Consider the following 143,400-nt stretch of genomic DNA (forward strand, 5'->3'; position numbering starts at 1 on the left):
TGAGAGTACATTAACGTAATTGTACTGCCGTTGACAATACATTTATGTAATTGTTCTGCCATTTACAGTAAATTAACATATTATTATTATTATTATTATTATTTTTTTTTGTTATATTTTTTTAATTTCGTTTGATTTGTTGACAACTCAACGTAATTATATTACTGTCGTTGACAGTAAAATAACTGTAAACACAATAATATTATTGTCAACCACATCAATATTATTATTTTTTTTTTGGGTTTTTTGTTTTGTTTGAGTTATTCACTGAGTAACGTACTAATATTACTGTCTATTATTGTAATATTAGTGTAAACACAATAATATTACTGTAGTTGACGATATTATTACTGTTGTTATAGTAATATTGCTGTCAACCACATCGATATTAAAAATTTGTTTGGGGTTTTTTGTTTGTTTGAGTTATTCACGAAGTAAAATGATAATATTACTGTGGTTGACGGTAATATTACTGTCATTCACAGTAATATTAATTCTTTTGGCTTTTTATTATGTTTACATTTGTTGAACGCTCAACATAGTAATATTACTCTATTACACAATAATAATGAGTTTTGTTGTGTTAATATTACTGTGCTAGAGATTAATATTGCAATATTACTGTGTTAAACTGTAGTATAGTTAATTTTACTGTGTTTAACAGTAATACAGTTAATATTACTGTCAACCACAACAATATTGTCGTTTAAACGAAAAAAAAGATGTTACATAAAGAAAGAAAGAAGAAGAAGAAAAGAAATCGAAAAAGTCAACGCCGGAAACCGGTGGCGGAAAAATCAAGAGAAATAAAAAAGTCAACGCTGGAGACCGGCGTTGAACGCCGGTCAACACCGGAAACCGGCGAAAAAATCCGGAAGAAAATAAAAAGTCAACGACAGTAAAGGACGAATTTGTCCATAAAAATGTATTTTGGGTCAAAATCGAATAATTTGTGAGATGGGTCAAATTGAGGTTAAATTAAAATAAATAATGAAATTAGAGCATATTAAAGTATCAGGGGTTATTTTAGTTTTTTACAAAAATGTGGACCATGTGAGGACTTTTTTGTAAAGAAATTTATTATCTGGATCTGTTTATAAATAAATATCCGTTAATGGGCTTATATGTAAAAACCCCTTTATATAATTCCTCTCTTAAAAAAGTGAAAATTTCAATTTACATATTAATAAATTTTATAGAAATTTAGTATATATATATATATATATATATATATATATATATATATATATATATATATATATATATATATATATATACTGCATAAATTGTAATTAAATTATTCTCGGTCCATACTGAGATATTGTAGCTCCATTGACCATGCGAGCTGCGGCCCAGAAAGCTCAAGATTGCAGCCTCAAAATTGGCAAACGGTGTGGTCCACCTAAAATTATAAAAAATATCTCTCTCTCTCTCTCTCTCTCTCTCTCTCTCTCTCTCTCTCTCTCTCTCTCTCTCTCTCTCTCTCTCTCTCTGTATATATAGTAAATAAATATTTAATTATTTAATAATAGAAACAATAATATATTTTGCATAACTAATTTAATATATATATATAATGGGCAAATGGCAAAAAGGCCCTTCACATGGGACTTAAATGCATTTTGTTCCACAAAAAAAACAGTCTCTCAATTAAACCCATCCCCATGTCTTTAGTCTAAAATACCCTCAATAATATAATTCTTATCAATTCCACCCATTATGCTCTAACTTCCTTAATATTACACATTGACCCCGGATTTAAACAAATATATCACCTTAAAACCCAAAACTTTTTTTTTTTCGGAAAATAATTTTTTTTCTGAAATATTTTTATTCCGGCCAGATTCGGGCGTTGACTTTTTTTTTTATTTGAATTTTTTTTTTGAATTTTTTTTTTCCTGAATTTTTTTCCTGCCGGTCAACTACCGTTGACCGCCGGTCTCCGGCGTTGACTTTTTTTTTTTTTTTTTTAAATTTTTTTTTCAGAAAAAAAATATTTTAATTAATATTACTATCTTGGCTACTAAATTACTTTCTCAGACAGTAATATTACTGTTTGGGATAGTAATATAATGAATATTATTTTTTCGAACAGTAATATTATTAATATTATTGTCTAAGACAGTTAAATTACTGTTGGAGACAGTAATTTAGCATCCAAGGCAGTAATATTAATTAAAATAATTTTTTTTAAGGAAAAAAAAAAGTCAATTAACAGTTGAATTACTGTTTCCGACAGTTAAATAACTGCTGGAGACAGTAATTTAGCAACGAATACAATAATATTAATTAAAAATATTTTTGAAGAAAAAAAAAAGAGTCAATTAACAGTTAAATTACTGTCTCCGACAATTAAATAACTGCTGGAGACAGTAATTTAGCAACGAATACAGTAATATTAATTAAAATATTTTTGAAGAGAAAAAAAAGAGTCAATTAACAGTTAAATTACTGTCTCCGACAGTTAAATAACTGCCGGAGACAGTAATTTAGCAGCCAAAACAGTAATATTAATTAAAATATTTTTTTTAAGAGAAAACAAAATTATATAAAAAAAAAAGTCAACGCCGGAAAAAAATTTTAGGAAAAAAAAATTTCAAAAAAAAAAAAAAAAAAAAAAGAAAGTCAACGCCGGAGACCGGCGGCGACCGACGGTCTCCGGTGGTGGCGGGTCAAAATTGAGGTCAAAATTGAAATTATGGTTCAAATTGGTTAATTGATGAAATTGTGCTAAATTGGGGTGTAAATCATGAAATTGGAATTAAATTGGGTTTCTGTTGTAAATAATCTGGTTGTGGGGTTTCCTAACATAACCACCCAACTCCCCACTAGATCACTAAGCTACCCATGTCTTCCCATCATGTGTTAGTGGTAGAGTAACTTATTTTGTAACTTCTCTTGTACCTCCCGGTGGTTTTTCACCTATATAATGGAATTCCCCCTCCCCCATATTTACACCCCTTATTAATCTCTCTACGGATTTTTGTCTTTGCATTCTCTCTCTATCTTTTATATTGTTGTCATACTTTATTTTCTACCATGCATCAAACCGAAGAGCAATACCATTAGGGCGATTTACAACACGTTATCAGCACGAATTGCTCGCGGTGATCGTGGAAGAACAATTGTTCGTGGGACTAGAATACTTGGAGAAATTGTGAGCGTGGTTCGTTTGTAAAACGGTGATCTACTTTCGTAGAACGTATAATCTTCTCTATAGTATCTGAATTTTATCAATTTTCAAGTAAGCCTTAACCCCTTAAAATTCTTTATTATATGAATGCATGTTAGATAAATTTGAATTAGCATGAAAAGTTGTGTAGCATATTTATTTGATGTCATTTGATATTTGTTTGAAAATCTCGGTTGATGTTTCGAATAGTGTATGATTCATGAATAGATTGTTATATGCAGGGGCGTACCCACGCCTAAGGCTGGGGTGGCCCCCGCCCCCCCAAGAATTTTTTTTTAAGCTGTTTTTTTTTTTTTTTTTTTTTTTTTTGGGTATTTATGTATTAGTTTATACACTTTCGCCCCCCCAAACTTTTAATTTTGTACATTTTAGTCCCTAAAAACAAAAAAAAAATTCTCTCTTAATTTACCCCTATATTTCCGCCCCCCCAAGAAAACACCCCTGGGTCCGCCCCTGGTTATATGAGTTGTACTTTGTTGGTGAATGAAGATAAGAAGTTTATGAATTAATCTGTTTGTCAAGATGAGTAATATGTAATATTCTTGTAGAATGATTTCACTATGAATATTTTGCGTACATGTTTGGACATTTAATGTTATATGACCAGTGAATAAAATCATCCCTGTGAATATTCTGTGTGCATGAAACAATCGGTTTGTCTAATAATCATGAACTGGTTGAAATATATGTGAATTCTTTGCGAGTCATATATGCTATATGTGGTTGTATCACGTCATATGCAAATTTCATGACATTAAAGTAATACACAATAATACATTAAAGTATTCTTTGTCTATGTACGATAGGATGGAACATTTGAGCAGACTTGATTTCACCCCTTTGAATGTATCTGGTGAGAACTACGTGAGTTGGACAATGGATGTTAAGATCCATCTCACTAGTAAGAAACTGAGGATGGCTATCGTTAAAGAAAATCTGCTTAACGAAGCCCAGAAGGCTGAAGCCATGATTCTGATTAGGAGGCACCTAGATGAGGTCCTCCGTTTGGACTACTCATCGATTGAGGATCCCCAAATACTATGGGATGCCCTGGCTAGTCGATTTGATCACCAAAAGACAATCCTCTTGCCTGAAGCAAGAAATAAATGGATTCACTTACGGTTTATGGACTTCAAAACCGTTAACGAGTATAACTCTGAAGTATGTCGCATCAAATCCACCCTGGAGTTTTGTGGAGAGAAACTAACTGATGCTGAGATTTTGGAGAAGACGTACTCTACGTTCCCTGCCTCACATATGATACTGTCTCAACAGTACAGAGCCAAGAACTATACTCAGTTTTCAGAGTTGGTCACAGTTCTGCTCCTTGCCGAGAAGAACCTTGATCTTCTTTTGAAGAACAACCAGGCTCGACCAGTTGGTACTCGACCTTTGCCAGAAGCAAATTTGGTCAATCGAAATCCTCAACCTTTGCCAGAAGCAAATTTGGTCAACAGAAACAACTGAGGAGGAGGCAGAGGCCGGGGGTTCAATCGTCGAGTGAGAGGACGGGGTAATAGGGGCGGACATGTTCCTTATAATAGGCCACCTAATGGTCCCCCACAGTATGGGCAAAGGGGGAATATGCCAAGAGGAGGTAACAATGCTCGACCTAGAGGTGCGCAGCAGAATATAGCCCCGAATCAGAATCAAAATCAGAATAGAGATACATGTCATAGGTGTGGTGGAACTGGGCATTGGTCACGCACCTGTCGTGCGAGGAGCATTATGGTTGGTGGTGTAATTAACAATGCACCACCGGAGACCAACCTGGTTGAGATAGACGTTCTCAATGAGGAGCCCATTGCTCGACTCCCAAATCTGGGCACATCTGACCCAATGACCCAGTTTGGAATATGATTAGAATGTTATTTTATGAGTTTATACATTATGTTCTTTTATGTTTCTAGTTTATAAGTTTTAAGTTATGTTGTTTATTTGGTCATGCTTATGAACCAATTTCGTATTTGGATTATGTTTGTGCTTTATTTTCTGGACTATATTTTATATGGCTATGTTTTAATTTAGTTTATATGGTACTCGATAGAGTTATCTTGTTTGGATTTTATTAAAGTATTTTCAATTGCGGAATATATGATTAGATTATTTATCTTTCTAGACATGGCATGTGGGATGAATGTCTGGCAGATAGTGCGACAACGCACACTATCCTTATGGATAAGTCATATTTTGTTAGTTTCATGTCTAGTAAGACTTCTTTGACTACTATATCAGGCACATCTAGTATAATAGATGGTTATGGTAATGCCCATATTATGTTACCTCATGGCACAATTCTGACCATTAGAGAAGCTCTTTATTCTTCACGTTCCAGTAGAACGCTGCTGAGTTTTAAAGATATTCGAGCCAATGGTTATCATGTTGAAACAACTGATGAAAAAGGGATCGAGTATATGTGCATCACCTCTAACGTGTACGGCCAGAAGCGTACCTTGGAAAAATTAGAGGGACTTTCGATAGGGTTATATAAGACCAAAATTCGAGTGCCAGAAGCACACCTTGTCGATTGCTCAAAGTCTAGTGATCCGAGCAAATATTTTCTATGGCATGACCGACTGGGACATCCGGGTCAAAGTGTGATGCGCCGAATTATTAACACATCTATTGGGCATCCACTAACGAATAAGGATCTTGTACACAATGATAAGATATGTGTACCTTGTTCTATTGGAAAACTTGATCCTATGCCAGCTTATGCACAAACTAGTAAAGATTCTCTTGGTTTCTTGGAACGAATCCAATGAGATATATGTGGCCCCATCTCACCACCATGTGGACCTTTTAAATATTTTTTGGTGATGGTTGATTCTTCAACTAAGTGGTCACAGGTCGATTTGTTGTCTACGAGGAATGCTGCTTATGCTAAACTCCTCTCTCAAATAATAAGATTGACAGCACACTATCCAGATTATCCCATTAAGTCTATTCGACTGGATAATGCTGCAAAGTTTACGTCGCGGTCTTTCGACGAATATTGCATGTCTTTAGGTATTGACATAGAACATCCTGTAGCGCATGTTCATACCCAAAATGGCCTTGCAGAGGCATTTATTAAGAATTTACAGAGGATTGCACGAACTTTGGTAATGCGCACCAAACTTCCAATCTCTGCTTGGGGCTATGCAATATTGCACGCAGCTATGTTATTACGATTGAGGCCCACTGCAACCCAACCATATTCTGCGTTACAGTTGGTGTCCGGAAGTACACCAAACGTTTCTCATTTACGCACATTTGGGTGTGCAGTTTATGTGCCGATTGCTCCGCCACAACGGAGCAAGATGGGACCTCAACGTAGAATGGGCATTTATGTTGGTTACATATCACCATCTATAATACGATATTTAGAACCCTTGACAGGCGATCTCTTTACCGCTCGATTCGCGGACTGTCACTTTGATGAGACCGTCTTCCCGCCGTTAGGGGGAGGAAAGAACGTTCACACTAACGTTCCTGAAGAACGGCGTGAAGTTGTATGGAATGACCCCACTGTGTCTCATCACGATCCCCCTACTTCAGTCAGAGAGTTTGAAGTACATAGACTCATAGATCTACAGAAAGTAGCCAATAATATGCCAGACTCATTCTCTGACTTAGAAAAAGTGACGAGATCTCATATACCAGCTGCAAACGTGCCTGCAAGGATAGATGTCCCAGAAGGACAAAACGTGGGAATGCCATCAATCCTTGGTAACCAATCATATCTCCCTGCCCAGAAGAGGGGGAGACCAATTGGATCAAAGGATTCTCATCCCCGGAAGCGGATGAATGCCCAACAGTTGAATGAGGTTAGCAATAGTAATAATGGGATCCCACCCGATCCATCTCATGAAATAGTTCCGGACTATGGATCTGTCTTGGAGACGAAATCGGGGGACGCCTCGACATTAGTATCCATTCCCGAGAATAGAGAAATCTCGGTTAGTTATTCATGCATGAATGAGGTTTGGCATCGGGATGAAATAATCATCAATGATGTGTTTGCTTACACAGTAGCTACTGAAATTGTATCGAGTGATGATATTGAGCCTCGAACAATTGATGAATGTAAACAGAGGGATGATTGGCCGAATTGGGAAAAATCAATCCAGGCTGAGTTCGACTCATTGGTAAAAAGGGGAGTGTTTGGGCCGGTAGCTCCTACACCTCCTGGAGTGATACCCGTGGGATATAAATGGGTATTCATAAGGAAAAGAAATAAGAAAAACGAGATTATGAGATATAAGGCTCGTCTCGTAGCACAAGGATTTTCTCAGCGACCTGGGATTGACTTTGAGGAGACATATTCTCCTGTTATGGATGTTATTACATTCAGATATCTAGTCAGTTTGGTTGTATTCGAGGAACTGACTATGCAGCTCATGGATGTGGTCACATCTTATCTATATGGGGATCTAGATACAAGTATATATATGAAAGTTCCTGAAGGACTTCGATTACCCGAAGCAATTAGTTCCAGACCACGGAACACGATCTCAGTTAGGTTGAGACGATCACTTTATGGCTTGAAACAATCTGGAAGAATGTGGTATAATCGCCTAAGTGAATACTTGCTCGGAAGGGGATACGTGAACAATGATATTTGTCCTTGCGTGTTTATTAAGAAAACATGTTCTGGGTTTGCTGTTGTAGCAGTTTATGTTGATGATATGAATTTGATTGGGACTCCTGAAGAAGTCTATGAAACAGCCCAACTCCTAAAACATGAGTTTGAGATGAAAGATCTCGGTAGGACTAATTTCTGTCTCGGACTTGAGATAGTACACCGTGCTGATGGAATTTTGGTCCATCAATCGAACTACATCCAGAAGATGTTAAGACGCTTTAATATGGATAAAGCGAAACCATCGAGCACGTCTATGGTAGTTCGATCATTGGATAGGTCGAAGGATCCGTTTCGTCCTGTGGAGGAGGACGAAGAAGTGCTAGCACCTGAAGTGCCATACCTAAGTGCAATAGGCGCATTATTGTACTTAGCTCATAGTACTCGACCTGATATCGCATTTGCGATAAATTTGCTAGCAAGGTTTAGCTCAGCACCAACACGCCGCCATTGGAATGGTGTAAATGACGTATTTCGTTACCTTAAGGGTTCAATAGACATGGGTTTGTTCTATCCCTATGCATCATTAAAGGATGCAAAGCTTGTGGGTTATGCTGACGCTGGGTATCTGTCAGACCCACACAAAGCTCGTTCCCAAACTGGATATGTGTTTACCATTGGGAACACAGCTGTGTCTTGGAGGTCTACAAAACAGACCTTAGTTGCCACCTCATCGAATCATGCAGAGATTTTAGCACTTCACGAGGCAGTGCGTGAATGTACATGGCTTAGAGCCATGCATGGGCATATTCGAGATTCCTGTGCATTGGCTACCACAGAAGATCCTACGATCGTATTCGAGGATAATGCAGCGTGCATTGAGCAAATGAAGACGGGCTTCATTAAAGGTGACAACACCAAGCATATAGCTCCAAAGTTTTTCTTCAATCAGCAACAACAAGAGCTCAAACAAATAATGATCCAGCAGATCAGAAGTCAGGATAATTGCGCTGATTTATTTACTAAGTCATTACCTAAAGTCACTTTTGAAAAGCATGTTAAGGCTATTGGCCTACGTAGATTATCTGAGCTCGCTCCCTTATAGACATCAGTGGGAGTTAACTTGAGGGGGAGTACCCTGTAGGTACTCAGTATCCAGAAGATACCTAGATGCCCTATTGTACTCTATTTCCTTTTTTGCGGGATTTATTTTCCCACAGGGTTTTTGGTTACCCGCTAAAGGTTTTAACGAGGCAATATAGCTGATTGGAAAGATTGTGCGTTGTACTCTTTTTCCTAACCGAGGTTGTTTTGTCCCACTGGGTTTTATTACTCGAAAGGTTTTAATGAGGCAACATGAAATGCACAATAGTGGTTTTGATAGGAACCCCCAAGGGGGAGTGTTGTAAATAATCTGGTTGTGGGGTTTCCTAACATAACCACCCAACTCCCCACTAGATCACTAACCTACCCATGTCTTCCCATCATGTGTTAGTGGTAGAGTAACTTATTTTGTAACTCCCGGTGGTTTTTCACCTATATAATGGAATTCTCCCTCCCCCATATTTACACCCCTTATTAATCTCTCTACGGATTTTTGTCTTTGCATTCTCTCTCTATCTTTTATATTGTTGTCATACTTTATTTTCCACCATCATCAAACCGAAGAGCAATACCATTAGGGTGATTTACAACAGTTTCCATGAATTTGGGGTAATTTTGGTATATATAAAAGGATTTTCCTTATTTGCAAATAAGTTTGAATGGGGTGGATTTATTCGAAAGACAAAAAAGTTGGATGTCCCTCTTTTAATTAAGTGCCCTTGTCATGGACCTATTTGCCATTACCCCTATAATGGATACTATATAGTTATTCTGAACCAAATCAAGGAGTAATCGTTTCAGAGTTCATTATTGAAGTTACTGTCTGAACGAGGCCGTTTTCAACTTATAGTTGTTTCTATCATTTGAAATTCTTTTTACATTTTTTGTATCTACTTTTGAGGGCTCGAGTTGTGGTTGAATGCATAACTTTCTTAATGACTTTCTTCATCCTGGTTTCTTATTAGGTTTAGCAAATGCAGAATGAAGATGGGTTTGATTCTCACTGGCGTCGGAGATAAGGTAGGATACGTTCACATTTGGAGAAAAAAAATCAAATCTTGATACAAATTGGGGAAATTAAATCTGACGTGCAATTTCCTTCCCGTTTTTTGCATGGCATGTAGATTGCTTCGTTCTTTCAAGCTAAAGTTGCATTTTGCTGGTCCCTTTTAATAACGCGAAAAAGGTTGTACGGTACCATTGTTCACTCTTATAGAACTTTGAATTAGTAGACTCATATAATTTAACCTAAACATATAAATATATAAATTAAAGATATAAAGCCAGCATGTTAAGTTATAAAAGTGGTTTGGAAGTACATCGTTTACTATTTTTCTGTGAGATCCACTTAAGGTCGTAAGCTGGTTAGTTAAGAATAAGATTATTTGACTCCAAAGAGTGGATCTCTCTTTCACTATCCAAAATATCCGTCACATTTAATAAAATTCGCAATAACGAGCATACAATCTTATGATTTACGATTCAAATCTTACGATTCAATTCATTCATATCTATGTCGATTCAAATGTTCAAATAAATTTTAACTATCAACAAATTGATCAAATTTTACGATTTTGGGTCCCTATATTATTATACCTTTTTTTTTTTTTTTTTTTTTTTTTATTTTTTTATTTTGATCCTTAAACCAAAAATGAACCCCAAGTGGGGGTCAATTTGTAATTTTTGGAAGACCACCTCCCTGAAACAATTTTGAAAATTGCGGAATCACTTATATACTTACTCCATCTTCCCAGCCGCACTACCCAAATTGCAAATTTGACCCCAAATTGGATCTCTCTTGCAATATCCGCCACCAACGCAGTCGCTTCGACTCCTCCTCAGTTATAATCGTGTGTGACTAATTTACAAAAATTCGCAATACCGAGTTTAAAATCTTATGATTTACGATTCAAATCTTACGATTCAATCTGTTCATACTTAAGTCGATTCAAAAGTTAAAATAAATTTTAAATATAAACAAAACGATCAGATTTTACGAATTACAATTTAAGAAAATTTTAATTTATTATACTATTTATAATAAACTTGCGATAATTACATATTTGATCCCTATATTATATACCATTATAATTTTGGTCCTTAAACCGGAAATGCCCCCCAAGTGGAGGTTAATTTGTAATTTCCAAATAGTTGTGAAGATTGCAGAATCAACCCTATACTTACTCCATCTTCCTAATCGCTACACCCAAATTGCATATTTGACTCCAAAGAGTGGATCTCTCTTTCACTATCCAAAATATCCGTCACATCTACTAAAATTTGCAATAATGAGCATATAATCTTATGATTTACGATTCAAATCTTAAGATTTAATTCATTCATATCTATGTCGATTCAAATGTTCAAATAAATCTTAACTATCAACAAATTGATCAAATTTTACGATTTTTGGTCCCTATATTACATACATTTTTTTTTAAATTTTTGTCCTTAAACAAGAAATGCACCCCAAGTGGGGGTCAATTTGTAATTTCTGGAAATCCACTTCCTTGACTGAAACAGTTTTGGAAATTGCAGAATCTCCGCTATACATATTCCATTTTCCCAGTCGTTTCACCCAAATAGCAAATTTAACACCAAAGTGGATCTTCTCTTGCAATATCCGAAATATCTGCGACCAACGCAGTATGATTCGACTCCTCAACTATAATCGCGGGTGACTCATTTACGAAAATTCGCAATATCGAGTTTAAAATCTTATGATTTACGATTCAAATCTTAAGATTCAATTATTCATACTTAAGTCGATTCAAATGTTAAAATAAATCTTAAATATCGACAAAACGATCAAATTTTACGATTTCCGATTTAAGAAAACAATAATTTATTATATTATTAATAATTAACGTGTTATAATTACTATTTTGGTCCCTATATTATATCCCATTTTTAGTTTTGGTCCTAAAACCGAAAATGCCCCCAAGTGGAGGTTAATTGGTAATTTCCGAAAATCCACCTCCCTAGCTGAAGCAGTTCTGAAAATTGCATAATCACCCATATACTTACCCAATCTTTTTAACCGCTCCACCCAAATTGCAAATTTGACCCCAAAGTGGATCTCTCTTTCAATATCCAAAATATCCGCCACATTTATGAAAATTCGCAATATCGAGCATAAAATCGTATGATTTACGATTCAAATCTTACGATTCAATTCATTCATATCTATGATGATTCAAATGTTAAAATAAATGTTTAATATCAACAAATTGATCAAATTTTACAATTTTTGGTCCCTATATTGTTATACCTCTTTTTAATTTTGGTCCTTAAACCAAAAATGCACCCCAAGTGGGGGTCAATTTGTACTTTTTGGAAATCCACCTCCCTGGCCGAAATATTTTTTAAAATTACAGAATCACCCCTATACTTACTCCATCTTCCCAGCCTCTCCACCCAAATTGCATATTTAACCCCAAAGTGGATCTCTCTTGCAATATCTTAAATATCCGCCACCAACGCAGTATGTTTCAAGTCCTCCTCAGCTATAATCGTGTGTGTCTCGTTTACGAAAATTCGCATTACCGAGTTTAGAATCTTATGATTTACAATTCAAATCTTACGATTCATTATTCATACCTAAGTCGATTCAAATATTAAAATAAATCTTAAATATCGACAAAACGATCAAATTGTACAATTTACAATTGAAGAAAACTTTAATTTATTATATTATTTATAATAAACATGTTATAATTACAGATTTGGTCCATATATTATATACCATTTTTAATATCTGTCTTTCAACCGGAAATGCCCCCAAGTGGAGGTCAATTTGTAATTTTCGAAAATCCACCTCCCTCGCTAAAACAGTTGTGAAGATTGCACAATCAACCCTATACTTACTCCATCTCCCTAGCTGCTCCACCCAAATTGCAAATTTGACCCCAAAGAGTGGATCTCTATTTCAATATCCAAAATAGCTGCCACATTTACGAAAATTCGCAATAACGAGCATACAATCTTATGATTTACGATTCAATTCATTCTTACCTATGCCGATTCAAATGTTAAAATAAATCTTAAATATCAACTAATCGATCAAATTTTACGATTTTTGGTCCCTATATATTACATACATTTTTTTTAATTTGGTCCTTAAACAAGAAATCCACCCCAAGTTGGGGTCAATTTGTAATTTCTGGAAATCCACCTCCCTGGCCGAAACAGTTTTGAAAATTGCAGAATCCCCATATACTTACTCCATATTCCCAGCCGCTCCGCCCAAATTGCAGATTTAACCCCAAACTGGATCTCTCTTGCAATATCCGAAATATCCGCCACCAACGCAGTTTGCTTCTAATCCTCCTCAGCTATAATCATGTGTGACTCATTTACGAAAATTCGCAATACCGAGCATAAAATCTTATGGTTTACGATTCAAGTCGTACGATTCAATTCATTCATATCTATGTCGCTTCAAATGTTCAAATAAATCTTAAATATAAACTAATCGATCAAATTTTCTGATTTTTAGTCCCTATATTACATACATTTTTTTTGGTCTTTAAACGAGAAATGCACCCCAAGTGGGGGTCAATTTGTAATTTCTGGAAATCCACTTCCCTGACTGAAACAGTTTTAAAAATTGCAGAATCACCACTATACTTACTCCATCTTCCAAGCCGTTCCACCCAAATTGCAAATTTAACACCAAAGTGGATCTCTCTTGCAATATCCGAAATATCTGCCACCAACGTGATAAGTGTTCGTTTTGCACAACTTTTACTTATCGAATATTCGAGTTTTGGTCTTCGTTCGTCCGAGTTTTCGGCTTTATTTGTACATATTATGCTTTTCTTGTTTTATTTATATTTTAGGTAAAGAGAAGCTATTTTTGCCGATTCGAAACGATTTTGGAAGCGGAGCCGAAAATCAAACCAAACACGTGCAAAAGTGTATATTCGCGGGTTGTGGCACTGTTTCGTATTTCAAGTATAACTTTTTCATACGACTTCCGATTGAGCTGATTCAAGTTCCCTTAGAAAGCTAACTTCAAGATCTACAACTTTTGTGAAATACAAAATTGTCAAATTCGGGCTAAACAATGGTCAAAACAGTGTTTTAAGTTGGCGCAGAAGACCAGATCGCGATCCAGCCTTCCTGGATCGCGATCTGGGGGGTCTTACAGAAGGTTTTCTTGATCAGGACCCAGATCGCGATTCAGACTTCCTGGATCGCGATGTGGGGGGTTTCACTGTACATTTTTTGATCAAGAACCAGATCGCGATCCACCATTCCCGTATCGCGATCTGGAAAGGCGGTGCGCAGTTTCCAAGGCTGTCAGATCGCGATTCAAGAAGCCCAGATCGCGATCTGGGCACAGAATTCGAGACAAGATATTTTTCTTTGATTTCCTACTATAAATAGAAGGTCTCTTTTTCATTTTTAAAAGATCTCGACCAATATAAAGACTTATCTCTCGACCTTTTCTTCGGTTTTCTCTTCGATTTTCGCCAGTTCTTCGCGGGAAGCTTCGACGAGGGTTTCGACTCGGGTTTTTCATAAGCTTTTCTTTAAGTTTTGTTTATGATTTCTCGTGTTCTTCATTTTGATGCTATGTTTGTAATGAACTGAGCATTTTCTTTTAGGGAAATGAAACCTTGTATATATAGATTTTGATTTCCAGATCTGTGATCTATTTGTCGTTCTTTGATTCTGTTTATGTTTTCCTGTATTAAATGCTTTCGATCGTTTGGCCAACAGTTGAATTGATTCTAAATGGGAATGAACTCGAGAGAGGATTTCTCCTTTGATTTTAGGAAAACATAGCTCGGGTTGTGGAAACGGAGACGTGATGCACCTCGGGTAGCCCTTAAGGACTTGACCTAAATGCTCTCTTAATATCAGGTTCTGAACGGAGACGTCGGACCTGTGGGTAGACTCTAACTACACTGGAGATGGGGGTTAGGGTATTTTAGTGTCTGGGCTAGCGAACATAGAATTGACAATAGATTCGGATTTGTAGATCTTTATCGATAGTACACTGGTGGATTTTACCCTAGAAGCCATCACACGTCGGAATTCCTCGTTTTTCCTAGCGGACCGTTGTTTTTATTTTTGTTTCCTTTTGTCTTCATTTCATCCCCACCCTTTCGATTGTCTAGATAAAGTTTAGGATAGTATAATTACGGTACTTGGTAGATTTAGGATTTTAATTCCCTGTGGATCGATATCTGGAATTCACTATTCTACAAAACGCGATACTGTACACTTGCGGTTTTTCATACGTAGGTTTTACGCGTATCACAACGCAGTATGCTTCGACTCCTCGACTATAATCGCGTGCGACTCATTTACGAAAATTCGCAATACCGAGTTTAAAATCTTTTGATTTACGATTCAAATCTTACGATTCAATTATTCATACCTAAGTCAATTCAAATGTTAAAATAAATCTTAAATATCGACAAAACGATCAAATTTTATGATTTACGATTTAAGAAAACAATAATTTATTATATTATTCATAATAAACGTGTTATAATTACTATTTTGGTCCCTATATTATATACCATTTTAAAGTCTTTAAACCGGAAATGCCCCCCAAGTGGAAATCAAGTTGTAATTTCCGAAAATCCACATCCCTGGCTGAAACAGTTGGGAAGATTGAAGAATCACCCTTATACTTACTCCATATTCCTAGCCGCTCCACCCTAATTACAAATTTGACCCCATTGTGGATCTTTCTTTCAATATCCAAAATATTCGCCACATTTATTATCACAAGTTTATCATAAATAATATAATACCTTTAAAGTTTTCATAAATCGTAAATCGTAAAATTTGATCGATTTGTTGATATTTAAGACAACAAATCCACCTCCCGTCCGACACAGTTTTGAAAATTGCAGAATCACCCCTATACTTACTCCATCTTCCCAGCCGCTCCACCCAAATTTTACCTAATCGTAAAAAAAAGATAAAAAAAAGGGCAGCCAAAAAATCGATTTATGAAAGTATGTCGAAAATACAAAATACGATAAGTTCTTGTATTCACCCGAGGCAGTATATATATATATATATATATACACATATATATATATATACATATATATATATATATATATATATATATATATATATATATATATATATACATATATATATATATATATATACATATATATATATATATATATATACATATATATATATATATATATATATACATATATATATATATATATATATATATATATATATATATATATGTGTGTGTGTGTGTGTGTGTGTGTGTATGTGTGTGTGTGAGTGTGTCAAATATTTCATATATACCAAATTTACCCTCAACTCTTTGAAACCCTAATCCAACTCCAATTTTATAATTTACACTTCAATTTAGCCCAATCTCATCAATTAATCAATTTTGACCCTTATTCTAGTTTTGACCCCAATTTTGACCACCACTGTCGATGACCACCGGTCAGCAGCCGTTGACTTCTTTTTTCTGATATTTTTTCCGGCATGTTAGTCGCCGTTGACCGCGGGTCTCTAGTGTTGACTTAAAAAAATATTTTCATTAATATTACTGTTTGAGAAAGTAATATTGTAGCGCAAGCTGCATGTTGCTGTTGCATGCAACTTGCATTTTGGTGTTACAACTTGAAAGAAAATATATAATTTGGTAGACAAAATAATTGGATATTCAAAAATAATATTGAAAAATATGATCCATTACAAATAAGCTCATCATCCAATATACTTATTCGTAAAGGGGTCTAGACAAAAAACTCTTTCAGAAAAAAATCCACACATTGTCCAAAGATGTATAAATGACTAAAATCACCCCTCTCATTTTAATATGCTCCAATTTCATCTTTTAATTTAATTTAACCTCAATTTGACCCAAAATTGTACAAACTATTCAACAATTTAGACCCAAAAGTCAATTTGAGTACAATTTTTGTTCTTTTCTCGTGATTTTTCGGCCAGTTTTTGGCGCCGGTCTCCGGCGTTGAATTTTTTTTTTATCATCTTGATTTCCCGTCGGTCTCCGACGATGACTTTCAATATTTTTTTTACTTTAACATCTTTTTGCCCCGTTTAAACATCAATATTGCTGTGGTTGACAGTCATATTAACTAAATTACTGTTTAACACTATAATATTAACTATATAACAGTTTAACATAGTAATATTGCTATATTACTCCCTATCACAGTAATATTAACACAAGCAAAATTCTTGGAGACGAATAGAAAGGACCTTTTGGAATAAGAGAAAGAAAGAAGGGGCCTGGCGGTGGGAGGCCATAAGCGGTGAGGCAGCTACGGCAGAGTAAAGATAAAAAAAGTCAATCATTCTATGACTAGAAGAAGATAAGTTTGTTTTTCATCACAGCATGACTACATAAATGGTTTTGACTGATCAATTTATTTACCCCCTCCATTTTATCTATCCTCCTTTAGAAGTTTCAACATCGGTCTTTTTTTTACCAAGACCACTTTTTGAGAAAAATCAATTTATCAATTCGCCTGTTTTCACTCGTCGCAACCCTTAAAGAAATACGTCTGAGTACAAAAACTTAAACCCAATATCAAACATCAAGATTTTTTTTTAAAACCTGCTCAAAACTTAAAAACCGGAGAAAAGCCTCATGCAATGCAAGAACATAGCACAAGATTAGCAATAGATAAGACGAACTAATCTGCAAGTGTGAGCAACAATTTCTTCACTGCAGAAAATTACTCACACTTAGCATCAATACAATTATTTTCTCTAAAATGACGAAACAAAGGTTGGGGTTGTGCAACTGGAGAAACGTTGAAAATGACTAGCTGAGAAAGATTGGAAATGAAAATGAACAAGAAACAAGGGTGATGAGAAGAAAATGAAGGAAAACGGAGAAGAAAATCAAGGAAGAAGAAGATGATGATGTTGGTCTTTGTGTCGAGAGAGATGAAATAAAAATGAAACAAAATAGAAACTAGGCCTACAAGTTAATTTGAATTGAAAAGACGAAAAAACCTATGGACGTAACCATGTGCCTCGCGCGTGTGACAGAATATTTGAATATTCGACATAGGTGGTTAAGTGGCTCGAAATAACTAGTTTGTGCGTGATCGTGCAAATTATTTTTTGTCAAGGCGGCTATGTGTAAACACTAGCAAAGTACAGGTGGCAAAGTGTTATTCTAAAATAAATGCACTTTGTTATAGTGAAAATTCAACGAATCGGATTGAAACTTAAAACAAATTGAACCAAAATTTTGAAAATACGACCCAAGGAATTTTAGAAATTATAAAGAAAAACATGTGCCAAAATCATAAGTTTCCAGATCAAAATTTCCATTTTCTTGTCACCTATAATATAAAAAAAAAAACACATCATAATATTGATGTTCAAAGTGTATTTTTTTGAAGGCAAAATTTTCGAAAATGTTTTCGTAAATTAAAATTGAATCGTAATTCGGAGTATAATAAGTATTCATAAGGGTGGGTTTGGTAAGCCTACCGTACCAATCAATTACAACATTGAAATTTTTGTTGTGAAATTCATTACCCTCTTACCAATTTTTTTTGGGTACGATACAATATGGTACTGCTAATTATCAATTTACGTTATAGTAACATTGTTTATATCATTTTTGTAAAGCAATTCAAGGTAGAATCGTGTTTTTTAATGTAAAAAAAAGGCATATTCATGTTTAAAATACACAGAATCCAGTATTTATGGGCCCATGGCATAAATATTCTTTGTTGGAAATTTTATATTCAAACCAATTTTTAATAAAATATTTAAGTGAGTTCCTTATCGAAAATGGAAAATATAATTTAATTCACGATCTACATTTCGAGTGGATGAATCTGCTGTAGTTAAGCTTAAAACTAATTTTGGATGAATGAAAAATGAATGCACAAAGATAGACACTTAAATAAGATTAATTTATGAGAATTGGGAAGGTGAAAAGTCACCATCCATATTGGAAAAAGAGCCTTGATGAGAACACTTTAAATAGTGGACCTTAGATTGCTAATAGAATAATTAATAAAATGTGAGCTTAAGTGCAAAGTCCCACGCGGGCCTCCGCTACCCGCCCGGCCCAAGCCCGTACCTCAAGCTGGGCCCAGTTTAAATTCAAAATTAATTAATTTTTGAGGGTATAATTAGTTAATTCGAATTTAATATTTTTAGCTAATCGCAGAGTGACATGTGTCCTTAGGTGACATCATCGTCTAGTCCGCGGACATGACTGTCCATGAAAGCGCCAAGTGGTGCTTAGTCCCTGCAAAATGATGACACGCCTTTTCAGCCCCCATTCTTTCCTAAAGTTGTGTTTTTTGGACTTAAGTTTTGCAGTCCTATAAATAGAGCCCCTGCAGAATTCAAAATCATTCATTCTAATTCTAAGCATTCTCTGCATACATAAAGTATATTGTTCATCTCTTCCTTCGTGTCTATGGAGTTCAAAGCTCACGTTTTATTCGTTGTAATTCGACTTTCGTATGCTGCAAAATTCGAAACTCTTAAGTCGTTGTATCTTGGGGACAATTGACTATGAATGTAAGCAAATTTACGGGTCAATATTGTCTTGCGGAGAAATAATCTAATTCATGCCTCGACTTCTTTTTTCGTCCAAAATTTCTGTTCAAAATTCATTTCAAAATATACCTCAAAAATAACATTCTTAATATATGTTATTAGTAATTTAGCATCTACGATGCACGGACCGTTTGAATATAACAGAAGATATGATATATTTACAAATATAAATGAATCATGTTTATCTGTAAAACTTAAATTTCAAAATATAAATATTTATTAATTTTTAAATTAATTATTCCAAATATGTATAGAGTATAAACTAATAATTGTAAATAGTTTTTACATTAGTAAAATAATGATCTATATATCTTGTAATATTTATGTATATCCGCCTTATTTTCTACTGTTTTTTTTTTCTTTTTCGGTCTCTAGTCAGTAGTCACTATAAAATTTTGACAAAATAAATACTTTTAAATTTTCTATAAATATGAGAACCTTTGTATTATATGCCTATTTGTCCATTTTGAAATACGACAAGTAAAATATATATCAATTTTATAGTTGCACCTATATATATTGGTGCCCTATAATAAATAGATCAAGTAGAGGAAAAAAAGGGAGTGCTTCTTCGACAAATATAACATTTAGAAAATTTATAGTGAAAAACTAAACACAAAGATGTCATTTACAGAAAGTGGAATAGCAAAAAAAATGTAAAACCGTTCCATTGAGTCAAGAAATAAAATTTCATGAGGAAAAGAGATAAGAAAGAAAACATAAATTATTAGAAACACAGTAGAAAAAAATAAACAAAAATAATTATAAAGATGCACTTAGGTTGCCCTAGAGTTACCCAAGTGTTAGTTACTTTTAAATATAAAGGTTAACATACCTAACATAAAATATTCTTGACCTAAATTATAACATAAATTTTTTTAAGATAACGTATATCATCTTTGACGGAATCATTCAAATTATTTTTGACATACCTGAAAAGTGTTACAAATTTGAACTACTATATTTATTGTCCATACAAAATATATTAATAATTAAAATGTGTATATATACGGTAGAAAATTTGGCACAATAAACATTGGTAGAAATAATTTGATAAATAATTTGTATGGTGAACTGTAGGGCAATCGGTTCGATAAAAAATATTCAACCCTAGGAACTTCCGGAATTCGGAAAGAAAAATTTTTATCCTAAAATTGGAATATCGAAATCGACAGGACTCAAAAATTTGGTTCGAATTTCCCCAACCTAACTTTTACCATCTACGTACATATATATAATAAATAACAATAATAATCCACTCAAATTGCATTATCCACCATTTGTGTAGCATATATAATAATCCAGAAGAACTTAATCAAAATCCATGTCCAAGAAATTGTGCAATACAATTTCATATTCTATAAAATTTACAAAATCATCACTTTCACGTCTAAAATAAGCTATATTAGCTCATACTATACGCTCCACTTTTGGATGAAAATTCGACGGCCCTCCCGATTTTAGGGCCCCATCATTTGGTCCTTTATGAACTACCCAATCATCCAACGGTTCGATTTCATCGGGTCCCATATACCCCACCTTACCAGATTCAAAATTCTGCAGTTGCATATTATATTCAACAAAAACAGCATGAGCTAACCTCTTCTGTTCTCTTCGACTTATTCCCGTATCAAGAAGTTTCTCCACCGAAACCCTATTCAGCTGAAATTTCGATGCACCCTCACATGTTTGGCTCAGTATTCGAAGCGCCAGTTTTTGTAGCTCCGGACATTCGCCCCCATATTTCAACCACCATTTTGCTGCAATTTAAAAATTAGCAATGATAAATAAATAAAATCAAGAACTAACCATGCTAAATGTCGTTTATATTTTATGATTTCGTTTTCAATTTGAAATGTGATTTTGACCTTTTTTCAGCCTTTAAGTTGGCTTTCTAATCCAACTTAAACTAACTAGATTGAGATTGCATGTCGGGTGCATGTCAAGTGCGTGTCGAGTGAATGTCGGGTGCATGTTGGGTGAATGCCTGGTGCATGTCGGGTGCATGTTGAGTGAATGTCGAGTGCATATTGGGTGCATGTCGAGAAAATGTCCGGTGCGTGTCGGGTGCATGTCAAGTGAGAGAGATATGCATGCATGAATGAAAGTTCGAAGTCAAAAGGGTAATAAATAAAAGCGAAATGACATTTTTAGTTAAACAATTGTAATATATGTATTTATATATATTAAAACAAAACTAATCGAACCTGGAGAAGTATTTGATCTCTGGTCCTCTGCGCATCCCAAGCCAAACGCGCCCTTAGAATTCTGGTACGTCTCGATCTGTATAGTGACCCGATCCTGGACCCGCGGATCCCGGGTAGTCCGTACAACACAACACAACAAACCTGTTGCAACTTCAGGGTCGATAAACCTATCGCTTGTGTAGAAAAGATTCGGGTTCAAATAGTAACCCGCCGCATGAATCGGGGTGTAGAGTACACCGGTCCAAATCTCGTCTATCACTTTCCAAAACCTCGTGTATTGTGATTTATTCTTTTTGAGCCCTTGTTTAATAGTCTCCTTCGCTTGATCCATCGTTTCGTATATATATCCCATCTGCTCCTTATTACTACTCCCCGTCATCCATTGTATTACGCGCACGAGAGGTATAGCTGCTTTGAGCACATCCGATGCCCCCATCCAAAAAGATTCATCACTCACCAAATCATATACTTCGTCCCAACCCTTGTCTGCCAAAAAAATGGGAGAGCGAAACATTTTGGTCAACATTTTCTTCTCCAAGACGATATTCTCGAGGGTTAAGAAAGGCTGTGTTGACTTGATCTTCGAACTCTGCTGAAATAAATCACGACCGTCCGTTTTCTCCTTGAGATACTTGAGCGCGTTAGGGTTTCCGTAAATAAACCTCGTAAATATTTTCGCCTTCTCCAGGATTTCTTTGATGACGTCCATTTCCAACAATTTCTCCAGCATGAGTTGCATGCAGAAAGACCCGCTTACCGACCAAAATATTTGTCGGTATTTCTCTGACAATTCCGTCACCAGTTCCTTGGTAAAAATAGAATCTGAGGATGTAATAACTTGAACCACATTCTCGATCCCAACTTCACTCAACACTTTGTCGAATAACATTTTCATTTCGTCAGTTTTTCCAATATAATTAGAAATATCGTACGTGCTGAGATAAACGGTTGCTCTCGGTGAGTCAACTAAAACATTGACGAAATCCCTTCCCGTTTCACCCTTCCATTCATCGAGCAAGATAGTGCATCCTGTGTGCGCCCACGAATTTCTAGCCTCGTCGATATATTTAGTCACTTCTTTTAATGCATCTTTAAATAACGACCCTTTTAGCTCATCGAGGGTGGGGATGTGGCACTTTCTAGGACCCATCATGTTGTGGAAACTTAAGGAACTTACTAAATGAAAATCGAGCCCGTTTTCGAAGAAGAATCTTGCAATATTCTCTTTGGTTTTCTTTATCGATGGATCAACTTCTGTCGTGGAATTTTGTTGATGATTATTATTGTTATTATCAGGTCGGTTTGAGATGGAAGATGATTCGATCCCGATGTTGTTTTCGGATGATCTATTTGTCTGAGTGAGCTCTGTCTTTAGCTTATAAGTTGTTCTTGTGTCGGGGAATAAATCGTTCCTCTTCATTTTGGACAGTGAAATTGGAATATTTTGTGTATGTAGCTCAGATGTGCCTGATAACATAATACAAGAACACAAGCTAAGGTTAAAATCATTACATTAATATATTCGAATTTCAAGACAACATAATAAGATTAGTTAAGAGAAAGTTAAGTACACAAATAAAAACCCAATTGTATAATTTAAACATGAGGATAGGATAAGCTACGATAAAATAATATTTATGGGTTTAGCTACTGTGAAAATTATTTAGTTAATATTTAGTGAATCATGGATAATCTCTCCAATCAAACGAGACCTTAATTACATAACTAATTTCAATGGCAAAAGCTTATTATTGCAACATCCTTACCGAGTAGATAGATTTGTTATTTACTCTATCTGTAAAGAAAATTCCCCTAACTTGATTTTCCTAGTTCATATAATCATCTCTCTATACAAAAAACGAAAAATGCAAGCTATCATATAGGACGAAAAGAGAACGGCAATTTAAAAAAAATACTAAGTATTATATTTTTACAGTAAGTAACTAATTTTGAATTCATAGTAGAAAAATATACAAAATATTATGCCAGGAGTTTATTTATTTTTTTAAATGTCGTTTAATGTATATGCGATAATCATAATAAAAGATATTCATTTTAATAGAAAATCCCAAAACTACCATTTACACATATTAAGAAATGATCTTTTTTCTCCACATAAATCCTCATAAATGATAAAGGACAAAATAGGTAAAATGAAAATAACTCAACATTGAAAGTCTAAGGGGCGTAATATGGAAAAATGTTTTATGGCTAAAGAGACAATTAAAAAGAAAACAAAGTAAGTATTACAACTCCAGATAATCGTATTCCAACAATCTCTTTAAAAAGGGCAAAAAGGGTCCGAAAATACAGAAAATATAAATTTAGGGGCAAAAATACAAATTCCAAAAATATCTCTTTATTTTAAAAATAATTCCTAAACTTATGGGACTAATTTGCAAAATCGAAACCCTAGTAGGTTTTCATTCTCGAAAACTCGCCGCTTCGAAAACTAATTAAAAGTACCCGCCGCTTCGAAACATAAAAGTATCCGCCGCACAACTATTTGCCATTTCGGCCACCACAAAAAACAAACACACTCACACACATTTCCGATCTAAAACATTTTAGATCTGAAATTTTCATTCCGGCGAACCATGATCACAGATTAATAATGCATTCTATTTTCAAATTCCCCTAAATTGTAAAAATACTGATAATAATAATAAAAAATCTAGTTCAATTATATGTACCATGTATAGTGTATCTATATGTTTCAATCGAACATTTATCATCCCGAAAACCCTACGCCGGTAGGGCGGTACCATGTCGGTCGTCTCGGACCTCAATTAAAGATCAAGTTTACCTTAAACTCTCATGAAAAACACCTAAAAAAGAATGTAATAATTTCTTGAAAATTGAAAAGGAAAAATAAAAGTCTAAAAATCAAAGAGAAATCTGAAAAACCCTTGAAAAGGGGGGAAAGACTTGGGTGATTTTCTTACAAATGAGAAACAAAAATAAACACCTTCCTTAAAAAGAATCAAATGTACAACTTGAACACATGAATAATGACCCAAGACAAATCAAAGAAAAAACAGTCAACAACAAACGATAAATGAGATGTAAAAAACATTAAAAAAAAAAAAGCTTACCGTCTAATTTAGCCTTCGCATGCAAAAGTGAAATCGCTCTTTCTTATGCTTTTGGAATGTAATAATGAGAACAATGAGAGAAATTTTCTAGTTAAATAATAATGTGTAAGGCCAAGGATCAGACATTATTAATGACTAATGAGCTACGTACTATCAACGCAGGCGAATCCATCTGACGCGTGGGTGCTTAGTTGTTCATTTTTCGTGTATGAAATGATCGGGTCGGGTTATGAACCACCCGGTTTGATTTACGGGTCTGAATTATCCAGTCATAGTTCAAACAAATTTTCCAAACATGCACGTGACAATTTTTAGATTTTTCAATTTCAACTTTGGAATTTTTTTTTTATTTTTTGGTTACAAAAAATGGCCATTACAAATAAGCTCTTGTGACTTTTTTTTTTTTTTAATGTTATATATATATGTGTGTGTGTGTGGCAAATATTTCATATATACCAAATTTACCCTCAACTCTTTGAAACCCTAATCCAACTCCAATTTTATAATTTAGACTTCAATCTAGTCCAATCTCATCAATTAACCAATTTTGATCATTATTCTAGTTTTGACCCCAATTTTGACCACCACTGTCAATGACCACCGGTCAGCAGCCGTTGACTTTATTTTTCTGATTTTTTTTCCGGCATGTTAGTCGCTGTTGACCGCGGGTCTCTAATGTTGACTTAAAAAAATATTTTCATTAATATTACTGTTTGAGAAAGTAATATTATAGCGCAACCTGCATGTTGTTGTTGCATGCAACTTGCATTTTGGTGTTACAACTTGAAAGAAAATATATAATTTGGTAGACAAAATAATTGGATATTAAAAAATAATATCGAAAAATATGATTCATTACAAATAAGCTCATTATCCTAAAGTTATTCGTAAAGGGGTCTAGACAAAAAACTCTTTCAGAAAAAAAATCCACACATTGTCCAAATATGTATAAAGGACTAAAATACCCCCTCTCATTTTAATATGCTCCAATTTCATCTTTTTAATTTAATTTAACCTCAATTTGACCCAAAATTTTACAAACTATTCAACAATTTAGACCCAAAAGTCAATTTGAGTACAATTTTTTTTCTTTTCTCCTGATTTTTCTGCCGGTTTTCGTCGCCGGTCTCCAGCGTTGAATTTTTTTTATCATCTTGATTTCCCGTCGGTCTCCGGCGATGACTTTTTCAATATTTTTTTACTTTAACATCTTTTTGCCCCGTTTAAACATCAATATTGTTGTGGTTGACAGTCATATTAACTATATTACTGTTTAACACTATAATATTGACTATATTACAGTTTAACATAGTAATATTGCTATATTACTCCCTATCACAGTAATATTAACACAACAAAATTACTATTATTGTGTAATAGAGTAACATTAATATGTTGACCGTTAATAAAGGCACACATAATAAAAAAAACCAAAATAAGTAATATTGACGTGGTTGACGGTAATATTACTGTACCAGTAATATTATTGTAACAACAATAATATTACCGCAACCACATTAATATTATTATGTCACTACAAGAAAATGCAAAATAGACAACGATTTCTTTAGCAACGAAATATAGTATTTGTGGGTAAAGATTAACGTTTTTGTAACAAGATGTTATTGTTGCCTTTGAATCTCTTAGGCAACGAAATATATTGTTGCAAATAGTATCATATATATTTCGCAACAAATTTCATGAAAGACAACAATTTTGTTTGTTGCAAACAAGTATTTCTTTTTGCTACGGTATAAAATTGTAGTAAATACAGTTACAACAGCAACAAATTTATTTTGTCACCAATAAGTGACGAAAGACGACAATTTTTTTTGTTGGAAATGCTCCACGATATATATATATATATATATATATATATATATATATATATATATATATATATATATATATATATATATATATATATATATATATATATATATATATATATATATATATATATATATATATATATATATTTCGTTATGACTCAATATTATTTATTTATATAATTTAATTTGACATTATTTATATAACTTTTTTAATCATTTTACCTTGTCTATTTAATTTTTATAAATTTATTTGAAGTCTATTTACACAAATGTGCTGTTGCCCAAGCGGTTGGAGGATTCTCTAACATGAAATTAACCAGGGTTCAAATCCTTCTGTTGTCATGGTGCCATATATTTGATATTTATCAAGTTGGTCCCCCTTGGACCAGCCCCGAGTTCGACGTAGCAAATTGATTCCGAATAGGTTGGTGGTCTAAAGGTCAAAGGCCGGGTCGGACCCACGGATGTGGGTCGAGTCAGATGGATGTGGGTCGGGTTGGGCTCCAATACAAAAGCGAACCAGTAATTTACATATATCTCTTTTGGGTCGGGTCGGGCTCCAATACAAAAGCGAACCTTGCAACGAAACCTTGCAACGAATTAAATTCGTTGTGCATACATATATTTTTGCAATGAATAAATGCGTTACGTAAATGAAATAAATTTGTTGTGTATTCATAAATGTATTGGAAACGAATTATAGTTGGCAACGGAACAAATTCGTTCTAGATTATAAGCGTATTTGCAACGATATATTTTGGGTGACGAAACAGATTCGTTGGCTATAATAGTGTATGCACAACGAATTTTGATTTTCGTTGCCATAAACTTTTAGTAACAAGGCTTTGACAACGAACATGGCAACAACAAAAAAATGTTGCGAATTGCACCACTTTGAAGCTGCATAAACCAAGAAACATACACTGATCAGTCGAAACTTGTAGCTTCATATATATGGTTGGAAGGGGCTGCCGCCGTCGAAGAGAGAGGATCTTCGAAATCAAGGAAGGAAAAAAAAACAGGCCTGTGAGTGGAGAACGATGAAAGAAAAGCCAAAAGAAACTGCAGTCGATCGAGCGTTTTCCAGAAGAAAAGAGAAAAGGGGAAAAATATTATTACAGCTCCATCGCAAGAGCAGATATGTCAACAATTCTATGTAATTTATGGTAAGCAGCAGAAATAAAATCAAAGGAGATGCAAACATATAGTAAAGGTAAAAGTTAATCAAGACAGGGAAATTCAGGTAGGACCGCATATTAAAAAACGAATGCATAGGAGCAAGAAGAACTAAAAAAAGGCCTAAACTTAAGCAGCAACTTCTGACAAATGAAAAGGTAAACACAAACAAATTATAAACTTCTTCTATAAACCAAAAAAAACAATAAACATGCATCGATTCTTCGTTTTTATGAATTGGCACTAAAAAGTGAAAGTCGAACCCGTACGCCTCGCGCTTGTCACCGCCGGGTTGGTCGGCTCCGCAAATGCAATCCAAACAGACCCCGTATGCTATAGCTTCCAATCCCTGCCCCTGTCACACCTATAAAAAAATCCAGATAAATATTGGAGTCAAAAGAACCACCCATCTATAGGAATTTGTACCAACAAGAAACTTGATAAATAAATCAAATAGAAGAACACTTTAGCACAAAGATGCTTTGTATAGAAGGAGATCAATTCGAGCAAAATTTGTGCTTACTTTGTATGGAAGAAGTGACGGATGCAGGTTTACTAAAAAAATATTTGGGCGTCCTCAAATACACATATAACAGCAAAAAAAAAAAAAAAAAAAAAAGAATGAGGCCGTCTGAAGCAGAGAACAAAGGCTATGATTGGTTTGTAGAAAATGGTAGGTAAAATTGTGAAAAGTCAAAGTAATCTACTTTTCTTGTTTGGTTAAAATGTAAAATACTGGGTAAAGTAATTTGTAGAAAAAGGGGAAAACTTTTTTAACCTAAAATAGGGAAAATGCATTTTCCCCAAAAATAATGAGGAAAACTAGGAAAAGAGATCGGGTGTTCTCCACATCCACACAATTTCTTCAATTCGTCGCCGTCATTTCCGCCGACCGCCGTCGATTGCTCCTGCCTCCGCCGTCGACTCCACCTCCACCACCACCGGACCCTCAACGCCGTCAACCGCCGCTACCAACATCCTCTCTCTGTATTCTTAAGAGACTCTCAATTGGACCACGGCCACCACCAACCTCTTCGCCACCGCCGGAAACCTTTGCTCCGCCGCTATACCTCTCAATCTTTCATCTGATTCAGGAATTTTCCGGCCTTGATGGGAACCGTCGGTGGGGTATTGGATGATAACGCCGTATACCCAATTTTTTTTTCTTTTTCCGTATCAATTTTTTTTCTTTATTTGGATTACTAGGGTAGGGTGGTGGAGGTGGGGACATGAGTGGTGGTGGTGGTGGTGGTGGTGGGAGTTGGGGGCGTGAGTGGTGGCGGTGGGGGTGGGAGTTGGGGGCGGAGGAGTGGTTTGTGTGGCAGTCAGATTTATGTTATTATTCTTTTTTTTTTTTTTTTTTTTTTTGTAAGATTTTATTATTCTTTTTAAGTGGATTTATTTTAATTTTTATTTCTTTCTTTTTTGGAGAAATTGTTTTTTTATTCTTTCATGATATTAATAGATATTTGTATTGGTTTAATTTTAATTTTTACTATTTAATAAAAAATAATCTAAGAATACATTATATTTTTCACTGTTTTCTTGAAATTGCCAAACAAAACTAAAGAAAGTGATTCAACAAAATGATTTTCATCTTTTTTTTCCTTGTAACCAAACATAAATGGGATTTCAAAATTACTTGATTTCCTTTTTCTTTGCGTTTTCATTTTCCATATTTCAAAATCCATGAACCAATCAGAGCCAAAATGTAAATGCTAAACAAAATAGAAACTACCTAAATAAGTTAATTACACCACACAGAATCACAATGAAACAAAAAAAAATATTGGGTAAAATTGCAGGAAGAAAAAATGTGCGAATAAGGAGGAGCGAGTCGCACGCAAGAGAAGCATGAGAGCACAAGAGAAGCAGGAGAGCAGGCTGCTGAGCACAGGTGACCACGAAAACGTAACCGACCGTGGGGCCCAGGGAAAGTGGGAAAATTGGGAAAATCGCCGGTGGTGGTGTGGCGGTCGTCAATTGCGGCGGTGGAAGAAAGAGAAGTAAAAAAGAAAATCAAAAAGAAGATGCAGGCACGTCGATCGTGCATCTGTGGAAAGAAAATAGTAAAGAAAAGAAAGCAGAGAAGTGATTGGCTAAATCCATCGAGACGACGACGTTTCATCATTAAAAGGGCAAAAAGAAAAGCGCAGAAAATAGGGGGCGCGGGAATTTGGGAGCCATAGACATATATATATACTTATTCGTTCAAGGAGTTTAAAAGCTTTCGACATCTTATGAGATTGTACAGTGTCACGTGACTGGAATTTTTACTGCACTTGGTGTTAGAGGATCACCAAGACTGTAATGTAAACTTACATTTTACACAATATTAACATCCAAGAGCAAAAATGTGAGCTCCAAGAGGAAAATGCATAAGTAATAAATTGGCTAAATTGTAACTTTGGCTTCTCAAATTTGAGAAACCAAAACTACAATTTAGCAAATCTAGGAAATACTAAAATAACATTAATTGTACTTTATAATATATTTATCATAAAAAAATATTTTATATTGTCTTGTTTTTTTGCAAATAAATGTACTAAAGATGAAATTTACTATTTTACTTAGTATTAATAATAACTAAAATAAAAAACATATATCAATTTAATTAACATAAAAAAATATTTCATAAAGAATTATAAAATTTTAATGTTTATTAATAAATATCAATTAAGTTACTGAAATTTATTTTATCTAATTTAAAATTAATTCTGTATACTTATTAATTAGTATTATTAGTTATTAGTATATTAACTAAAATAAAAGTGAAATTAATTTGTAAAGCAAAAATTATTAAAGATTCAACATATAAATATATTGTTTAGAATATATAATACACATTTTTATTAATATTTTATAATAATTGAATATCATGTAGAAACTATTTAATAAAAAATAATTAAATATAATAATTGTGTAAAATATAGACAATGTTGTTGGAGTGCAGTGTTAAAAGTGCAGTGTTAAGTAATATTATAGATATAGACAACCGCTTTTAGACAAACTGTTGGAGATGACCTTATTGTAATACGAGTACTTATTCCTTTAAATGTCAATCAAAGTTTTAACGAGGCCCCTCAATATTTTATGCAATAAAAATTTCGTTATGGTAAAAAAAATATATAAAAAAAATACTTTTTTTGTAAGATTTATATATAATCAATAAAATTTAAATTAATTCTATTTATAAAATGGAAATAGAGATTTTAATATCATACTCCCTCTGTTCCCTATTAAGGGTCGTTTTTGGCTTTGCACAAGGATTAAGAAGCTCAATAAATGTGTCTTGATTTTAGGTAAAATATATTAGAAAGACTAAAATAACCTTGATTATTTAATGATGTAATAAGAGAGAGTTAATACTTATAGTTGAATTAATAAGGTTAAAACAGGAAAAAATGCATTTAATGCAGTATTGGAAATATAAAGTGACAGATAATATGAAACAAAAATATTTTTAAAAAGAGACAATTATTATGGAACAAATGGAGTATATGCTAAGAAAAACCTGTAGTCGTTGGAAGCTTCCGGTCACTCCAAGAACGAAGACGGTTAACTTCATGAATCATAATCATCGACGCGACTTCTTCCAACATATTCTTAGGTTATGTTAATAGCCACCTATTTTAAATTGATACATTCAAACATAATGGGGGGGGGGGGGGGGGGGGGAGTAACTCTACTAATAAATTAAACTAGAGGAACCAATATTTAAAATTTCCAAATACATAAACTAAACCCTACTAAATTATTCACGATGTCGACATTGAAAGCTATGTCGTCACTAATTCAATATGGCGACGATAGAAAGAAATTTATGCATTAAGACGATAACCAAAAATAGTTATTAGTGGCAAAACAAAAGGGTTCAAGTCTTCTACCTCTACAACTATATATATCATGGCTCTTTTAGTATCCACTAGCTATTTCGAACATTTTCCGACTTAGAATATACCGGAATATTCCGGTGAAGAATCTACGTTTTTATATGTTCTTCTAGGATGATTTTGTGCCTTTTCCGAGTAACCGAAAACCACTAAGAACTTGATCTTACGAGGATGTCTACACAGAAACGTAAAAAACCCTAAAAACATCAGACAAAATATATGTAGTCATAGATTCTTCTGTGAATATTTCTAATTTCTATCTTCTTCTTTTTTCCGACAATATTTCGATAACGGATAGCTGGAAAGTACGAATTGATCGACATTAATGAACTAAAAGAGCATCACAAAGTCGAAAAAAAGTTAACCAAATAATGTAAATTCAAAAATATAAACACTAGCTAGGGTTCTTTTGAGATAATATTTTTGCAGAGTTTGGGTTTCAAATCAAAAGAATTAAATCATATAATTATTTGCTGAGGTAGAAATAGAAAGGATCTTTCTAGCTGGATACATCATCTTGTTGACCTTTAATTTCCTCTCTCTCTCTCTCTCTCTCTCTCTCTCTCTCTCTCTCTCTCTCTCTCTCTCTCTATATATATATATATATATATATATATATATATATATATATATATATATATATATATATACACAAAAATATAATTATATATATATAATTACAATCGTCCCATGAAGTAAAGTCTATTTACAAAAAAAACCCTCATTTTTTCATAATTACATCCACCCCTATCATTTATAGATTTTTTACATTAACACCCTTTTTTGTAGGGGGTGGATGTAAGAAATTTACAAACTGCACAGGGCTGGATGTAATTTCTAAAAAAAATAGAGGGGTTTTCGTGAATAGACTATACTTCAGGGAGGTAGTTGTAATTTATCAGTAATTATATTGCATACAAAAAAATTATTGTGTAGGGTTAGCAATTTTCTTTTCTTGGAATCTAAGCTGGAGTATCTATCTAGGTGATTCTCTACTTATGTTAGTGATATCGTGGGCCATATTCAAATTGAATTAGAAATACGCTTGATTTCGTTGTGGCCATCTCTCTTGACTGCCGTAAACAACTTCGGCTATGCATCGGTAACCACAATTTCCATCGGCCCTCACAATAACATATGAGGCTATGGACTGTGCGAGAAACGGAGGAAGGAAGGAAAAGAAATTGACCCGGTCGCCGGCAGTAACAACTGATTCTTCCGTCGATTTAGTACATCCGCGAGGACGACCTTTAACCTTTGACTCTGGCGTATCAGCTTTAAATTTTGACTCTGGCGTCCTTTCGGTCGGGGTTTTGCGACCCTTAGAGCCGGAAGAAGATTTAACTTCGGATTTCCGATTCATCGTGTGCTCATATCCGGACAAGTACCTCTTCATCGAGTTATTCTTAGGTCGTCCCTTGGCCTTCACAAATGACGGCTCTTGTAAATGCGTTGAAGAAGGATTATTTAGGTCCCGTAAATAGTCGGCCGCATTTTTTTGGGACATGTAATCTTTGTTTGATAACTTCTCGAACTCATCGAGAAGAACTTTCTTAATTGCAACTGTGCGATCAAACGGTTCCTCCTCGTCCTCCCATGGATCCGACTTTGGCTCGACAACCAACGTTCTCCAGAATGGATGTAACTGTTGCGGATAAAAAGTATCTCCCTCAGCAATTTTAACTGCAATCATACACGCACACGGGAGTCCGTGGGTTCGGCTTAGGTAACAGTTGCAACTATCCGGATTATTTTCCAATTTTTCGTACTCTTTATCCAACAGGTCCAGTGCTTTGTGTGATACGTTACATACCAAAGCACCGAAGCACGACAGTGAAGTACTGTACATCCTGACTGTTCTACTGCTTTCATTTTCCACCTTCAATTCATTAATTTGAAGGTCAACTTGCGCATCTAGTGCATTTTGAACTGTATCCATAGCTCCAGTCGATGTTTGGATCCAAGCTTCGATGCACGATGTGCACTCTCTACTCTGTTTCGAGAAAACACTCAAATAATGAATAAATGTAACATGTGTATAAAAGATTGTACGTAACGAGTTTATAGTAAAATCAATTTATATACCTGTTAGTCGTCGTGTTACCGAAATGAACGATGTTGTTGGTCCAACACTTAACAAATCTCTCCTTATAAATCAACCACGTTTCATTGATGTAAGTTATCAGCTTCGGATATTGCCCGTACAAACTAACTATCTCTCTATAGTTGCATTCGTATTCTTTCTCAGTCTCAGATTCGACTAACTTTGCCCACACCGTCCTCCGGAACAGTACACCCAACTTGGTGTTACCCAAGAATTTTGACGCGTTTGCCTCAACGTTTCTGTTTATGTGATATAAACATAACATGTGATGCGAATGTGGAAACACGTTTGGCAATGCTTTCAGTAGGCCCAGCTCACGATCTGTCAGTATCACTTCTGGTTATATCCCGATTGGTAATATGTCTCACAAACATCGCAATGTCCATGCATAAGTGTCCCCATCTTCACGTGACATAAAAGCAACGGCAATAGTGAAGTTCCTTCCCACGGGAGTAACCCCAATGATCTCCAAAAGAGGCATTTCATATCTACATGAAGGTAATTATAATTTAGTCAACTCTTATATATATATATATATATATATATATATATATATATATATATATATATATATATATATATATATATATATATATATATATATATATATATATATATATATATATATATATATATATATAATAAATGTAATACACATTTAAATAATTATTACCTGTTAGTCTTGTACGTGCAATCCATCAGGATGACGTATGGAAATAACTGCAAAAGCTTTATTGAATCAGGGTGCGCAAACATAACGTCTTGCACTGTATCACCAGCTGGATTTGTTCGATGCCATTTGCTGTATCCACTCTCACTTAGTTCGTGCCACAGATGTTGTATAACTGTTTTTCCTTTCATTTCCTCTCGTCTAATTTTCTGTGATTCATTGTACACTTCTCTCAAGGACGCAGCCGTATCCGGATTCATCTGCCTCAAATGATGCAAAATTTCCTTCGGCTTCACATGGCTCTTTTTCAGTATCTTTGTCACTTCTCGTTGCTCTTCAGTCAGGCGACTTAGCGAACGTAGTCCTTGTGGATATTTATGAGGATTATGATTGTGCTTGCCATTTTTGATGGTAAGGCGCCATAATCCATCACGACCCTCTTTACCCCATAGCGCAAAAGGGCATTTACACTTTATTGAACCGGACTTCCGGCTTGTTTCGACCTCTGCATTTTTTCCTCGACTCTTATAGGCTCTTTTGCAAGTCAAATATTGTCGGCCCTCGTGGTAAGACTGTCGCCTAATCTCATGTCCATGACTGATGGCCATATTCATCGCCCACTCGACTAGTGCATCTTTACTATCAAATGCAGTCGAAATTGTGAAAAATTCACTGAAATCATGTAGCTCGAATGTTTCAATATATTCATCCACATCTATGTATACTTCCTGTTTTTATATTAATGTAATTAGCAAATTATAAAACTAAAGAATAAAACTATTAAAAAATAAATAAATAAATAAATTGTGGTGCTCGTGTGATTTCACACGAACAGAGACGTTCTGCTCGTGTGATTTCACACGAGCAAACCTCCTCTGCTCGTGTGAAATCACACGAGGTAATTAAAAAAAAAAAAAAAAAATTGTTCTTGAGCTCGTGTGAATTTACGCGAGCACTTGCCAAGTGCTCGCGTAAATTCACACGAGCACATGAATAAAAAATAAAATTCATCTACTCGTGTGAATTTACACGAGCACTTGGCAAGTGCTCACGTAAATTCGCACGAGTAGATGAATTTTCGGGAAAAAAACGAAAAACTTACATTCGGGTCTAAGTTGTTTGGATCCATCGCAAAAATTGTTGAATATCTAAAATTTTTCACTTTGAATGTTGAGTTTTATATTTTATAGGATTTGGTAGGAATAGTACAAAAGGTAAATAGTTATGGTAAAAAGGTAAAAAACCATGGTGAAAAGTGCCTGAATGTTTAATTTGGCCTGCGTATATCACCACCCTTTCTACTTTCTAGTCATTCAACACTAAATAGAATCTTCAATCTTCTCAATTTTTATTTTTATTTTATTCATTTATTATTATTTTACTTTTTTTTAAATGAAGAACCCATATAAGTGCATTTGATAAATCTACATTCTCGTCAAACAGTTTATCAATCATACAAGAAACTTAAATTATACTAGGCTTATCATGTGTGACAAACACTATTTAGTGTGTTAGCAAAGGAATTCGAACATTAATCAATTGACATAGCAGACTCAGGTCCCGTTTGGTTGGCAAGATAAAATTAGTCAAGATCAGATTAAATAATCTAATAAAACTCAAATATTTTATTAGAGCTTGCAACGTCCAACAAAAAAAAACTCATTAGAAGCCAAGATAAGACAAGATAAACTATGATTATATAATTTTGACGGGTCGACCCGACAATCTATTGGGGATACCAAACATCAAATTAAGTCCAACGATTTAGTTAATTATTGACTTATTTTGACAACCAAATGGGCCTTCAATTTCTCCAACTGCTAGACCATTTGTTACGGGACGTGATATATTATTTTAATTACTTGCATGAAGGAGTGCATAAGACCACTTGAATGTCACTGGGAGCTGCCAGAATTACTCACTCAAGATAGAAGAGTTTGTACAAGTGGATAAACTTAAAAAGAAATAATTGATTGAACACTTTTAATGATTATATTATGTTACTTATATAGAAAGTCTATATTAAAATTCATATAATACAAATGGAAGTGAAAACTTGTTGAATTGCTATTAAACTAATCATGTAATTAGAATATGATTAGTTATTTGCATTTGTTACTTAAAGAACTGCGCTTTATTGATTTATTAGATGTTACATCGAATGATATATACAATCGAGTGATATATACATCGGGTGTATAATACTATATCATTTGTCCATATAAAAACTCATATATACGTTGTTCTTGTACACTACTTAATTAACCTAGTGATTGCTTTCGATTATGTCAACCTCCCCTTCTTTGCACGGTTAAACCTTCTTCAACGCTGAATCCCTTCAGCCGGTGGATCGACGACCTCCTCCCGTGATCATTTAAACCCTTCTCTCGAAGAATCGATTTTCTTTTTAGGCAGAATGATAATACAATAATTTATAATATCTAAAGTAATTAAACATTGATTGCTATAAAACATCAGAACTAAAGTTTATTTCCCTGAATTTCACAACTCAGACTATATATGATTGTAAACTATGCCAAAAGCCATATATATAGATATATATTTATGCTGTTTCAAAGTTAAAAAAAAATCATTAAATATATATATCAAGCCTAATTTCTATTTCATCTATCTATTTTTTTTATTACAAATTATGATGTTTTTGGTCAATCTTTGGTTCTCCAAGGTTCTCATGTTTCAACACCTTCTTATGGTTTTCCTTTCTAAGAAACCTTACATAGTAATTATATATATATATATATATATATATATATATATATATATATATATATATATATATATATATATATATATATATATATATATATATATATATATATATATATATATATATATATATATATATATATATATTTCAGGAAAAAATAAAATGCACAATTAATAACAACCATATATATAGAGAGAAAACTTTATTTTTATAACGCTTAATATATAAACAATAACGATAAATTACACTTGCAATTATTATTACACTCATACAACAACAAGTACACTTCAAACTTAAGCTGAGAAAACATAACATACTTTAAGACAACATAAATATAATTAATTTTATTAGCAAATTAATTAATTAAGCTAAATAAGATACCTTTGATCAACTTCCATTTCTTGGATGTTTTTCTAGGTAGCTAGAAATTATGAGGGTTTCGATTTCAGGCTTGGCCATCTCTGCACCGTTTAGTCGAGGGACGAAAACGGGATTATTAATTATCTCCGAACAAACAACGGCACTTAGCTTCTCAACATCAATAATCTGCTCCGGAATTTTGTGGTGATCTTCCATTTGTATTTCTTGAAGCTTTTCTTCGACCACTTTTTTCGTGTTCTTGTACATTACGTATAGCATCATTTGGATCACTCCAAAGATAAAACCTAGAACATTCGGAATCTATATATATATTTATTAAGAATAAAATAAAAAATTAAACGTAAGTTATATGTTAATTTTCATTAAGTACGAAAAGTGTACATATATGTAATCATTTAAATTGTATGTACTTACAGCAATGTTATAGTCTTTGCGAATTAAGCCATAGAAGAACCACATAACCGCACTTAGGGTAAGGAAGAAAGAAAGAAGAAACGGCATGTATTCAACGCTCTTTGTTCGTACGACTTGTCTCTGAGGAATTTCAACATTGAATTTTTATTTCATTAGAATAATTAATCTCATGATTTATGTATATTAAAAATTATATAAAATAAAGCTAACGAAAAAAAACCCGTAAAAATCAATATATATTATACATACATAATTATGAAACTCACCACGACACATAAAGGCGCAATAAATACACACAAAGAGAAAACGAGGCAAATCCATCCAACAATAGCCGCTCGGTTATAGCCTTTTGCAACGAATTGAGTAAGCACAACTATTAGGCCCATGCCAACGACATTTAGTAGAAAAACGAGAGCCAGAGTTTGCAACTGCAAAAATAAATTAATTAATAAATAAATAGTTTGAACTAGCTAGTAAACAAAATTTTAATATATAAATATACAAAAATTAAATTATATAATAATTAGTACGTATATTAATTAGTATACCGTACGTACCCTAGCAGATTTTGGCGCGTAAAAGAGGTAGAAACAAATGTAGGTTGTCTGAATGAAACAGCCAACTGAGTTGATGGTAATAAGAAGGGTTGTGTCTGGTTTGAGCAAAGCATAATATATCCACAGCATAGCACTGAACAAACCAACCACGTACGGTACCGATTGGAACCCTTCGCTCGATTTTCTCTTGTAGATTTGGTGAAATGTCGGCCTGCATGCTCGAACCCCAGTAATATATATAAAACTTCATTTTAATTGCACAAACAAATATTTAATTTCTACTACGTAAAAATAAAAATCAATCGACGAGACTTACAGTGGTGCGAGGAAAACCATGAAGGAGACAATGTTTCCTGCACAAATCATTTAATTATCTTTGTTATATATAGTAAAGAATGATGATAAAATATTGATCAAGAATATATATATATATATATATATATATATATATATATATATATATATATATATGGAATTTGCATAGAATATTTTTTTTATAATTATAATTATATATATACCTAGAAGGCCAAAGGCAAAATCCAAGTAATTGGTCATTTCTGAATTTTAAGATAACTGAATATTAATTATGTAAATTATACTATAGGAGCAATGAATTGAACAAGAATGAACTTAATGAGTTCTTAATTACTCTTTTTTCAAGCACGAGTAAAAATGGTCACACACCGTCCCTTTATATAGGGAAGCTCGATCTGTACGTAGAAGTATTCGTATTTCTACGTGCTAATTTAAGAAATAAAAAATAAAAAATAAAAAAATAACAATAATAGTAATAATACTTTTATGTCTGAATTCAGTTCATGAATACAAATTGGGAAATGAAACACTAATAAGTTTTAAGTCATTTAATTTCGAAAAGATTTAAAATGGAGTGGTGGGGAAGGTTGAAATCCTCATGGATGGTTCATTCTTTACAGTTGTTCAATACTTTAAAAGGAGTAGTGTTCATTTTTTTTTGTCGTCGCAAGATATCGAGTGCTTTTTGTTAACCCTAATTGGGGTGGAAATTAGCACGAACCCAAACGAAATTAGTACTTTCAAACGAATGTTTAAAAACACTGAAAATCGGAATGAAAAAAAAAAACATGTTTCAACTTCGAATTTTTCGTATTTATTCACCTACACAGTATAAAATACATAATACTATTAACATTAGAAGTGTCATTTTCTAAAAACAAAATGGAGTTTCTGAATTATAATTTCTAGAAACTAAAATTGAATCGGAATTTGGAATATATATTCCAATTCTGATCTAAATAAACCAGAAACATCGAAGTTCATCGGAATGAAAAATATTGTTCCAAAATCGAAAATATTTGGATCAGAAGAATCAGGCAAATTCAAACATTCCTTTCCAATTTAACCCCTACCTCTAATAATGCCCCATTGAACCCTAATATGGCATTTTATTTATTTTAATTTATTTTAATTTGTTTCATTAGCTCATTTTAGTTTGTATTGGAAGGGGGAGCGAAATGTCAGTGGGTCCCATCATGGATTATTTCTGATGTGTCACCCACCCATTTCCAATTAGGTGTTTAATGTTTACAAATTAATTACAACTCGTAGTATGAGAGTTTATGGTTATTTTTGTTTTTTTTGCTTGCCGATTCATTTGAAGTGCACTGGTTAAACTATTCTCCCGTGTAAATAGCTATTAAATAACACGATATTTATAAATTACACTCGGCTAATTATGTGTGACAAACACGATTTATAAAATATTGATGATGAAATAATTAGTTTTAATACCAATTAGACCACTTTAATTAGAGACCAAGAGTTTTTGGTATTGTTTTGATGCTTCCATGGCATATATTCTTATTCATCAGAAACTAATTATAGTTCAAAAAGACAAGGACCAATCACCTTGTGCCAAGTCAGCATCAATAATACATATGGCAACTTGAACTTGTCGTGATAATGTTCTTTGAGTTTCCGTTTCTTGTCAAACACTTCATTCACGAGTGTCCCAAAATCACAACATCTCAACATCTCTCTCCATATATATATATTTTTTTATATTCACTTTATATATATATATATATAGGAGATGTGTAAATCTACTGCTATGTGCGACAAATTCGATCTATTGAGTCGTTAGACTGTTGCGTTCGCCGTATCTGAAGAACGATAAAAAGAATATATAAACTTTCCTTTATATATCATAATATAAACCATGAGTTTATATCATTTTCGGGATAAGTATACGAATTAAGGGACACTAATTATTCACGTTTAGGTAAAATTGGGCATTTAATCACCCCATGATTATATTGAGCTTAAGCGGCCATCACGCCCAACCCACTAATACGATATCCATCGTTTTCTCGGTACGCAACACATAACCTTGTTACGGAAAATTTGCACCTAATCTCTCTATTCATTCGATTTTATGTGTGAAATTTCCTTATGTTCTATTTACTTTCACAATTCCATTTCTTAATTTTATATATATATATATATATATATATATATATATATATATATATATATATATATATATATATATATATATATATAAGTGGCTACAATTATGAAGTACAAATAATATCAACTAGAAGAGGGAATTTGTTTTGTTTATTTTCCCTCGTTATGGAGAAAGGCCTAGAATACTAATGTAAGTTGACTAGGAGGCATAATATACCAAATTATAGTTATCCCACTTCAATTGTATACTTCAATTTGTACATGATGCATGTACTTCTCCATCAAACTCGTCGGGTCAGGGGATCGGGGTCCTCAAGCAATGAATTTCCCCTTTTAGTACAAATATATACGTCATCTACTAGGAAATTTAGTACAAAAATAAAAAGAAAAGTCGATAATCAACATTAAATTTTGTATTCTTAGATCATGATAAAAATCGCATCGGATCATATTGTCTTAATTTTGCGATTGAACCAACATTAAGATTGTGCATTGTTACTATCTGTTTTATTTTTGTCATAAATTTCATATACAAACTCCATTACAATTATTCAAGTTGCATTAGAAAGACGATGACAAGTTCTGCAATTTTCATATTTTTAATTTTGATTTCTTACTATCTTAATCTATTGTCGGACCGTGAGTTTATGTATTTTCACCACAACTTTTATTTTTCAACTCTGATTGTGTTCATTCTATATAGACGTACAAAATTCAAGTTTTGCAATTTGTGTGATTCAAATTAAATCATTATACAACAAATTTTGTGAAACTTTTATCATACTCTTTTTATGCGAGCTCCAATTGCAGCTATTCAAGTTGTGTTGGAGAGACAATATAAAAATCTAGAACTTGTTTCGCAATTTTCAATATTATTTTCTTCGTTTGAAGAGTTTCTTTCAAAACGAGACAATGATTGAATTATCGTCTTCAATTTCATTGTCTCTCGGTTTTCATGTTGCTCTCAATTATCTGCTCGTCAATCTACATTGTCGAAGAATCAATAATTTCTTCAAGATAGATCGAGAGATATTCAACATTCATCCTATTCCGATAATTTTGTTATGTGATTAAATTTTACATTTCTTGATTGGTTGTTTTATAAATCATTAATTATTAACTAATTAATTAATTAATATTTTGCTATAATAATACAATATTTTATAAATCTCAATTATATTAATTTGGATTGTATTAATTGTATCACCGTTTCTGGCTATGGGCAAAGCGTCTTCTCCTGTCTACCGCCGCCTCCGCCATCTGTTTCTGCAGAAATCCACGCCCACGGCCACCGCCACCGCCGTCGTAACACCCGCCGGAGACAATAATACCAAAAAACTTGTCAAAAAGTACAAATCAAATTCCAGCAGCTTCGGTGGCCAACTCTTTATACATAAGACCACCTTCCTCCGCCTCGCGAAATCCGGCCACTTCTCCTCCGTTCGAGATGTTCTCGATCACAACAACCTCTACCCAGAAGCGCAAAATGAAGCCTTTACCGCCCGCCTCATCTATCTCTACGGCGAAGCCAAAATGCTGGACCATGCACTTCAGCTGTTCGACGAAATGCCCCAATTAAATTGTCCACGCACCGTCCTTTCCTTTAACGCCCTTTTGTCAGCCTGCCTTACTTCCGCAAGCTTCGACAAAGCCGTCGAGCTTTTCCAAGAACTACCCGCAAAACTATCGATAAAGCCGAACTTAATCTCCTACACCACCGCTATCACAGCTTCCTGCAAAACGGGATCACTCGATACGTCCATTTCAATGTTGAAGGAGATGGATAAAAACAATGTGGAGCTGAATACTGTTACATTTAACATACTCTTGAATGCGTTTTATCGAAGCGGTAGATTTTCGGAGGCGGAAAATTTATGGAACTTAATGGAAGAGAAGAAAGTAATTCCTGATTTGGGGTGTTATAATTCAAGATTGCTTGGCATGGTGAACGAAAATAGATTTTCGGAAGCCATGGTAGTTTTCGAGGGATTTGAGAAAAAGGGGTTGAAGCCCAATATATACACTTACAATTATTTGATGAAAGGGTTTGTGGACAAAGGCGATATGGAGGAGGTGAAGAAATGGTACGGGAAGATACTAGAGAGCGGTAATTGTCGTCCGGATTTTATCACATTTAGGACACTTATTCCGTTTGCTTGCGACAATGGTGATATTGACTTCGCGCGTGAATTGTACGAGAAGTCCGTTGGTTTAAAGATCAATTTTCCGAGCTGCAAGATTATGCAGGAAGTGATTGATAAGGTGGTCGGGCAGTTCAAAGTTGGTGATGCAAGAGTGGATTAGTATTTGATAAGCTCTCACCGACCGAGAGGTGATTAGTAAAACCATGAGCTCCTTTTAATGTTTTCGATACAAAATATATAATTAGTTACAACTAAATACGAATTAATCGTGTCCACAAACACATCAGAGTATGTTAACTGGGTTATCAATGCAATAGCTAATTAATAATATTCCTATGGTTTGATATATATGGATGGATAAAGCAGATTGTCTCTAATGCAATATCTAAATGCACATATGTTCATACCAAAAACAGTTTCGTAAATAAACTCATCTCCATATTTTTTTTTTCTAAAAATATCGCTCATGATATAATTTAATATTATTGTGAAGAGAAAAAAAAATCTCTTTTTTTTTTCTTCATATTTTGGGGTGCATTATGCAATTTAGCCCATGAAAATGCAAGAAAACATTACAATTGAACAATTAATTCACCAATTTATATCTTATTTTATTTGCAAGCTTTGATAAACATTGAAACTGCAGGAATTTGATATAATGAACCGTTGAAGAATTCAAAGGAACGAGTCACCATCATCTTCAGCCACTATCCAAAATTTATAGAAGATAAATGGCCCAAGTTGTGATTTGTCAACTCAGTCATGCAGCAGTTAGTAACCAGCCAGTGTCATACGTCAACACAACTTAACCCGTCAATAACCACTTTGCACCCACGACTATCTGGTCATGGGTTCGAGACACCAGGAGGGGAATTGCGGGAACCAGTAAATTTATGAGTACCGAACTACCGATATCGAAGTACACGCCAGATACTGGCGGCTGAGATCGCAAGCTACCGTTTTCATGATTCTTATGGTTCTGATATTATGCTTCTTTGCTGTGACGATTCCAACCGCCAAGCGATACACCGGACAACACGTCACGAAATCAGATGGCGGTACACGAGGAACGGACTCGAGGCCTGGAGTTGAGGTGGATTATAGCCGAAACGAAAGATCATCTGACGATGCGAAACCCTCTCAGCTGGCCTGTTAAACTAATAGCCGCTCGATCCATGTATCGGGTAACTTAATAATATCCTGCTAGCCCGCAAAGACGACGACGATGATAGCCAGACGAATGAGGAGCTCTTTGAGGGATTATCGATTATGATCGTAGACGTAATGGCGGCTTGCCTCACCAATTTAGTGCGTGTTATATAACCTTCAAAGTGTCACGAAAGTACCGTCAGCGGAAGGGAGGGAAGCGTCCGTCGAGTGGCTATTCTTTTCGGGGGAGAGTGAAGAAATTCTTGAAATTCTTCAGCTGCGTGAGCTTCCGAAATTGGATCTGGAAAAGGCCGGTAATATCGAAGAGTGGAGGGCGTTTCTGGAATTAAACCAACCGGCGTCTGTTTAATTTGGCCTCGGGTGAGGATTCGGCGGGTCCACACTCCAACGATGAGGAACCGTGATCGTAAAATTAGTTTCTGGTGACCAATAAGCATATATTGTCAGCATCCTTTCTGTTAGTTTTAATGTTAAGTTTGTAATGCACAATTGAATAAAAATATGCAGAATTGTGGAATAAATGTTTTGAAAATTATTGTGATTAAGTACAATTTTCTCCTCTGGCTGAGCAAGTGAATACTTTTTTCAATATGTAAATTTACCACGATGCCCCTGACTTAATAGGGGGTGTTTTCAATTGACATCAGTAGGAAGGATTAGGGATTTGAAGCCATGTTTGGGGGAAATTAAAATTAATGATTTACAGCGTACTGAAGCCAATTTTCCGTTGGGTTCTATGGTGTAGTGGTTAGCACTCTGGACTTTGAATCCAGCGACCTGGGTTCGACTCCCGGTAGGACCTTTTTTTATCTTTTTACTTTTTAGTTTGGAATTATTGTTGGATTATATTACATCAGTAATAATTTAACATTGCAAAGGTTCTATGGTGTAGTGGTTAGCACTCTGGACTTTGAATCCAGCGACCTGGGTTCGACTCCCGGTAGGACCTTTTATTTTATTTCAGTTTTAGACATGTTATGTGATGATGTAGTTAATGGTTACCACTGAAAATAATGGTACTTAGTAAATGGGGTTTTTTTTGCAAAAACCACCTCTGTGTAATTTCGAATTGCTGAAAAAACACTCGTGTTAATTTTTTTTTGGAAAGAACCTCCCTATGAAAATTTAATTTTCTTTTGGAAAGAACCTCCCTATAAAAATTAATTAAAGGCAATAAGATCCCGAACAGCTTATCGTATGCTGCACACACGGCGGTTAGGCGTCTGAGAGTGTATTTTTGACCCCCAAAGACGAAAATACCCTTTAAATTATAGATTTTTAAAATTATAAATTCACCCCAAAATTCTATATGCCCCAAAATGAAAATTTCCAAATTTGTAATTCAAATCCTTCCCAAAAAAGCCATCTTCTTCACAAATCAAACCACAAACGTCACTCCAGCCGGCAACCATCTTCACACCATCTCCGGTGTCTTCCTCACTGGAAATCATCACATGAAGAGAGCCACGGTCACCATGGTACCCACCGCCACCACGTCCGCCCCCATAACCACCTCCCAGTCCATATCCACCACTGTCACCGCCGCGAACCTTTTAAAATGCTGGTAGACTGTAGCTCTCCGACGTGTGCGGCGGTGGATGCACCATTTGAGGAATTTGATAGAAAGTTTTTGGATTCGGGTTTGGGGTGGAGGTGAGGGGAGGGAGTGGGTGGTGTGTCGGTTTGACAGGGAAGATGAAGCACATGTACATTATCGTCTCTTTTTTTTTCTTTTCGAATTTTGTTTTCATTTTTTTCTTTTTTTGAGTGATTCAATTTTTTATTTTTTGGGCTGAATATTTCTGTTTTGTTTTATTTTGAATTCAGGGTAATTTTGACATTTCATCTAAGTCAACAGAAAAAAACGAAAAAAGGAACAGTGTGCTTTGTAAAATATAACATAAGTGGGGGGAGGTCTTGCTAAATTTTTTTTACAAAAGAGGTTTTTCAGCAATTCAAGATTACACATGGGTTTATGTGCAATTAACTCCTTAATAAATACATACAAGATTATGATAATTAAAAATAAAATTGTACTTGAATAAGAATAGTTTCTTCTTATTATTCTTACCTAAGCCATAGAAAAGTACAAATACTAATATTTAGAGTCGGTTCGATCAGGCGGCTCGAACTTGAACTCGAGTTTTTTGAGTTTGAGCTTTCTGACGAGTCGAGCTCAAGCTTCTTCTCAGTGCGTTGGCTTGAAATCTATTTTATTGGCGACATAGAAGATCTTGCTTCGTTCTTCAAGTCACGTACACGTGGGTAGCTGTGAGTATTTTTATTCGAAATAGGTTTTAGAATTATTTTGCATGGGAATTCGTTTAAGAAAAGCACCAGAAACTTTTGAAAAATTACAGAAATGACTCCGAAACATGAAAGTGTAAGCGTAACACCAATAGATATTCATATCGGACAAACAACGAAACTAACAATATTTCAAAACGAATAAAATCGAAACGATGATGTTAATGGATCGAAATTGGAAAAATTCAATCTCTATATTATGGGAGCGGAAATACCGTTTTTTTCTCACTTCAATACCACCAACATAAAAAATAAAAAATCGACAGATAATAAATAAGTAATGACATTATTGCCATTAATGAAAATCAATACCACACAAAATTTGTGTGATATTAATTTTATTAAGGGTATTAATATCATTATCTATTTATTTTCTATTTTTTCTGTTGATGGCATTAAAGTGAAAAATATGCGGTGTTTGTTTTAGCCATGCCTCTATATTATCTAGTGTTTGAAATTTGGTTTGAGCTGAAATCTTAATTTGAAGACACAAAAAACAGAACAAAGAAGTAAAATCCATTGGGCAAAATGTGCAACTCTCTATTTGAAACTCATTACATAGTAATAGATTTGCTTTTCTTTTTTATTTGTGAGCTGACTTTATGACTTTTATTTTTTATTTTTTTTATTTTTTTATTTTTTTATATTTTTTATTTTAATGACAATTAAATAAAAATAATAAAACAACAAATAAAAGCAACATCTTCTCGATGAAGGAAAGCACCTATCCAATCCCATTTCAAGTCAATCCCCTCTTCCAAATTTATTTATCTTTTGGGGCCTCTACTTTTTTCCAAAAAGTACAAAACTTTTCTATTCTTTTTCAATTTCAACCCTAAATTTTTCAAAATAAGCCAAGAAAAAAGAAGATATGCACCTAATTAAAGGGGTGCAACAGTAAGCTTTAGATGTCAGATATCCATATATAATTTTAAAGTGATTGGTAATAAAGCTAATTAAATTAAATTAATTATATTGAGTAGTTATTAAGAAATGTCATAATGATAGTCTTGGAATGCTAATTATCATATATTGATTTGTAGAAAGTGGAAATAAAAATGTGATTAAAGCAGTCTTTAATTAACACTATGTTTTGTTTTGTTTTTACAAATTCTTATTGTTTCTTGAAATATGGGATTAATTCTACTTTTCACTCTTGAGATAAATCAATTTGGCACTTTGCACTTTCGAAATAAATTAATAACACTTCGCACATCGAAACACAATAAATTATGCACGCTGTACATTAAATGAATTTTTAATGCTAATTAAGATAATTTAATATTTTTAGTTGTATTTTTTTGGGATGCCAAATGTAAAACTAATTTTTTTTATTCATCATCAATCATTTTGAAACTATAAAGTGCAAAATAAAAATACATCTCATTCACATATTTAAAAAAAAAAAGTATTAAAAAAATTACGAAAAAAATCATTTACTATTTTGTTACCAAGTAGTCTGAAAATCATATTTTGTTCCAAATATTTAAACCTAATATTTTCTCCAATTACAATAAAAGATCCACCAATCGAATAATTTAGTAAAATAATTTTTTTTTTAAGAAAATATATAGTTTTTTCAATAATCCAGTGTATGTTTATTTTTTCGCACTTTTTACGCTCGAAATTAGGTTGGAAGTTGAAACAATTTAATTTGTTATTTTGCACCCAAAAAAAAAACACCAAAAAAATATGAGATTGCATTTATTATTCAATCCAATGTGCATTGTGAATGATTTATTGTGTTTTGAGGGTGCAAAAACTACTATTATCTTTTAACAGTACAAAATGCCAAAAGGCTCCATTTCAAGGGTGCAAGGTGGGATTAATCCTGAAATATGTGTTTGTTTAGTAATTAGGACTTGAAGAACAATATTTTCAGCCGCAGTAGAAAAAACAAAAATAGCAATAAATAATGTGACTAATTAGTTATTTTATTAAAATTTATATCTTTATGTTTTATGATAATAATTAATAAATTGAAAAGAAAAGGAAATAGAGGAAAAAGGAAACTAAGGCCTAGCCCACATGGTCAATCTGTAATATGGTCACACTTCCAGGCATTAAATGTAAATAAAGAAAAACATAAAGATATAAAGATATAGCACTATTCTTAATCACCAAGAAATAGTAAAATTGACATTTTCCATTGTGTTTTTTAAGATATGCATTTAATCCCCACAATTTGACAAAAGTGACTAACTTACCCCTAAGTTACCTTCACAATTATATAATGGTTACCAATTACATAATTTCGAAAATTAGTATAAATTAAAACATAAAAGACGAGCAAAAGTTAAACCATAGAAATCAAAATGAGTATAAATTATAATTACTAGATTTTTTTTTTATAAAATTGAAAAGAGGAAGACTTTTCTAAAAAAAACCAAGAAGAAGGATATAATTGGTATAACATATAATTTAGAGGGACAGTTGGAAAATTTTATAGTATGTAGAAGGGAGATAAGTGAAGGTTTCTATCATTTAGTACAAGGGAAATAAGTGACATTAACCCAATTTTATTTGTATGTAGGGTAAATTACAATCACCCTGAGGTATGGTGAAATTACGAAAAACCCCTTCATGTTTGAGTAATTATATTCATCCCTCACTTTTAAATCTTCTTATACGTCCACTCATGCGGTGTCAAATTTAATGGAATCTTCTAGATTATATGGAATATTCTCAATTTTGTACCTGTTTTATCCAACTCGAGCTCCACATTTTGAAGCAAGATGATCATAAGATGTGTTTTTTTACTTGTAAATATCATATTGTGTTGCATCAGAAACAACATTTTTGCACAAAACGAGTACAAACTAGAGAACATTCCACGGAATCTAGAATCTTCTAGCTTCCGTAGGATAATTACAACCTCACCTCAACTATGAATCTTCTAGATTTCGTAGAATGTTCTCCAATTTGTACTCGTTTATGCAACAAATGCAGTTTCAGATGCACCACAATCTTATTTTTACAAGCCAAGAGACACATATATATTATAATCATCTTGTTTCAAAACGTAGAGCTCGAATGGGATAAAACGGATACAAACTGGAAAATATTCCACATAATCTAGAACATTCCACTAAATTTGACGTGCAAGGGTGGACGAGCAAGACGATTCATAGTCGATGGTGATTGTAATTACGCTGTAGCAACAAATTCTTATCTGCGAATTTAACAAACAAGAAAATACTTGCACAAAGATAATTTATTGAATTAAAATAAAATATTGCGGGTTACAAACTCTAATTTAATCCTCTGATTATTCTCTCAAGAAAAATATATGATTGACTTTGAATTTCGGAGACGAGTCGTTGACTTGATCTTCTCCGGATTTGATTTGGATTTGAATAACGTCTTCCGAGGGTCTTGCGACTTGAATCTCGGATCGAATGCTGAACTTTGACGGATTTTGACTTGAAGATCTTGGAGTTCTTGATGGATTTGGCCCTTCAATCTTCCTTCGATCTTGATTTGATGTTAATAACGTTAATTCGAGGGTTTAGCACCGTAATCTCGAATTAAACGCTTTAACGCCTTGATTTGATGAAGAACACCTTCGATTTGATGAACTCCTTCGATTTGATGAAGAACGCCTTGAATTTGATGAAGAACGACTTGAATATTGTAGAGAGAATTTTCTCCTACGGTTTTTATTCTTCTTGGGTTGTCTTTTGAATTGTGTAGAGAGGGTCCCTATTTATAGTGGTAGAATAAGAGTCCTACTTAAAGTCTATTTGATGACGTGGCGCGATTTGATTGGCTCTATTTAAATTGATATTTATCTCTTATAACTTGGAAGAGAAGAAATAATCCTATTGGCCAATAATTAATTGATAATTATCTCCATAACTTATTTTGTAAGATAAATTATAATTTAATTTAGACACAATTTAATTGGCTAATTTAATTAACCAATTAATTAATTTTATGCGTCTACAAATGCCCCCTCGAGACTTGTTCACGGACAATGCATCTTGGAGTGGATGAGTCTCGATAATTGCTCAACTTCGATTGCAGCTTGATCTAGCAAATAACATATATCTTTTGAAATTATGACTGAACTTAGAGAGATTCTAAGTTGCCTACGTACCCTATAAAGGGATCAAGTCATAACGTAGTTCAAAATATATCATTTTAAGGGATGTCGTGCACAGTGTATACTCATGTGGACAAGGAGAAATATTTGCAGTTTAAGCTCGTACTGAAGGAGCATTTGACTTGAATTTGTAGATAGTTTATGCTCGTATCAAGGAGCCTTGACTTGATTTCGATATATAGATAGTTTATGCTCGTATCGAGGAGCCTTGACTTGATTTGGATATATAGATAGTTTATGCTCGTATCAAGGAGCCTTGACTTGATATGTATAGATAGTTTATACTCGTATCAAGGAGCCTTGACTTGATTTAGATATATAGATAGTTTATGATCGTATCAAGGAGCCTTGACTTGATTTGAATATGTAGATAGTTTATGCTCGTATCAAGGAGCCTTGACTTGATTTGGATATATAGATAGTTTATACTCGTATCAAGGAGCCTTGGTTTGATTTGGATATGTTGACATTTTAAACTCGTGTCAAGGAGTACTTCGTTTGTTTTGGACATGTAGACCTTTTAAACTCGTGTCAATGACTACTTTGTTTGATTTGGGCATGTAGCTAGACCTTTTAAACTCGTGTCAATGAGTACTTCGTTTGATTTGGACATGTAGACCTTTTAAACTCGTGTCAAGGAGTACTTTGTTTGATTTGGACATGTAGACCTTTTAAACTCGTTTCAAGGAGTACTTCACTTAATTTGGACATGTAGACCTTTTAAACTCGTGTCAAGGAGTATTTCATTTGATTCCGACATGTAGACCTTTTAAACTCGTGTCAAGGAGTGCTTCGTTTGATTTGGACATGTAGACCTTTTAAACTCGTGTCAAGGAGTATTTCATTTGATTTGGACATGTAGACCTTTTAAACTCGTGTCAAGGAGTGCTTCATTTGATTTGGACATGTAGACCTTTTAGACTCGTGTCAAGGAGTGCTTCGTTTGATTTGACTTGTCATATTGCATAGGATGTTGTTTCTTCAAAAGACTTGCCCCCATCCTCATGATCTTCTAGTTCTTCTTCAACATGTTCTTCTTTGAGCTGATACGACTTTTGGAATGAAGGTTTTTCGACTTCATTTGCAGTTATGTTCAATTCCATATCATGTGCTCGAGTGGCCAACTCTTCAAAACTTTTAGGTTGAATTCCTTGAAGGATATATCGGAGTCCCCATTGCATTCCTTGGATGCACAGTTCAATAGCTGATGTCTTGGGCAGTCGATCCTTGCAATTAAGACTCAAATTTCTCCAACGGTTGATATAGTGGATGACAGGTTCCTTCTTCCATTGGCGGGAATTGGTGAGCTCAATCATGCTGACTGTTCTTCGAGTGCTGTAAAAGCGGTTGAGAAATTCTTCCTCCAAGTGCTTCCAACTATCAATGGAGTTTGCCCCCAAATCGATGTACCAATCAAACGCGTTGTCTTTGAGCGATCGGACGAATTGCTTGACGAGGTGATCTCCGTACGTCCCGGCATCATTGCAAGTCTCGACGAAGTGTGCCACATGTTGCTTGGGGTTGCCTTTGCCGTCAAATTGTTGAAACTTTGGAGGTATATAGCCCATTGGCATCCTTAGATCATCAATCCTTTGCGTGTATGGCTTGACATAGGTTGATGGAGACTTCGAGCTTCCTTCCAACTTGTCTTTGATGGTTCCACTGATCAGCGTCATCACTTGATCTACATGAATCATCCCTTCTGGAGAAACTTGAAGTTCTTGAGCTGGAGCCTTCTCGTTTTCAACTGGTTTTTGCTTTGTGGATGTCTCGACTTCGTCTTGAACCTCTATCTGATTCTCAACAGCTTGACTAGCATCGGCTTTGTCCATCTTGTTGATCAACTCGGCAATTTGAGAATCTCGTTGTTGAACATGCTTTGTGAGTCCCTCAATTGCCTTTGTCAAACTTGCAATTTGCTCCTCCATGGTTGTAGCGTTTGTTGTCATGACGGATGCCACCTCTGAGTAGCTTGATGTTGAACGAGGCGTGGGCTGTGAAATCTTTCGTTTTGAACCTTCCACGTCTGCGCTTGTGTTGACAAGAGGTGGTAAGCCTTTCTGAATGGTTTGAGGCGTCGAGTTAGTCTCGGAGGACGCTTGCAGCTGCAACACTTCGAGGATCTTCGAGAGAGAGAAGAGATGAGAGGTAGAGATGTCCCACTGGGCGTGCCAAAATTTGTAGCAACAAATTCTTATCTGCGAATTTAACAAACAAGAAAATACTTGCACAAAGATAATTTATTGAATTAAAATAAAATATTGCGGGTTACAAACTCTAATTTAATCCTCTGATTATTCTCTCAAGAAAAATATATGATTGACTTTGAATTTCGGAGACGAGTCGTTGACTTGATCTTCTCCGGATTTGATTTGGATTTGAATAACGTCTTCCGAGGGTCTTGCGACTTGAATCTCGGATCGAATGCTGAACTTTGACGGATTTTGACTTGAAGATCTTGGAGTTCTTGATGGATTTGGCCCTTCAATCTTCCTTCGATCTTGATTTGATGTTAATAACGTTAATTCGAGGGTTTAGCACCGTAATCTCGAATTAAACGCTTTAACGCCTTGATTTGATGAAGAACACCTTCGATTTGATGAACTCCTTCGATTTGATGAAGAACGCCTTGAATTTGATGAAGAACGACTTGAATATTGTAGAGAGAATTTTCTCCTACGGTTTTTATTCTTCTTGGGTTGTCTTTTGAATTGTGTAGAGAGGGTCCCTATTTATAGTGGTAGAATAAGAGTCCTACTTAAAGTCTATTTGATGACGTGACGCGATTTGATTGGCTCTATTTAAATTGATATTTATCTCTTATAACTTGGAAGAGAAGAAATAATCCTATTGGCCAATAATTAATTGATAATTATCTCCATAACTTATTTTGTAAGATAAATTATAATTTAATTTAGACACAATTTAATTGGCTAATTTAATTAACCAATTAATTAATTTTATGCGTCTACATACGCAAACATAAAAAGTTGTTTCGTAATCTGACATTATCTCATGAGATTGCCATAATTTCAAAAAAAAAAAAAAAGCACATTACTTGAAGAAAGAAAAAAAGAAAAAAGGGAATAAGAAAAAAAAAAGAAAAAGAAAAAAAAAAGTTGAGCAAATGTCTCTACAAAAAGCCCCCTCCATGCAAGAGTCAACAGCCCCTCACTCTCTCTCTCTGACTCTCTCTCTCTCTCTCTCTCTACACTTTCTCTCTCTTCCGTTAGTTCCTAGGAAACCAAAAATGGAGAAGCTGATGAAGATGATGAGATCAGACAATGGAGAAAACGAGAGCAAGAAACTGCCTCCCGGTTTCGTATTCCAGCCAACAGACGAAGAGATCGTCTTCCAATACTTGGCCCGCAAGGTTTTCTCCCGCCGTCTTCCCGCTTACGTCATCCCTGAAATCGACAACGTTTTCACCTTCCCTCATCCATCCGAGCTACCAGGTTTGTTTGTTTTCTTACAAAACCCCAATTCTTGAAATCATCATCAATCGGAATTAATTAAATTATATGTAATATTAATTACAGGTGATTCAGAAGAGGGAAGGTACTTCTTTAGCAACACGAAAACCAACCATCGGAGTGTGATTTTTAACAGAATCGGCAGACCAACTCGTGCTGGTTATTGGAAGATCGTCGCCGGTTCGGACAAACAAATAGGTTGCTGCTCGAAAAGGATAATGCCGATTGTTGGGGTCAAAAAAACCTTAGTTTTCTACGAGGGGAAGCATCCCTCCGCCGCAAGAACAGATTGGTTCATGGATTTATACTGCATTGCCCTTTCGAGAAGCACAGTTTCTAACACACAGCATCGGAAAAGGCATTCTCAGGTAACGAATGAATGCGCGTCAACTGTTTGACTAAATGCCGCAACCGGAAAATATATCACTTTTTTACTTGGAATTGCAGTAGCTGATTAATGTTTTTTTTATTTTTGCAGGGTTGTTTGGTTCAGATAGGAACGTGGGTTTTGTGCCACGTGCATTTCAAGAAAAAGAGTGGCGGTGATAGTATTGGTTGGCGTAGGAATTATGATCATTTTATTACGAGTGATGCTGATTCTGCTTCTTGTGGTTCTTCGTCTTCTTCGTTGGATTCGGATTCCAGTATGTTCAGTGAGGTTTCTTCGAGTAGCGACGCCAGCGAAATGAATAGTGCCCCTGATATTTAATCTCCGAATTGTATTTTAGTTATATTGAATGAGCCGTTTTAATTAAGTACGTAGTCGAAACCGAAATTTAAATTGATTGTATTCGCGCGCACCATCATAATAAATGAAAATTAATTTGTTTTCCTCATATCGCGCCTTATTTGTTTCGAGTTAATCGCATAACATCCACTGTGTTATATGGGTGTTATATCGAATTGCTAAAAACATCAATTACTATTAATTAAAAAATAATCTTATCATCTGCGTATTCGGGTCTGCGATTAATGGATGAAGGATTTAAAACGAGGAAAATAAATATGCAAAGAAAAAAAATAATATTAGGGTTGATTTCACGTGGACCCCTTCTTGGATAGTAAAATTACCGGACGCTATCCTCGATTTTTTACGATTAAAAAAAATAACTCGACGCACCTAGATAGTTTCGTTACACCGTTACACAATCGTCGAATTTTAAGATGAAAATTGATGACATTACCAAAAAAATATGTGAAAAGACTGGTTTATACTATGCTACACCGGGATGAAATACACCGGGTAAATCTGTACTATTAATATACACACAAACACACACACACACACACCCATATTGGTGTGTGTAGATCAACGGTAAAAAATCACAATATAACCTTCACCGGGTGTAGCATAGAAATAACCGAAAAGACTCTCTATTTTACCCGGTTGACCGATTGTTTAACCCGTTTGACCGATGTTGACTATTTTAACTCTAAAATTGGCTGGAAGAACATATAAGTCAACTTTGTACCAAAAAGAAAGTGTGCAGAACCCAATGCTTCTAATGAATCTGTTGACTTTACCAACAAAAAAGGATTAGATTTTGATGAAATTAAATAGTAAGAAAATAGGTTGTATAAGCAGCAAGCAAAGCATATGCTTTTTGTTAAAGATGAAAATCTCTTTTGAGAAGAGAGCATGTACAAATTAAGAGAGAGAGAGAGAACATCTTCACATGCACGCGCCGTTCTTAAAATTTACTTTCTTTAAGTTACTCAAAAAGTGATTCCACAAAAAAAAGTTCGGCAGCCGTAAAACTTTTAAGTTTAATTATGTCTGTGTCATTTTTGTAAATTAAAGTGGCAACTAATTTTACTGTTCTTGGTAACAATTGGTAAAACTCAGATTATCTATGTGACATTTTGACAGCAAATTCTGGACCGAACTCGTCGCACATAACATGCGGCCAGTGCAATTTATATCTCTCGTGTAGTTTATGGGCTATTGCACAAGAACAGAGTCTACCCATGTAAAATTGGGTTGCTTTTGTAAAATAAAAATAAAAAGTACAGCTTTCATCTCTCAAGTTTGCACCGATTTCATACTTGGTCCTCCATATTTATAAAAAACACATTTGGTCCCTCATGTTTCAAAAAATCAACATTTTTAGTCCTTCCAGTCAATTTTATGTTAGTACTAACGGAATCAAGCGTGTTTCAATGACTGAATTAACTAACAAACTAATGTTAAATTGACGAAAATGACCAAATATGTAAAATTATTGAAACATGAGGGATCAAATGTATTTTCTATGAACATGAGGGACCAAATATAAAATAAGTGCAAACTTTAGGGATGAAAATTGTAATCTTCCCATTTATGATGTATTGAACTGCATTAGAGCATCACTATTGGATCCCAAATAGAATTTTAGGGTCAGACTCGTAAATTATGGGTTATAGGTGTGCTGTAAATAGATGAATAACATAAAATAATGCATCATAATAAGATGAAATATTATAAATAACTGAGATAACATAAGCTAGGATTTAAGTTAAATTGATAAGAAAACTATATCAATTTATGTAATTAAATATAAAATTCAAATAATTAATTAAAATATTTAATTATAGTTTCATACAAGAACACATTTTCTTTGGAGAGAAAAAAATGTGCCTATTATATAGAGGTTTATTTATTTATTTTGGAGTGATATAAGTAGATCTTATTTTCAGGAATTTGGCATATGGAGGCAGTCTTTGCAAAATCTTTTAGAAAAAAAAAAAAAAAAACCCTCGATCTCACTTTTAGCTGTTTATGAGCTCGCGAGCTTTTATATATATATTTTTTATATAAATAATAATAACAAATATAAAAATAATATTAAATAAATATACATTAAAAAATCAATTTTATTATTTATTATTTTAAAAGTGATATAAATAATTTATAATGATAAAATATACAATATTAATATTATAAAAAAAAAGGAAAAAATGAGCTGAGCTATTGTATTTATTTTTATTGGCTGAGCTCGAGCTTGAACTCGTCAAATCCAATTGGAAACCGGAAACCATATATGTATATATAGAAATTAAAGAAACAATATAAAAGGACTAATTTAATCCATGCTTCTTGACCGGAAACTTTATACTTGTGGGAATTCATAGTGTCACCTTCTTTATATTTTCCATGTATTAATGGAGGCATGCCTTGTTCGAAGCTTAATTCCTTGACTTCATCTAAAGTTTGCATGTTTTTTAATTCCTTGAAATGAAGATATACATACACATATAAAAACATGATCATATACTATAATCAATTGAAAACATTTTCAAATAAAAATAGATTGAATTTTAATCTAATCAAAACCAAAGTACTAAACCAAAATATTGTCTCTAACTGCAATTTTTTGCTCCTAAATCTTACCCATAAATTTAAATAAATGTACACTATTAAAGTTGTCACACCCTTTCTCCTCTCACTCTTATTCACCATCCATTTATCTCCTTCAACATCCAAATTAGCCCTAGCTTCACAAGGCAGCCTCCAAGGCGAATGGCGGCTATTACACGAAAGCATCGGCATTTCGGCCATGCACATGCAACTCCTCAAGAACAACAAACTCGTGATCTTCGACCGAACCGATTTCGGCCCGTCGAACCTCTCTCTACCGGACGGGCGGTGCAGGTCCGACCCGAACGATGAGGTTCTCGTACGAGACTGCACCGCCCATTCCATTATGTACGATATCGGGTCAAATTCTTTTCGACCCTTAACGATCCTAACCGACACTTGGTGCTCGTCCGGTACGGTCCTTCCAGACGGGACCCTCGTCCAGACTGGAGGATTCAACGACGGCGATCATGTTACACGCACTCTGGCGCCCTGCGCTCGGAAAAACTGCGACTGGAACGAGTTTCCAGACAGTCTTTCCCGGCGCAGGTGGTACGCCACGAATCAGATACTACCTGACGGGCGGATCATAATAGTTGGTGGTCGAGCACAGTTTAATTACGAATTTTACCCTAGAAATTATGGGGATGGCTCGATTAGGCTACGGTTTCTCAAAGAAGCTAGAGATGGATCGGAGAACAATTTGTATCCGTTTCTTCACTTATTACCGGATGGGAACTTGTTTGTGTTCGCTAATACGAGATCGATCGTTTTAGATTATAAACGGCACCGTGTAGTGAGGGAGTTTCCGGCCATACATGGAGGCGATTCTAGAAACTACCCGAGCTCGGGGTCGTCGGTTCTGCTTCCAATTGACGAAAACGTCACTCCGGTTAGAGTCGAGGTTTTAATTTGTGGTGGGGCGAAAAACAACGCGTACGAGCAGGCGGACCAGGGTACGTTTCTCCGAGCAAGCTCCACCTGCGGCCGCCTGAGGATCTCCGACCGACACCCGGCCTGGAAAATGGAAGCTATGCCTATGCCACGTGTCATGGGAGACATGGTGCTCCTCCCCAATGGGGATGTGATCATTATCAATGGGGCGGGCTCCGGCGCGGCGGGGTGGGAGGCCGGGAGGAATCCGGTCACCAGGCCGGTGATTTACCGACCCGACGGCGGATCTGGAAACCGGTTCTCGGTCATGGCCGCCTCAGGACGGCCGCGGATGTACCACTCCACCGCCGTCCTGATCCCCGACGGTAGAGTTTTCGTCGGAGGCGGCAATCCGCATATATATTACAACTTCAGCGGGGTTGATTTTCCGACTGATTTGAGTCTGGAATCGTTCTCGCCGCCTTATTTGTCGCCGCATTACGATCGATTGCGGCCGAGGATAGTTGAAATTGAGGAGACGCTCGGCTATACGGCGCCGTTTTTGGTTAGGTTTAGGGTGCCGGAATTTAGGAGAATGAGCGAGGTTTCGGTTAGGATAGTGGCGCCGCCGTTTAATACGCATTCATTTTCGATGAATCAGAGGATGGTGGTGCTCCGGTGGGATGAGGCTGCGTATATCGGCGGCGATGTCTATGAGGTTGCGGCTTTTGGGCCGTCGACGGCGGAGATTGCGCCGCCGGGGTACTATTTGTTGTTTTTGGTGCACTCTGGGATTCCGAGTTCTGGTGCGTGGATTAAGATTCAGTAATAATCTGGTAAACCCTTCCCAATTTATTTACAAAATAAAATATTAATATATATATAGGAGCAGCTTCATAATATGTGATTATCTTAATTTTGTAATTTGTAATTTGTAATTATATCTCATAGCAATGTATCATCGGTTCATATTTTAAAGGATAAAATTCATTTTTCACTTCTACTGCTATGAACATCCACAATTGGGCTCTCTAAATTATTTTTTACTCCAATCGTACATTTTTGGTACTCTCTAAAATAGCTCTCTAAATATTAAATTATAATAAAATATTCATTATTAACATTAAAAAAATCGAAATTTATATATTCTAATTAATAAATCGTATATAACTCTTGATTATTTTAAATTTTAAATCATGCTATCTTATCTAATATTTTATAATGTTTTTCTTTATCCAAGATATTTTATAATGTTTAATTATGTTATGAGTTTGAATTAGTTTGTTTATTTTTATATATATAAATTAATTTTTAAAACTTGATTTCATTTTCATTAAAATATTACAAATTTTATTAAAATTATCATATTTTTTATATACTGATTGATAAAGCTTGTTATTTAATTATTATTAGCATTATTATTACTATTTAATATAATATAAATGAAAAGAACTAAGAAAATAATAAAAAATGAGAAGGGAACACATGGTCCCACCATATGCATGTTAATTGTTAAACCACCGCTAACTGTGTCGAGACATCTAACAATTCTCCAAATTTGGAGAATTACAAAGAGCGGCACATTTCACCACTGCAGCACCACTCTCTCTCCAAATTTTGAAGAGTGGTAAAAATTTGACACTAACAGTGCCTTTAGAAAGGCCACTGCAGATGCTCTATGCAAAATATATTATTTATCCCTCTGATGTATAAAAAATATCAAACATGTTAACTGTTTTGCTAATTTTGTTAGTTAAACCTTTTGACCGACTCTTGCAAGGAGTTGTTGGTTTTCTAACGAAAATATTCCATTAGTTTTGGCCATTTTTCATCATAATTTTCACTCTTTTCAGTTTTTTTCCCCACTTTATTCAGTATTTTTTAACTCTTTTCAAACCTTTTTTCTTTCGTTTATGCTTAAAAAAACTGAAAAGTCGAATCAATTACAATGAAACTTTGCAGATTATGAATGCAAAAACCCATAAAAAAGAAGACTTAAAATCCCTAAAATCTAAAAGAAACTCTAAAATTGTAATGAAACCCTAATTTGAACGAATCGAAAAATTAAAACAAAGCTTTTCATATTCTAATCGCAAAACTCCCAAAAAAAGAAAACTGAGAACCCCTAAAATCAAGAAAAAGGAAAAACCTTATTTGAACGTTGGCAAAAATCGTCAACAGTCCTAGAAAGTGAAACAACCTAGAAAAACATTAAGGACCATTGACCGTAAAGAAAGTAACACCGTTAAACATGGGCTAGTCCACTCCTTTGGGAGGGTGGACTCAAGCCCACACTTAAATTATAAAAAAATTCCCATATTATTTATATATTTATTAAGTCCACCCAATATTTATTAAATAACCAACCCAATTCGAAAAAACCCTAATTATTATTAATTAGTCCATCCAAAATTCAAAATTATGCAAAAAAAACCCTTTATTTTCTTCTCTCTTTTTTTTTTTCCTATTTTTTGATTTTGTCACAAAAAAGTCCTAATTTTTTTCCAGGGCCCGAAAATTTAAGCCCACCCTGTATCACATTCCTAGACTTGCCACTGCCGTTAAATGTTTGACCACTAACCGTAAAAAAGATAGGGGGCATTTGATGTTTTTCTATACATCTGGGGCAAATGATATATTTTGCATAGTACAGGGGTGCAAAATTATTTTAAATAATCAAACTCCATGCACAATTAAAGTTTATATTTGATTATTTGGGTGCAGATTAAAACAAGGGTAAATAGCACTTAACCCCCTCGTGGTTTAGACATTTTGCACATGACCCCCTTATGGTATGAAATTAAGCACATAACCCTCTTGTGGTTTTGATATTTTGCACATGACCCCCTTATGGTATGAAATTAGGCACATAACCCCCTTGTGGTTTTCACATTTTGCACATGACCCCCTTATGGTATGAAATTAGCACATAACCCCTTGAATAGAAAACTGGAAAAGACTAAATTACCCCTATCAAGTCAAAAGTCCTTGTTTTAATTTAAAATAATTATTCTATAAAATGAAAAGCTTAATGTACTTTTTTGTAAAATGAGAAATATAATATATTATTGGGTTTTTTTTCTATTTTACAACACATATATTTTTTTAATTTAATTTTTATTTCAACTTTAGAGAATTTTTTTTATATTTTCCCAAAAGAATAAAAAAAAATGAAAACTTTGTTTCTTAAAAAAATTAAAGTTCGATAACAACTATAATATAATATATTATATAGAATAGTAATATAATAATCATAATTAATGATAATGTTAAAGATTTTCAAATTGATTTTTAAAATCGAATAAATTGTCAATCGTAAAATAACTAGTATTATATACCTTTTATTAAAAAAACACAATAATATATTATATTTCTCATTTTATAAAAAAATACATTAACCTTTTCATTTTATAAAATAATTATTTTTAAATTAAAACAAGAATTTTTGACTTGATAGGGGTAATTTAGTCTTTTCCAGTTTTCTATTCAGGGGTTATGTGCTAATTTCATACCATAAGGGGGCATGTGCAAAATTTCAAAACCACAAGGGGGTTATGTGCCTAATTTCATACCATAAGGGGGTCATGTGCAAAATGTCAAAACCACAAGGGGGTTACGTGCCTAATTTCATACCATAAGGGGGTCATGTGCAAAATGTCCAAACCACAAGGGGATTAAGTGCTATTTACCCTTAAAACAAACTTGGATGATCCAAAATAATAAATAAATAAATAAATAAATAAAAACAATTGGATAATATTTAAGTGTTTGACAGTGCATATAATTTCGATAGAATTATATTATAAACTTGTACAATGAAACCAGGCCTCAAACTACATTTCAACATATCAAACTTTGACCCCTTAAAAACCGGTATTGTACAATAACATCCCCTCCATTTACACATTAATTAATTCGAAAATTTCTTTTTTACTTGTTACTCCCTTTTTTGCCCCCCACATTCTTCTCTCTCTCTCTCTTTCCCCTTGGCCATGCATGCATGTGCCATCATCCTTCACATAATCACCATACCTAATTAATAATAAATATTAATTTAATTAATGGGGTGCAATGTCTCAAGGTTAGATGGCAACGGCGCCGCCACCTTGCCGGCCAGGCTGCTGCGGCCCCTCTTCCTCCAACGCCTCGACGATTTCAAGGCGGCCCGCAGGCACGGGGGCGGCCGCCCCCTCAAGGGGGCCGCTTCCACCCCCTCCAAGAAACAACTTCTTTTTCATATCGATGATGCTTCGCGTCATTCTTCTATTAATACTAATAATACCCCCAAACGTATGTCCATCTATAATTCTCTCGAAGATAGCATCAAAAAACCCGACCAAAAAAATCGAGAGGCTATTAATATTTATGAAAAGGATATTGAGATGAAGAAGCATATAATTAATGTGGTTGATCATGAGGAAGAAATCGTAAAGGGGAAGGGTAAAAACGACATGAAAGAAAAAACGGAAGATAAGATTATTGAGGATGATGATTTTCTAAGTGCCAACGAGGATATAAATGATGGGGAAGAAGAAGATGATGATGATGATAATGATGACGAGGATGAAGGTGATGAGAGAAATATTGGATTCCCAGGCTCGCCGAGTTTTCGAGTATATTTTGTGGATCGTGATATTGGTAAGAACATCTCGTCGATGAATATAATTAATTAATTTGTTAATTAGTTTTTAAGTATATATATTGAAATTTGTGATTGTTACTTATTGATTAGAATGGATATTATTATGAATATGTTGCAGGTAAGATAGATGCCTTCAAAGATGCAATTTCGAGTGACGATAGCGTTCCATCCAAGGTAAAATTCGTGATTATTCAACAAATTAAAGCGAAAAAACCCTTTCTTGATCTTTGAAGATCTTTGTGTGTGTGTGTGTGTGTGTGTGTGTGTTTTGTCACCTATTATTAGTAATTATTATGATAAATTATTGATTTTTTCTTATATATAATTTTTTTTAATTTGTAACATGATTTAATATATAAGGATGAAATAATATTAAAATTAAAAAATTATATAAATTATAATTTTTTTTTTAATCTAACGACATGCATCAAATGGTAATTAATTATATTATATTACGTCGTAGGAATCATCGTCGTCGTCGTTGTCATCATCATCTTCCGAGAAGAAAGAGAAGGGAGCTAGAAAAAAGAGGAGCTTTAGAAAGGTTTTGCCTAAAAATCTATTGAACGTGAAATCTTGCTACACTTGTTCTCATCACAAAAAGCAAACACCTCAACTTTCTTGATCATCCATGCATCTTATAAGTGATGATAGAAGGAATTAACATATAAGGCTATCTTTTTTTTCTTCTCAAAATTGTAAATATATATAACTATTATTAAATTAGTTAGTCTTATATTCATGTACATATAATATAATATATGTGGGAAAATCAGGCTTTTTAATTAACACGTGTTTTTTTCTTTCTCTCTCTCGACTTGTTGGAAAATAGTCGGAGCATATTAATTTTATATCAAGATAAACTTTGGTCAATCGAGTATCGGTATTGTCATATCGTCGTGCTTGGTTTACACAAGGTGTTTTTATGTGTAGAAATTGGAATTGATGTCCAAAAATTCCGAAAATTCTGATCCAAAAATTTTTAATTTCAAATTTTGTTCGAGTTCCAATTTCTCCAAAGATTTATGATCCAAAATTTTATCTCATTTCCCACTTAAAACACTATAAAAAGAACTTTTCGATCCTTCTTAGGAAAATAGGAAAACGAATAGGAAAAAACAATTAAAAGATACGAAAAACACAATAATTTTACTGTAAACATAATAAAATTGAACACATTGATCAGAGAAATATTAAAATATAATTATTATTTTATTTTTTAAGAGTCACACAGTAATATTATTGTCTAACATAGTAATCTTACTGCTATCTAACACAATAATATTATCATGTTAATAGTAATATTCATGGATTACACATTATATTATTTTATTAATAATATTAATGTATTAACAGTAATATTAATGCCAAATAACTAATTAATAATATAAAGGGGTCCATGAAGGTACCACTATTTTCTTTTTAATCGTTATGAAGGTACCACTAACGAACCCAAACTTTAATAATCATATCGTCTACAGTTCATTCGGTGCAATTTCCCTCAACTACTTGATAAGTTCCAAAACAATAGGGCATTTCGTCCGCAATGTACAAGTAACTAAAGCATCGTCAAAAACACTTCACCGTAGAGAAAAAATACATTTACAAGAGTTGTACCAACCGCAACACGTTGTTGTACTCTTGCTGTTAATTCTGAGTCTCCATCACAAAAAGTGCTGCTTTCTCCAACAATCTCCATCCAAAATCCCACCTTCAACGATCCTAGCAAATCAACCAGGTTCTCTCTCTCTCTCTCTAACGTCTCGGCGGATTATATATATTTCTACTGTTATTTAAACTAATTTGTTGCGATTGAAGCATTACATCTTGGTAGGTAGGTATGTACTTTTTGCCGGTAATTTAGTATTCGATTTTATATTTTAAGATATGATATTGAATTTGGATTTGATTTGTGCGCGATCCGGTGTCGTATTGTGTGGTATTGATCAGGGGTTTGTAATTAAAGAGAAGAAGAAGATATGTTGGGGATTTTAAGGGGAAAAGCTGCCTGCAGAGGCGTTCCTGCTTCGGTACCTTCAATTTTTATTTTTCCCCCTTTTTTGTCAGTTCATTGATTTGATTGTTCACTTATCATAATTTGAATGTGTAAGCAATTCTGTTATATGATTATTCGTTTGAAAAGGGTTTGGAGCAAGGAATTCGAGTTATTGCGTCCCGGGCTTTTTCTTCCTCAGCGAAGCAGGTAATAGATTAACTATCTTCGTATATTCGGAAATTGTGCGTTTGACAAAAACATCGATACTACTAGAAATGACTTGAAATATTATGTTTCTGAAATGTTTAGACACACTAATTATCTTCATATATTCGAGAATTGTGCGTTTGACAAAACCATTGATACTACTAGAAATTACTTGAAATTTTATGTTTCTGAAATGTTTAGACATACTACAGAATTCCCCTTTTATGAGGGGTTTTCAAAAGATCGAGCATAATTCACAAAAGTCGGCTTTTGAGTTCAGGGATGCACTATAGTTTAAGTGTTTCTATGTTAACTCAAGAATACTCGCTTATAGTTGTTTCGGCTTTTGAGAAATCCGATATGCACACTTGTTAAATGACGTTGTCGCCGTTTCTTGCAGATGACTGTACGTGATGCTTTAAATTCAGCACTTGATGAAGAGATGTCTGCTGACCCCACAGTGTTTATAATGGGTGAAGAGGTATTACGAGAGTTGTAATCCTATTAGAAGATTTTCTATTTTGGTGATCGGTTCTTTATGAGTGTATGATATACTTTGTTGACTAAATTACTGTTCTACAGGTTGGTGAGTATCAGGGTGCGTATAAGGTGAGTGTTAGTCAATTATGAATTATTTTAATTGAAATCATTTCGTAATGGGTACTAGTTTCTGATTTTCTATATATTTGTACTAGATCACGAAAGGGCTTTTGGATAAGTATGGTCCTCAGAGGGTCGTTGACACGCCCATCACCGAGGTTGGCGTTTTCTCGTGTTTGCATTAATTATTTGAATTGAATTTAGTTGAAATTATACTTTTTTAACAGTGTGACTTCCATTTCCATAGGCCGGGTTTGCTGGAATTGGAGTTGGTGCAGCGTATCACGGTCTAAGGCCTGTAATTGAGTTCATGACTTTTAACTTCTCAATGCAGGTTAAAATTCTTACCGTTACACAATATTCTGGCATCGTAGAGTTTGTGCATTGAGAAATTTCCTTTCATATTGCATCTGCATCAATTATATAAATTCTAGCGTTGAAGTTGCAGGTCCTTGTTGCCATTGGAAACCTGCGTAGTTTCTTCGTCTGTGTATTTTGTATCGAAATGGTTAACGATGAGGAAACCGGAAATGAAATAAATTCCGAGTTGTGTTTAGTTTGATGTTATGTTGTTTCTTTATGATGAATAATGTCAACTTGCATACATCAAATTGGACTGCTGTGGGAAAAATTACTTCAAATGTTTAACTTGTCTGAACTATTGTGAGTCTGTCATACTGAGAAATAATTTTGACCTGTTTGAGTAACATTTGACAACTATGTTGTCGAGCTGAAATATAAACGGAGGGAGTCTAGCTGTTATAGTTGTACTACGGAAGTGGAACATGAGTTACGATATGATCAACTTTCTTGTCCAATTTATCAACATCATTAAATTTGCGTAGATCAATATTCGATCTCGCTTGTGGTTTACTTTGTTACCTCCATTGTTATAAAGTAAGAAGGCTTAATAAATTTATTTATAGTGTTGTGTTCTAATTGATCGGGAGGAGGAATTGGGGCAAGGTGTGTGCGTGCCTTTTACATTTTAGCAACACCTTAACTTGAAATCTCCAACAAAATAACAAGAACTATTCTCAAGCATACTTTAGTACAACGAATTCAATTAATGTAACGTGGTGGAGGTAATTAACTATGTTGCTGCAGGCCATTGATCACATCATAAATTCTGCTGCAAAATCAAATTACATGTCTGCTGGTCAGATATCAGTGCCCATTGTTTTCAGAGGCCCAAATGGTGCTGCTGCTGGTGTTGGTGCTCAACATTCTCAGGTATGGATGTTTACATATTCTCATAAGGAATCTGAAACTGTGCTTCTAAAACTCGTCTTGTTGATTTATAATAAGTTCACTATCAAATTGCAATGAAGAAATTAAAAGAAGTATCCACATCAGTAACTGAAATAAAAGAAATTAAACGAACTATCTTTGTTGGTAGAATGTGGGCCAGCCAATAAATTGCTGTCATGCAACATAATGTGGTCAGGTTGACTGGTAAATTTTTAGAGCAGGTAAGTGGTTTTTTGTCTTCATTATAGGAGGGGAGTTTATGCGAGAAAGACCATTGTGGTGGGGAAATTTGTATTTCTATGTAACTTCTGCTATGAACTGTCGACGGAAAAATGTAGATCATATATGAAGTAAAGAATTAATCGATGAATACTTTTTGTAACATTTCCTGCTTGTGGAGGAGGAATTGACTTTGTATTATTTGCAGTGCTATGCTGCATGGTTTGGTGCATGTCCAGGTTTAAAGGTACTGGCTCCATATTCTTCGGAAGATGCTCGTGGTCTGCTTAAAGCCGCAATAAGGGATCCAGATCCTGTTGTCTTCCTCGAAAACGAGTTGCTGTAAGTAGTATCACCTTCATAGTTATGATCCGAAATTCATCTTTTATTTTTTGTTAACGGTTTATTTTTTTTGTGCAGATATGGTGAATCATTTCCAGTTTCAGCCGAAGTTCTCGATTCCAGTTTCTGTCTTCCTATTGGGAAAGCTAAGGTATACCGTATCCTGTAGAAAATACTGTACTCTGTGTATCGTAATGGTTATTGATTTTGAATTCGTCAATTCTATTGGCAGATAGAACGTGAAGGAAAGGATGTGACAATCACTGCTTTTTCAAAGATGGTCGGCTATGCTCTTCAGGTCTGTAGTTCAATTTAGGATGATTTGAGAATTATTTTTTATGTTTATATACCCGGGTTTTCTCTTTACTGGACTTTAGTTGTATAATACCTCTGAAAATCAAATGTCTAGAAATCCTACCGGAGTTTGTGTACAGAAATTTCTAATGTTTCATCTGTTAACCTAATATATACAGGCTGCTGACATTCTCGCCAAAGATGGAATCAGCGCCGAGGTAACCGAAACCATTCAGTTAATATTTTACGTTTTCAGACAGAGAACGAAGGCTTAGAATCTAAAAGTTTTAGCGGGGATCTTTTTGTTTATGCAGGTGATAAATCTTCGGTCAATCCGCCCTCTTGATAGGGCCACAATAAATGCTTCTGTTAGAAAAACCAATAGACTTGTGACTGTGGAGGAAGGATTCCCTCAACACGGTGTTGGCGCCGAGATTTGGTCATCCTCTTAACTGCATATCTCTCTATCTCTCTCTCTCTCACTCATCATTCTCTCTCTCTCTCATCATTAAAACTTTCTAATTAATTATGTTTTGGTCCCTGCAGTGCATCTGTTCTTGAAGAAAGCTTTGAGTATCTTGATGCAGCGGTTGAAAGGATTTCTGGTGCAGATGTACCTATGCCCTATGCTGCAAATCTCGAGAGGTTGGCTGTCCCACAGGTATGTTTGTGTGTAATTTTTTTTCCGTTTTTGTCCTTCAATAAATTTGTGCAAGTATATATATATATATATATATATATATATATATATATATATATATATATATTATTTCGATATTCGTATAATTTGAAAAGTTTTCACATCGACTATCTGATTGGGGATTTGTGTTCAGGTTGAAGACATCGTCCGTGCAGCGAAGAGAGCATGTTACAGATCGGTTCCATTGGCTGCAACTGCTTAGATTTACGCACAACTCTCCGTATATTCCTGTCTGAGAAAATTATATTCTTTAAACACCCGTGTATGGTGTCTACTTCTTCACGCCCGTTTGTTAGAATAAAAGTTCTGTTGATCCTGAGTTGACTACTAAATGCACTCGGCCCGGAAAAAAAATAATGATCTAGTTGTCTTTTTTTGGAGAATGTTTCGATCTGCTACTTGCGGAACTCTACTTTGCAATTCCATCTGTTTATTTTTTCTGACAAAGGTAACTTCAAAACAAAAGTAACTTCAAATAAACTGATTGTTATGAAAAGCGGAATAACGAAAGATTTACCATTCAACTCAGACGAGGTTCCTAATTGGATGTCGTCTATAATCAAACGTAACAATGGATATGGTACGTTTTATATTTCATTCCACTAATACGCGCTATATATGCGTACTATTTACGTCTCTATGGATTTTGATGATACGTGTTTGTCGACAATTAATACCCATGTACACTATAAAGAAATGCGAAATCGACCATCCCAAAATTTAACCTATTATACATAGATCTCCATCGTCTTTTCATTCTTCCATCACAGAATTATAAAATCCATAAGTAAAGATTGATTTCATGATCAATTAACTTGGTACAAAATTCATTCCAACAAACTAAATGTTAATTCATCAACAAAATATAATATCTAGTCCACTTTGCCCTAACCGCAAAATTCGAAAAAGGCCTCATTAGCTTCAAGAATGTTTCCAAGTACGAAAGATGCTCGAATTGCTTCTAATCTCGCAAGAAATTCGGGTGTGGCTGATGTTGATTAACCAAATAATGTGATTCTCTATTTGTTCAAAAATCATGCAATCTTTGGCGTAAACCAATTTTCCGACTTAAATTCTTTGTAGAAGCTCGATTTTTTCGAAACAACGAAGAACACTGCAATGAACACAAAGCGTTGTGGAAAATTAAAGCAATGAAAAAGTCGGTATTCTCTTGAATTGCATAGTTTGAAGTAACACAAAATCTTGTAGTTACAAAAGGACGAACCAGGAATTCCAGGTACGACAATATCGGGATTTTTCAGAATGTCGTGAAGCGTTTTCCTCTCGTTTACTCTGACCCATTTCGGGCCATTTCCTGAAGAAAAAAAAAACAATGATAAAAAGTTCTAAAAAATAATTAAGTTCGTTATGCGACAATTGTGTTTACGGCAGAAGATAAAAAGTTATAAAAAATAATTCTTTTTTAGGTTAAATATGCCAGGTGTCATCAATTCATAGGATCACGAGAATGTGAAAACATACCACTTGAAAGAGACGTACGAGGAGTAGAATCAGCTTCTTCGTCTTCGTATTTCGAAGCAACTGTCCCTTGTAAGAGATAACTAACAACTTCTTTCTTCGACAGACAAACTCCAGAGTTAGCCTGTTCAACCAAAGATTGTCGAGGCAAAATAATGAAATAAAAAATTGCAAGAAATACTTACTTAGGATGTTAAGAAATTTAACCAACACGAAAGAGTAATAAAGTAAAAAGTTTACGATGGAGGCGCGGCTAAACAAAAACAATTTGATGCTAAGAAACCTTAAAACATACTGGGAAACATGACGAAACTGTTGTTTCTAGTGGAATCTAAAACAAGAGTCGCAATTATACACAAGCATGTATTACGTCGCGACAGATCATTGAATACAAATATACAGGCAAGATAAAGAATACCCTTTTGCACACCAGAAGAGTTGACCCCAACTGACATAATCGTACAATCCATTAAAATATATCTATTATATTATACTCGAGAAAGGAAGAGCGCACACAAATGTAGTGAACAAGAAACCCTTTTTTTCTAGTGTCGAATTATCATATATCCCTAGCGAGGGGTGGAAGTAGGACGGATCGGATCGGAATTAGGGCTTAAAGAAAAATTGCATTTTTTGCCAGAAGAGAAGTCGGAAAATCGGAAATAGGAATTTCGGAAATTGGGATGAAAAAACTTTGTTCCAAATCGGAAATTTTTGGATCAGAATCTGCGGAATTCAGAATTTCTATTTTTCAATAACATATAATATAAAATATATAATAGTATTCATATTATAAGTTAATTTTCGGATTTTTTTGTTTTGAAATTTTTGAAAATCGCATCGGAAATCGAAATCTAATATATATCAATTTTGTTGCAAAAAAAGTTGGAAAAATCGAAACGAAAAATATAGTTCCAAAATTAGAAATACCCGGGTTGCAACCGGCCAAATTTGGAAATTCCGTTCCAATTCCCACCCCTAGCCCTAAAAATGGGAAGGTTCGGTAATAGTTAAGGGTTAAATATTTTCCAAACAGTTTTAAAGCAATCCACAATTGTACAAACCACTACTCGTAATCCACGACTCACCCTTTATTTATTTATTAATAAAAAGATAACATTTACATACAGATAGTCGTGATCGCCTTACCTCATAGTACAACTCAATAGCATCACGAGTGTACGCATTTTCCGTATCCCAAGGCAACGGAGGACTACTCTCTGAGAACATGTTAGAAGCTAAGGATCACAAAAAAAATTATTGCAAGAACAAGATTCACCCACCAACCATAATGATCATAAATTAAATACTAATTAAAAAAATACGAAAAATTTGTTGCAAAGGATATAATGTCGAGATGGCTCGAGAACATATCAGTCTCGCAGAAATCCTCGATGATGTCACTCGACATAACCTCCGCATAGAGAATAATAACCGGCCAATGAAGAATCTTGCTTTTGTCCAGCGTTGGTTTTTTAACGCCCGTGAGTTCTTGATACATCGCTTTCCCAAGTTTTATTCGTCTATCCTCCAAGGCAGATAAAAGACCCTGTAAGAATTTCGACATCAAATATATATGTATGTATATATATATATATATATATATATATATATATATATATATATATATATATATATATATATATATATATATATATATATATATATGTGTGTGTGTGTGTGTGTGTGTGTGTGTATACAAACCTTAGCTGCTGCTACAGCTTGGGAAACTTCAAGTTCACGCCGTTCGATTTCTGATTTTTTAAAATCTATTTTCTCCGCAAGATTCTTGAGTTCTTCGTTATCTGGAAACTGACGAAGGGCTTTTTCGCAATACGATTTTGCTTCGTCCAACAGATTGAGCGACATTGATGCTTTGACTGCTCTGTAATGAGCCTAAACCGAAATAAGGATGTTAGTAACCGAGTAAATAAAATAAAAAAAAAAATATATTTTTTATTGAAGAAAATGGACAAGAAAACACAACCTTAACATTTGTTTGACAAAGTTCGATGGCCTTTTCGGCATCTTGTAAAGCTCGTCTGTGATTCCCCAAGAGAAGATTGACATGAGCCCTGTTCGAATAGAGAATAGAATGCTCTGAATCACTTAACGCATTTTGATTAATGGCCTTAGTGTAGCAATCGATAGCTTCTGAATAGTGTTTCTTCCCCTTTTTTACGTACTCGTTTCCCTTTTCCTAAAAAAGAAAAACAAAGAAACGATCAACCAAAATAAGGCTATTATCATAGTTTTATGATATCATTTTCACCATGTGTCTGATTTTTACATTACCGTAAAATTAAGCGATGATATTATTTATATTCAAGGTTCAACAATCCGACACGAGATAAAAAAAAAAAATCACTCAGTGGCGAAGAAGGTTTCTACTGCAGTTAAAATCAAGAAAATGAAAGACCATTCTAAATAAGGCTAACAGATAAAAACTCTCCGTATTGGAAATATAAATAGGGTAAATTACGGCCAGCCCCTGGGGTAAGATCAAATTACAAAAAAACCTCTCTTGTTTGAGTAATTACAACCAACCATCAACAATGAATCTTTATATACGTCCACCTTTACAGTGTCAAATTTAGTGGAATCTTCTAGATTATGTGGAATATTCTCCAGTTAGTACTCGTTTTGTCTCATTCGAGCTCCACATTTTGAAACAAGATGATCATAAGATATGTCTCTTGGCTTGTAAATATTAGATTGTGGTGCATTTGAAACTGCATTTTTGCAAAGTAGAGAACATTCCACGGAATATAAAAGATTCTGTTGAATTTAACACCGTAAGTGTGGACATATAAGGAAGCTTTCATAATTGAGAGGGTGGTTGTAATTACCCAAACAGGAGGAGGTTTTCGCAATTTGACCTCACCTCAGGGGGTGGCCGTAATTTACCCAATATAAAAAATCAAATGATTCAACACTCTCCACCCCTTGTATATATATTCCTAGGGTATAAATTAATCCCTATAAATATTTTGCTAAAACCTTCGTAATCAAACTCCCACACACATTGCTCTAGCCTAAGCTTGTAAATTTAATAACCAGTGAAATATAGTTAAAATGTCCATTAATTAATATGCAATACCTGGAGCAAGAAAGCTGCTTATATAGCCAATAAATAAAATCAAAACAAAATAAAATAAAAAAGAAACATAAAAATTAAAGGGAGGACCTTGAATTCAAGAGCAGAAGATTCTTTGAGAGCAGAGATAGCCTGTAGGTCAAAAATCTCTTCCTCGGTTTGGGGTTCCGAACCAGGTTCCATTAACAGAGCCATCGCTTTTCGGAGAAGAAAATTCAAGAAAAAATTCAGTCAATTACTGTATGAGAAAGCAGTTATTATTTATTTTGAACTAAAATCGTCCATCAGCAGTTTTTGGGCTTTCCATATTTTAAATGGGCCGCAGAAATTCCGTCCACTATGCTTCGCACTTTGTAAATATGGGATATAAAAAAGGGTATATTCAACTTTCCTCCCATGTATTTTGGTTAGATATCACTTTACCCCCTTCTACTCTCAACTGCATCGATTTGCCCCATGTACTTTAAAAATTGTCTCAATGTGGCTCTCGCTGTTAGTTTCCAAACCTTTGACCTTAACACCATTTGAGCTAAGTCTGAAAATTACAAAAAAACCATCCCTCCCAGTTTAAATAATTATTGAAAAAATTAAAAAAATAAATTGTGGCTGGCATCGTGGACTATGTAATTTTCTCGTTTTTGAATTTTTTTTTTTGGTTTTTTAATAAGTATTTAAACTGGGGGAGGTGTCGTTTTTTTAATTTCAGAGCTTAGATCAAACAGTGTTGAGGTCATATGCCGGACAAGTGACAACTAACAACCAGAGCCACATTGAGACAAATTTTCAAGTGCATGGGCAAATCGATGCAAACTCCTTCATCCGCTAATCACAACTAACAACTAGGGCCACATTGAGATAAATTTTCAAGTGCAAGGGGCAAATCGATGCAAACTCCTTCATCTGTACGAGACAATCTACACTAGTTTACTTTGAATAATTCACTCTTATTTTTAAGTTTCATTTACAATTAGCTCCACATCGCATAGTGCTCTTCGTTAACTGATTTTGTATTTCCCTTTTCTTTTCCATTTTAACTTTATGTGTAACCCCCAACTTTTAATTAATTATTCTATTATCCAAACAACACAAATCATTATTTTCTTCAAAATTTCTTAAACCGGCTTCTCTCTTCTTCTTCTTCTTCTTCTTCTTCTTCCATGTGGATTTAAAGGACCATGAGTTCATATCAAACGATGAAGAGAGGTCCTAGACTTATGCAAGAGGTACTTAGTTGTCGAGATTTATTTGTCTTCAAGAGAAAAGTAACGAACAGTGCATGTCAAGAAAAAGATAATCAAGAAAATTGGGTTGTACAATAACTTTTTGGTTTTTTATGCTTTGGAGTAGTCCAATTAACTTTAATCCACATCACAGCATTTTCCAGAATTAACTTTGTTTTCATATACACAAAACCAAATATGTGATTATAATATCCACAATGAAACAAAGAGTACATAGAATGATACAGTTGATAACTACACCTAATAGTTTTCAAAATTTTCCAAAAATCATCTAAAAAAACGGCTTATTTGCGGCTGAACCTGAAATCCCTCGACCAATTAATTGATGTCGGATAAAAGGAGTTGATTAATCTCCGAGAAGGAGCCCTACTAGGTTCTTCTTTATTGTTTTTCCCCCTTGAATTAGTGCCGTTTCTCAGAGATCTTGATGACTTCCTATCGAAAATCGATGATGATTTAAATGAAGTGTCGATAGCACCAAACGAGAAAGGCCCGTTTAGAGATTCTTCCGGAAGGTGGCCAACTGCTCCGTCTTGATGTGGCGGTGGGAATTTTTCACTCTTGGTCTTGGCTTTAGCACCACCACCTGGCATCATTCTCAGCCTCTGCACAAGATATATTTCGGAATTCAGAAACTAGATATATGGAGTGGTTTTAGGGAGAAATTGTAAAATGAAACAATGAAATTGCTAACGTACGTTTAAGTTTATTTGGAGTTCTGCGTTTGCTTCAGGAGCTGGAAATGCACGGACGACCTTATCACGTACTCTCGCTCTTCTATTGCCATCTGTGCTGTGATTTTTTCCACCTCTTTGCCTTCATTCAAAATTAAAAAAAAAATGTTAGGACATTAATTATGTAATGGTAAAATAGTTACTATTTAAACGAAGAAAGTATAACCTTCTTGCTTCTTCATCTCGTAATTTAATATCCAATTCCTTGCTTGGAGGAAATTTGGGTAAACTGGATGGCTCACAAGCAGATGGCTCGGTCGTGAAAAACTGGTGGTACAAGAAACTACTTACTGTTAAGCATTAGGAATCAAAGTCGACACTTCTAATACTAATTTGCAAGATTTCAATAATTATCGAATGTTATTCCTCTCATTGTGATTCATCAATATAAAATGTGAATATTTAACACCAAAAGATTTACTTACGTCAGTATTCAACGCTGATGTGGCGGTGCCTCGTGAATCAGGATCAATTGCCAGAAGAGTTTCCACCAAACTAAGAGAAGATGGAGGAAAGTTCTTATACGTCTCTGTTATGCAACGTTTGTAAGGCTGCTGAGGTTTATAAAGTGTCGCATTTGGCAACTTGGATTTCTTCCAGTATTCCTCACTTGGAGAACCGCACAATTTAAATATCTTGTGCAATTGCTCAACCTACACAGGAAAAAATTTAAATCATAAACTCGAGTATTTGAAAAATACATTTAAAAAAAATTAAAAATTAAAATATTATGATAACACTACCTCTGTTCGTCCGCGTAATATTGGCTTCCCAGAGAGCAACTCTGCAAGAATACAGCCAGCACTCCATAAGTCAACAGCAACTCCGTAGTAAGTGGACCCCAACAAGAGTTCGGGTGGACGATACCAGAGGGTGACCACACGGCTTGTCATTTGCTTCTTTTTTTCATTATCGAAAAACGAGGCTAGCCCAAAATCGGCTATTTTTAAGATTCCTTTATTGTCAACTAGCAAATTTGAGCACTTAATATCGCGATGCAGAACACCATTGCTGTGGCAGTGCTCCAAACCAGAGAGTAATTGTTTCATATAGCATTTGACCTGAACAACGAAACATTGGCAATTATTTCATCATTTTCTCATATTTGTAATGTTATTTGGCTTAACAATTCAAACCTTTCAAATAGGAAAGTTCATCAACAGCCAGTTGCATGTTAAAATGGGAAAGGATTTCGATTTCGTTTTATTAAATCCAATGAACATTGTCAACAATCAAAAGCAATAAATTCTGCAAAACATCATTGTAGTAACTAAATTTTGCGAATAAATACATTAAAAATTGCACATAACTTGACATCTTTCTAATTCAGAAAAAAACATTAACAAAAAACGTAAATTCAACCTCCGTCACACAACAAGCAGAAGATCGAATATCCTCAATAAGAGTCAAAGCTCTCATGAAATACAAATTCACAATATTGTTTCTCAATATATAACCCGAAAACATAGAGATTAAAGCCAACATATAGATATAGATAAAAACGTAATTACCTGCGGCTCGGTGAAGTTGACACTTCGGAGAGCAGAAAGGCCAGCGAGATCGTGCTCCATATACTCGAAAACAAGGTAAAGGCTATTCGACATTCTCGAAATAACTAAACCTTCGAGCTTAATTACATTCGGGTGATTTAGCCGTCTAAGTATGAGTATTTCTCTTGCCATGAATTTCACACACTCCGGTTCGAAGTTATCAATCCTAACTTTCTTCAGTGCCACTATATTCCCTGTGATTAAGTCACGCGCTTTATACACATGGCTGTACGTTCCTTGCCCAATCTGCACACACAACCAACACAATTGATTAATCAATCAATCAGGCCTCGTCGTTTTGGGAATGTTTGATGAGATTGATAAGATTGATTATTGAATAGGTCATGAAATTCACGCTTCCATGTGTTGTACTTTAGCGCTGAAGAAAGGTACCTTTACCTACCCAGAAATTAGTGCCGAAAATAAAAATTGTACAATCGTGAGTTGACGGGGGAGGAATTGAATTTTTACCTTGTCAATTTTCTCGAAGGTATTCGACCGCCGGGGTTTCCAGTCCTTGATCTCGTCGCCGGCGACTTCAACCAGCCACGGCGGCCACCTATCCGCCGTCGCCGCGCCTGTTACCAGGCGAAACTCCGACGAATCCGCCTGAACACTCCGGCGTCCGCCAGACGCCTCGGGAACGTCGATCTTCACCTCCTTGTCTCCTTCCACGGCGTCGCTCTGTACCGTCACGGCGGCAGAGGATTCCGAATCCCGCCGCCGCCGCCGCTCATCATTTTTCGGCTTCCGCCGTGCCGAGGCTCGTTTTCCGAGAACACACCCCATAATCAACAGTTCCTCAGCTCACTAATCTCGACTAAAAGCTCACCATTTTTTCATCAGAGACACAAAATTCAGTGAAATTGAATAGCTAGGTGGGAGAGAGCAAATCTGCATTTATTGCTGCCTCAGAGGGGAGGGTGTGTGCCTTAACTGATTCAAATGGATCACCAAAAATACTTATATATATTATATATATATATAATGCAACCAACTCTTTGTTAAAATTAAAAAGAAATTAAAAAAAGAAAAAGAAAAAGAAAATAAAGAATTAATTAATCGATTAATTTAGAGAGAGAGAGAGAGAGAAGTTTGTAATGCAGCTAATTATTAGTAGTGTGTGATTCTGCATTTAATGTGTAAACAATTTATTCGTTGATTCAGGTAAAGTTGACTCTGGCCATTGACTACTATAATTAATAGTATAACTATAGACTATAGTGTGTGTGTGTGTGTGTGTAAATATACGTATACTGTAAATATCTAATGAAACTTTGTTTGAAAGTGGGAAAGAAAAGGTAAAATCACTTTCATTATAGTGAGATTTTGCTAGTGGGAATAACCGGCGTACGTACGTGTCAAGCCAAGAAACCATTTTTCGAACGGCAAATTAGGGCTACTATCGAGGTAAAGTCAAATTACGAAAAAAAAATCTTTTTTGTTTGAGCAATTACAAGTCATCCTCCTCAATTCTGTATTTTCTTACGAAAACGCATAATTTGGTAGTTAAATTTGACACTGAGATTCACGTGAAAGACAATACATAGTTGATAGGCTGTTATAATTATCCAAATTTGAGGAGTTTTTGTAATTTAGCCTTATTTTAGAAGATTGGTCGTAATTTGCCATTTTTCAGTGATTCTTTCAGAAAATGCGATTGTGTCGAAATCCGCAGCACTATAATATTATCAATATCAAAAAGCTCTGATTTTACACATCTTCAAAATTGCAATAATTCTATTTGGAAAAAAAAAAAAAAAAAAAAGAAAAATTGCAATAAATCATCACCAACAAATTTTGACAAGTGATCGATACAAAATTCTAAATTCGAACTTGCGTGTAAATTAACATTGTAATCGTAATGAAATTATTTATAATTATTATAAATAGTTGACCGGATAAATTTTTACTATATATGTCTCATTTAGTTGTGGAGATTAAACATTATTAACTAAATAACAGGACTTTGTTTGATATTTTATATTCCCAATGACTTGGCGTGTCGTCCCGTAATTATTATGTTAATCATAATTTATCTTGTTTTGTGGAGTTTAGTATAACTAATTACACACTTTACCTTCATCTATTTGTCATTGTGTGTAAGTTTATATAGTAGCAAAATTGTCCCATGTATTTCACCAGCTATACTAGTGAAATATTCCAGATATATCTTTTTTATTTATTTGTTTCATATAATCTTTTCCGTAAAAGATACAAATACCCCTAGGTACGACGGAAATTGAACATATCAGATCGAAGAAAGTAGTACTTTGAAAGAAAAAACAAATTTTCGGAAGTTATAAATTAATTTAGTTCTAAAAAACATTGAATTTTTCAGATTTGGAATAAAACACTCATTCCAAAATTGAACTTCTTCATATATTCAAAATTTCCATTTATATAAATTTGATATTATAAGTGTAATTTCAGGGAAAAATGGATTTTAGTAATTATTTTGAAAATTAAAATTATTGAAATCTTATAGTACTCCAATTTCGATTAAAAAAAGGTAAAAGTTAGAAAACGGAACTTTTGAAACGCAAAATAGAATAACAATATTCAAAAATTAAAAGAAGAAGTAAGATCAAAATTGGGATCGTAATCTACAAAATTCGAAAATACCGTTCGAGTTTCAAACTCCTATATCATCAATAATACAATACCAAATTTCTTTAGAAACCCTAGCTAGAGTAGTATAATATAAAGATGCTTTACTTTATTTTCTTCTCTTTTACCTATTAAAAAAGTATTATTGTTATCATTATTATTAATATATAAATAAATATCTTCCTAGACCAACCATAGGGACATGACTTTTGGGGTATTCATTTAAAAAAATTGGTAGGTTGTTTGGACATTGTCCTAAGAATGAGTCCCTTGGGACAATGTAACTTCCAAGGCATGTCATTCATCCTTATACTTCAAGTGCTACATTTTATTACATTACTCAATCCAAAAATACTTACATTTTTATTTTTATAACATCATATATATTATTGCCCATTACATATACATACTTCCTCCAATCACAAACAAACAAACAAACAAACAAAAATAATAATAATGAGTCCTAAAATCATTCATCTTTCCATTTTATTTGCCATTCTTGCATCCTTGGCATCCACAAAGTTCTTCAATCAAAACATACTATTCCTCACCCAAATTGACCATTTTACCCTTCCAACGCTCTCCTCGATTGCCCTTTTCATCCCGACCGTTCATCGCCACCGCGGCCACCATCGTCGTCATACGGACGAGAAGACTACGAATAGGACCATATGCGACGATATTTTCCCGCCAAATTTCCCCCCTCCCGACACTAACACTACTTTGACTCTATGCGTCGATTCTAATGGATGTTGTAATTTTACCACCGTTCAGTCAGCAGTCGATGCCGTTGGTCTTTTGAGCCCGAAAAGGACCGTAATTTGGATCAATAACGGAATTTATTTGTAAGCTTCAATATTGCCTAATTCTCATCTCATCTATATATATGAGATTATTGCATTAATTAGTACCCTGTGCTATATCGAATTGCTAAAGAAACTCCATATGTTACTAAAAAAACTCCACGTGTTACTAATATTATCAAAAAAAATCCCTTGTAATGCATTTTTTTTTAGTGAGCATTTGCTAAAAAAATTGAATCATTTGGGTTTTTTTTTTCGTTATAAAAATAACGCGGTGAGTTTTTTTTAAGCAATTAGAGAAAACTCAGGGGTGCTAAATGCAATAAACCTATACATATATATGTATTATTAAATTATGTATATAATTAATATGGAGATTATTAAAATGTGAAAATATTTACAGTGAGAAAGTGATAATTCCAAAAACAAAGCCTAACATCACATTTCAAGGGCAAGGCTACACTTCAACTGCAATTGTGTGGAATGACACTGCCAACTCCTCTCATGGAACCTTCTACAGTGGCTCTGTTCAAGTTTTTGCCGCCAATTTTATTGCTAAAAACATAAGTTTTATGGTAATTTCATTATTTAATTAAAATCTCTTATTAAAAAAAAACATGCGGAAAAATCGACAAATTCTAGTAAAGAAATAATTATAAGATTTTATTTTATTTTATCAGAATGTGGCGCCAATTCCAGGGCCGGGTGTGGTTGGAGCGCAAGCGGTAGCACTTAGAATAGCGGGCGACGAAGCTGCTTTCTGGGGCTGCGGATTCTTTGGAGCGCAGGACACGCTACACGACGATAGGGGTCGCCATTATTACAAAGATTGCTATATCCAGGGCTCCATCGATTTTATTTTCGGCAATGCTAAATCGTTTTATGAGGTAATTATATATACATATAGTTTAATTATGTTGCCTTGTTTTGATAATCGAAAACAATTTACTACCGTAATTGTAGGTTTATACTATACTACACTAGGTGAAATACTCCGGGTACATCTTTACCACCGATACACACACACACCCACATTGGTGTGTGTAAATCAACAGTAAAAAATCACCAGTATAACCTTCATTGGAAGTAGCATAGAAATAAGCCATAATTTTGTTAGCTTATTAAATCAATGCTATATGTATACATAGCTGTCAGTTGATCTTACGATTTACGATTTGATTCGTTTTGAGTTTTCAGCTTTTCATATTTGAATATTCTTAAGCAAATTTCGATGTGACATGATTAGAACAGTTTATTGCGATCTCCACATGCACGTTTTTTACGATTCTAAACTCTTCAATATTCACATACTTATTTTGATTTTTGAATCAAATATAAAACTCTTACAATTTACGAAATTATAAATTTAGCAAAATATTTTTTTGATTCAATTTAACAATTATTAATTGGATTTTAATTTACAACATTATTTTCATGCACATTGCATGGGATGGTACCAACTTTGCTAGATACAATTAAAATGCAATCAAAACTGTTCTTATATATATATATATATATATATATATATATATATATATATATATATATATATATATATATATATATATATATTATTGAATAAATGTTATATACAGAATTGCCATATAACCTCAATAGCCACCCCGGTGGCACCGGGGGCCCGGGTGATAAACGGAGCGGTAACCGCAAACGGGCGGGCCTCCAAGGAAGAGAATAGCGGGTTCGCATTCGTCAACTGCACCATAGGTGGAACCGGAAGGATTTGGTTGGGCCGGGCTTGGAGGCCTTTCTCCACCGTCGTCTTTTTAAACACCACTATGTCCGATATTATCGCATCCGAAGGATGGAACGATTTCAACGATCCTACCAGAGACCAGTGAGTACTTATTTACTATTACTACTACTATTATTATTCTATATATATATATATATATATATATATATATATATATATATATATATATATATATATATATAGGGTAAATTACAAACACCCCCTGAGGTATGACCAAATTACAAAAACACCCTTCTTGTTTGGATAATTACAACCACCCCCCTCAACTCATCAAATTTAGTGGAATATTCGAGATTATATGGAATATTATCACTTTTGTACCCGTTTATCTCATTCAAACTCTACATTATGAAGCAAGATAACCATAATATGTGATTTTTAGCTTGTATATATCAGTTTGTGGTGCATCGAAAACTGTATTTTTTACACAAAGAGTACAAACTAGAGCACATTTCACGGAATCTAGATGACTATGTTGAATTTGGCACCATAAAGGTAAGAAAAAATCATAGTTGAGGGGGTAGATGTAATTATCCAAACGAGAGGGGGGGTTTTTGTAATTTAACCATACCTCAGGGGGGTGTTTGTAATTTACCCATATATATATATATATATATCCTATTTTTCGGTCATTTTTTTTCTAATTATTTTTACACCGAATTTCGACTAGCACAATATTAATCAATAATCCACCGTCTCTATATTTCTCAAGTGTTATTATTATCTCATATATTCTCTAATTCTTCTTTGATTTATTTTGATATTATGACAATTAAGTTTTTATTATAATTGTTATTGTTAATGTATTTAATCACTTTTTTCATTTTTAAAATGCTATCCGTGCATTGCACGGGAAAAAATGCTAGTTATTATTATGAAATAAGTTAATTTTTAGTTTTTTTTTGCATTATTTGCTCTAATTATCAAAAAACAAATATCCCGTCTTATAAATATTAGCAAAATACTCCATATAATTTACTTTTATTAGCAAATTACCCCCTAAAAATACATAATTTAGAGGGTTTTGCTAATAATATTTGAGTTTTTTTAGCAATTTGATATAACACAGGGTTAAATGCGATTAATTCTAATTTTTTTAATTAAAAATTTATATGATTTATTTTTGCAGGACAATATTTTATGGAGAGTACAATTGCACAGGGGATGGAGCTAATACGACACTTAGGGTACCTTATGCACAGAGATTAAACGACACACAAGCATCTTTATTTCTTAATGTTTCTTTCATTGATGCTGATTTATGGTTGCAATCTTACACCTCCCAACTAATTTAATTCTCTTATGTATTGTACAAATATTATATTTACCTATACATATACAAAAAATACAAATACCCAACTTTTTTTTATACATTACAATCTCGTTAAAAGTTTTTTTAGATCGTAAATCATTTTCTTTGAAATTGGAATAAAAGATATGTTCTATTTTTTCGGATCATAATTGACGGCAATCGAACAAAATTCTTTTTTCTTTTGTATTCACCTATAATTTAAAATCCATCATTATATTTATATTATAAGTATAACATTGGAGAAAAAAAATGATTTTTTTAGAATTATTTTTGGATATTTAAATTGCGTCGAAAATTCAAATCGCGTGTATATATATTTCAATTCGACTACACTGACATTCAAATCAAAAGTAATGAATTTTCAAAATTAACTATAAAAAAGTTGTTTTAATTTTTTTTTTTTTTTTTGAATTAAATAAGCAAAATTCGAAAATATCGTTCCAAGTTTCACTCCAAGTACATGAAAAGCAAAGTCAACTGTTCTAGAATATTTATTTTAATTTTGTTATGATATAGTTTGAAACTTTCAAAAGGGCCTTGACTTTGACTTTAGAGTAACGCATGTCTGTATGATGGGACCATTTAAAGATTATTCCAAGTTCATAATGAGATTCCACTTGAAATTGTATTTTCCATTTCATTATTTGATAGAATATGATATTTTTCGTATTTCTTTTTATATGTTTCATTCACCTAATTATGTTCTTATATATGTGCACATTTGACTGCAATATACTTTGGTTATATTATAATCATTAATTGTTAAACCACTAGTTAGACTAAAATAGAATACTAATCATATTTCTATTCATAACCAAATACATAAGGGTCTTTGATGATTACATGACCTTATATTTATAAATATAGCATATTCTAAGCTTATTTAACAAATTCAATAAAAATCGAAACGACATTATTAAACATCTACAAAAAGTTAAAAAAAGATTTATAAGAAAAAGATTTATAGTCTGTCAGACAGCTGCTCGACCACCCCAGCCAGCCGAAGCCAACCGAGAACGATCCTCCACTGAGTCAACTGGCCCGAGCCAACGAGTCTGTTAATCACGCTCCGATCGAGCAGCCATGGTTCATCCACCAAACTTAGTTTCCTATCTCTTTAGAAGTCAAAGATACAGAGGTACGAGCCTATAGAACGCTGCGTTAGCTGTATAAATACGTCTTTATTATTTAGTAGTTTCCCGATGTGGGACGAAACTTTGGACAAAATTAATCAATTTTTTCCACTTATTAAACAGCTGCCACCAAAACCCCACATTCTCAATCCTTTTTTTTCTCAAGTAATTTTATTCATTTATGTCCTGTTAATAAGTAACTTGCATTCTACAATATATTACAATAATATATAATATAATAGGGTGCGCATTTGCACGTTTATTTCTTTTTCCGATTTCTAAATAAACCTTTTTTGTCAATAAAATATCATCTCAATTTAGTCCGAATGAGTAATTAAAACAAAAAATAAGTACTATGATACAATGTTTATTCAAAAAAGGTTGTATCATGGCAAAAGATAGTTTTTATTTGAAGAAAAATATAAATGAAAAGGGAAAAAGAAGATGAATAAATCAATTCAGTCTTCCGCCATATCACAATTCCAGTTTTTATTAAAACAAAATGTCAACGTGTTTGATTCTGATTGGCAACCGTTTTTTACCATTTAACACCACATCCACCACAGTCGTTTAAAATTTTAGGTTTTTGTGCATAAGTTCCCAACCAAGCATCTTTATTATTCTAGGTTTAGGGGCTATATCTCTTTCACCAATAAGCTCATCCCTTTAATATTTATTATAAATAAAGGAAACATTCATGTATATGCCAATATTACCCTCAACCCTTTATACCCAATTCTTAATTGTAACATCAATTTAATCAATTTTGTCCACAAAAATCCAATTTTAACCTTTTTCTTTTCAAAAACTTTTTTTTTTCAAAAATCAAAAATACATTATTAAACATCTACAAAAGTATGTTTTAGAAAAACGGAAAAAAAAATAACCAAAAAATATTTTGGAAGTCTGTCAGACAGCTGCTCGACCACCTCAGCCAGCCGAAGCTAACCAAGAACGATCCTCTACTGAGTCAACTGGCCGGAGCCAACGAGTCTGTTAATCACGCTCTGGTCGAGCAGCCATGGTTGATCAACCAGACTTAGTTTCCTGTCTCTTTAGAAATCAAAGATACAGATGTACGAGCCTATAGAACAGATCCTGTTCAAGTAAGGTCGTGACCATTAGTCCTACGCCAGCTGTATAAATAAGTATTATTCGTTTAGTATTGTCCCGATGTGGGACGAAACTTTGGGCAAAATTAATTAATTCACTTTTTCCACTAATTAAACAGCTGCCACCAAAGCCCAACATTCTCAATCTTTTTTTCTTTCTCCCAGTAATTTTATTCATTTATGTCCTATTAATAAGTAACTTACATTCTACAATATATTACAATAATATAATATAATAACAGCAATAATAGGGGTTAAATGAATTGAGTTTGAGCCGTCTCGTGAGCTTTTTAATATCAGGACACATTTAATTTTTGAATTTCAATTATTATTATTAAAATTGTAAAAAAATTAAATATTACAATTATTAATAATAGGCTTTTTAGTATCTGATTAAATTGCATTTTTTAAAATTAACATTGTTGTTAATATTTTAATGTAAATATAAATAAAAATAAGTAAAATTAATTAGCCTACTTGTGAACTCATAGAAAAAGCTCGAAAATTCAAGCTCGAGTTGTTGAGCTGGCTGACAAATCTCATTAGTCAGACTTAAATTCTTAATTAAAAGTTTGAAAGAATACATTTTGATTTGGTCTATGCATAATGAAAGAACCAAAAAATAGAGTCTAAGTATTATTTCTCAAATGGATCAAATAAAGCTATACAACAAATTGAAGCTAATCTAACGCTCGAGTTCTGTTCGCATCAAGCTAATCTAACGTTCGAGTTGTGTCCATCTTTTGTTCGAGTTGTGTCCATCTTTTGATGCTTAAACCTTGTTAACACACCTTCCATAGCTATGCCGAAGGCGTCTTCATAGCTACGTATATATCCGACCTAGAATACAACGGCAAGAAATCGACGATTTTCTCTCTCATCTTTCTTTTCACTTGAATATCGAATTTTTCATGTTTATTAATGATGCGACTAACAAACTCGCCTAGAAATCATTATTTACACTCTATATGATACCGAATCACCACAATTTGATGTAACTCATGAGCGAAACTGAGGATTTTTTTCAGTTTCATCATTTCCGATGAAGAGGCGACGGAGGCGGAATTGCGCAAGGCCAAGTTTTCCGATGGACTTTGGCGTTTCGAAGTCGTTTAGGCCTTCAAAACGACGTTTTTGCCGTTTTAGGAAAATTCTAAATAATTCATAATAATTCTAGAAAATTCGAATTTGAAATCCGCGAGTTGGGATATTTCCAATTTTTTATCGTATTAAATTTAGGAGTTATTTTGCTTTTTTCTTTTTCTTTTTTTTTTTTTGGTAATTTTCTCGTTTTCCTAGTTTGATTAGTGTTTTTCCGTTTTCATTAGTATAAGTAGTTGCTATAGAGTTTATTTTTCAGCATCGTTTATTATCAATAAAACTTCTACGTTTTCTCTCAACTTTCTGATGAATTCCAAAGTTCTTGTGTTCTTTCAAATTAGTTCGTGCAATTAATTATTTACTGTGCTTCCGTATCTGCGTCAATTTCGCTTCGAAAAGAACTTGATTCACATTAGCTAGATGAAAACGATGTGCTTCAACAAACCTTTTAGCAAAATAAAATTATTTTTCAAAGGACTTATGGCAAATAGAAATATTTTAATATTTGTATGTCCTAATTCCTATTTTATATCACTAACTAATGACTATTATTTAAAAGTTGCCCCTTAGTTATTATTTAATACAATAAATTGTGTGTATAATCATTTCTGTAATGGAAAAAAAGTTTATCTCAAGTGGATTTATTTACTCATTGATTACAATGACAAGACATCTTTCTTTATCTAGTAATGATGACATCAACATGTTGAATTTGATTATTGGATAATTAATAAATATGTTTTTTAATGTAATGTACTACTAATGACTAATGGTTAATGTAGGCAATTATTTTAAGGTTGCGGCTATATGCAAGACTAATTCCACTTGTACAAGATTAAATTAAAATTTTTAATGTATAAATACTATAATAGCCTTACTTATTAAAAAAATAGAAAATTTCAAATGTGCAAGACCAAAAATTCAAAAACACAAAAAACACTATCACAAGACCACAAAACCACAAGACAAGCTCTCATCTTCTCCATCTTCCAAAACCCACAAGACCTTTCTCCTTCCTCCTCCATAAACCCACAAAACCTAGATATTCAAAATCATCAAAACTCAACAAATCTTACAAAGATGGCAAGTATGGAGTCAGAAAACATCAAAATAGAAGATTCTACGATGGAAGAACCCAAGAAGCTATGCATTTATCGGGTTTTTAGCTACAATATCGATTTTCCAAAAAAAAATCCCGCGCAAACCAATTCGACATGTACAGGTCGAATTTTACAGGTAAAAATCGACATTTAGATGTCGATTTTGAGGTATAAAATTCGACATTTGAATTTGTACTATAAATTCGACATGTCAATGTCGATTTTTACCTATGTAATTCGACGCTTAAGTGTCGATTTGCAGCATAGTTTTTCGACACCTTGGTGTCGATTTTTACCAGTTTCAAATTTAATTTGTTTTTCCTCTTTTTTTGGGCAGATTTAGGTCACCAATGATTGTGCGTGGCGGGGCTGGCGGCGGCGGCGGAGCTTGAGCGACGGAGAAGGTGGGCGTAGGTAGGGTTGGGGGGGGGGGGGGGGGGGTGTTTGTTTTTTTAATTCACGCTTCTATATTTTCTTTTTTTGTCTTTTTTCCTCATTATTTGTATTTGGTCTTGCATGAGAAAAAAGCCAATTTAATTTATGGGCATATTTGTCATTCCATCTTAATAAAATAGAATCTTTTGGAATTTTTCTTTAATTTGGTCTTGCACAAGTGGAATGAGTATTGCATATAGCCGCAGCCTTATTTTAATGCATTTTCATTATTTAACATTTTAATCATGTATTATTTCGAATTGCAGATGCCATTTAAAAATAGTTGTACTTAAGATGAAATAATCCTAGGATTTATTTTTTTTGGATGTTGAGGAAGTGTTACTTTGTCATGCACATGTAGGAAGAAAAATATATGGCCCATTGTCCTATTTCAATTTTAGTCAAAGTGAATATAATCGTGCGAAGAAAAGTTCGATATGTGAATATTTGACGCTGAAATGTTTTTAGTTGAAAACGGGTTTGAATATGTTTTGATCGACTTTCTTACTATTCTTTAATGCGTTTTGTTTTCTTCTGATCGGAGTCCTAATCGGTTTCTTCGACCATACACTCGGAGATTGTCAGTGCATGGTTTTTCTATTAACATTTATGTCTTCAATTCGATTTTTACTAATTTTAATTTAGTGTGAAACTTAAATAAGCACATCTGAATGAGAATTCAACTCAGAGAAAAAACAAGTGTTGGTGGAAAGTACACTCGATGATAATAATCGGGTATAGGATTGAAAAATCGTCGATCAATTAGAACCTTCTTATTTTAATTGTATATTTCATTAATAAAATCAATTTAATAAGCAAAAGATATTTTAATTTTGTTTGTTCAATCAATAGTCTATACTGGACGATATGTGTTGAACGTTGAAAAAAAGTGTAGTCTAATTTTATGACCTTTCAAGTTTCAATTGATTTCAATAAAAAAAAAAAAAAGTTTCAATTGAATTTCTTCCTAAAAAAAGTTTCAATTCAATTTAGTCCAATACTTCTGAATGATTCCATATTGAGAATATTCAAATCCTTTTGTTAATTGTTAATTTATCATGTTCAGGTTTGGGAGTATTATGGGTGGAAATTGGAACGGTATTTCTGATTTTCACATATTCCGATCCGAAATTTTCCAATTTTGGAACAATAATTTTCATTCCAGATTCTGAATCCATTTTTTTCCAAAATTATTTGGATTGTAATTGAAATATATATATTAGATTCTAATATCAGATCCGATTTTGTGCTCCAAAAATTATGTGTTTTTTTTTTCAAATATTACACTTAAAAATCCGAAATTTTTGATTTTGAAACAAGTTTATTTTCATTCCAATTTTTCGAAAATGCGATTTCAATTTTACCATTTACGTTGGTTACCATTTTCGTTGGGAACGGAATCGGTATTAGTTTTTCACTTCCAACGAAAATTTCCAAAAGGACTAATTTTGATCCGTCTGATTTACTCATAGGGATAATAATATACCATCCCCCGACCAGCGTGATAACCGAGTCAACGGGTTTTGACCCGGAATTGCGACCCAAACCGCGTACGTACATGCTGAGAAAAAAGGGGGCCAAAATAAAAGAAATGCAGAAAAATAAACAACAAAAGTGAAATCCATAAACTGCAATTAGAGATAATGAAAAAGTGATCAAAATGGCAAAAAAGAGTATCAAGTATTCAACACAAAGTATCTTTTATCTTCCTGTATAGCAGCAAATGAACTTTTTAGACAGCAAAAATATAAATAGATGGAATATAATTGTATGATTTATTAAGCAGAGCAAAGCTTCTCGAGAGCCAAGTTTTCGTCACCACCGGCACTTTCCAAACTACTCCTCACCTGAGCTTCTGGAAACCCCATCTCCATAAGCTTTTGCACCTGTCAAAAAATCATTTCATGTGTTTTTTTTAGATCACAATATTTCTACCCTTTTCAATAAAACAAAAATGATGAAAAAATAAATCGAAAAAAAAAAAAAAGCAATTACGAAGTCGGAATAAGCAGATGAATAAAATCTACATTAGAGATAACAAACCAACTTTTAGTGAAAAAGAGTGTTCTTAAATCAGGTTTTATTACAACCACACAAGTAATCAAGAAATTCCCGATATTTCAGCTCACCCCACTAAAACTAATGTAGATCTTAGCTCAATCAAGGTTTAGTTTTCTTAGATGAAGTTATTACGTGCGATTATGAACATGGTTATTGGCTTTGCCCATTATGATTTATGATATTAACAAATTAATACGATTCACAATGTTAGTCTTGCGATAAAAATAAGTCGGTATATGCATGTAGGTTTTCTTTTCTTCCTTCAAGTTTTCGCACCAAGAACCAGCATGTACAAATTTAAAAAAGGGTTCCAATGTAGAGTGATAACTGTAACACTAAGGCTAATTCGGTCTTTTTTACCGCCTATCCAGTTCGACATTGTGCTGTCGGGGCCGTTCCCCATGTAACTTAATTCCAAATTCAGCAATAATTAATTTTGCGGCTAACGACCAACCCGAGCAAACATGCCCCCTAATAACTCAACTATTTAAATCACATTTTTCCCCAAAACATTATTTTCCCGTGTTGGTATTTGTGGGAGAGAGAAGAAAGTTGTAAGAAAAATAAATGTTAGAATGGTGCAAACCTTTTCCTCAAGACCAAGAGATGATGTCATGGCAAATGATTCCGTCCAATAACGAGCAGTTCCCACGAATGTTTGGTAATCTCTAAGATACTGTAAGCATTCAAAAAAATTAATAACTAATCAACAAAAATAAGTAGTATTAAGAGTAAAAAAACTTCGGATAAAAAAACTTAAAAGATAGGGTAAATTACAACCACCCCTGATATAAGGTCAAATTACAAAGAAAAAAAACCCTCCTGTTTGGGTGATTACAACCACCCCTCAACTATGAATCTTTTTACACGTCCGCCATATGGTGTCAAATTCAACATAATCTTCCAAATTATGTGGAATATTCTCTAATTTGTACTCGTTTTGTGCAAAGATTTTTGATGCACCACAATCTGATATTTACAAGCCAAGAGACACATCTTATGATCCTGTTGTTTCAAAATGTGGAGCTCGAATGGGGTAAAATTGGTAAAGACGGGAGGACGTGTAAGAAGATTCATAGTTAAGGGGGTTAATTGTAATTACCCAAACATGAGGGTTTTTTTTTCGTAATTTGACCGCACCTTGGTGGTAGCCGTAATTTACCCAAAGTTGTTAAGAGTACCTGTTGTGCAACGACAGCATCTTGGGGGTCATCGGGTTCAGGAGCAGAGAGAAGTGCTTGAACAGAAAGAAGTGCGGTTTTCAAAGTGAGTGCCGGGCTCCACTGATCTTTCAGTATATCTAAGCATATCGCTCCACTTTGACTGCTTACATTCGGATGCCTTCCATTCAAATATAGACGACATTTAAATTAAAGAACTTAAAAGCATAAATAATTTCCGATACCACGACACAGAGAAACGAGGAAAATAGAATGGCTGTTGCTTCTTTTTTTTCCGTCTGGTCACATTTGGTAATCAAACTTCAATCTGGAGTTTCTACTTTCTAACACAAAAGTCTAATTTAAATGATGGAACTTTAGTTCATGTAACATGCTTCGTTCTGTTTGTTCGTCGTATGCTGCTATCAGAATATAATACACGCAGTCTTTATAAGATATTGTTTCGTACATACGAATAATATGTTTCATAAAACTTTTATATACAAATAATATAATACACATAGACACACACGTATTTAAATGATCCCTAAAAAACTCCGAGACCTTGTTCTTCATGCCAGCAATTCAAAGTGTGCTCCGTGCAATCATACTTAAAAAAAACGAAAAAAGGAGGAAGTACAGATAGAGTTGTTTCACCATACCATACTTTGGTGGCAAACTTCATTTTGGGCGGCTCGAACGGGTAACCATCTGCAACGAGAAGAAAACGCAAAATCAAGAACTAAGAACTATGCAAGGACTAAACCTCTCTCTATATTTCTTCAAGTTTCCGAATTCCATATATTAAGAACGACATTTGTTCATCGTTTCGTCTGCAGAACGATCCGACGTACTTGAATCGTACACACACATTACCATGATTATATCCAATGCGCCTAAAACAACTGCACACCACCACAATTAAACTGATCCAAAGCCCTCAATTTGGCAGAGCATAAAACAAAAACGAAGAACCCTTAATCAGTAATCACAACACTATTCAAATTCACAGCCTTCAGAAAAAAAAAAAAAAAAAAAAAAGTAAAAACCCTAATCCCAAATTTTCACGGCACAATTCCCAACCAAACCTCAGAAACACAATTCACGAAAAAATAAGCAAAATTGAATTAAGAAAATAGGGGGAAAACAATCACCGGGAAGAGTGATGTCGATTTTGAAGGTGCCGCCTTCGTAGGGTGTACCGAGTGGACCAGGGATTGTACCCAGCAAGTGAGCGAGGTTTGTTTCCGCCATTGGCGAAACCTTAATCCCCGATACCTGAAAATCCCTGTTGCACTCTTGCAATTCCTTCTGCACCCGCGCAAAATCCACCATTTTTGCACTCTGGTTTTTTTTTAAGGGTTTTGGGAAAGAGGAAAGGGTTACTGTAGATTATAATTAGGTTTTATCTCTCTCTCTCTTCTTCGTCTTCTTCTCTCTTCCCCAAAGAGGAAAAAGTGCATAAAATGATAAAACTAACGCATTTCTTTTTGGAGGGGAAAGGTATCAAATATCAATGATCGCATTTCATAGCTAATTCACAGCCAATTAATTCCTCATTTTGGAATTATTTGTTTTTGACATTTTAAAAACTTAATGGTTTTTTATTAGGATTTTGGTTTGGTTTTCAAGATAATATTAGTCAAGATTTTAATAATTTTATGAAAATTTACTTCTATTGTTGGATCGTCTGTGGATGGTTCGATAAGTAATCTTCTCGATCAGTCAAAGATTTTCGAGCCGTTTTATTTTATAACTATGCGTGTGTGCCAGAAAACCTATTGAAATAACTGAACGTCCAGTGCGATTTCGATTGTATCATTCATTATGATTTATGACTAGTCTAACCAACCAGACTACTAATGTAAGTTGTAAGTAGAGCTTGTGTGGGGAGGAGAACAAGCTAGAAGCGCCGAACAATTTGTCATGCCGAGTTGCAGACTCGGAGTTGTGATCGGTATAGAAGGAAGATCTTGTGCATGATTTTTCGACGTAAATCACAAGGCTTAATTGTAAAAGGTAACTACTTTATAGCCCTACCTATGTATATATGTTGCATAATTATTCATTGTTAATTACTATTTACAATATATTATTTTTACTTGTGCTTTATCGTCCCCGATCCAAACTTGTGTGTCGTAGAGTCTTTCCACCCGACTCAACTCGGGTGTTGCAGGTGATCAACGCAGAACTTTCTGATGATGAAGGAAACGCTTTCGACAAATAAGTATTGGGCGTGCAAATCTTGCACCAACGCGTGTTATACCATAAATGGGAAAAGTGAACGGCAAACATAAAGATAAATAACAACGATTAATCATGTAAATGAGCCAAAAGTAAGTTCATATACCATAACAGAAATTCGAGTTTGAATTTGAAAAACTTGAGTGGAAGATCGAGCGAGAGATTGGACTTCATGATGAACTAAACTTGAGCGTCTTTTATTCGTTCAAAAACTCTGATTTGTCTTGTTTGTTTCTTTTTTCTTTTTTTGATTTTTTTATCATATAGATATATAAAGACAAATTTAGATGTTAAAAATTGACTTAATATGAAAAATAGTAGCATTTTTAGATATATTTTAATTATAATATAGAGTAAAATATTACGAATAAAAAATGAAACCTCTCTAAAATTCAGAAGTTCATGAGCCTATTTGTGAGCCTTGGGGTGAGCTCAAAATCCAAAAAAATAAGCTTGATGAAGCTCCAACTCATGAGTTGTTAAAAAGAGTTTAAAAGATGTTTAAGAGCTTATAAGTTTTCCAAAGTGTTCGGTAGTTTTCTATAAAAAATATCGAAAAGTAAGCTGATAGATAGCAAATAAGATCTTTTCTAAATAGTACTTTTATCCCACTTTTTTTTTAAGATCTTATAATGAGTAAACGTAGCTTATAAGATCATTATACAAATATTTTAAAAATTAATTATAAAAATAAAACGTAACAGCTTATGAGTTCTAAAAATAACTAATCAGATATAAAAGCTTATAAGTTATTCAGAATAAGCTTAGCAAAATGGGCCCTTATTAATTTAGCTCAAACTTGATCCCTTCAAATAGATTGAGCTCGACTAGAGCCAAGGGTGGAACACGGATTTTTCAGCTGGGGTCGCAAACTCCAAAATGGTAAATTTAAGATTTTACTAGAGTATATAGCCCAAATATGTTTAGAGATATTTACACAAATAAGTAAATATGTATAAATTTAGAGGGTGTTTGGCTAAAATTATTTTAAACAATTGATAAGTTCTTACGTCTGATAAGATGCTTTTAGAGTTGATAAGATGTTACATCTTATTTTAAGGATTAATTTTTTGAGTGTTTGGATAATGAGATTATTTCCTATTTTACTCATTATAAGATCTTAAATAAAAGGGTTTATTAGGGATAACCCCCTTGTTCATATTTTCTAATGAGGTAGATCCAATTTTTTTTTTTCACTTTTTGAGATAGACCCAATTTTGCCAACTTGGCAAAATATATTATATAATTTTCCTTTAATACCCTTGTTTAATTTTAAACGGCATTTAATTCCTTTAATACGTGATTTGAGATTTGCTGATACGTTGCCTAAAATCACGGAATAATATTACGTGAGATCATTGGCCGTTATACCAAATCGTGTATAATATTTTCGGAGGTTCTCTTTCACCGTTCCAGGGGATTTTTATCTTTGAAGATTTCTGCACCGTCGTGGAAATAGGATCGAATTGAGCGCTCATCTGTTGGACGTTGTTTAACCGGGTATGAATGCGTTTTTCGATTTATTTTCCGTTCAATGGCTAGGATCGTCGTGTATGGTGGTTAGAAATTTTAAGAGGTGTGTTGATACTTGATTATATTATGTAGAACGTTTTTTAACAAAATTATTCCGTCATATATACATCGTTAATTTTGGCGGATGATGTTTGTTCGGAAGAGGATTGACAGAGTTAGATAAGGATTGTTCACGCATATTGGACCAGAGATATTTTATATGAACGTCGTAGTTGGTTTACGTAGTAATTGAAATAACTGTCCGCGGTCGTGGAGTTCATGTGTCTGATCCCGGTCGATAGTTGATTTATTTGTTTATAACAGCGGATTTTAGGACTCTGGGTAGTACATTAAAATATACTTTGTAGTCTTTTTTAAGTTATCGTATGAATTTTGCATTTTAAGTTTATTTTTGATCATATTAATATATTTTTTAGTATTTTGTATTTTTAATGTCGTATTATGATTCAAGGTTTTATCGATGGCGAATTTTGTACAGATTTTGTTGAGATTTGGTGGGTTGGTTGCTATAAAGAGGTGTTCGAACGCCGTTTACTCGCGGTTCATTGGTTGCATTTGTTATTTCAAAGTGGCCACAACTCGATGGGTGGGATATAAGCATGACATATAGGCTGGAAGGCGTTGGTGAATGTATCTTGGCTGACGATGAGGACATGATTTCGAGGTTTGGTGGGTTGGTTGCTATAAAGAGGTGTTTACGATGTAATGGCTCGGTAACGTCGGTTAAGTGCTAAACCGTTGTAATACAGTAGTATACTATTATGAATACCATATGATACTACCACTATCATTTTATTATACTATTATGAGATTATTAATGTACTAGAGTTTTTTAACTCGACATATTGGTTTGATTGTGTTATGATGTGTTTTAAGTATTTTATCAAAACCCTAGATTGAAATTATGAGATTATTAATGTACTATTTTATTGGTTATGTTGGAATACTTTACGTTGGTTTTGTTCTCAATATAATGTTCTTGTCATTTCAGTGGTGTATTGTTTGTAACACAATTTCATATCACTACTATAACCGTAATATACTATCATAGCAGATTAATGTACTATATTGAAATTATTAATATACTATGTGGTTGAATAATACGGGATCCATAGTCGATTAACGAGATCTATAGTCGAATTAGATCAATGAGATAGTCTATTACATGATATAAGGAAAATTACCCTAATTGATTAGTATTTCAAACAAACATATTATTCAGTTTCCATTTATATTATTATTTTTTCATATATATTATTATTTACCCTAATCGTTTTCATATAATAATGAAAATTACCCTAATTGATTAGTATTTCAAACAAACATATTATTCAGTTTCCATATATATTATTATTATTATTATTATTATTATTATTCTAGGGTTTTGATGATTTTTCGGCCCATAGTCGATTAACGAGATTCATAGTAAAATTATACCAGTGGGATAGTCTATTAAATGATATAGGATAGTATATTAACACATATGTAATTCGACTATGCATCTCGTTAATCAACTATGGGCCGAAGAATTATCAAAACCCTAGATTTGAGTAATCCTAGATTTGAGTAACCCTAGATTGGAGCAGTGACGGCGGCCCATAGTCGATTAACGAGATCCATAGTCAAATTATATCAGTGGGATAGTTTATTAGTATATTGTCGGTTTCGTTGGGCCAAATTACGTGAGTTTGCCAGAGATTTGCTGCCCAAGTATTTCAAGCACAACAATTTCTCCAGTTTCGTTCGGCAATAAATACTTACGTGAGCTTTTGCTAATCGAATCCTTCGATCTGTAACGAGGAATTTTGTTTTTTTTTTTCGGTTATTGATTGAGTTGCTTATCTGATGATTTTTTAGGGATTTGGGAAGGTTATGCCTGATCGGTGGGAGTTCTCCAATGAATGCTTTCGAAAAGACGAGAAAAGGCCGTTGTGCGAAATCCAGCGCCGAAAAATTGCTACGACGCTGCACCACAGCGGACGGTGTCTCCGTCGGACTCCGGCGAGGAGCAAGTACTTTCCTCGTCTAATTCCCCCGGCACCGTCCGCGAGATCCGTATAAATTTCTGGTTTTGAGAGGTTTGCAGATGTTTTGGTAGTGGGTTTGTGGGGATAGTGTTTTAACGGGAAAATAGGGTGGGATTTGATATTATTTCAAAAGGTAAAGTAACGTGATTTGTGGGATTTGATTGAGGGTAGTACTTATGTAATTTAGAAAAGTTTGGGTTTTTATCAAAATGGCAAATTTAAATTTGGATCTACCCCTATTATTTGAATGTCTAAGGGGGTTATATCTAATAGACCCTAAATAAAAATGTGGGGTAGATGTATTTATTTAAAAAGATCTTATTTGCTTTCCAACAGCTTATTTTAAAAAAAATAAGATTTTTTTCTAAAAATTTACCAAACACTTTGGAAGAGCTTATAAGATCTAAAACATCTTATAAGCTCCTTTTAACATCTTATAAGCTTAGCCAAACACCCTCTTAATTAAAATAACACAAATTAAAACTTATTATGTGTTCAATTTATCATCATTTAACATGTTTTAAGCTAGAGATTGTAGGTGTGCTAGCTAGATGTGAGAAGTGTGTTAGGGAAATTCGTAAAATTTGCTCGAAAAATAATATTATCTTTAAATAAATAATAATTCAATAAATTGAAAATCCAAAAAATGTATCAAAGCCAGCTCACCACACTGAAAATCAATCTTTAAAACGTAAAATGTATGGTTATGTAGTACGGAAACTTTAACTTCATAATATTTTTGTATTTCCAAAATGTTTTGTGTCGGAAACCCGAAGACACCTACCTAACACCTTATTGGTCATTTTGCAATTTCTAAAAAGTTTGAATAGCAAAATTTCAAATATTTTTTGTTGTTTCCCAAATTATTTAATTTACATGATTTAGTGATCAATTGCAAATTGATAGTTGATAGTAAAATTTATTTTGAATATGCTTGCATAAAAATATATAAAAAATATTGTATATGCTTATGTAGAATGTTTATAAATATATCCTTATACTTTTAATATTTACATGTTTCCCCCAAGTTTATGTGTTCCCATTTTCGAAGCATGCCGTTTTCCCGTACCCATTTTCCCATTTCCATGTCGTGCTACATAGATGTAAGGAGACTAGAAACACATGTTGTGGAACAAAAGAAAAAAAAAAGTTTCAGCAGTAAATACATGATAATAATTAATGAAATGACTTTCTCATCCAATTAAGGGTAAATTTGTAAAAGGGTGATATCGTGTTTTGGAGCTAAAGAAAAAAAATATTTTTAAACAAATTAAGATCTTTTTAAAAAAGATCACCAACATTTTCCAAGAACTTATACGCTCTTAAACATCTTTTATAAGCGTAGTACTTTAATTTGCTATAATTTAGAGTTAAATAATTAAAATCATGAGAGCACTTTTGTCCATTAAATGTAGTTTTATATCGAATTAAATAAGGTCAATATCAATTTCTCCTTATATTTATTATTTTGCCCATATGTTCAAACTTTTAATCACTAGACAATGTTTGGATTGATTTTGAAAGTTGTTTTTATTTTACTTTGGGGAAATGTACATTGAGGGAGTAATTTGACAATGAAAATAATGTTTATTTATATTTAAAATGAGACGAAATACAGTGTGACAGTCAAATCATGTTTAAAGTAGTTGGAAAAATATATTTTAGAAGAATAATTTGAAAATTAAAGTGATGTTGATTTGTTTTTTAGTGAATACAATTTTTTTATTACAGCAATCAAATCATGTTCGGAGGAAAGGTAAACTTTAGAAATTATTCTGTGATTTTTTAAGAAAAATCTAAACAAATACAAATTTATTTGGAAGAAAGAATAATAATGAAATGACTTATAGTAGCAAATTTATGTTAGCTTTACTAATCTCTCTCCTCTCATATTTCTCACTCTCAATTGTCGTTATCATTTTTCTATTAGATTAGTTAGAATACCTAATTTGACAACTCTATATTTACATTAAGTACTAAAAAAACTTATTTTTGCTTGCAAAAAACTCTCGTGTGATTGGGAAAAAAAGTAAATAGACAGCTACACACTTATCAATTAAGTGATTATGAACATTGTTATTAGTAAGTATCTCACGACACGTATCTTAAATTACGATAAGATGTAGTGGGTAAAAAATACGTATCCGAGCTTGTACCTTCTTAGGTTATTAAGATGTACGATAAATATGTACGATAAATATCGTAAGATACAATAAGATATATTGGGTAAAAAATACGTATAGTATCGTATTTTACCGTAACATGATAGACAAATGATGTGGAGATACATATTTAGGGAGGTTTTCAGGCGCGGGTCAGGTCACATTGACCTTATTCGGGTCGTTTTAAAATACTAAATATATATATTTCTCAGTTGTTTCGTAAAATGCTAAGGTGACGGGACTTTATTATTCCTAAATTTTGAAACCCTAGATACAAAACTTACTTATTCTAGGTGACTTTGACTTTACTTATTCACGAATTTGAGCTTTGATGATGTTATTTGATGAACATTATGCCTTTGCTTATTACTCATTTGTACTTGTAATATACATAATTCCCCTTGTGGTTGATAGAGGGTAACTTCTGTTAGTTTTTCCTTTAAAATTACCTGCGCATGTCAAACGTCAAAATACTTTATTTTGCAGATGACCCCCTTACGCTTACATTTTCCTTTAATTTTTACAGATGACCCCCTTGAAGTTTCGCACGCGCGGTTATGCTTGACGGAAAAACTAACGAACACTACATCTATTAACCACATGAGGGTTATGTGCTGATATTACGAGCACAAAAAAGTCATCTACAAAAACTTGTAACCATATAGGAGTTAAGTGCGAATTACCCTAAAAACAACAAGAAGATTTTAATTTTTCAACAATTCAAAACAAACACAAGAAGAAATTTGCAATTAACTCAAAACTCAAAATTATCCAAAAAACTAAATCCCCCAAATACCTACATCTCTACTTCCACCTCGCAACAGTAATTGAATCCGAACCGCATTAAATTCTTAACCTAACCCATTATTTTTTTTTTCCAAAACTTTAAATTAAAAATAAAATAAAAACCACCACGTTGGCAAATGAAATCTCAACTCCTCTCTCAACCCCTTTCTATAAATACCATAAACTACCACACCCACCAAACCATTATTACTAAGCTAGCAGTTTTTAATTTTCCTTTGCATTAAATAACTTCCCACCAAACCAAATTAAAACAACATCAGAAAAAATAAAAAAAATACCCTTTAGTTTTTTTTTCTGCAGAGCTACAAACAATGGAGAAACCCCACACTATTCGTATCCTTAAAACTCACAAATCCTTCATTCTTACACAAATCTCTCTAAGGTTTCTTGCTGCCGCTTCAACTCTTGCTGCCACGTGGATCACATTCACCACCAAACAAACCACCTTCGTTTTCGGCATCCAAATCGATGCCCGTTACAGCTATTCTCCAACTTTCAAGTAAGAAATTAGCTATACATACATTGTGTGTGTGTGTATATATATATATGTATTTATGTGTGTATGTATATATGTATATATAATATGCAGGTTCTTTGCGTATGCAAATCTGATAGCAAGCGCCTTCACGTTTCTGTCGTTGTTTTTCGTATTCGTGCTCGGGAACAAGCCTGCGGTTGATCCAACACACTACTTCTACATATTCCTCCATGATTTGGTAACTAGGGTTTATTGCAAAAATAAATAATTAAATAAAGAAAAAAAATACCCCACTATGATTCGCCTGAAAAAACTCGCTATTTATGGAGACGTGTGCTAAAAAATGCATTATATGTGAATTTTTACGAATATATACAGTTAAATCTCTATAAATTAATACAGTCGGCACCAGCAAATTTCTATTAATCTAGCAAAATATTAAATTATCACCGAGTTGGGAAACGAAAGATTTTATTATGTAAGCGAGGTTATTGATTCATCGAGGTTCTATTGTATCAATAAAACGGGGTAATTTTAGCAACTCGATATAAGACAAGGGAACTGAATGCATAATAAATTTGTTGTCTTATACAATACGTTTCAACGTGCGTTTAACTTTTCATGGAAAACAATTTATTTTTTATTTTTTTTCTGAAAAAAAAAATCAGATAATGACGGTGTTGTTGATGGGGGGATGCGCGGCAGCAACTGCGATCGGATACGTGGGGAAATACGGGAATAGCCACTCCGGTTGGGTAGCAATTTGTGGCTACTTTGGGAAATTCTGCAATAGAATTACAGCTGCTTCTTTGCTGTCTTATTTTGGATTTCTTTTATATCTTTTGCTAACTGTCATTTCTGCTAATAAATCGCGCCAAATCCAAGTTTGATTATGGAGGATTTTACTATTTAAAGAGTATTTTGTGGTGTTTTTCATTTCAATTTGGTTTATTTAGGAGTTGATAAGTATATAGTAATTAGTAATTTGCGTATATGTTTGATTTCGTGTCTTCTATTGTTATAAATAGTTAATGTAAAGAAGTTTGGCCACTAAGTGGTTCACTTTCAACTTTCAAGTAATTAGTTTCTTTTGGGGGTCTAGTATCGTATTTATTATTATTATTATTTAGGGTAAATTACAAATACCCCCCTGAGGTATGGTCAAATTACAAAAACCCCCCTCTTGTTTGGATAATTACATCTACCCCCTCAACTATGATTTTTTCTTAGACCTCCGCCTTTATGGTGCCAAATTCAACATATCATTGAAATGCGCTCTAGTTTGTACTCTTTTTGTATAAAAAATACAGTTTCCGATGCACCACAAACTGATATATACAAGCTAAAAATCACATATTATGACCATCTTGCTTCATAATGTAGATTTTGAATGGGATAAAACGGGTACAAAAGTGATAATATTCCATATAATCTCGAAGATTCCACTAAATTTGATGAGTTGAGGGGGTGGTTGTAATTATCCAAACAAGAGGGGTGTTTTTGTAATTTGACCATACCTCAGGAGGTGTTTGTAATTTACCCTATTATTTATTTATTTTTTATTAATTTCTTTTTTTGGGGGGGAAGTTTGATTTTGTGTTGAGTGTTTTAATTTTCTCCCTCTTCCATCACAAAAGATGGTCTATATGATCTAAAGACGAGTATGTAGTTCTTTGAATCAATTTTCGAATCCAACTTGAATTATCAAGATCGGATATCAGATGATAAAAATATTCATGAATCAAGGTTATTTCTATGCTACACTGTGGAAGCTATATTAGGTGATTTTTTTACTATTGATCTATACATATCAATGTGGGTGGGTATGTGTTTGTGTGTATATGAATGGTAAAAATCTACCTAGTGTAGCATAAAATAGACCATGAATCAGTGAACACTGCCCATAAATTTGATCTTTTGAGTTATCTAAAATTCAAATTTGAATACATTCACTTTGTCACCCGACATCCAGTCTAGTTGATTTAAGTTGGATTAGAAAGCAAACTCCCTTGACTATAGGTTCCGTGTTTTAAATTTTTCTAAGACGAGACTAGAAGCAGGGTCAGAATCACGTTTTCACGTTTGAAGTTGAAACAATGTTAATAAAATTGAAACGACACCCCCTAACTACCACCACCGCCGCAATCGACGCCACCATGGCGGCAGCCACCACCATTGGGAGGCGAGTACTGTCATAGTAGCCCTTGCTTTGACAAGTGCCACCACAAAACTAAATGTAATCCATTGAAAATGCACATGCTCAACTCTACCAAACTCAAAATAGAATAAGGTATAATCTAGCAATAAGCTACAAAACTGACAAAATTATTCATAACTAACCCCAATTTAATATCATAATATCTCACTAACAAAATTTAATGATTGACTATGTCATATACTATATGAGCATGGTCCACATCATATATAACTACCTTCAATACATTCTTTTTTAATCCAAATATAAAAAAATCAATAAATCCACAATTACCAAAATGCCATTCAAAACTCAATAAAGCATCACGATAACAATTCAAGCTGACAAAATCATTGAAAACAGAATTATTTCAAGAATTCATTCAGATATTCGAATGCGAACAGTTACGAATTTCGAAAAAAGCAAATCACAAAAAAATATTCCCGAATTTCGCTCGTATGATCGATCGTTACCAAAACTACGAATGCAAGTACGTAACATATAAAAAGCACCACCTCAAGTCGAATACGACATTTCAATAATTTTATTTCGTTTTCGGCAGAAAAAAAAAAAAACACGAGAGCGCACACATCACCGATAAAAGTTAGGCCACCAAACCGAGTAAAGAAATAAACCTCTAAACGCGACGTTTCATCACCAAATAAATTAGACTGTATACTACTTCTCTAACCACAACTTATAAACAATGTGGAACGAAACTAATCGAAACATAGAAAAATAAAATACAGACGAATCGAGAAAAATCGTAAAAATACAAATATTGTACATAAGAAAAGACTTAACCTTTTTTTCGCTGGACTTTTTCAAGCCCTGCCGCCAAAGACTCCCCACATCTTGCTATGCCCAAGACCTTCTAGAAGCTTTTTCGCACCCTCGACATCCGACTCCACGAGCTTCTCCAAGTAAGCACAAGCGCCAGCTGTCACCATTTGTTTCCGGCATTTCTTGGAATGCACGAGCGACGCTAGTATCGAAACTAGATACCTCTTATCCAAATTCTTCACCAACGGGTTCATCAATTGAACAACACAAACGATTCCCTTCTCCTCCTTCCGAAAAACCCTCCGATTCCCGACGTAATTCATAAGAACCGAAAGCACTTTCGAAGCGGCTTCTTTCTCCTCGATCGCCTTTCCGTCGAGCATCGCCACCAAAAGCGGAATACAACCCATTTCGCCCAATTCCTTTCTCGTTTTACTATTGTACGCCAAATCGGATAGCGCCTTCGCGGACGAAATTCTCACTCCAAGAACCCCGCAATTCAAAACCCCGACTACACGATTTAGAAAACCGTTCGCCACTAAATATTCAGCGATATTAGGGCACGAGGCCAACGTTCGCACCATGTGAACGAGTACTTCAAGATTCTGCGCTGGGGGCGAAGAATCCCACAAATTCTTCACACTTTCGATTCCGCCTTCTCTCGCAACCAACAATTTCAATTCATCGTCACCCGAGATTAAATTACACAAGCACCCGACCGAATTTTCCTGCGCTAGTGCAGTACCCGAATTGCACAGCCCTAACAGTATCAAGATCGCATTTTCCTCGATAAAACTCTGCCTAATTTCTTCGAAATTCGCTAAATTACGTAAAACCCCAGCTGCCAACGCCTGCGAATTCGGGGTCCCTTCTTGACAAATTTCAAGCAACGAAGAAATCCCGCCTCGGGAACCGATCGCCCTGGCGTTCTCCTTCGAATTGCTCAATACTTTGAGTGCGATGCACGATTTCTCCTTCGCGAAGACGCTGCCCGACTCGAGCACGCGGAGCAGATTGTTCAGCAGGACCAAACCCTCGGACAACAAGACGTGCTTGCTCGAATCGACGGTCGAGATTTTGGCGATGGCGGTGGCCGTTTTCTCCTTGATTTCCGAAGAGCAGCTCGAATCAAGCAAATGCACGAGTATCGGAACAATCCCTTGAGCAACGGCGATCAGCACGTTCTTATCGTCCTCCTGCAATAGACCCAGGAGCAAATCGAGGGCCGAGCTTTTCGATTCGTTTGACCCGATCTGGAGCCGGGTCATCAAATTTCTGGATTCGGCCCGAACCGATTCCCTTCTGCTGGAGGAGACCGCGGCTGCCGGCGAGAGAGGGGGGGTTTCGGAGAGCGCGCCGCTTCTGTTGAGTACCTCGAGGTCGTTGATGTGGGCGTCGAGCTTCGCGGAGAGCGCGTCGACGTCGTTCTGGGTTTTGAGCTTGCCGCCGGGTGGGTTCGGGGAGTGGCAGAGGGCGGCGAGGGTGGCGGCGGCGGAGCAGGTGGCGGAGACGGAGCGGAGGAGGTCTCCGGAGAAGGGGTTTTCTGCTGCGGCGGCGGTGGGGATGGAGAGGTCGGAGAGGCGGGTGGCTAGGGCGGTGAGCTTGGTGGTTATGGGTGACCATTTGGACTTCAAGATTTGGACTTGGGAGGTGGATTCCACGAGCGAGTGGAGGAGTTGCTGTGTGTCTGTCAGTGCTGGGTTGTTGATGGGTTCTCCTTCCGATGCTTCTTTCATGGCGGCGGTGGGAGTGGCGGGGGTTGACGGTGGAGGCGGCGGCGGAGAGGGGGAGGAGGGGTTTTTTTTTTAGTGAGAGAGTGGTGGGGAGTTTCGGAAACGACGAAGCATGGAAATACGGGAAAATGGAAAGTGATAGATAAGCAAAGTTGCTGACGCGCTTGAGGAGAGCGTGGGCTTCAAACTACAAACATGAAACCCGGAAAATCATTATTAATTAATCAATTATTTCTATTTTTTATTTTTATTATAATAGTGTGAGCCTGTGAGGTTGTTATATCATTGCATCATTATTTTACTTGTTGCAAATTTACTACTAATTTAGTCAACTAGTATATATATATATATTTAGTACAAAGAAGTTGCAGCTACGTATGTGCATTTAATAAATATGTGTTATAGTTTGCATATCATATAAAAAGATATAAATTGTATTTGACAAGCACATGCAATAATTAATTTATAATTGTTTGACAATCGAATTACGTTACTCTACCAATTAAATCACATTTACAGACCAACTAGTATATAATTTGCACCAAGAGGCGAAATCCCTCACCCCCAGGGCCCCCATCCCTTGGCCCGACCCGACAAGTATTGATGGAGGAATGTAAATCATGGTAACTTAACGGCCCGTTAAGGTAGCGGACCCGGACCTGGTGCCCATAAGGAACCAATCCTCATTGGAGTTGAAATTCCTACATTGCGGCTGCCAGGATTCGATCCTAGGACGTTGCACCAACTTACCACATCCGGAACCAGTTGAGCTACACCCATGCGGGCACTAGTATATAATTTGATATATTAATAGAGGTGTAAATAAATTGAGTTGAGAACAATGCACAATTATTAAAACTTTGTTGAATCTTTATCAACTTTTAAAAGTTAAGTATGAAATTGGTGTGATAAAGTACTATAGTTCAATTGCATATGAATCTAGTTCAATCTTTGAGGAGAGTTTAAAATTGATCAAATGAGAAAGATAAATATAGGATTTTGGTTCGTTTTGTTAACAGTCCGAGCTCAAAACTCAAAACGATTGATATTGAATCGATTAGCGAGTAATTTGATTTAATTTTTAACATATGTAGCCGATCATCAAAGAAATAATAACCAAAAAGTGATAAACAAATATATATATATTTTTTTTAAAAGAATATACACCATACATGGCATAATAATTAAATCATTAATATGATCATGCAATATAGATTCATCATATAATTTTTCAATAATCAACTTGAAATTGAAATCAAACAAGAAAATAATGATTGTGTTTCCTACATGATTGACGATTTTACTACTTCGAATCAATCGCGCGTACGTGGACTACACGCGCCACTTGAGATAATAAGTAGTAACAGTAAAGGCAAATATTGGGGGCCCAAAAATAATTAGTCTACTTTTTAGGTCCTTTAACAGGTGGATATCGAAACTTCCGCAGCCCTTCCCTTCGCCACCCCATTGATATTTCTAACCTCACAGCGCCTGTCACCATTATTATTCTAACTGCCAATACGACAAATCCATAAGTTAATGGCTTTCCGCGGCAAATTAGGTCACAGTGCTGTGAGTTTAGCTCAGTTGACCAAGTAGACATACGAAATGTCGAGAAAGCCCCTCGTTACTTTTTTAAGCTAAGAACGCCTTTCTTCCACGAGCGAAAAGGGACGGAAAAGATGTGGTAGGGGCGGAAAGTGAAGAAATGGAAAAATAAAGGGGGTAATTGTGAAAAATAAAAGAAAAGGAGTTAATAGAAATGACACATTGGAAAGGTTTCTTATAAAAGTTACTGGCATGTGCCAGGTGTGTATACAGCTGCTTCAACAATCAATGATGATTCAGCCAATTAGATCAGGTCAACTCTTATTATTTTATTATTTCATAAGTACTAGCTTTCATTTTTTTTACTTTTTTATTTTTATATAAATTAAAAATAAGGGTAAATTACGTTCCAAATTATTAAAAAAAATCATTTTATTTGTATAATTACAACCAGCAGCCCCTTCAACTTTGAATGTTCTTATAGGATCAACTTTATGGTGTTACATTTAACATAATCTTCTACGTTTTGTAGTATGTTCTCCAGTTTATATTTGTTTTGTGCAAAATTCAGTTTCTGATGCAACACAATCTGCTATTTACTAGTCAAGAGACACATCTGATGATCATCTTGTTTCAAAATGTGGAGCTCGATTGCGATAAAACGGGTACAAACCGAAGAATATTCTACATAATCAAGAAAATTCAACTAAATTTGACATTACAAGGTGGACGTGTAAGAAAACATATCTAAAGTTTTGGGATTTCTTTTTTAAATAATTAATTATTTTTTGTATGCAAATTATGTATCCCAAAAATAAATAAAAAAGAAAAAGTTTTATTAATTAATAGAAGAAACAATAAATATGGTAGGTAGTGGTACTTGGTGTAGAGAGTGTCATTATCAGTTTATGGTAATTGGTATGTTGCTATCAGCCTGCATAGTACTTTGTCTACATAACATATCTCTGTTATTCACTTACAATTATTAATACTCCCAAATAAAATCTAAGTACTTTAGACTTGTTCAAGTAAAATAGGATAATGCCCTATGAATAGCATTTATAATTGAACTTTCTTTTTTCTAATCAAAGTAATGTCTATAACTTTTTTTCCTATAAAATTTGGTTACCGAGTAAGTGTGTGAACAAGTCGAGCTCAAGCCGAGCTCGCCTGTCTTGGAAGGATCGAGCTCGAGCGCAAGTCCATTTTGTCGAGCTCGAGCTTGAGCTCGAGTCCATTTTGTTGAGCTCAAGTCCATTTTTTTTATATATAACTTATATTTTTTTATTGTTAAAATTTATTTAGATTATAATAAAAAATTTATGAAAATAAACAATAAATTGTAACTATATATATGTATTTTTTAATATTTATATGTTGTTCTTATAGTTTTTCTGTAATATATTATTATACATTATTTGAATAAAAATAATATATTAAAAAATTAAGGCTCTTGAGCCGGCTCGTGAGCTTACAAACAATTAAAAAAAATTCAAGTTCGAGCCGACTCAACTCATTTACCACCAATTTAATAGAGTATCATTCTAAAGTAGTGTTTGCAAATGTTTATTTAAAAACAAAAGTTAGTAATTCTGAGTTAAGTGGGTAATAAATGTTTATTTATAAAAGTTGGAGATGTTTGCAAATATTCTAAAAATTAAACTTAAATAGAAAAAAGTAAAACAGGTTTAAGGGCTTTTAAAGAAATAACTTAAAACAACTCATTTTAAAAAAAATATAAACAAAAGTTGATTTTACAAACAACTAAAAACAGATTATGAATATAAAAAAAAATCAAAAACTATTTCTTAAATCTTCTATAAACACCACCTAAAAGTAATTAGTTCATTGGAATAATTTGGGCCTTTGGCTGCAGTTCTTTTACTAAAATACAATTAAGGTTTTGAAATTAGAAAAGTTTAAGTATAAAACTAGTAAGCTAATATTACGAGCGTGTTTGAGTAAGCTTATAGGCTCTTTAAAGAGATTATAAGATATTTTAAGAGCTTTTTTAATCTCTTTTAAAGTGTTTTGTAATTTTTTTTAATATCTAAAAGTTCAAAAAATAAGTTGGTGCAAAACTTTTATGATTTTTTTCTAAAAAATATTTCTACTACACATTTTTATTAAATATCTTATAATGAGTAAAAATAGCTTATAAGCTCATTAAACGAACACTTGAAAATCCTAAAAATAAAACGTAACAACCTATGAGTTCCTAAAGCCGCGCTTATCAAATATAAGACCTTGTCAGCTATTTAAAATAAGTTGAGCCAAATGGTACTCGTAGAATTGTAAATATATTGATGCATGGTAAATTGTATACTTAAGATATATATAAAAAATAAATTATATATTTAAAAAATAAATTAAACGTATTGGTAAAATATATATTCCTAAAACCTGCACAAAATAACATATTTTTTAAAATGCTAAAAAACACCATATTTTAGGCTATCAAATACCAATTCAAAACGCATATTCATTCCAACGCAAAGCATAAAAATGGGAAATTTACAGTTTTCACCCCTTAAGTTTGCAACGATTTCACATTTGGCCCCCCATGTTCAGAAAATATATATTTGATCCCTCATGTTTTAATAATTTGACACTTTTGGTCATTTCCGTCAATTTACTGTTAGTCCATCAATTACGGTAGTGATGGGAACACGTTTGATTCCGTTAGTTTTAACGGAAAATTGACGGAAATGACTTAAAAGTGTTGATTTTTTTAAATATGAGGGGCCAAATGTGTTTTTTTTAACATGGATGACCAAATGTGAAATTAGAGCAAACTTGAGGGACAAAAACTGTCTTTTTCCAGCCAAAAAATGATCAGAAAGAAAACTGAATAAAAATTGAAATGTTGAATGTTGAGAATGCTGGTCGGATCAAAATCCACTCAGCATGATGAAGCATCATCTATATTATATCGATAATCCAAAATTTAATTATATCCGATCTCTGCTTTCTTGAAGTTGTTTATGTAAAAGTGATGGACGGTTATAAATTTTCCGAGATATTTAAAGTACAATATGTTTGGTGCGTTAATAACGGCAGCTGGTTATATCGTTCAATTCCCAGCTAGAGCAATTGGCAATGTTCAATAATTGAAGTACTGCCGAAAATGTACGTTGATAGTAGTTAGAGTACTCGATCGGGACTTCGATTTTGAGGCTGCAATCGGCCCTCCAAAAGTATCGGAGCGTTCTTGATTCTGCCCAAGTTGCATTTACTAAGATCCGAAACGTTTGAGACTAGATTCGACTTTAAAGACTAGAGAGGGAAGAATATTGATGTACATTTTTCGGTACTTCGTCGGGATGATAGTAAGATAAAAGTCCTTGACACCAATATTTGCGAGAATCGGGATCCACTTTTCGAGAAGGGATATGGATTTTGAGGGAGAAATTCATTTAAACGAACGAGGTTGCTATTATTACGGTCGAGTCGTGCTTGTCAACGATGATTATATTATATTATTCAGGTAACTTTGTGTATGTTTATATTGTTTGTTTTCTTCACCTGAGAAGTACTTCACTTTTTCTTGTTCCTTGTATTTTTTTCGCTTCAATTTATCGTACTCGGTATTTCTATGTTATATCGAATTGCTAAAAAAGGAAAACTCTTCGTGTTATTAACGTCAGCAAACATTTCCTACACTGCATTTTGTTTAGTACACGTACAACTCCTATATGGTGAGTTTTAGGAGTAGTTTGATAAAACAAAAAACGAAGAGAAAAATTGAATTATAGGAGCCGTTCGCGAATAAAATGCGGAGTTTTCTAACAATCAGAACAAACACAATGGTTCTTAATGCAAAAAATTTCGAATCATCGATGCCATCTAAACATTGCATAATTAATCGTCAAATTAACAAAAACAAGAATGTAATTCGAGTCTCTGAGAAAAAAAAAAAAAAAAAACTCAGTCTGGGATAAGCCTATATACACCAAGAAATGTGGAAAAAGAAACTATCATGAAAATATTTGGCAACGCCCCGAAAAATATTAAAACAGTGAAAATATTCGGTAACATAAATTGTGCATTTAACATCACAGTGTAAACGATAACGTAGAATGTGAAACACTACTCGTACTGTTACCTAATTACAACTCCTAACTAGATGTAAATGGCCTTAATATCGATGTTGTCTAAAACTTGAAATGATTCAAACATAACTCATTACACTCGCCTAAAGTTTATCTTGCGCGATTTTTATTTTTTTAATTTTTTTCCTCTACCAACTAATATAAGTACACCATTCATGCATCTTCCACCAAATTATTACGACAGCAAAAAAAGAAGAACAACTAATGAACCAAAAGAGGAACAAAGACAAGACAAGAGTGATTTTCTAACATACAAGAAAAGTACGAAACCAGAGACAAACAAGAATGTGAAATCACTCGATACAGCTTCTTGAAATCAGTTGTAATATGCACAACAATATTAGTTACGTACTAATCATACAAAAACATGTTCCGAAAAATATTTCTCTACGAATTCATGTCTCTCTGTTCTAATGGAAAGTGATACCAGCTAACCTACGACATTATAAATCTAATAATTTCTCCTTCTTCTTCTTCTTTTATTTATTTTTATTTTCCAAGAAAAAAAAACAAGATAACTTCCCTTAAGAAAATTAAAAATAAAACATATACTGGGATGTAAGATATTGTGTTTTTTTCTATCTTTTTGTCATGGAACATTGAATTTTCAAGACAACCTTAGTAAGTTATGCCCTTATAAGTTATAAGTACGTTGGTGAGCTAGAAGCACAAGATCGAAAAGCTGATGCAAGACCAGGATTAACAGTTAGTTTGTTGTTGATATTGGGCCCAATCCGGTCCAAGTAGCCCATTCTCTACCTAAGTCGGCCCAACTACAAAGTTCAGCAAATCCCAAAGCCCATTTGAAGATCGGTCAAACCTAGAAGTCTCTAGATATTTTGATCTTGTCCCTTGTTTACCATCGCTTGATCCGAGCCACTCATCTTAGGTATTTAAGCTGCCAACCCCTCAGAACCCTAGCTTTTTCGGTTTCGCCTCTCTCTCTCTCTGGGACAAATCGTACCACCGCAATTAATGCCTCTTGGTATTTTCCGGCCACATAACTGTTTGACCGTGACGGTGGCCGTTCCTTTCTTGTTCTTGGCGCTTTAGAGACAATTTTTATAGACAATCTGTTTTATCGAGGGGCGAGTCCACCCTTAGGCAATGGTGGACTCAAGCCCACCCTCAATTTATAGTTTTCCCCATGTATTATACTATATATCTATTTAGTGCACCTAAATTTTATCAATTTTCCCACTCAAATTTTCAATTAATGCAAAAGAAGCCCCATTTTTTATCAATTAGCCCACCTAAATTTTATCAATTAGCCCACCCAAAATTTCAATTAATGCAAAAGAAGCCCCATTTTTTTTTATCAATTAGCCCACTCAAAATCTAAATTAATGCCAAAATGTCCAAAATTTTATTAATTAGCTCACCCAAAATCTAAATTAATGTTAAAAAAACTCTAAAATTTCTTTCGGTGGCGCTGCCTCCGAACCCCCGAAAATTTAAGCCCACCATGTACCAAATTCATGGACTCGCCACTGATTTTATCCATCTATATATCAAACATCCAACGAGAGAGAGAAGTGAGAAACACTCCAGTTAGAATCTCTGTTTTTTCTGTGATTTATGTTCTATCGTGAGCGCGTGAGATCTACTCTATGTGAGGGAAACACGAGAGAGTTTAAAACTATGAGTTGGGGTTTCTTGGGTGTGAGTTATGACCAATAATTATGAGTGATTCCGATTGAACAACCTAGAGTTTTCGCTGACTTGGGTTTTGCTGCAGGACTGTTGGTGCCACCGCCGATGGATTCTGGACGAGAAAAAATAGACAAGGAAACTGAGCCGTAACAGAAAGCTCTCAATAACTGCTCCGTTCACTTCAGATTCTAGATCAGTTCTTTATTTTTTTATTTTTCTCTTCTCTACTCATACTCTATAATAGATAGAATGTTTATTATCTTATCGAGTTTTAGTTTGTTCAAACGAGTACCCAACATTTGTCAACGTTAATTATGTTATGATATATTGCATGCAAAGCCCATTTTATAACATCATATATCTACAGCTTTTCCTTAATAATCATTTTGCCTGAGTTGTCTAATTTGGTAATGCAGTATAGAGAATGTTTGTCAACCTTGTCAATATTATCTTAACTCAAAAAATTAAATTTAAGTACTTGATTCAATGCATTTTGCATGGCAGTATTATTTCCATTAGAAATATAATCTTTGCATGTGTTCTTACATTTATAGTTGTTACTGTCAAATGTTGCCAAAAGCAGATGTAATGTTTTCTGGTTCGCCTAGTCAAACGATTTCCATATCTATTAATTAATGTTGGTCCCAGGAATTTCTGTTCTGTGAATTATAATGAAATATTTTATAATATTAATTCCAAGAAAAGCTTTTGTTGGTATATATATATATATATATATATATATATATATATATATATATATATATATATATATATATATATATATATATATATATATATATATATATATATATAATCATTCTTGTATGCGTTACTGCAGCGCATACTGAAAAAAACCGACGATGAAGGAGGTATGGGCGTTTTTTGGAGGCGATGCTGATACGCAGCCTTATGTCTACTTCACCATTAATATTTTTATCTAATCCATTTGCACATATATATATATATATATATATATATATATATATATATATATATATATATATATATATATATATATATATATATATATATATACACTACAATTGCAGGCAGTGGCGAGTCCAGAAATGTGATACATGGTGAGCTTAAATTTTCGTAAGTACGGGGGCAGCGCCCCAAAAAAAATTTAGGACAATTTTGTGACGCAATCAAAAAAATAGGGGGGAAAAAGGGGGCTTTTTTGCATAATTTTGACCTTGTTTTCCGATTTTGGGTGGACTAGTTAATAATAATTGGGGCTTTTTCGCATTAATTTAGATTTTGGGTGGGCTAATTAATAAATATTTGGTGCGCTTAATAGATATATACATACAATATGGGGTAAATTTTGTAATTTAAGGGTGAGCTTGAGTCCACCCTCCCAAAGGGGTGGACTCGTCCCTGATTGCAGGTGGTTAGAAGATAACGAGTCCTCCAACTATCCATTACAGTAGAATCTCGCTAAATTAATACTCGATATATTACACTATTTTAGCTAGTCTATATATACCTTATTGTGTTGTTTTTAGTGAGAATAAGACCTCGTTTGGTTCATAATTGAATTTTATCGAATGTTTGGTTAGTTCAACAACTTTTGAGGCCGATGGACAATTGTGCAAAACAATGGCTCAATTTCGGCTAGTTGGGAGATTACTTATTGTACAATAATGGAACTGGACTTTTCGTACGGTAATTTAATCTTATCTTAACTAATCTTATATTAAGAACCAAACGAGCCCTAAGGATATTCCAAATTATTTGTACTTGTATAGATAGAGTAAAATTATCCTCTTTTTTTTTTCCTTCCCTGCAAGCCTTTACAAAGCATCCCCTATCATTATTTATTTAAGACAGTGGAACCAAACAAGAGACTGATAACCTCTCATATTGTTTACTAGATAGAATGAATGATTCTGCATGAGGCATGTTTGGGAAATTATTAACTAAAATCCTCAACAAGTTGTCATATTGGACAAAAGTTAATAAATGTACCAACAGTAATCACACAAATATGCAGTCCCTCTGTTGCAAAATTATTTATTATTTTTTTTTTTAAAAGGACATTGCTCATATACTAAAGATAATTTGAATATAGTTTGCATAGGCTAAAATAAATAAATTAACAGAATAAAATAAAGAAAAAAATTAATTCCCATTTGGTGGTGTTAGGAAAATGATAAAATTTGGGGCAAATTACGGCCACCCGCTGCGTTATGGTCAAATTACGAAAAACACCCTTCTATTTAGGTATTTACAGGCTTACAACTATTCCACTCAACTATGTATTATCTTACGAAAATACGCCTCCAGATAATAAATTTAGCTGAGGTAAATACCGTTTACCGAACTGAATATATGATTTGGTTCAGTAAATAACTGAATTACATAAATTTTATGTAAAAATATTTAAAAGGAGGAGGTGGCTGTAATTATCCAAACAAGATGGGGTTTTTCCTCGTAATTCGGCCATACCTTAGGGGGTGGCCGTAATTTGCCCAATTATAAAATTTGTAACAATTGCATTTTTTTTTTCGGTAATGAAGCAACCTGCAGCCAACTGTGTAGGTGCACGGAGCAAATAATAGCTTGCAAAGTATACGAGAAACATAAACCATAATAGGCACGCAGCAAATAATAACTTGCAAAGCATACGAAAAACATAACCCGTAATAGGCTAACCATATGTGAGTAGCTCCACCTAACGACCGCTGACAAGAGGATTCGAACCTGAATCAGTTGACACAATTTCACGTGCTTCAACCACCAGGTATCGCTTACGGGACACAATTTAATGTCGGGAAAGTTAAACTTAAAACAGTGTAATTATTTTTTGCAAAATATCTCAAATGTTATTGTAAATAGTATTATCATTAATAATTAAACATTAATATGGGGCTGAATTTTGTGTAAATGTGAGTTTGAATAATGAAGCGGTGTCGTTTTGTGAGCTAATTAATGTGGTTTGTTTTCTTCCCTTTATGAGGCAACTTCTCTTGAAGACAGTGTTAATGGCAAGTGGTCCTCTCCTCCTCACAATCTCTCAATATCTCCAATTTATTTAGGGCTTCTCTCATCATGCCTGCCTATTTTCAGACGTGGCCCAATCTAGAGAGAGAGAGAGAAGAAGAGAGAGAAAGAGAGAGTAAATATCCAAGCTAAGTTAGATTTTAGATTTGTCCAATGAATAAAAAAATATTTATAACCAATAAAGTCCGTTGTAATTGTTATGGCCATCAATCTATCTACCATTCTACCTAATTATATGATCAATGACAAATTTAAATCAATTTCACTATAACATATTACATGATACATATTGATCCAAATTCGGGCCTTTTTGCTGGCATTTTCCATAGATTGAACTTATCGCGCATGGTTATTCTATTGTGATGTACATTTCTCGTACGATTTGCTAGTTATTGTATGAGGACGGAATTTACAGTTAGTGCGCTTTGAATGGCTGCGGATTTCTCATGTCAATATATATATATATATATATATATATATATATATATATATATATATATTTTCAATGCACTTACCTACGTAAGCATATACGTTGTTTGTTCAACTCATTTAATTTACAGAAATAGGGACCATTTAGTCCCAAAAAAAAAAACAAAATATACATTAAAAAAAAATCTAACTCCAAAAAAAAAATTAATAATAATAAAATATAAGCAGAAGACAAAGAAGCAAGGTGGGGATGAAGAGGCTAGTGTTTATTAGGACAACCCATGCTCCATATATATATATATATATATATATATATATATATATATATATATTATGTGTGTGTAATAATTAAATAAATGTCACCCTTCATCTCCATCATCTCCCCTCCGATCCCATAATTTGGACACAAATTAAGGAGACAAATTAAAACCATTAATATTCAAAACATCAAATGCCCATATCACCACACCACCACCTCCCTCACCTGCACCTAATCGAGCTGCTCCGGTGGGGGCCGTGGCCCCCCATCCGCCGCAACCCTATGTTGCAACTTCTCTCTAGGGCCGGACCCCTATGAACCCAACTACCCACCCCCCCTTTCATGAGCTAATAATTATTCATATATACACATAATTGCCCATCCTTATATCTCCTTAATTCACACATGCATGGTATACACACACATATATACACACATGCCTTTTTGAGATTGCATGACTTTGTTGTACAAACTTATCTTTCCCTAATTATAATTTACAAATTAGAAACAATAAGGGTCAATGAAATATATATGTATTTTACTTAAATTAAAGAAATATCTAGGGTATTTTAGTAATTTGGTCAATTTAATTATGAAATTAGCTGATTGAAAGAAAATTTGGAGATGCTAGCTAGTGAATAATTTACAAGCATAAACACGTGACAATTAGGGGAAACACCACCTGCGCTGCATGCTCCATGCATGTTTGGATGTTTTTCTCCATATACATACACAGTCACACCGAGGGTATATATGTATATACATATATATGTATTTGCTTGTGATTATATGCATATAATAGTATTTCCTCAAAAAATAAATTATATGCTACAAAAGACAGTCAATGTTTTATTATTATTATTATTATTATTATTATTATTATTATTATTATTATTATTATTATTATTATTATTATTATTATTATTATTATTATTTTTTTTTTTTTTTTTTTTTTTTTTTTTTTTTTTATTATTTTTTTTTTAAATGACCTCCTTGTGCTTACATTTTGCCTTTTTTTTTATAGATGACCCCCTTGAATTTTGACACGCACGGTTAAGTTTGACGAAAAGGCTAACGGACATTACCTTTGTCAACCACAAAGAGGTTATGTGGTGATATTACAAGCACAAGAGGATCATCTGCAAAAAATGTAACCACATGGGGTTAAGTGCTATTTATCCTAAAATTTATTACCAAATATTCTAGGGTTCATTATTTGTATTTATATATTTTTCGACGACCAACAGAAAATCTGGTTTGGGATCAAATTAGAGTGTAAACGAGAGCTCGAGCTCGTATCCATTTTGACGAGCTCGACCTCTTCGAGTATTGTTTTTCTAAGTTCGAGCCAGAGCCATTTTGTGATTTTTTTAATTTTTTTTTAATTTTTTTTATTAATATTATTAGAAATTTACTATTATAAATTATAAAAAAAATGACCCGTAAATTATTTTTTTGATTATTTACATGAATTTATTATTTAAGTTATATTAATTATATTTAAAAAAAAAAAAAAAACTCGCGAACCGGCTCGTGAACTCATGAACAACTAAAACTAAGCTCGGGCTCGACTCGTCAGAAAGCTCGAGTTCGAGCTTTTGTCGAACCGTCTCGGCTCATTTACACCCTAAGTCACATTAATGTATTCAATTCTAGTATATGTCTTGTAGTATTTGTTTGTATTGATGGTAAATGACATATATATTGAAAACGACAAGGTATATCAATTTAATACCAAGAAAACGACAATAGAATGGAGAAGAAAAAAAAATACATATTCTTCGTCTTCTATTTCACACACGAAAAGAAAAAAAATAACTTATTAATTTCTCCATAATTTAAAAAGTTCTTGTATGTATATAATAATATTCTAATAAATTGAAGGCATGTTCTCCATTGTTTATGTTGCAGAAATTAATTGCATTATCTTTTTTTTCTGCACATGGGATTCATGATGAAACTATGAGGGAGAGGAAAATAGCAATATGCTATAATAATAAAAATTCTAATTACCTATAAACATAGATTGAATATTCGAGTTTCCCCAAACCAAAGGGCCCGTTTCGGTGAGTATATGTTAAAAAAAATTGATAAACTCTTATGTCCGATAAGTTGTTTTAAGAGTTGTTACGTCTTATTTTTAGAATCATTTTTTTAATAATGATCTTTATAAGCTAGTTTTACTCATTACAAGATCTTAAAGAAAAATGTGGTGTAAATTTATATTTTTTAAAAAAAATTATTTGCTCTTTAACACTTTATTTTTTGAATTTTTAAGATATTTTAAAAAAAAATTATCAAACACTTTGAGAGAGCTTATAAGCTCTTGATATCTTATAAGCTCTTTCTAACAACTTTTAAGCTGATCCGAACACCCTCTAAATTTTGTGATTCAAGGATTCAACGACATTGTGTGTGTACAAACTGGCTAAAAATGGTAATAGTTCAGACATAATTTCTTGTAACTATTAATTTGCTCAACCTATTATTGTAGCAAGCAAAAAAATGTGATTGGCCTAACATATATATCATTAGTGACAATTTTCAACGATATTAAGTTGTGATTTGCCTACTTGCTCTGTTAGGTATTGATTTTGCTAATTGAGAATTAATGTATTTTGCTATAAAGAAGTTTACTGCAAATTTCACAAGTTCACAAATTTACTATCAATTTTTAGAAGTTTTGCTGTCAATTTTCAACCAAAATACTTCATTTCAAACCAATTAAAATACTTAATTTTCAACTAATTGAAATCCTTAATTTTCAGGAGTTTACTGCTAATTTTAAGGATTTCACAAATATAATTTTTTCAAATACTCCATCTTCAAAAGTTCAACCAATCTTCAAAAGTACACTTTCAATTTTCAAAAGTCATCACCATCAATTTTCATACTAAAATACGTACCAATTTTCAGAAGTCCACTGTCAATTTTTCAGAAGTTCACAGTCATCTACGTATATAAATTAACTTCGACAACCCATGTTTAACAACAAAATGAAGAAATACATAACCGGCAGCTACAAATCACATCTTATAATCTCTTAATCGGTTAGTCTATATTAAACGAAATAAAAAATCAAAAGCAGATACAAATTTATAAAGCGTATAACTATCATGTCGATAAAAAGCCACAGTCAGGTGACCTGTAAATACAAAGAACCGATGAAAAAAAAAATTGGTTATTAGCTGTTATAAGATATAGAATCAATGGTAATATAGTCACGCCATATTAACACAAAGTAACACCATATTACTACCTTATTGCCCCTAATATTTCATATCTATTGACTACTATTAATATTTTCCAAAAAATAATTAAAGAAAATAAACGATTGAGTACGTGATTACGTTTTCTTAATGATAATGAAACGATGATGATTAATTCAAATCAAGGTGTGTGCACCTCTAGAACATGACACGACATGGAGGTCCACATTAAACGATGGATCATGGATGGAAAATTTTGATGGATGAGGACTATACATACACAACCATGTCCCATCCCAATAACGACGGATCATTCATGTACATAATCACAAATCAAATCTTCGTCATAGCAAAAAGTGTAGAAGTATTGTAAGTTTTCAGATCTCGAGTCTAGACAACTACGTAAATGCATACTGCCATTGTGCTCGCTGCGAACGTTGTTCAGTGTTCATGCCATGTGATACTTTAGTTAATTAATCTTTATATGTATACTATACCTATTTTTAATCGTTAATTAGGTCTAATTCAATTACCAATGGTCGTTAAGATCAGTAGATGTACTAATATATATAATCTTAATTATATTCAAATAGATAAGGTTAATAGTTCGAGTGATATTCAATTTATTTGTGTAGTTTCAAGAGTTCGATAAAAATTATGAAAATAATTATTAGTATAATACATGGCAATAACAATTATAATAAAATTTATTAGTATACTAGTAACGACATTAATATTTTTACAAATAAATATATAATACAAACTCATTTCGGAAAAATATATAAACTTAATTGTCATAATACGAAATTCATCATTAAATAAAGGACGCAACGAAGAATTAGAGAATATAAACTGAATAATAGGAGATAAAAATCAATAATAACAAGAATTAAACAGATATAGAGGTAGTAGATTATGATTGTGCTAATTGAGAAAGTAGATAGAAAAAAAAAATATGACAGCAAAATAGGAGATACAAAATATATATTCTAATATTTTTTTTACAAATATGTCATTAGGGTTTCTTAGATTGCCACTAACGTATATTTCTTTTATAAATAAAGATATATATGGAACTACTTGAATTCATTAATTAACAACATGACAAAATAAAAGTTTGATAATCTTAATAATATATAATATGTGGAGGAAAATAATCTAATTACTTAATAAAGGAATTGCCGACATATGTGGGAACCAAATGTACTGGAGCAAACTAGTATAGATAATGACTAGAGTATTAATTGAACATATATATATAACCAATTAGCACAAGACAACAGCTATATATATTATAATTAATTAATGATGTACTGATATAAAATTTTGTTGGTGTCACAATTAATTATATGTGAACTTGTTTATACTTTATATATATGTTGAACTTAATAATACCCAACATACATTTATATTTGAACCTAACTATTGATATAATATATGTTCTCCAAACCAATCACAAACCTTTGTATTGATTTGGTTTATCTTGTTCTTTCTATACCACTAATAGAGAGATCACGTTTGTATTGATTTTTTTCAAAAGCAAGTTGTTCACACATACACATATATATGGGTAAAATACGGTCACCCTTTATTGTAAGTTCAAATTATGAAAAAAAAAACTCTTCTAATTGGATAAATACAACCACCCATTAACTGTGTATTGTCTTAAGAAAAAAACATTTTTTCAGTAGGTAAATTTGTAACCGTAATGATGAACGTGTAAAACAATACATAGTTGAGGGGATATAATTGTAATTATCCAAACATAAGGGTTATTTTTCGTAATATGTCACTTTTATATTGAAATTTTCAAAAGCAAGTTGTTCATATATATATATATATATATATATATATATATATATATATATATATATATATATATATATATATATATATATATATATATATATATATATGGGTAAATTACGGGTTACTACTTAGGTAAGCCTAAATTACGGAAAAAGGAACCCTTTTGTTCGGATAAATGATAATTACAACACTCCTCGACTATATATTGTTTTACAAAAAAATCCCTCTTTCGATAAGTAAATTTGACACCATAAGGATGAACGTGTAAGACAATACATAATTGAAGAGATAATTGTAATTATCCAAACATAAAGATTTTTTTCGTAATTTGAGCATACCTCAGATGATGGTCGTAATTTGCCGACTATTTAACTGCTCAATACTATGCATGTTGATGTGTAACATACAAGTTTTAGCCAAGTGGTGCGATTTTACACATTTAATTATAAATGCCATAAAGTATGAACAATATAACATTGAATTTGTGGGTCACGTTTCATTGATTTGTCTTTTCTTTCTTTTGGCAAAGTTAGATTGAACTAAATAAAAAATTGTTAGGACATGCTGAAAACCCAACATTTGGGGTCAGGTTTAATAATAGACTGTTAATTAGATTCATCATTATTGAAAAATTAAAAAAGGATAATTTAATTTAAATGGACAAAAAACTTTAATCAAAAGATCTTGGAGGGGCATAAAATAAATAAATTATTTTAAGAATGACAGATGTTAAAGAAAAATAAGTTATATTAGGGTTGTAGATGGTCGGCTCCGTTTATGCCTTGTCGTTGTCCCTTCGCTCCGTCGGGGCCTCGTTTATTTAAGTTAATATTAAAATGAAGCAATTAATAATTTAGATAGTTGACATACAGATTATTTAATTCCTTGTGTCCTAATTAATCACATTTGTATTAGCTTAATGACATGATGTTTCCTTAATTTAAGACTGTTAAGTAATAGAATATCTTATTAATTGACATCGATTAAAGAAAGGGAAAAATAATTAGCTAAAAGTCGGTCATATTTTTTTTTTTTTTTTTTTTTTTTTTTTTGGTAATGCAGGAACCCGCAGCCAACCATATAGGTGCACTGGGTAAACCTACACTCTCGTATAATAGCTTGCAAACCATACGAGAGATGTAAACCACACTAGGCTAACCATGTGTGACAAGCTCGACCTAGCGACCGTTGGCAAGGGGATTCGAACTTGGGTCAATTGACCCAAGCTCTCTTGCTCCAACCGCTAGGCCACCCTTGCGGGTAAAAGTCGGTCATATTGAACTTAAAAAATGTGACAGTGAATTTAAAAAAATATCATAAATCCAACAAAATCAGTATTTTTTACATTATCTTTTCAATGCAACTCGAATCAATGCAATTATATTTTGTATGCGAAAGTTCGGATCAACAAACCTCATATTAATAAACTTGTAAAAAGATTATGAAATGAGAAAGAAAACAATCACCAATTATACATATACATGTTGGGATAAACTACTGACTGTCGCCTAAGGTAAGGTCTATTTATGGAAAAATTCGTTTTTCCATAATTACATTCACTCTCCTATATTTTGTAGATTTCTTACATTTACACCATTTTGTAGGGAATGTATGGAAGAAATTTACTAACTACAGGGACTGGACATAATTTCTCAAAAAGAATATCATTTTTGTAATTACCTTTTGGCTCAGGGACTTGATTGTAATTTGTTTTACATATTACCCCAAAGCTAAAAAAATAATTAGGTATATATAGAGGGAAATTTACAGTATCCATCCCTTAAGTTTGCAATAATTCCACATTTGGTCACCTATGTTCACAAAAAAAACACATTTGGTCCCTCATGTATTAGTAATTTGACATTTTTGGTCATGTTCGTCAATTCACCGTTAGTCCGTCAGCTACGGTAGTGATGTGCACACGTTTGATTCCGTTAATTTTAACGTAAATTTGAACAAAAGGACTAATAATGTTGAATTTTTGAAACATAGGGACTAAATGTGTTTTTTTGTGAATATGAGGGACCAAATGTGAAGTTAATGAAAACTTGAGGGATGAATATTGTATTTTTCCATATATATAGACATAAGCAGTCACTTCAACTGTCAGTACCAAAACATCAAATCAAAAGATAAATTTTGAAGAGTAAAATGGATCACATGAAACAAAATAAAATAAACTCAGCTGTAAAATTAGCAAAAAAAAAAATAATAACTGAAATAAAAGACTGCACTAATACTAATTAATTAATAAATAAGAAACCATATAATATAATATTCAATAAGAATATAATAAACAAATAATAATTTATTTATTTTCCCTTATGTGTACATATTTCCACTAGCTAATAGTACTCACTAATTTCATTTAAACCACCACAAAGCATAGGAGGGTTGCATTAGGAATACATTTTGTGCTGCCCTGTTTGGGAAACAAAAGAATCTTTGAGGAAGATCCGGTCTTTAATTTGTTTTTGTCTCAAGAATTTTAATTTGTGCCCACTATATTTTTTTCTTGATATTCCATAAATACCCTTGTGATATCTCTCCTCTTTTTCCATTAGTATCTATCTTTCTTTTGCTTGATCAAATTCCTTACAACCTGAAAAAAAAAATTCATGTAAATAAGTATTTATATATATAAATATCAAATGACATTAGCACACTGTGAAAAGAGCAGCATCGGGTGATTTTGCGCCACATATATATATATATATATATAAATAATTGTCCACTGAGCATGCATACGTATATGTATGTATGTTATTGTGTGTATATCAATGGTACATTGCTGAATCGAACACCCCGGTGTATTTCATCGGGTGTAGCATCTACGAAAGCATAGCAGTGTCATTTATTACATGTGAATAGTAACTTTGTTCTATTTAATTTATGAATTATAATTATTGACATATTTAGATAATTTATATATTATGAGACATCTTTACTTGGATACATTATTAACGATGAAATGATGAAATATAGTACATAGACATGATTCGACAGTTGACCTGAAAACAAGCTCAAACATATATATATATATATATATATATATATATATATATATATATATATATATATATATATATATATATATATCATGTGTTGTTATATCCTTTTTTCTTTTCTGTTTTGCCACCCTTGATATTATATATGTATATATAATTATAAATGTATGCATATTAAGTAATTGATTCAAATGAAAATAATGTAACATAAAATTATTTGAAATCTTGTAATTAATTTCTACAAACACACAAATTAAGCAAATATATATTAATAATTAAAATACAGAGAGTAATAATATTTGAGAGAGTGAGTGCTAACCAGATGCTTGTAGGGCAAGAGATGCTGGATTAATTAATAATTAATATTAATTGAAAGGAAACAAGCTACTGCTTATTAATCCTGACTGATTGATATTTTTTTGTCTATGCTCATCCACACTTGCCTGAAAATGATTTATATTTTGTCAATATAATAATATTGTATATATTGATATACAAATTATTAAATATATATATAGTTAATTAAAATGGAAGAATTAAATGAAAAATAAATGTACCTGAAAAATAAATGAATTAGGAGAATTTTCAAGAAGCAGATGATAGTGATCATTGGCTGTTACTGTGGGGTGGCATTCTTGCATGTTTGGCAAGTTACTTAAATCCTGCATGCACATTTATAAACTTTATTAATTTAATAAATATAATAAATAATATATATAAAAAATAATTAACCATTTTTTGAATTAAAAAAAAAAAAAATTGACCTTAATTATAATGTACCTGATCAGGGCGAACCATGAATGATTCTAAGTCAACTCCAAAGTCATAGAACATGGGATTCACAGAAGCAAGCTTCATTGAGAGAAACTGTGCAAAAAAATATTTATACACATATTAAATGAAATATTAATATATTAGAAAATAATTTAAAAAATAAAATAAATAGATAATTACCTCAACTTGATTTTGGAGGGATTGGACATAGTTTATTATTTCATCCAACATGAGGGCCTTTCCAGTTACCTGTTTGACATTCAAACCACATGAAGCTGTCAGCAATTACAAGACTTATAACCAATATTTAAAAAAAATAAAATAATCATAATAATATAAATATATTATTAATAATAATAATTAAGACAAAAAATAATCTTGAAATTGACCTTGTCACAACCAGGGACAAGAGCTTGTAACAGCTTCATTCTTTCACTTATTCTCTCCCTTCTCACCTGATGTTAATATATATAAATTAATTCAGTCAATTTATATTTACTACTTTTGTTGAAAAAAAATAAAAAGAAATTGTATGAAATAATAATTAAGCAAAATTACAAATTTACCCTCTCAGCAAGGCTGTGGCTATCAGTTGCTTGGCCCCTCCTTGCCCTTACATGAATATATCCAGTTGGAGGTTCTTCTACTAGTATTTTCTTTTCCTTGCATTCTTTCATTTTCTTTTGCTTCTTCTCTTTACTTACTTCTCTCTTATCCTATTCATATTTACCAACATTATCGATAAAAAAAATTAATTAAGAAAAACAAAATTAAAAAAATAAGTACATTAATATAACTACAAGAATTGTTTTTTCTTTTTCATTTTAATTAAGGGAAATATGTTATGACCTTCTGTTACCGGCGGCGGTCAAAACAGAACAGGGTAGCTACTAAAAGTACTAATGTCAAAAAAAAAAAAAAAAAAAAAAAAAACATTATTTTTGTAAATTTTAAGGTTGGAAAAAACCTTGGATTGAGCGGAATTCGGAGAAGAACCCTCTTTAGATTTCCTCTTCTTCGTCGTCTTTTCCTCGATCGGAGTAGTGGTGGTGGTAGTAGTAGTAGTGGCGGTGGTGGTCAAGACTTGGTCAATGCTGAGATCACACTTGTGAGTAACAATTGAATAAGAAGATGAATCCATACTATTTTTGTTTGTCACACTCATGACAGAAGAATTAGCATCATTATTATTATTAATAGTGGTAATAATATTATTAATATTATTCTGGTGAAGATTGTTTATTGTTTGAGGGTTTGCATCATCATCAGGTTGGAAGAATTGAGGAAAGCAAGATAGGTAGGTACTGTTTGGTTCCTCAAAAGGGCTACTACTACACAACATCTTATTATTATTAATATTATTAATATTAATGGTGGAGGGAGAATTTGGCAGGAAAATTGAGTCAATGATAAAAGGTTGGTTCTGCTCAAATAATGATGATGATGATGAAAAGGCTGCCATCTTTTTTTTTTTTTTTTAAATAGCAAAAGAAAAAATGAAGTAAGAAGGGTTTTCAAGAAAGTGATGGAAGAGGATTCTTGATAATTGATGATGATGATGATACTCTCTCTCTCTCTAGAAATGAAGAAGGGAGGGCTATGTGATGAGAGAGAAAGTAGGAAGTAGAATTGTGTGTGTTTGTGATTCTGATACAAAATCTCTAGGGGGGGTCTGCAGGTTTATATAAGCATTGGGAGAGAGAAATCGGACATAGTAGTTAGGTTAAATTAATGTGAGTTAAATGTCAAATTACGAAAAATTCATTATGTTTGAGTAATTATAAATTTACAGTGAGTCCATTAACTATGAATTTTCTTATATTTTTACTCTTGTTGTGTCAAATGTATAATTAAGTGGAATATTCTCTAATTTGCACATATTTTATCCTGTTCAAGCACCACATTTTGAAATCAGATGATCATAAGATGTTGTCTCTTGGTTTGTAAGTATCAGACTGTGGGTGTATCTGAATTTGCACCAACAAGTACACTAGAGAACTGTCCAAGTAATCCAGAAGATTATGTTCAATTTGACATTATAAAAGTGAACCTGTGTTACATTATCTCAGTGGAAGATGCAATTTACACTAATAATAATAATATATACTTTGTTTTAGGCTCGATCTTTCTTGTGTAGTTAGTTAGTTACTCTATACTTTGACTGGTCTAGTCTAATCATCTTTCTCTCTCACACACATTCACACACACTGCAATAAATGTGGAACCATTTAAGGTGGTTTGTGCACTATTCGCATACATGTTTATGAAACATATGAGCATGGGCAGATCCAACATGTTTTTTTATGGAGGAGCTAATTACCTAAAGTTTCGTATTCAACATTAACTAACTGTATTTTGATTAATTACCTTAAAACTCCTTTAATTTGATTATTTTTTTATAAAAATGTATTGACTATATTGCCCTTGAATTATAATAAAACCTAAAAGGTTTGATGGTTGCTTACCATATTTGGTGCCGCCTCTTCTCTTTCGCAATCTCTCTTTTATCCAACGATGTAATCTCTCTTCTCTTTCCTCTTCCAGCGATTTTTGTTATTTCGCTTTTAATCTCTCTTTCTTCTATGCTCTCTCTCTAACTTCTCTTTGTACCGTTTGTATCTGTTAGTGTAATGAATTCAATGAATTTTGTTATATTCGAGTGGTAACTCTCTTTTGTTCCCATATATGATAAATTTTGTATTTTTTTGTCATAATGTTCATGTTCTCGAGCAAAATAATAGTGATTGGTACTTATGGTAAATTATAGCTGAGTCTATAGGTAACGTGTATGTTGTTTTCTTTGCACTTCATAATTAAGGGCTGGTCTAACTATAGGCGAGAGAGGCGGTCGCCTAGAGTCCCCGATTTTTATAAAATTTTATGGGGCCCCCAAATAAATTTTTATACTCTTACTGATAATATTAATTGATATTTAAAAGTTAATAGTTCAACAATTCGAATACGGATAACTATAATTTTTTATGGCATAGTTTAAATATTTGTTGGGTAATTATTATATTTATTCTTGCATTCGTCACAACTATATTATACTGACAGCTATATTATTTGAATTTTAATACTTATTCTTTCATTTCATGTAATGAAATGTATTAGATCAATTATGATTACATAGATACTCAAGTCTAAGTTTTTGTTTATCAAATCTTTATTTGTATATCCTCTAACAAGAATTTTCAATAATTCGAAAATACTATATTTTATATTATTAAACCCCGTAAACTTTTGACCCGCCTTCCTAATTACTTCATTTTTATTCTAGTGATATATCTCCAAAAATGAAAAATCTCAACTGCTTCCATCGCGCTCGTAAGAGCAAATTAATTTGTACATTATATAATAATATTGTTACTACTAATTTTTAAAATTCGCTTAGGCCCTCAAATTTCTCAGGAACATGCCTAAATTCTCCCATATGAAATCATGAAAATATAAATAGTTTACTGAAAAGGTGAAAATTATATTTTATTTATTTTTATTGCCAATTTTTTGGATTATATCTTTTGAAATTACCAGAATGACTTTTTAGATTCCGAAAATTCCGAAAATACTAATTCCAATTTGTTCGTCGGATTTTCAGCTCTAGATTTTAAACCGTAGATGCACATAAAACGTGTGTGTTAATTATTTCAAAGGAGTTGGATGAAAGTGTGTGTGTGTTTGGTTGGTAAGGTATTAAAGATGAGAAGGTAAGATGTGGAGACAAGTCTATGGCAATTTTGTAAGTGATCAGTAAACCGAATCATGAACAGTTAAACAGTTGAAATATTGTCAGTTTTTTGCTTTTTTCGTTACCTTCAATTCAGTGATTAATCAGATTTTATTATTATAACGTACACTATCACTATGCGTATACACTATTCAGGCAACAATTCATTTCTGGTACACTACATTTTTCCGGACAATTATTCGTTCTTCCCATTACATATATATATATATATATATATATATATATATTTTACCGGTATTTGTAGTAAAAGGTATCAATAATATTGTCATCTTTACACATGTTAACCGGCCCGGAAATCGAAATCGAAACGAAATTTTTTCAAATTCTGCTGATTTCGATTCGAAAATATCCGAATTGGGAACAATTTTTATCATTCTGATTTCCAATTTGTTTTCGGAACAAAATTGGAATTGTTCATAAAATTACCGAAAATTTTGCTCCAAATATTCTGATCGATTTTCGAAAATTTTGTATTCCCATAATATAATTTATGATTTGTTTTATTTGAAACATATAAGTACCTAAGGACCAAGTAAACTAAATCTACAAAAAAAAAAAATTGTTGATATAATAAACTCTATGTTGCATTTTTTTTTTCTTCAGAAACTTCCTTTTTGTATGTTGTTGTTCCCATATGTGGTTTTATTGCATTTTGTTGAACTTTCTTTCGGATTTTATTGTATTTTGCTGGAAATTTTCGAAAAAATAATTTCTTTTTTTTTTTTAATGAAAATTCTCATTTATACAAATTTGGAACGAGAAATCATTATTTAATGCAATTTCCACAAAAATGAAATTCCGTCGATTCCAAGGCATTCCGAAAATCGGAATTAATTTTTGAATTCCAATTTTTTTGGAACAGAAATTGGAATCCATTTTTAACTTCCGAAAAAATTTGAAAATTTTCTAAAAGAACTATTTCCAATCCGTTCTGTCCGATTTTCCCGGGTGGGATCTGTGTCTAAGCCAAAACTGGTTGGGACGGGTCTAGGCCTTATATATTTTTGCTCGCCCAAAACCGGGTATAGGTCTCGGATTTACGCAAACTCACCCAAAACCGACCCGTTGATTCACCATTACATTGATTATTACAGTCAAGGTCGAGGGGTTTCGATTAATCAAACATGTATTTCCTCGGTTTTCTGATTTGTAACAGGATTTGAATTGATTATTAACTACTTGTGAACTAATATTCCCTTTAAACATAACAATGTGATACACAAAGATACCATTTCTTTTTTTGGATCTTGTTTTTATATCAAAAGGTTGTATGAATAAGATTTACTTTTACTCATGTTGAAGTGTGCCTTAAAATTTTGGACAGTTGTCATTCAGACAGCATCAGATGGAGACGAATGAAGGGAAAATCATAGTAATGCATATGTCAAATCAAACACTACACATATATATGTGTGTGATTGTGTGTTTTATTTATGTGTGTGCCAAATTACATACACAACTAGCCCAGAAGCACCTGGAAAAAAAATTCTATTACTAAATTCAATAATGCCAAAAGAAAGAAACCCTTTACAGAAAAAAGAGACACCATTATTTTCAGAAGGATCAAGAAATTAATCAATAATGGTTTATTTATTTATTTTATTTAAATTTAATTTAATTGATCAAGAAATTGATCAATAATTGCAAGAAAAAAAGAGAGGGAGAAATTAATTAAAGATATTGTTAAAAGAAGGATCTTGAATGTATGTCTTTATAAAATGCTTTTATGGTGTCCCTCAATTGTTGACAAGATTTGTTATTTCCTGATTGGTTAAATCATCAAATTGAAGCATAGATTTGTTGCTTTCATCGGTTTTTTGTGTTTCTAGGTCACGTAATTTCGTTTATGAGTGGTTTCTACTTTCGAGTTTTGTTGTTTATAATTAATAGTAATCTTCTGAAATTCCCGGTGACATCTGAAAATTGGCTGAAATTGGTAGTAAACTCCTGAAAAAATTGACAGCAAACTTCTGAAAATAAAAAAAACTCACTTTTCTCATAATTTTTTAGCTTCTACACGAAGGAGCGAAAAACTTTTATCGCGCGACCTAAAAATATTTTATGCGGTTTGTTGCTTAAATTTAGTAAATTCACATATAAAAATTTGGTACTAGCTAGTACTACAAAAGACAATTTAAAAATGTACATTAAAATTATATTAAAAACAAATGATCAAGATAGAATATGAGAAATATAATTCACCATAGTATTAATTTAAAAGGTTGTTATAAAATTCATGAATTCATCAACTCAAATTATTAATTGTTATAAATTTAAAACTCTAAATTAAAGTCTTCCATTCCTAATAATGCATTGATTTAATATCTTTTTTTTTTCTTTTCTTATTATATTTTTCTCTTCTTGCATTTAATTATTTCAAATTGAATCAACTCTTCTTGCTATTCATTTATTTCCGATTGTCTTTTAGTGAATATGTTCTGACAATCAACTATCAAATCATCATTGATCAGTTTATTACAATGAATAAGTTTATCATAACAAAATTATATATTAAGGTTAAACGAATCTCATTATACATACAACATGTATATAATATATTTATTTTTCAACTCAATTCAAATAAAATTAAATGATATTTTAATTTTTTTATTTGACATGTCTTGAGCTTTAATTGCATTTCACTGTGACATCTTATTCATGGGTTGGATTAGAAAATACATAAAGGGTTTTTTTATGCGACTTTTAAACGTGCAATATGTTTGGATTATTATAATAATTTATGTATAAAAATAATAAAATATAGGGTAAATTACAAATACCCCCTGAGGTATGGTCAAATTATAAAAAAACCCCTCTTGTTTGAATAATTACATCTACCCCCCTAAACTATGATTTTTTCTTACACCCCCACCCTCATGGTGCCAAATTCAACATAATCATCTAGATTCCGTGAAATTTGCTCTAGTTTGTACTCATTTTGTGTAAAAATACAGTTTCCGATGCACCAAAAACTGATATATACAAGCTAAAAATCACATATTATGATCATCTTGCTTCATAATGTAGAGTTTGAATGAGATAAAACGGGTACAAAAGTGATAATATTCCATATAATCTCGAAGATTTCACTAAATTTGAGGAGTTGAGGGGGTGGTTGTAATTATCCAAACAAGAGGGGTGTTTTTGTAAATTGACCATACCTCAGGGGGTGTTTGTAATTTACCCTAAAATATATTAACTTATTTTGAACTGACATTTATTTAATTAATTATATGTGTGCCACTAGTTAATATCAACAGTGACAACTGAGAAACAAGAACTCGCCATAATAAGTTAATGAAAACCACTATTATGATAAAAAACAAATTTTATCGTCAATTTATTAATGCATTATCATTGAGACAAAATTGACGATACTATACTTGATTTTTCAGACATGTTTGTTCAATTTTTTGTTTACTAACATCAATTAATTAATTAATTAGTTGGCAAGCATAACTACTTAACAAGTGAAATAAATAACATGCACGTCTCGTATACATGTCGTTGCTGAGAAATTGGGGGTCGTTTGACGAGTTTTAAGAGTTTGTACAAATACGTTCATATTTGTAGTACATAATGTATACATTAATTCATTCTAACGAGTAAGACTCGACAAGAATTTTTTGATTAACAGTTAAGAATTTTCGAGCAAATATGAATAAAATATTGACGAAGTTAAGGTAATTAATTAAAAATTTACGGAGTTCAGGGCAGAGCCCTGAAGTTTTTTTTGAAAATAATCATAGAATATTATTGAGCAAGTAAATATATGTAAAATTTGTTTAAATATAAGAAAATAAATAGTATGCTTCAACTTGTCGAAACCTTTTGAAGCTAGAGATAAGCAATGTAAATTATTAAAAGATGCGAAGATTGCTGGAAAAAAATTAAATCTTGAAATAGATAAAAATTTGATATAAGAACTCAATATCTAACTAATTATAATTAATCTAAGACACTTCATTCACATCAAATGGCAGAATAAATGTAAAAATTTCCAACAAATACTTAGACGACTATATGAAGTAATATAGTTATGGTTATTCAAATTGTTGAACTATAAATTTTAAATATCATTTAATACAATATAAAGTATATATAAAGATTACAAAACATTATTTGGGAGTTTCTATTTTTTTTTTCTAAAAATCGGGGGCGCGAGTCGACTGCGTCTCCCGCCTATACTCACAACCGTCCCTGTCTTGTATGTGAATAAAATTTGTTTTATTATTTTAACTATTATTATATATGTATGTAATGTGAATTAACTGCTATAACAACTTTTTTTTTAAATGTTAAATATATTAAGTAAATTAAGTTGTTAGATTAATAAATTAAAAAGAAATCTAATATATATTCTAGGTCTGGGTTGAGTACCTAGTCTAGATAATAATGAATGAAAAAGCAGAGGATGCAGTGTTGTGGTTCAAAATTAAAGAAAGGGAAAATAGAGAGTTAATATTTAGGGTAAATTACAACCACCCTTGATGTATGGTCAATTTACGAAAAATCCCATCTTGTTTGAATAATTATATATACCCTTTAATTATGATTTTTTTTTACACCTACACCCTTATGGTGTCAAATTCAACATAATCATCTAGATTTCATGGAATGTGCTCTAGTTTGTACTCATTTTGTGTAAAAATACAGTTTCTGATGCACCACAATCTGATATTAACAAGCCAAAAAATACATATTATGATCATCTTGCTTCAAAATGTGGAGATCGAATCGGATAAAACGAGTACAAAAGTGATAATATTTCATATAATCTCGAAGATTTCGCTAAATTTGAAACCGCAAGGGCAGACGTGTAAGAAGATTTATAGTTGAGAGGTAGTTGTAATTACTCAAACAAGAGGGGATTTTTTGTAATTTGACCATACCTCAGGGTGGTTGTAATTTATCCTAATATTTATGCTATGCATGGAGTCTACGTAGCAAAGTTTGTCGTTAGCAAAACGAGACCACCCTGATAACGAAATCTCCATGCAAGCCGTAGTTATTTGTAGGCCCCACACGTTGAAATTCAGAACCAAAAAACAGAAGAAAAAGTTAAAAAGAAAGAAAAAGGAATTAGTGACAGAATTTCTTTTAGTACACTAATTGGTCAATCGAACGTAAAATTCCGGTTTCGAATTTTTTAATTTTTAGTACACAATGTAATAAACCCTAATAAGAAGAGTAAAAAAAAAAAATCAATTTGTCAACAATTTGCTATCTTCAAATCTGAAAAATGTTATTGTAAGGCTCTTTAGTCATCATTTTCGTTCTTAATTAATGTCTATTTTTAGTCGAAATTGTTCAACTAATTATTAAGAGCTTATTGCAAAAACTACCCCTGTGAAATCTCTAATTGGCAAATACCCCCCTGTGGAAAAAAATGTGACCAACTCCCCCCTGTGTTATGAATTACAAAGCTCACCGCACCCATTTGATTTTTAAACATTGACCGCGTGTGAAACTACCATTATACCCCTCAGTGAAATAAACAGCAGTAAACCCATTTTCACTCTCTCTATTTCACTCTCGCTCCCAAATTACACCTACCTCTGAAAACCCTAAAACACGATTCCCCCAAAAAAATTTCGAATCTGCTTGTGAAAAAATGCTTTTTGCGTCGATTGAAACTTGAAATAGCTTCCCCTCTCGTCGATTGAAGGCGCCAAGAAGTCATATTTGAGATACGGAGTCAAGAATTAAGGTTTGTAGTATTCTGTCTTGTTTGTGTTATTTGAAAAAACCCTATCTTTTTTCTCGATAACTAGAGTTGTGGGAATGTTAAAGTATGTAGGCTTTTGTATTTGTAAGGTTTTGTATATTATATTCGCGAGTTGGGAACTTTTTGAGAAATGCTACATTTAATATTTTAGTGTGTGGGGATCTGTTTTTTTGTTTGCTTGTCTGTAACAACAAGATTTTTTGCTTTGTAGGGTTTTTTTAATTATTTTTTGGTATCAGTTTTTTATGACCATTTTTTGTTGTCTTGTTGTTTGAATTGAAAATTTTAAAAATATGGTGTGGGGTATGTAGAAGTAGGGCACTTTGTTACTTTGTTGGTGAACTTGCAAAGTAATAATAATAATTAATTGAACAATTGTGTTTGACTGTTTTTACCATTTTTTTTGCAGAATGAACAAGTTGTGTACAGTTACTATTTGGTTGAATGGTAAATTTGTCCATACACCCAAACTGGCTTATGTAGGTGGCAAAATGGAAGTAGTGGATCGAATTTGCTTAGACTACATGAACCTAGATAACCTATTCCAGATATATCGTATGAGTGGGGGGGAAAAAACTAATATTCAGTTCTACTTTGTTTATCCTGGGCTATCACTTCATGATGGATTGAGGATGATTGAAGATGATATTAGTATCCAATTCCTAGTGTCAGCACATGAAGACTTAGACCACCTAACATTGTACACAGAAGAGAATGACAGAGAACCTTTAATTGCAATTGATGTGAATGGAAATGTGATTGTGGATAAAGGGGAAACTCTCCTGCTTAAGTACAGTGAAGGGAATACAAGAGAGACAGTAGAGACTGTAAACATTGAAGATGATGCACCAATGGATGAATATGGGACACAAATGAATGAAGATGAGGCACCACTGAATGAAGAGGAGGCACTGGATGAAAATGAGAGAACAATGACTGAAGAGGAGGCAACACTGAATCAAGAGGAGGAAAATGAGACACCAATTACTGAAGATGAGGCAGCACTGAATCAAGAGCCACTGAATCAAGAGGAGGCACCAATGAATGAAGAAGAGGCAGCACTGAATCAAGAGCCACTGAATCAAGAGGAGGCACCAATGAATGAAGAAGAGGCAACACTGAATGAAGAGGAGGCATCACTGAATGAAGATGAGCCAGTTAATAAAGAAGATGCAGCAATATTTGAAGATGATTCTTCAGATGAAGATTATGTTCAATCTGACAATGAAGATGGTGATGATGATATACCCTCTGATGCCCCAAGTGAAGAGTTTGCTGACATTGAAGGCTCCTCTGAAGATGATATCTTTTTGGACAGAAATTCAAGTAAGAAAGATCTAGCTAGAAAACTGAGGCAAATGCTGAACAAGGAAAAGAGGTCAGTCCAGAGGTATAAAAAATGCAGAGTCAATCCATCTCAACAGACCACTGATTGGTATAGTGATGTTGATGATGAAGATGATATTGAAAATCTGAATTTCTTAGACAGTGAGAGGAGAAGAGTTCCTAGTTTCAGTGAAGGGGAAACAATGAAAAACAGAAATCTTGAAGTTGGTATGAAGTTTCCAAATGTAGACATTTATAGGAAAGCACTTATAGATTGGGTTGTTAGAAATGGATATGAACTGGAGTACTTAAAGAATGAAAGGACAAGAGTGACTGCAACATGCAAGGAAGAGGCTTGCAAATGGAGGATCCATGCCTCTGTTGTTCAAGGAAGTCAAATGTTTCAGGTATTGTGTTTTCTTTTGGTTTATGTTTCTTCATTGTTTTCTTTTGATCCCAATGATATTAATGAATTTATATGTTATGTTTGCAGGTTAAGACCCTAACAGGTGAGCACACATGTTCAAGAAAAAGGGAGAACAAACATGCCACTGCCAAGTATCTTGGAATGAGGATGGAACAAGGAATTAAAGACAATGCAGATATTGGTATTCAAAAGTTTCAAAACAGTATACTGAGGAAGGTTGGGGTTGAATCTAGTTATTGGAAAGCATTAAGGGCAAAAAGAGTAGCAATGACCAAGATAAGAGGCCAAGATGAGAAAGAATACACCCAATTATGGGATTACTGTGAGACCCTCAGAAGCACTAATCCTGGAACAAAGGTATTGCTTAGGAAGTTGTATCTTTCTGACCCCCCAGTGTTTGAAAGAATGTTTTTCAGTCTTAAAGGCATGAGGATGGGATTTTTAGAAGGTTGTAGACCATTGATTGGTCTAGATGGCTGTTTTCTCAAAACACCACATGGGGGGCAACTGTTATGTGCAGTTGGTAGGGATGGGAATGACAACTTATTCCCAATTGCTCTTGCTGTGGTTCCTATTGAAAACAGGGAGATGTGGACATGGTTTCTGTCTGAATTGTTGGATGTCATTGGTGGTGCTGAGGATGGGAAGTGGACATTTATTTCTGATAGACAGAAAGGGCTGTTGGAGACCATTAAGGAGATTGCCCCCAGGTGTCCTCACAGATTCTGTGTTAGGCACATATACCAAAATTTTAAACAAAAATGGACTTCATTAGAGTTAAAACAGTTGTTGTGGAGGGCTGCTTCAACAGGAAATACTAATGAATTTCAACAACATTTGAGGGCAATTGAGAGGATTGATGCAGGGGCAGCCAAATGGTTGAGGGAGATAGAGCCTTACCATTGGTGTAGAGCTTATTTCAGAAGAGGATGCAACTCTGATGTAGTTGTGAATAATCTGTGTGAGTCTTTCAACAACTTCATTCTTCAAGCAAGAGAGAAGCCAATTGTTAGTATGTTTGAGTGGATCAGAGCAAGACTAACAACCAGAATTCAGGTAAAAAGGGAGGGCATGGAGAAGTATGAGGGCCAAATCTGTCCAAACATACTTAAAAAGATCAACAAGTATGAGAAATATGCAAGAAACTGTTTCCCAAGATGGTGTGGGGGAGATGAATTTGAGGTTGAAGCATATACTGATAGATATGTGGTTCATCTTGACAAGAGGACCTGCACTTGTGGTATGTTTCAGCTCAATGGATACCCATGCCCCCATGCATGGACTTGTATATTGGACAGAAGGTTGAAAGTAGAAGACTATGTGGACCACTGTTATTCAAAAAGCATGTATTTGAAGGCTTATAGTCACATGGTACATGCAGTTCCTGGACCAAGAGACTACATAATCACTTCACATGAGCCACTTCTACCCCCAATGTACAAGAAAAAGGCTGGGAGACCTAAGAGGTTGAGAAGGAAGGCCCCTGATGAGATTCATAGGACTTCAACAAGAAGAGGCCTCACACATACATGCAAGAATTGCCTTCAGCAAGGACATAACCGGGCATCATGTAAGAATCCAACAAATCCAGCCTCTAAATTTTACAAGGTAAGCTTTTTTTTTTATGTACATAATTTCTTGTACATTTTGTATAATTATTATAGATTTTTGATCAATTTTTCCATGTGTCATAGGGGAATTCCAGTGGTGAACCAAATGTCCAGACCACTTCTGCACCAACAGCCCAAACCACTTCTGCACCAAGAGGCCAAACCACTTCTGCACCAAGAGGCCAAACCACTTCTGCACCAAGAGCCCAAACCAGTTCTGCAACTAGAGGTCAAACCACTTCTGCACCAAGGAAATCCACTACCCCAAGTAACCCTTCTGCACAAAGGAACTTCACTGCACCAAGGTCTCAAAGTACTTCTGTTGCACCAAGTACTGAAAGAATGGCCCAAGCAAATGCTGAAACAACTGCTGCAGCTCCTATTTCTACTCAAGAATCAGGAGTAGGTTTGGAAAGAGCACAACAGCCTTCAACAATTGGAAAGGTTGTATGATACTAGTGTTTTTTTTTTTTTATTGAGATGGTTATATGTTTGCAACTTACCTCTATTTTTTAAATTTCTTTTTGTAGGTGTATGTGGGAAGGAGAAATGCAACCCTACTTGGAGGAAGTTCAAGCAACCCCATTGCCAATAAAAGGATAAGGAAGCCAGAGATCTCTCAAGTTCTGCAAAATATAAGGGAGAATGCCAAGAGAAGGAGACAGTGGAAGCCTTAGAAGTCCTTTGTTTGTTTGTTTTTTGGCTTTTGAAAATTGTGTAATTGTTTTGGCTGCATTTGAAGGCATTTGAAGGCTACTGACTAGGATAGTTTTTGTATGATTTCTCTTGAATTTGGCTGTGATTGCTTTTGTACTTTGAATCTAGATGATTATCACTTTTGGATGACATTTTGGTTTTGAACTTGAACCTAATTGGAAGATTATGTTTTTAGTAATTTGCAGTGCAATTAGTGTTGTTGATGTACTTGTGTACATGTTTTGTAATTGTGTATGTGTGTGATTGCATATTTTTTAGCAACAGGGAGTTGTTTATGTGTGTGATTGCATTTTTTTTAGCAAACAGGTTGTTTTTGCAAATTACATTTCACTTCAAGGTTGTTTTTGCCAATTTTTATTACAAATTTTCTCATTTTGTAAGAAATGTGTAACAGAATCATAAACATAAACAAAAATGATAAGAAAAAAAAACTTCATTCCAACATCAAAGCTTCATTCATTACAATCATAATTGAAACTAATTGAAACAAAAACAGCTAAAAAAAGGTTTTTTTACAGCTTCAACAACAAAAGAATGACCATAATAAACAATGCTAAACAAATAACCCAAGAAATATGCAAAATTGCATCACTTTTTCTTCCTTCAATCCCGTTAGACATTACTTCACGTGGCTCATCTACTTCATCCGAAAAACCTTCTGCAGAGGCTTCCCAATTCGAAAATCGTACAGCAACCCCCATCGGCTCCCAAGTTGCTCGAGTTGGTTCACACCAACGAAAAAAATTGCAGCATCGATGTTCACAGGAGTAGTACAACTTACCCTTTGATGGTTTCGTTGATGATTCAACCACTTTTATTATTGCTTTCATTTTGCATAGACATAGAGGAGTAATCCCATACCTCAAATCCATTAATGGCTTCGAATTACTTCTCCTCGCTGTGTTGCTAGACGAATACGACGACATTATCAGAATATCTATGGAAATCGAGATAAAATCACAGAGCAATTGAGCGGCTGCGATTAGGGCATTGAAAGAAAAGAAAAGAGAAGAGAAGAGAAGAGAATTGGGGATTTTAAATAGGATTGGGGGGGCATTTATGACATTTCACAAGTGAAAACAAAGAAACATTCGCACAAAGTGCGCGTGAGATACACGATTTAGCTTCAGGGGTCCAGATGCTTTGACTTTGATAACACAGGGGGGAGTTGGTCACATTTTTTTCCACAGGGGGGTATTTGACAATTAGAGATTTCACAGGGGTGGTTTTTGCAATAACCTCAATTATTAATTTGTATATTTTCTGTCTAGACTATCTATTTTAAGCGTAAATTTCTCCAGCTAAGCTGTCTATTTTCAATCTAAATTGTATGCTCGAGCAATTTTTAACTAAATTCAAAATATTCGGGCAGAATGTTAGCTATTTAAAATATATTTTTGAGTGATTTGTAGCCAATTCTCACACTATTCAAAGGTTTTGACGTAATTCAAGACATTTGTATCTCACGATTCGAAAGTGTGTCGGGCTTATTTTTAATTGTCATTTGAGTTTTCCTAATTTTTATTTCTTATTTGTATACAATTAATATATAAAAAAAAATTATTTTGGAATGTGGTGCAATTTGGGAAACAACTAGGAACTTTCATGCCATTTTAGACAACACTTGTCTATCACCAAATAAATATATTTGAGATTTATTGTAAAATCCGTGCAAAGCAAAAACCGGAATATCAACATAAATCCAACTCGAAATAAATATTTCGAAGAAAAAAAACCCGGGAATAATTAGCCAAGAAATGCATTTAATTATTATTCATACACATACAAGAAATGCATTTTCTTGTTCAAACACAACTAAAGGGAGTTAGGGAGAGTGTGTGTTTTAATTAATTAATTTAGTATTTTTATCACTTAAATTCACAGTCCAAACATTATATTTATACAATGACAAATTAAATCATGTATATATATTTCAGTTACAATGACTAATGTTTCTTCTTGGAAATTGCATGAAAAAATACAATTTTTTTTACCGCACATTTAGGCTTTGTATGTATGTATCATGGGTTCCTTCGATGCTACACCCGGTGAAAAATACCAGGTGAGTTTTCTGCTGCCACGTGTTCTTTTTTTTATTTTTCTAAAACCCCTAAAGGTAAACCCTAGCGGAGAATTTATTATAAAATACAAAAAAGAGACACGTGGCAGCAGAAGACCCACCCGGTGTTTTTCACCGGGTGTAGGGTCGAACAAATCATGTATCATGTATGTATATATATATACTAGTAATGGTGCGCCGCGCAAGGCGCGGCGTTGGTGCCCATTTTTTCGTGGGTGCACGAACCAAAACCCAATATCAGATATGATTGCACTTATATAATACCAAAAAAGATCATACATAATATGTTGGCAGAATCAAGCCCGTAACTCAACAATATATTTGTTTGTCTACTAATTTTTCACATGCATCGGAATATTAAACTTACATTTGCTTGTACGATTACTACATTTTTCAATCAATCGAAGAATATGAGCCTTTGACGGATTACAGCATTTTTCTCATTTGAATAATATATCCTGCTGTTCCAAAAGTTCTGCCACCCTAATTACCTGTATATAGGCTCAAAAGAAAAAAATAGTTTAAAGTAGATGATCATAGATAAAATTCTATTACTATATGTGTAACTAAAAAATAAATTAAGACCTAAAAAAGAATTAACTCACCTCCCACGTCTGTTCTTATCCAATTCCTTAAATCAGAACACATGTAGCTCCCTTTTTTTTAGTCGCCTGAGAACCAATGATTTGTGCAGGTGCTTCCACTGTGTCAGAAGCTTTAAGCTCGTTGAACTGCCAAAAACGAAAAAATCATCAGATTATCTTGAAGCACATATTTAATAAGAGAATTGAGTACGAAAATGCAAATTGTATTTTACCAAATGTAAAATGATGGTGTAAGGATATACAGATATGCACAGCTATATTCCTAAAGAAGATTTACAAAGAAACATAACAACGACATACTTGGGTGTCCAAGCAGAAACTTTATAATCAATTGATGTGCATATATTTAGCTTCAATAACAACTCTATTATTACCTTACGTTCTTGTTCCCGGTCAACACTCTTGCCATCATGCGAGGAAGTACTCTTCGTAAAAAAAATCATAATCTCTTGTGCTATTATCAGCTAGCAACTGAGCTAATCTCTATTACGACAGAATTGAGTAAATTCGAAAAAACAAATTAACTACTTGTTTGAAGAAAGAAAAGGGGGGAGCAGCTTAAATAGATAAAACCATTTGAATGCAAGAGTTTTGTACTCTTAGGATTTGAAATCGGTTTCGTCTCTGTTCAACAGCCTCAAAGACATGCATATTGCCCTTCTAATATTTTTACTCAATATACCACAATATTAACCATAAAATGTAGTTAATTTTTATTTTTTCTCAAATGACTAAAGAGCTATATTTTCAATTTCCTTTATAATTCAAACTAAGAAACAGTAGAGACATACACATATTCATATCAAAACTTCAAAAGTTCCTCTCCAATCAAAATATCCAACATGCGTGGGAGAAAAAAAAATACTAAAATCTAAGTAGAAAAAATCCCCAGAACTGCTCTGCAAATTTCAATCCGAAAATTAAAAAAGAAATCTTTTAGTGCTGATAGAAGGGGGAAAATGGCTGAAATATGATTTTAAGAAAACGAAAAAAAACAGAGAAATTTTAGCCAACCTCGGTCGATCGAAGTCCGAAATATGGAACGAAGCCTAGCTCACTTAATTAGAACCCCCCCCATGCCTATATTTTTGTCGGAAACAACAAACTCGGAAAATCAAAAAAAATTATTCCCTAATTTTTGAAAGAGATATGAGGCACAAAACCTGTCGATTTCTGAGTATTTAAATCTTGATATTGGCGGAGGAGGAAATAAAGTAGGTAGACGCCGCCGGAACCTGCGCCACTATGCGTTTGGTTGGAAGGGGCAGCTCCGGCAAGCCTAGAAAAGCCGCCGGCGGCGGCGGCGGCGGAAGGGAACAGTTGTAGGCCGGATGTGGGACTGGTAATTAACAGAAAATCGGAAGACAGAGAACGGTGCAAAGAATTGTATGCGAAGAGAAGAAGTATGTGGTGGATGTAGGTAGAAGGAGGCGCAATTAAGAATTGTGGGCAGCGGAAGGTGGACGAAGAAGCAGAAGAAGAAAAGGAAAATTGAGAGTAAAAGAAAAGTGAAAATAAATCAATGAAGCACCTCTCGGAAGAAAGCGACGCCGTTCCGTCAATAAGATTGGAGGAGATGGTCAGAAACTGTAGGCGCCGACGAGAAATAAAAGAAAAGAAAAAAAGAGAAGCAGAGAGGTCGATCGTGCATTTTGCGAAAGAAAAGGAAAAAGAAAAGAAAGAAGGGCTGTGGTTGGTGGATTAATACCAAACGGCGTCGTTTTAGATTAAAACTGGCCAAAAATAAAGCGTGAAAAATAGGGGGGCGGGATTTGGGGGCCATGAAGATATATATATACTTAATATATGGATCAACATCAATGAAATCTCAAACTCATATCTTTTCACGCGTAAATCAAATCTAACGCATGCCACTGATTTTGTTTGGGATCACGCTTGAAAATGATTTTATTAACTCTTTTGGGTGAATTGTAAAAATAGCCTTGACAAATGACTAGAGCATTTAATTAAAAAAAACAAAAAAAAATCTTATCTTTTTGTCTTGTAAATTATATTCATCTATCGATATTAAATTATTTACAATTAAGAAAAAATCTCACATTTATATCAGCATTACCCATAATTTTCGGAAACCAT

General features: G+C 33.5%; 15 protein-coding genes, 2 long non-coding RNA genes and 4 other non-coding genes across 26 annotated transcripts; 10 read left to right on the forward strand and 11 right to left on the reverse strand.

Moving 5' to 3' along the window:
• The first annotated feature begins 4,000 nt into the window (after positions 1-4,000).
• On the forward strand, positions 4,001-4,660 carry LOC148768140 (uncharacterized). The gene has a single exon (XM_088822786.1). It carries the CDS (start codon positions 4,001-4,003, stop codon positions 4,658-4,660), a length of 660 nt encoding a protein of 219 aa, XP_088678912.1.
• Positions 4,661-20,662: 16,002 nt separating this feature from the next.
• Positions 20,663-24,829, reverse strand: LOC105973981 (uncharacterized). The gene is made up of 3 exons (XM_012999025.2): positions 24,730-24,829; positions 21,635-23,101; positions 20,663-21,187 (listed from the first exon to the last, which is right to left on the reverse strand). The coding sequence occupies exons 2-3, from the start codon at positions 23,052-23,054 to the stop codon at positions 20,838-20,840; spliced, it is 1,770 nt and encodes a 589-aa protein (XP_012854479.2). The 5' UTR covers positions 23,055-23,101; positions 24,730-24,829; the 3' UTR covers positions 20,663-20,837.
• A 2,912-nt stretch (positions 24,830-27,741) lies between these two features.
• Positions 27,742-28,329, reverse strand: LOC148768141 (uncharacterized). Its single transcript, XR_016033465.1, has 2 exons — positions 28,261-28,329; positions 27,742-28,101 (listed from the first exon to the last, which is right to left on the reverse strand). It is a non-coding gene; the product is annotated as an uncharacterized LOC148768141 (long non-coding RNA).
• An 8,988-nt stretch (positions 28,330-37,317) lies between these two features.
• LOC105974045 (bidirectional sugar transporter SWEET14) lies at positions 37,318-39,148 on the reverse strand. Its single transcript, XM_012999087.2, has 6 exons — positions 39,003-39,148; positions 38,801-38,837; positions 38,485-38,695; positions 38,194-38,355; positions 37,928-38,047; positions 37,318-37,813 (listed from the first exon to the last, which is right to left on the reverse strand). Exons 1-6 carry the CDS (start codon positions 39,037-39,039, stop codon positions 37,520-37,522), a joined length of 861 nt encoding a protein of 286 aa, XP_012854541.1. The 5' UTR covers positions 39,040-39,148; the 3' UTR covers positions 37,318-37,519.
• A 2,911-nt stretch (positions 39,149-42,059) lies between these two features.
• Positions 42,060-44,791, forward strand: LOC105974151 (small ribosomal subunit protein mS78 (rPPR3a)). The gene is made up of 2 exons (XM_012999222.2): positions 42,060-43,264; positions 43,723-44,791. Exon 1 carries the CDS (start codon positions 42,151-42,153, stop codon positions 43,234-43,236), a length of 1,086 nt encoding a protein of 361 aa, XP_012854676.2. The 5' UTR covers positions 42,060-42,150; the 3' UTR covers positions 43,237-43,264; positions 43,723-44,791.
• Positions 44,792-44,976: 185 nt separating this feature from the next.
• On the forward strand, positions 44,977-45,048 carry TRNAQ-UUG (transfer RNA glutamine (anticodon UUG)). The gene has a single exon. It is a non-coding gene; the product is annotated as a tRNA-Gln (tRNA).
• Positions 45,049-45,123: 75 nt separating this feature from the next.
• On the forward strand, positions 45,124-45,195 carry TRNAQ-UUG (transfer RNA glutamine (anticodon UUG)). The gene has a single exon. It is a non-coding gene; the product is annotated as a tRNA-Gln (tRNA).
• Positions 45,196-53,770: 8,575 nt separating this feature from the next.
• LOC105974031 (NAC domain-containing protein 83) lies at positions 53,771-54,967 on the forward strand. Its single transcript, XM_012999071.2, has 3 exons — positions 53,771-54,113; positions 54,198-54,499; positions 54,610-54,967. Exons 1-3 carry the CDS (start codon positions 53,786-53,788, stop codon positions 54,838-54,840), a joined length of 861 nt encoding a protein of 286 aa, XP_012854525.2. The 5' UTR covers positions 53,771-53,785; the 3' UTR covers positions 54,841-54,967.
• A 2,435-nt stretch (positions 54,968-57,402) lies between these two features.
• LOC105974145 (glyoxal oxidase-related protein) lies at positions 57,403-59,344 on the forward strand. The gene has a single exon (XM_012999216.2). It carries the CDS (start codon positions 57,518-57,520, stop codon positions 59,168-59,170), a length of 1,653 nt encoding a protein of 550 aa, XP_012854670.1. The 5' UTR covers positions 57,403-57,517; the 3' UTR covers positions 59,171-59,344.
• Positions 59,345-62,253: 2,909 nt separating this feature from the next.
• On the forward strand, positions 62,254-63,772 carry LOC105962954 (uncharacterized). The gene is made up of 3 exons (XM_088822933.1): positions 62,254-62,979; positions 63,102-63,157; positions 63,447-63,772. Exons 1-3 carry the CDS (start codon positions 62,403-62,405, stop codon positions 63,606-63,608), a joined length of 795 nt encoding a protein of 264 aa, XP_088679059.1. The 5' UTR covers positions 62,254-62,402; the 3' UTR covers positions 63,609-63,772.
• Positions 63,773-64,407: 635 nt separating this feature from the next.
• Positions 64,408-69,012, forward strand: LOC105962953 (pyruvate dehydrogenase E1 component subunit beta-1, mitochondrial). Of its 4 annotated transcripts, none has more exons than XM_088822929.1 (15): positions 64,408-64,721; positions 64,934-65,013; positions 65,127-65,186; positions 65,587-65,667; positions 65,769-65,795; positions 65,882-65,944; positions 66,034-66,120; positions 66,894-67,019; positions 67,465-67,598; positions 67,677-67,749; positions 67,831-67,896; positions 68,072-68,110; positions 68,207-68,331; positions 68,439-68,553; positions 68,726-69,012. In XM_088822929.1, the coding sequence occupies exons 2-15, from the start codon at positions 64,963-64,965 to the stop codon at positions 68,792-68,794; spliced, it is 1,116 nt and encodes a 371-aa protein (XP_088679055.1). In that variant the 5' UTR covers positions 64,408-64,721; positions 64,934-64,962; the 3' UTR covers positions 68,795-69,012. The 4 variants fall into 4 exon arrangements, with proteins under 4 accessions (XP_088679055.1, XP_088679056.1, XP_088679057.1 ...); XM_088822930.1 differs by having other exon boundaries at positions 64,662-64,821; XM_088822931.1 differs by having other exon boundaries at positions 64,670-64,817.
• Positions 69,013-69,303: 291 nt separating this feature from the next.
• Positions 69,304-73,454, reverse strand: TPR2 (Tetratricopeptide repeat (TPR)-like superfamily protein). Of its 2 annotated transcripts, XM_012987278.2 has the most exons (8): positions 73,259-73,454; positions 72,059-72,271; positions 71,776-71,967; positions 71,420-71,620; positions 71,221-71,301; positions 70,075-70,195; positions 69,818-69,907; positions 69,304-69,706 (listed from the first exon to the last, which is right to left on the reverse strand). In XM_012987278.2, the coding sequence occupies exons 1-8, from the start codon at positions 73,361-73,363 to the stop codon at positions 69,627-69,629; spliced, it is 1,083 nt and encodes a 360-aa protein (XP_012842732.2). In that variant the 5' UTR covers positions 73,364-73,454; the 3' UTR covers positions 69,304-69,626. The 2 variants fall into 2 exon arrangements, with proteins under 2 accessions (XP_012842732.2, XP_088679054.1); XM_088822928.1 differs by having other exon boundaries at positions 69,304-69,907; positions 73,259-73,416.
• A 1,090-nt stretch (positions 73,455-74,544) lies between these two features.
• On the reverse strand, positions 74,545-77,660 carry LOC105962931 (putative serine/threonine-protein kinase At1g54610). The gene is made up of 7 exons (XM_012987277.2): positions 77,165-77,660; positions 76,655-76,939; positions 75,887-76,204; positions 75,569-75,796; positions 75,310-75,410; positions 75,108-75,225; positions 74,545-75,014 (listed from the first exon to the last, which is right to left on the reverse strand). Exons 1-7 carry the CDS (start codon positions 77,480-77,482, stop codon positions 74,694-74,696), a joined length of 1,689 nt encoding a protein of 562 aa, XP_012842731.2. The 5' UTR covers positions 77,483-77,660; the 3' UTR covers positions 74,545-74,693.
• Positions 77,661-79,696: 2,036 nt separating this feature from the next.
• On the forward strand, positions 79,697-83,251 carry LOC105961603 (Pectin lyase-like superfamily protein). Its single transcript, XM_088822934.1, has 5 exons — positions 79,697-80,148; positions 80,510-80,681; positions 80,787-80,993; positions 81,702-81,961; positions 83,010-83,251. Exons 1-5 carry the CDS (start codon positions 79,760-79,762, stop codon positions 83,173-83,175), a joined length of 1,194 nt encoding a protein of 397 aa, XP_088679060.1. The 5' UTR covers positions 79,697-79,759; the 3' UTR covers positions 83,176-83,251.
• Positions 83,252-84,157: 906 nt separating this feature from the next.
• Positions 84,158-84,361, reverse strand: LOC148768144 (small nucleolar RNA U3). Its single transcript, XR_016033700.1, has one exon. It is a non-coding gene; the product is annotated as a small nucleolar RNA U3 (small nucleolar RNA).
• An 867-nt stretch (positions 84,362-85,228) lies between these two features.
• Positions 85,229-85,441, reverse strand: LOC148768145 (small nucleolar RNA U3). The gene has a single exon (XR_016033698.1). It is a non-coding gene; the product is annotated as a small nucleolar RNA U3 (small nucleolar RNA).
• Positions 85,442-89,688: 4,247 nt separating this feature from the next.
• Positions 89,689-92,911, reverse strand: UBC27 (ubiquitin-conjugating enzyme 27). Its single transcript, XM_012987276.2, has 5 exons — positions 92,449-92,911; positions 91,957-92,005; positions 91,316-91,475; positions 90,721-90,810; positions 89,689-89,959 (listed from the first exon to the last, which is right to left on the reverse strand). Exons 1-5 carry the CDS (start codon positions 92,627-92,629, stop codon positions 89,852-89,854), a joined length of 588 nt encoding a protein of 195 aa, XP_012842730.1. The 5' UTR covers positions 92,630-92,911; the 3' UTR covers positions 89,689-89,851.
• A 7,323-nt stretch (positions 92,912-100,234) lies between these two features.
• Positions 100,235-101,614, forward strand: LOC105962962 (CASP-like protein 1F2). Its single transcript, XM_012987306.2, has 3 exons — positions 100,235-100,566; positions 100,657-100,783; positions 101,214-101,614. Exons 1-3 carry the CDS (start codon positions 100,379-100,381, stop codon positions 101,433-101,435), a joined length of 537 nt encoding a protein of 178 aa, XP_012842760.2. The 5' UTR covers positions 100,235-100,378; the 3' UTR covers positions 101,436-101,614.
• Positions 101,615-103,255: 1,641 nt separating this feature from the next.
• LOC105962929 (ARM repeat superfamily protein) lies at positions 103,256-105,444 on the reverse strand. Its single transcript, XM_012987275.2, has one exon. It carries the CDS (start codon positions 105,256-105,258, stop codon positions 103,564-103,566), a length of 1,695 nt encoding a protein of 564 aa, XP_012842729.1. The 5' UTR covers positions 105,259-105,444; the 3' UTR covers positions 103,256-103,563.
• An 18,126-nt stretch (positions 105,445-123,570) lies between these two features.
• LOC105962928 (basic helix-loop-helix (bHLH) DNA-binding superfamily protein) lies at positions 123,571-126,716 on the reverse strand. Its single transcript, XM_012987274.2, has 8 exons — positions 126,030-126,716; positions 125,629-125,778; positions 125,452-125,517; positions 125,243-125,311; positions 125,069-125,155; positions 124,846-124,950; positions 124,608-124,731; positions 123,571-123,882 (listed from the first exon to the last, which is right to left on the reverse strand). Exons 1-7 carry the CDS (start codon positions 126,522-126,524, stop codon positions 124,654-124,656), a joined length of 1,050 nt encoding a protein of 349 aa, XP_012842728.2. The 5' UTR covers positions 126,525-126,716; the 3' UTR covers positions 123,571-123,882; positions 124,608-124,653.
• Positions 126,717-140,935: 14,219 nt separating this feature from the next.
• LOC105964684 (uncharacterized) lies at positions 140,936-143,077 on the reverse strand. 2 transcript variants are annotated; one of them, XR_001173397.2, is made up of 4 exons: positions 142,318-143,077; positions 141,678-141,786; positions 141,304-141,429; positions 140,936-141,189 (listed from the first exon to the last, which is right to left on the reverse strand). It is a non-coding gene; the product is annotated as an uncharacterized LOC105964684 (long non-coding RNA). The 2 variants fall into 2 exon arrangements; XR_016033466.1 differs by having other exon boundaries at positions 142,467-142,959.
• Between the last annotated feature and the right edge of the window lie 323 nt (positions 143,078-143,400).

This window comes from Erythranthe guttata, chromosome 9, assembly GCF_056151865.1.
Source record: "Erythranthe guttata isolate IM_541 chromosome 9, IM_541, whole genome shotgun sequence".
Taxonomy (NCBI): Eukaryota; Viridiplantae; Streptophyta; class Magnoliopsida; order Lamiales; family Phrymaceae; genus Erythranthe; species Erythranthe guttata.

Bases quoted from the DNA above. Each gene is read 5' to 3' on its own strand.
- LOC148768140 (XM_088822786.1), top strand. From the start codon at position 4,001: ATGGAACATTTGAGCAGACTTGATTTCACCCCTTTGAATGTATCTGGT.
- LOC105973981 (XM_012999025.2), bottom strand. From the start codon at position 23,054: ATGAAGAGGAACGATTTATTCCCCGACACAAGAACAACTTATAAGCTA. The intron at 21,188-21,634 runs GTTCGATTAGTT...TTTAAATTGCAG, and splicing joins GAGATCAAATACTTCTCCAG to CAAAATGGTGGTTGAAATAT.
- LOC105974045 (XM_012999087.2), bottom strand. From the start codon at position 39,039: ATGACCAATTACTTGGATTTTGCCTTTGGCCTTCTAG. The intron at 38,838-39,002 runs GTATATATATAA...TGATTTGTGCAG, and splicing joins TTTTGCCTTTGGCCTTCTAG to GAAACATTGTCTCCTTCATG. The intron at 38,696-38,800 runs GTAAGTCTCGTC...TCGAGCATGCAG, and splicing joins ATGGTTTTCCTCGCACCACT to GCCGACATTTCACCAAATCT.
- LOC105974151 (XM_012999222.2), top strand. From the start codon at position 42,151: ATGGGCAAAGCGTCTTCTCCTGTCTACCGCCGCCTCCGCCATCTGTTT.
- LOC105974031 (XM_012999071.2), top strand. From the start codon at position 53,786: ATGTCTCTACAAAAAGCCCCCTCCATGCAAGAGTCAACAGCCCCTCAC. The intron at 54,114-54,197 runs GTTTGTTTGTTT...TATTAATTACAG, and splicing joins TCATCCATCCGAGCTACCAG to GTGATTCAGAAGAGGGAAGG. The intron at 54,500-54,609 runs GTAACGAATGAA...TTATTTTTGCAG, and splicing joins ATCGGAAAAGGCATTCTCAG to GGTTGTTTGGTTCAGATAGG.
- LOC105974145 (XM_012999216.2), top strand. From the start codon at position 57,518: ATGTACACTATTAAAGTTGTCACACCCTTTCTCCTCTCACTCTTATTC.
- LOC105962954 (XM_088822933.1), top strand. From the start codon at position 62,403: ATGGGGTGCAATGTCTCAAGGTTAGATGGCAACGGCGCCGCCACCTTG. The intron at 62,980-63,101 runs GTAAGAACATCT...AATATGTTGCAG, and splicing joins TTTTGTGGATCGTGATATTG to GTAAGATAGATGCCTTCAAA. The intron at 63,158-63,446 runs GTAAAATTCGTG...ATTACGTCGTAG, and splicing joins ACGATAGCGTTCCATCCAAG to GAATCATCGTCGTCGTCGTT.
- LOC105962953 (XM_088822929.1), top strand. From the start codon at position 64,963: ATGTTGGGGATTTTAAGGGGAAAAGCTGCCTGCAGAGGCGTTCCTGCT. The intron at 65,014-65,126 runs GTACCTTCAATT...TCGTTTGAAAAG, and splicing joins GCAGAGGCGTTCCTGCTTCG to GGTTTGGAGCAAGGAATTCG. The intron at 67,897-68,071 runs GTCTGTAGTTCA...TAATATATACAG, and splicing joins TGGTCGGCTATGCTCTTCAG to GCTGCTGACATTCTCGCCAA.
- TPR2 (XM_088822928.1), bottom strand. From the start codon at position 73,363: ATGGCTCTGTTAATGGAACCTGGTTCGGAACCCCAAACCGAGGAAGAG. The intron at 71,302-71,419 runs ATATCCTTTGCA...TTAGCTTCTAAC, and splicing joins TCTCGAGCCATCTCGACATT to ATGTTCTCAGAGAGTAGTCC. The intron at 70,196-71,220 runs GTAAGGCGATCA...TTGGTTGAACAG, and splicing joins CTATTGAGTTGTACTATGAG to GCTAACTCTGGAGTTTGTCT.
- LOC105962931 (XM_012987277.2), bottom strand. From the start codon at position 77,482: ATGGGGTGTGTTCTCGGAAAACGAGCCTCGGCACGGCGGAAGCCGAAA. The intron at 76,205-76,654 runs GTAATTACGTTT...TTCGTTGTTCAG, and splicing joins TCAACTTCACCGAGCCGCAG to GTCAAATGCTATATGAAACA. The intron at 75,226-75,309 runs GTTATACTTTCT...TTTTGAATGAAG, and splicing joins CGAGATGAAGAAGCAAGAAG to GCAAAGAGGTGGAAAAAATC.
- LOC105961603 (XM_088822934.1), top strand. From the start codon at position 79,760: ATGAGTCCTAAAATCATTCATCTTTCCATTTTATTTGCCATTCTTGCA. The intron at 80,682-80,786 runs GTAATTTCATTA...TTATTTTATCAG, and splicing joins CTAAAAACATAAGTTTTATG to AATGTGGCGCCAATTCCAGG. The intron at 81,962-83,009 runs GTGAGTACTTAT...TTATTTTTGCAG, and splicing joins AACGATCCTACCAGAGACCA to GACAATATTTTATGGAGAGT.
- UBC27 (XM_012987276.2), bottom strand. From the start codon at position 92,629: ATGGTGGATTTTGCGCGGGTGCAGAAGGAATTGCAAGAGTGCAACAGG. The intron at 92,006-92,448 runs GTGATTGTTTTC...TTCTCGTTGCAG, and splicing joins AATCGACATCACTCTTCCCG to ATGGTTACCCGTTCGAGCCG. The intron at 91,476-91,956 runs GTATGGTGAAAC...TTTGAATGGAAG, and splicing joins AAGTTTGCCACCAAAGTATG to GCATCCGAATGTAAGCAGTC.
- LOC105962962 (XM_012987306.2), top strand. From the start codon at position 100,379: ATGGAGAAACCCCACACTATTCGTATCCTTAAAACTCACAAATCCTTC. The intron at 100,567-100,656 runs GTAAGAAATTAG...TATAATATGCAG, and splicing joins AGCTATTCTCCAACTTTCAA to GTTCTTTGCGTATGCAAATC. The intron at 100,784-101,213 runs GTAACTAGGGTT...AAAAAAAATCAG, and splicing joins ACATATTCCTCCATGATTTG to ATAATGACGGTGTTGTTGAT.
- LOC105962929 (XM_012987275.2), bottom strand. From the start codon at position 105,258: ATGAAAGAAGCATCGGAAGGAGAACCCATCAACAACCCAGCACTGACA.
- LOC105962928 (XM_012987274.2), bottom strand. From the start codon at position 126,524: ATGGCAGCCTTTTCATCATCATCATCATTATTTGAGCAGAACCAACCT. The intron at 124,951-125,068 runs GTACATTATAAT...ATGTGCATGCAG, and splicing joins TCATGGTTCGCCCTGATCAG to GATTTAAGTAACTTGCCAAA. The intron at 124,732-124,845 runs GTACATTTATTT...AATCATTTTCAG, and splicing joins CTAATTCATTTATTTTTCAG to GCAAGTGTGGATGAGCATAG.